The sequence below is a fragment of the Callospermophilus lateralis genome, chromosome 8 (genome assembly GCF_048772815.1).
Source record: "Callospermophilus lateralis isolate mCalLat2 chromosome 8, mCalLat2.hap1, whole genome shotgun sequence".
Lineage (NCBI taxonomy): Eukaryota > Metazoa > Chordata > Mammalia > Rodentia > Sciuridae > Callospermophilus > Callospermophilus lateralis.
Genome location: NC_135312.1, coordinates 29,892,708 through 30,030,086, shown reverse-complemented (window position 1 = coordinate 30,030,086; position 137,379 = coordinate 29,892,708). Strand labels below are relative to the sequence as shown.

The window sequence follows — 137,379 nt, the reverse complement described above, 5'->3', positions numbered from 1 at the left end:
AACATAATGTAAAATCATGAAGCATTGACATGAACTGCTAGTTCAAAGGGAAAGTAGATGGGGCAATTTAATATTGTTACAATCAAGAAGGAGATACATCACAAATTGTTTCTATCTAGGCAGGCTCCAACCACAAAGCATAGGATACATTTTTTTTTTTTTTAATCAGAGCCAACCCTATTCAATGACACACTGAAGACAAAAATTACTTCAGCAGCATTATCTTTAACCTCAAAAGATAGTGTGTGTAAACCCATAGCCCGAATTTCTGGAATTTGGTAGAACCTTTCAGCTCTTATTTGCCTTTTCAGTGTTAATATTTGTGCACATTAAAATATTTTGCACATTAAAAGCAAATGACATTCTTTTTATAGTTTTTCTTTTCTTCCTGCTCGCAGTTAGTTGTTCAGTTTTGGAATTTGAATTCAATATTTTTCTTTTGTGCTTATAATAAGAAAAGTCAGAAAAACATTGCAATCAAATCAGCTTATAATTGTAGTAAAAAATGAATCTTAAATTAAGATATAGGAATTGCCATACATCCTTTTTCTAGTCCCCCACTCTCCATGTTAAACATATTGTTTGTTCCATTCTGAATCCTATCCCATTTGATTTGTTAATCTGGATTTTCAGCTTATTTGTCCCATCACTCCAGTAAAAGCAATCAAAACATCCCTTGTGATCTGGCTTCCTGCTGCTAGCCTAGGTTCCCGCCACTTGCACTTTCTCTTGCAGCTCTGCCAAGCTGAACTACTTCCTCTTCTGTCTTTACTCCAACCGATGCCTGTGTGAAGCCTCTGCAAGTCCCTCTGTCTGGCAGACTCTCTCTTAGCTATTGGCACAACTGGCTCTCTCTTTCTTCATGCCACCTTTCCTGATTCCCTCCGGCATCTCCTCACTTCTCAGCTCCTAGCAACACCTACATATCTGTTTAATTCTCTACTCCCACTGGAATGTAAGCTCCATGACAGTGGAACTTTGTTTAGTTCACTCTTAACATCTCCAGTGTCTGTTACTGTCTCTGATGTATAGTAGATACTGAACAAATATTTTTTGAATGGATAATGATGCCACACAGGAGTCGTAGCTTATATTCATTCCTTTTTGTTATGGACAAAGGTTTTCATGTGATTTTATGAGTCATATGATTTAGACATGATGATAAAGTTAAAACATAGCCCAGTTTTACTCTTAAAATTAGAATCTGAAAACGCTGTTTTTATCGCTCATTCTGGCAATGCTGAGCAATAGCATTTGAAGAAGCAGTTACAGCTAAGAACTTATGCTGAGATCTTACAATGTGGCCCATAAATAGATTCACAGAATCAAAGTGTAATGATAGATCAATAAATGTTGTCAAGCCTTAATATTTGCCCCTGAGAGAAAGCAAGATAACAGTGAACAGAAGTGGAATAATTGAACCTTAAATTTTATTACTGATAACTTGACAGATGGTGTGTTAGTGCACAAATAATTTTAATTGACGATGGCCATGACCATGAGGTTAACAATTATTGGAACTCAGAAAGCAACACTCCAAAATGAAGACCTCAAGCAGCCCCAGAAGCAGTTTCTCTCTGCCCTTTGCCCTCCTGTCTCTCACCCTTCAGTCTTCTCCAAGGCTAGCCTTAGAAACTAGAATTTCCCTTCCCTGAGGTCATTGAAACCAGAACTCCTTTTCCCCAAAGCTAGCCATTAAAAAATCATTAATAATATACCTTTCTGTGTGAGATGAACATAAGGACATTCTCTGACCTAGCTTGTTTGATTATATGACATGAGACTCTCATTTTACAGGGGTTCTGCCCCATCTCTGGGAGGAAGAATTTACTGCAATTGAGGGCCAAGAGGAATCTAAACAGGCCTTACTGAGTTTCTCCATTTGGTCTGTTTCTGTGAGTTCAGACAATTGTTGTCCAGCCATATTTCTATGGGACTGCCCCTGCTCCATCAAACCTAACCATAAAATCAGAGTTTCCCTTATATCTTTGGGTCCTCAATCTGAAGACTCCCATGTCAAGGAAAAACCATGGTCAAATAAGTTTGTTATGCTTTTTTTTTTTTTTTTCTTGTTAACCTGTCATGGGGGTGCCAGCCATGACCCTTGGGCTAGCCAGGAAAGGGATCACCCCTTTTCTACCTTTATACAATTAATGTTTGAATCTGTGTAAAGTCCAGTACTGATCCTATTGTGTAGATGCCCTTAATAAATAAATGGTTGACTTTTCATTTTCTGTTCTGAGTGCTGAGTGTGTAGATGGAAAGGATTGAAAGATTAAACTGCAATTATATACTGTATATATGTTCAAAATCTGGATGCCAGGAAGACATCTCTTTTAGAAGATTAGAATTTATTCTAGCAGTATTTCTACTGTTTATGTTTCTTTTAAAATTTTTTTTTGTTATAGATGGATACAATACCTTTATTTATTTTTTTATGTGGTGCTGAGGATCAAACCCAATACCTCACACATGCTAGGTAAGCGCTCTACCACTGAGCCACAACCCCAGCCCCAATCTACTGTTCATGTTTTGATGAGAACAGCCTCATGTTAAAATGGTCACATTAAGACACAGAACTAGGGCTGGGGATGCAGTTCATTGATGGAGCACTTCCCTACCACTCTGTTTGATTAACGCACCTCAGGGGGGATTAAAAAAAATGTTTAGTTATGTGAGGTATGACCAGAGCATACCCCAGGAAGGAGAATCTCTAGGTCAAGAGACACTGTGGCCAAGTAAACCCAACCAAAATAAAAAAAGTCCTTGGCTCTTTACCATGTCCAACCAACCTAGAATTTTCAGAATGATCTTTACCAGAATCTAAGGGAGAATAAAAAAGAAATAATCAAGGAAATATAAACAACAATAATTTCATTATTTTGTTTAGCTACTCTTTCAGTTTCTATTCTCCTAAGAAGAAATTTTCATCTCCAAAGAGCAGTTATAAATTTGTAGGCAATCTGCCTGGTTCCCTTCCTTCCAAGCTCTCTTTCTTTCTGCACATGATAAAGTCATTTTTCTGCCTTTCATGTGAGAGCCATCTAGCTTGTTCCCCCCCACAGGTGAAGCTAGAAGTCCCACTTTTTCTTGCCTTTCATTCTGACTTCTTGTCAGAGGGCTCTGGCACTCAAAATGCAGGACTGAGGTGACTGGCACAGCATATAAGCTCCTGCTTCTGGTGAGACTCACTCTTTACACAAGAGGGAAGATCATTGCAAGCCCACTGTCAGGCCACTTCTTGGAGTCCCCAGAGCATTTACACAAGAACAGCCCCTTACAGTGCTGGGGACATGGGAAGAAATATGCATTCTCTTACACATATATTTCCATTCAGCTATCCACAAGTAGATATCCTATAATCAGACCACACTTTCTAATTGAAAATAAAAATATGAAATACAAGTTTAATTCTGTTCATCCCCAGATTCTTCTTAACGTGCTATGGCCTTCAAGGCAAACTAAGCATGATTTAAGTCTCTCATAATTTACCCCCTGACTATCTCTCCAGCTCTGTGCTCTTTCTGAATTGTTTGTAGAGTCTGGAACATAATGTTTCTCCCGCAATTATGCCTTTAATTCTGTTTCTTCCATCTGGAATACCTTCCATTCCAATATCTGCTGGTCCTCAAGACTCAATTCCAAAGTCACCTCCTGTAGAATTATCTAGGCCGTGTGCATTCTTCCTCTGTGCTCCTAGTCTCCTGGGTGCCTGACTATTGTAGCAACTACTCCTTAGGCTGTAGATGTTGGCTTATTTATCTATCTGAATAGCTGAGAGTGCCTGCTATGGACACTCATAAATACCTTCTGAATGAATGCATGCATGAATGAAAACACCTCCTACACACAATGCTTTGAGAAATAGCAACTTATTAGAGTATGACCATCTTTTTCCCCCGGGCTATAACACATACAGACAGAAACAGTCCTCTCATTTATAGTGTTACACTACTAGTTTCATGAAACTTTAGAAGGTTTTAAATTTAGAATTCCATAAACTTACAAGGGCAAGCAAATGAACACAAAGTACTTGTTTTATTCCTATGCATTAAAAAAATTATCCCAACATCTCAATACCCTTGTTACATTTTTAAAGAATAACAGTTGCAAGACAGTTGTATGTTGACTTCCCATGAGTTAAAAAATGTTCCAGGATATATTTTAGTATTTGATAAATTACTTCCTGATCACTAAGACAGGAACCACTCACTCTGGTTTCTATTTTCATTTTCTCAGAGATCAAGTTCAAAGCCACTATACAAGTTTAAGCATTTGGGTTTGTTGCTGTGCTTACAGAATACTCATCTGGCAACATTTATCAAATAATATGAAGAGGCCTTCAGCATAGAAGACACTGTGCTACTTGCTATGGGTGGAGAACGAACAGTGATAAATCAGACAGATATATAAACGGAAAAGTTCTTATCAATTTTTAGGCTTCCTCTTTTGCCTCCATGTTCTTCATCTTTTAAAAACACACATCCTCTGAGTTCACACTTGCCTTCTATATTCAGTGACTATACTTAGCACAGAATTCTTGGGGAGAGATGCTGGCTGTGTAACAAGCAGCTGACCTGAGAAAAACAGCAGGTGATTAGAAGGTGACACGCACTGTACACATCTGAATTCATTCGGAGTCAATAGTCCAAGTGATACAAAGAAGGAAGAAAACAAACATTTTGTTCTCCTCAGCCCCATCCCCAAGAAAATCAAGAAATGGAATTATTTAGATTCAGAAGGTTCTCTTATTGCAGTTTTTTTTTTAATCTGAGACTGCATCTACTAGACCTGATAATTTCAGACTTTGAGCAATTGATTTTTCTTCATTGAAGAGTCAAAGATTGTTATATTATTCTAACAGCATAAAGAATGCTTTGATTATTCCATTCTCTTTATATATATGATTTTAAAATAGTGTATTTTATCTGGGTGAGGTGGCACATGCCTATAATCCCAGGGACTTGGAAGGTTGAGACAGGAGGATAGTAAGTTTGAGGCCAGCCTCAGCAACTTAGTAAGATCCCATCTCAAAATAAAAAAATAAAAAAGGGGGACAGGGGACTGGAGATGTGGCTCAGTGGTTAAGTGCTCTTGAATTCAATCCCCAGTATCCCCCCCTCCTAAAAAAAAAAGTGCGAGTGGTATTTTAATGTCAAGTTGGTTGCCAGAAGCTTTATTGACAAAGGTTGAAGTATGATAGTGGTTCTAGAAATCCATTCCAGGGCCCATTTCCCTTCCTGTCTCCCTTGGAGTCTTCCAACATAGACATGTCTGGCTCAAGTCCTTTAAGGAGAGTGGCTCCAACAGGTTCTTTCCTGCAAGGGCTGCTATCTCAGTGCAGCCAGGTGTGAGAGTGGAAAAGGCTGCCTTCCAGCCACAGGTGATCAGGGTAGCGACAGTGTTGGCAAAGCAGCCAGAAGCCGGCTGTGTGGGGGGAGGGGGCCACCTCTGAGGAGGCCTGTGTGTGAAGGCCTGGCGTGAGGGGGACTCTACGGGTTCTGAACATTCTCGTCACAGAGATGGCAGATCAGATCAAACTAGACTTTCCCCTCTGGAGAAGAAATACGCCAAGTGAACCACAGCCCATGGTCTGCACAAGGCCAAGCACCTTGCCTGGTTTTCTGAGAGGCCTGGTTGCTGCAGGGTGCCCTCCTGGGTGCCTCATGCCCTGGGCTTCTTTGCAACAACCTCTTTGGGGAACTAGGTATCTCAGTTGTCTCCTACTGGTCTGCTCTGATTTCTCTCCTATGAAGTTTAAGTTTCTGTGAAGTTTAAGCCTGGGGAGAGGGACAGACTCAGAAATATCACTATAATTCCTTTCTCAATTATCTCTGTTCCTAAAACATCAAACAGGATATGTTGGGAGGGAGGGAAGGGTGGGGGGGAGGGAGAGGGGAGGATGAATTAGGTTTACTGAGTTATAATTTACATATAGTAAAATTCACCCCTTCTTGAGCACGGTTCTAGAATTTTGACTAACATTGTTAGTCAAATAATCACCAGCAAAAAAAAAAAAAAAAAAAAAAAAAAGGAGATACAGAACAATTCCACAATCTTAAAAATTCCCTTGTGCCCTTGTCAGCCCCTCCCTCCACCTCCATCCTCTGGCAACCACTGATCTATTTTCTGTCCCTGTGTTTCCGCCTTCTCCTCAGTGTCGTAAATGGGATCATACAGGATCTGCATCAACATCCTTTTTAAACAAACAGGTGCCCTGCCCCACTCTCTGTTAGCACATCTCACCCACATACTTTGCCTGATCCCCCCCCCCCCAGAATACTTAATATTACCTGGAAACAAATTATTTCCATTATTTATTTGATTATGGTTTCTCATTCAAATGTTCATTTCTACTTAAATGTGAGGGGAGGATTTTGCCTGTTTGCCACCAGATTTCCAGGGATCAGGAAGCTGCCAGACATTTTATGTGTTTGGTAAGTATTTGTTGAATGAACCACAAAATGAATGAGGAGATCAGAATTTCCCAGGACCCTCTCCATGCTTAGGCAGATCTCATTAAAAAGAGATTATTTTCCCTACAAAATGTTTTAATCTAAGTATTGCTGTGTAGCCAAAGTAGATGGTTATCTGCAAGTAATACAATTAGAAGTAATTAGGCTGATCCAGATTATGAATTGTCTTTTGAATTCACTTTCTGGATGATTAGATTACTTAAAATAGAACTAACCTGAAGTGAGTAAAATGGAAATAATGATGGTAACTGTTTGATAGGGTTGTGGTGGAGACTTAATGACTTCATATAAGTGAATTGATTTCTGTGGTAGTTTTCAGTTGGGAGCAATATTGTCCCCCCAGGGACTTCTGGTAATGTCTGGAGATGATTTTTTTTGTTGTCAAAACTGGGATCAGGAGGACTACAACTGGTATCTACTGCGGAACGTCCTAGAGTGTACAGGACAGTTCTCCATGACAGAGAAATACCTGGTCTAAAATGTCAGCAGTGCACCATTGAGAACCCTTGGGTTAGTATGGAGTGGGCACATAGTAGGGGATACATTTGTGTTTTCTATTGTTATTTAGTAATGACCTTTCCTACAAAAATTCTCACATACCTCCAGAGGGAAGGATGACACAGAATGGAGTTGAGATAATTAAGTCTGGTCAGACCCTCAGGGTTTGAAATCTAGCTTTACTCTTCATTAACTGTGTGATTTGAGCATGTTATTTGACTTCTCTATACCTTCTGTTCTTTGTCTTTAAAATTGGTTTAGTGATAGTAACTCCCTTAGAGAGTTGCTAGGGGCTTGAATAAAAATAATCCATTCAAAACATTTGATTCTGTACAGTAGCACACAGTAAATGTTCAATAAATGTCATGATTATTGCTGTTATTTTTTTTTTTAAATATTTTATTTATTTATTTATTTTAGTTTTCGGCAGACACAACATCTTTGTTTGTATGTGGTGCTGAGGATCGAACCCGGGCCGCACGCATGACAGGCGAGCGCGCTACCACTTGAGCCACATCTCCAGCCCTGCTGTTATTTTTGATCCCCCAAAAATCTTTCCACAGAATATGATGAAGGAATTGAGGGTAGTTTCATCTAGGAAAAAGAAATAGAAAATTCCTCATATAAAATATATATGAGTGTATTTCTATAACAATAGGTAACTATATAAAAGTTACATTTAAACCAACTGTTTTAAGGCTGTTATTTTTTATCTTTTAAAAGTATTTTGTTATTACTTTCCCTGGTAGAATAACTCCCTGATTTCTCTCATTTTAAAAATTTGTATCTAGTACACAAAGTAAAATTATTTAAGACTTCTGGTACAGACAAATTAAAGGATTTTGAGAAACTAGGTCTCAGACATGAAATACAAGAAAGGAAAGTTAAACACTAATGCAATAACAACCACCTCTTGGGTTTTAAGATTATTAATCTCTTATTCCTTTATTGAAATAAGATGCAGAAACCCACAGTGGATGAGTAATTGCAATTTGTGGCCACTGACTAATTCTAGAGTCTCATTTTATAATCTAATATTTGTGAAGGTTCTTTGGAAATTGTTAAGCATAGTTATGAAAATGTGGATATTATTATCAACTCTAACAAGTTATTACAGGGTTAGATGTTTCCCTTGTTAGGGAGATGGTCATGCCCCAACAGTTCTTCTTGGTATGTAGTCAGGCAGCCAAAATTAGGCTACAGGTAAAGTCTGTATTTAAGAAGAAACAACTATCTGATAAACTATAAATTATTTTTCATATTATAAATACAATGAGGGAGAACTGTGTTTCTCAGAAAAAAAACTTTTAAGTACAGAATGCAAGATATTTTACAATCTGTCACAGGGGATAAAAAGAATTCCACATACAAAACGAAAAGGCAAATGACAACCTGTGAAAATGTTTGCAACGTATATGACAAAGGGCACATGTTCCAATAGAGAAATGGGCCTGTAAGTCAATAAGAAAGACACAAATGCTCCAATAAAAGACATGAATAGGCAATTAACAAAGAGAAGAAATTAAAATTGCTAGCCAATATGAGAAATCTTTAAAGAAAGGCAAATCAAAGCAACACTTTAGTCTTTTCAAATTATCAGAGGCTCGAAGAATAAGATGGCTAATGAAGTTTGGTGATCCATAGGCACTCTCATGTGTGGTTGGTAGAGTGGATGTGGGCACAACTTTGCTTGAGACTATTGGTTCGATGAATTAAAAACTTCAGATATCTTCATACTCTTCATCTCAGTAATTCTACTCTATAATCAGACTCGTAAAGTTTTATAGATGTGAATCTTCCCACCATGGTGTTGCACATAAAATTTCTAAAATGACATAGAGTATGGTTAAGTGAATTATGATCCATCCATGGGCCATTAAAAAATTGCATGTAGACCTTACTAATAACTACTGCAGCATTTTCAAGTCTGGGTGACCGAGAGGTGATGGCACAGGTAACAGAAAGCTATAATAATGTGGAGCACAGATGCAAGGGAGACATCCCAAGAGAACGGCCAGGCGGCTAGGACACCCTTCCCTGCTCTCACCTTCCCAGAGTCCCCTTGGCTTCCCACAGTTCCCAAGGTCAATATGCAGATTAAATTCTAATGATGACCCAGACTCATAAACTTAGAGGTTTAGCATTTGCTAAACTCTGACCTTCATAGTGTAGAAGTTAAAGCCACAAATAACATCATTTTTTTTTTTTTTTAAAATTGTTTGCCAGGCATGGTGGCACAGTTTTGTAATCCAGTGCCTTGGGAGTCTGAGAGGATTGGATTGAAAGTTCAAAGCCAGCCTCAGAAACTTAGCTAGAGGCTGTAAACAACTTAGCAAGACCCTGCTTCAAAAATAAAAAAAATTAAAAACAATTTTTAAAAGGCCGAGGATGTGGCTTGGTGGTTAAGCACTCTTGGGTTCAATACTCAGTACCAAAAAAAAAAAAAGTTGCTATGCATCACTCAATACCGTATATTCTGGGTTTGTTGCCAACTTTTCTGTTACTTCTGTTCTCTTAAAAATGACTTTTTAAAAGTTAAATAGAATCAAAGGTCAGCACACCTATGTTTGTTTATTTCTGAGGCATTTTCATTTTAAGATGAATTGCCTACAGAAAAACCTTAGCTTGATTCTTTAGTTTTAGAGATTGCTGGTGTTTCAGAAGGAAATATTTAATTACCTATTTTGTGATCCAGTAATTTCAGTTATAAAACATTTCAGTGGATGAATTATCCACAGGAAAAAAAATATGTTTTGACCCTTTGTTTTTTAAAAAATATTTTTTAGTTATAGATGGACCCAATACCTTTATTTTATTTATTTATTTATTTTTATGAGTTGATGAGGATTGAACCCAGTGCCTCACATGTGCAAGGCAAGCACTCTACCACTGAGCTACAACCCCAGCCCTGATCCTTTGTTTTTAACCCTTGCTGTTGGATCTTGAAAAACACAAACTGCATAGTGAATATTTGGAACTTGTAATTGACCATCATTCAGCTAATAATTTAATAACTATAGACAGAATGATTAAAAGTATTAATAAAATTGGATTAGCAATATAAGAAAATAATTAAAGATTCCTGAAATACTTGAGGGCATACTTAATTTTCTCAAGATTTGCTAATTCAGAGATAAAACACCAAGGCCAGCAAGTGGATTATAGTGTGTCTATGGGATCTGAATCCACCATATTCTCAGAGCAGTCAGGCTGTGGCCTGGGACTTAGGGCCCCTAGACTGCTCTCCTGTTATCCAAGCATCTAGACATCACCAGAGATACCAGGTACAGAACACATAAGCCCAGACAAGACAAAGGCCCCATGGAGATGCTAAGAGAAAAATATTTTTCAGGTGCCCAAGAATAACAACCGGCCTGAGGTCAGATTAGTAGGGAGCAGGGTCGTGTATGCGAATGAGTGTGTCTGTGTGTGTGTGTGGTGGGGCGCACATGTGCATGCATGCCTACAGATCTGGAAAAACTACTATCACAAAGAAAGCTCACCAACCAACAAAGTTTGATATGGACACGAGAATTAATAAATGAACCAAAGCACTGTTCTAAAATTAACACGGAAAAAGAATAGGCATTAACATAACACAATTATTGCAATCAAATAAAATTAAAGTGGAAAAAATTAGAAGTGGTTTAGTTGCTTTGAAAAGAAACTGTTCAAGAAATTACTTACTTAATGGTGTTATATCAAGTGCTTGCTTGATATATTTCATAAATTCAGTAAAATTATGATTAGAATGTTTGTATTCATAAATAAGAGTCAGAATGTTTGGGGGAATCTAAACAGGAACCAAATGAGGAGTAGATTGTTCATGGATCACTTAGTGAAACCTGGGAGATGGGAACAATGAAGGATCCCTCTGAGGACTGTTGCCTGACCTGTATCTTTATGCTTCATTTCTATTCTAAGATGAAGGATTTTATTTCACTGGTATTACTATGATGAAAGTTCTTATTTTTTAAATGGGCAGAAAATATGGAATCTGTAACAATAATCATGGTGTTATAAGGCCTAATATTAATGAGTTCCATTCTACTGCACATATATAAGGTAGTAAAGTAGAACCAAATATTTTCACGCATCTTTAGTTTATCACTACATTTCGCACTATCTACTGTGTTCCAGACTACTGTTTCCTGACCACCAGAATCCAGCACGTCACCTGACACTTGGGAGGGATCAATAATTGTTTCATATGTAAGTGAATGGATGATGTCCATACAGCCTGGGCACGACTGAAATTCAGTTTTATTTTTGGAAAGTATATTGTAGGTTTTGTATTTACTCTCACACATTGTTAAACATGGGAAGACAGGATCCAATTTACATGAGGACAAGATCCCTTTGCTTCTTTAGATCATTTATTTGTCTTTCCTGTTTAGAAGATTATTTAAAATTGCTTATTAGAGAACCGTTGTCTAAATGGAAAGTGACTCTAAATGAAGAAGTTTCAGATCAAGGCCTCTTTTTTCTAAAGACTCACTCAGAAGGAAGTGAGTACGAGGTGAACTGTACTAACTCAAGGGACCGCAGAGATGAAACTTGAAGGAGGAAGCAACACACCATCAATGTATCACATGGAGCACGCTGGTGTCATGTGAATAGATATGACAAAAGCAGCTCTCCTTAAATTGTTTATGGCAATAGTGATCACATTCATTTTAATTTTGCCAGAACACTTCAAGACACCAAAAGGTGAGTGTATAATTGTACTTTAGCTCTTCTTTCTTAATTTGAAAAATTGTCAGTTAATGGTCACAGAAAAGATCCTTTCGGACACATGCTGCATGGGCTGTGTCTGAAAAACTAGTAAAACAAAAGGAAATTGTAATTTTAGTTGACTGTTATATAGCACAGTGAATTCTTAGTACTTAGCTCTTGTAGCATACATAAAAATAAAAGGAAACACTTCATAAAAATGAAATGTAACATTTAAAATCTGTAGTCTAGATTTCAAACTTGGAGTTTATAACCATTTTCTCACATGATTTCACTCTTTGAAAGTTTCCTTCAAAACAGTTTTAAGCATGCTTTTACATTCTGAACCTATTTAATAGAGAGAGCAACATTTATTATGCTAATATGCTTGAATTCCCTCCATTACGACAATTTTGTGCAAATAATTTACTGCTGCTTTTGGAAAAATAAGAGTATTTAGATATAATGAGATTGGTGAAATTTAAACAGGTGTGTGTGTGTGTGTGTGTGTGTGTGTGTGTGTGTGTATTTGTGACTAGAGAAAAATGGACTAAAATTAATTCTGTAAAAACTTCAGAGAACTCTTACATGATCACTGAAACTTTAGAAAAATAGATGTAAATGTAAACTGTGTTAGTAAAAGATTTAAAGACACAGTAATGTAAATGTTTAGATGTAATTGTGCTCTCTAGCACTTAGTAGGAAAAAAGTGAAAAAAAATACTGTACTCTATCATTAAATAGAAATCATATGAATTTATTTAAATCAGTGAAAAACTTATATTTGATGATTTGCAGCACTGAATATTTATTGTTGCATATGTGTGATGCTAAGTCATCTGATAAAAATGTTTTTGCTAATTATATTTGATGCCATATTGCAATGATTATTTAATGTTGCATATTAAATGATGCTAAGTAGCTGAATAAAAATATTTTTGCTAAATAAACACTATGACTGCAATTTTGCAAGCGATTGAATTCTTAAAATTTCTTTTTGTTTGCCGCCATGATGTTGTTCAAATTAAGCAATCAGGGCATATATTTTTAATGCTTGATTTCCCTGGGTGAAAATGTGTTACACAGAGAATAGTTAGAACAAAGAAAATCTATTTTTAAGCTATTGTGGGCTGAGAGTAAACTCATTCAATGGTTATATAAGGTAGATACCTATCACCTAGCAATCAGTTGGATTTAATGAAAACCATGAAATTAGCTCAAAAAAGATATAATGCCCTATTTGCTAACTATTGGTTAGTGTTTTATGAGAACTGGTGACTCCAAGAGCTTGCTAACACTCCTCTTTTTTTGGATAGATGCACAGTTTTTTTAGTTCTTTCTGAGTGTGACACTTGGCCTTCTGGGACAGTGGCAACAGAGAGATGTCAAGTGCAGCTCAGAAATTCACAAGGAGGAGCCCCTGGAGGCCTTAGTAGTCCCTTGTTTTTGTGAGTAGAAGAAAAGAGCTTTTATAAAATTCACCTTAGCCAAACTTCCCTGGCCTAACAGTAATGTGTCAGTAGTTCATCTTGATGATAATTAGCTATCTTTGATTGGGATGTTTCTCTTAATTTCCTCAGCTCCAATGCTGCTCTCCCAAACTGATAATAATAGTTTCTTCAAGTGCTTTGGGGTGATGGAATTATTTGAGATATTTGTTTCAAAGGATCCCTATTTGGGACCAACAAACAAGAATGTTTGAACACCACTGTTTTTTTCTGATGCCCTTTGGTGGTAGAAAGAATTTTGCAGAGTCACTATAAGAAAAGGGTTGAGGCTGGGGATGTGGCTCAAGTGGTAGCGCGCTCGCCTGGCATGCGTGCGGCCCGGGTTCGATTCTCAGCACCATGTACAAAGATGTTGTGTCCGTCGATAACTAAAAAATAAATATTAAAAAATTCTCTCTCTCTCTCTCTCTCTCTCTCTCTCCTCTCTCTCTCTTTAAAAAAAAAAAAAAAGAAAAGGGTTGATTATTAGGTAATATGTTTTGCCCATGCAATAGGGTAATAATAATAATGCTTTATATTTTTTTAAGGTTATGGATCATCAGGAGCATGTTCATGTAGCCTCATTTAATGTAGTCCTATGTTGATTAAGGAGATTTAAATATAATTGTTTGCATTTTTAAATTTTTTTTTTTGTGTGTGGGGGTGTACCAGGGATTGAACTCAGAGGCACTTGACCCCTGAGACACATCCCCAGCCCTATTTTGTATTTTATTTAGAGACAGGGTCTCACTGAGTTGCTTAGCGCCTTGATTTTGCTGAGTCTGGCTTTGAACTCGTGATCCTCCTGTCTCAGCCTCCTGAGCCATTGGGATTACAGGCACATGCAACTGCCTGGCACTAAATTAATTTTAATCACAATATCAGTTGGCCTATAAAATGAATTGAATTGTCAACCAATGTCTTTCACAAATAAAGTATTTGGCAAAATTATTTCAACAATAAGCTAAGAGTATTCTAGAAGTAGGAAAATTAACTTTGACATTCTCCTGTCTAGTCCTACTTTGCCAGTTACTTGTTTCGCTTTTCCTCCTTCATATTAAAATGTTCTATTTGCTTTAATTTCTAAAATAAATATCATAAGATGATTTTTACTTATAAATTATTCACTGATACCCTGTCTTTAATATGTCAAATTAATTCAAAAGGAATCTTAATGAGGAGTAATGTATTCATGAAGTTTAATAGATTTGATTTCAAAATAATAAACCCTCTGAAGTCCTAAGTTAAAAATAGAGCACCATGTTTGATCATTTTTCATCAAGAATGTATCTGAGTCTTCGAATCATTAGTAGGAATATTCAATTATCATAATTATGCAGTGTACGCTATTTAAGAAGGGGAATTTCTTAAACATTGAGTCTTTTAATAAGCTTGCATTGGGTATGCACTGGCAAGATAAATCTCTTTTATAGCAGTATTTTTAACTTTTCCATTAATTTAAAAGGCAGCTAAGATACCACAGTTAATGTAATAGTTTAACACACTTAGATTTCATGGAGATAATGAAATACAGATGGGAATGGATATATTTTGCAATTATAGGAAACATGGAGGTCCCAAATAAAACTTCACCAATATGATTTTATTGGACTTAGTGCTTAAGAGACTTGGTTAACATCTGTGTAAACCCCAAGGCTCTTTCATGTATTTATTCTTTCACTTATCACAATACTGGCTACCTGTGTTAGGAACGTGGGGTTGCAAAAATGAAAGGTAAGTCTTCCTTCTAGAAGTTTCAGCCAGAGGGAAGACTGGTAGGCAATTAGAGACAGTCCTAAAATCAATACTGATTGGGCTGTAAAAACAGCATCATGGAAACATAAACGCAGCGTTCAGGCTTGTCTTGGGGAGGATATTCATTTCTATTTCCTTTGGCCAAGGAAAATAACAACTGGCACAATTCCAATGATCACCTAATAGCCCTCCTTACCTGCTTACAGAAGCATATAGAAGCAAAGATTATTGTTGATTTTTAAGTAAAATATTCTAGTATCAATATCTCAAAAATTCCTAAAACCAGAAATGGTTGGGAGTTATACAAATATACTCCCAGTGATTTGTGGCGATGCAGGACAAGAATAGCACAGATGTAAACACCTCGAATCTAATTTTATCTAGCTGTTTTGACTTCTTCACTTACTTTTAAGAGCCAAAACTCATAAACCGTGTTTACTAGCTTTCATATTCCCTTCCATCTCACACTTTCTGATGGAAATGATACATAATGAACAGTAAAACTGAAGAAAACCATGGATAAAGGAAGTTTACTTACAAATTATAGGATAAACCCTGAGGCATAGGGAATATATTCACATTATTTATGTGCATATTATAAAGACCAGTGTTTCAAGGGTTACTACAATTAATTTCCTTAGTGTGTTATTCTTGATCTCAAAATGGGCACTGTATTTTCATTGTATTTGGTTCATAAAAATTGTTATCCCTGCTAAGGTTTGAAATAACTACTTTGTGTGTGTGTGTGTGTATGTGTGTGAGAGAGAGAGAGAGAGAGAGAAAGAGAGAGAGAGAGAGAGAGAGAGAGAGAGAGAGAGAGAGAGAGAGAGAGAGAGAGAGAGAGAGAGAGAGAGAGAGAGAGAGAGAGAAAGAAATAAGGGGAGTCTCACTATGCAGCCTGGGCTGATGTTGAACTCTTGGACTCCAATGATCTTCACACCTCACTCAGCCTCTTGAGTGCCGGAACCATGGGTGTGTTCCCATGCCCTGCTCACAATTTTTAAAAATTTCCATGTACTATGTACCATGCCAAAGACTTGCAAATAGTAACTCACTTTAATTCTTTAAATATTTTAACTCAGGGGTACCTTAGGATGTGTGAAGCTCTGAATTCAATCCCCAGCATGCTTGTGCACGCGTGTTCTCTCTCTCTCTCTTTCTCTCTCATACACACACACACACACACACACACACACACACATTAACTTGCTCATGGCAAAGTATCCTTCTCAAGAGAATATTCTGAAAACTTTAGGAGGAAGAAATAAAACTGGACGGGTTTGTTGCAGTTTCAAAACGACTATGGATATGCTGTGATTATGTATATATCGTAGACAATATGTCCTGGCAAAAAGTGTAATGAAACATGACGGTTTTTATTGTTTCTCAAGAACTGGCCTTATTGACTAACCTATAGGTTGCAATACCAACAACCCCAGGATAACTGCTTGTCTTCCTGTTTTGGAGGGCAAAACTCTCTTAATATATCTTTTTTTTTTTTTTTTTAATGGAAAAGATGACTTTCTGTAAAACATGAATGTGGTGACATATCTTCCCCTTACACCATTCTATTTCTTTTATCATCTATATTTTATCACCTGTGTAACTTATTAGTTTATTACGTATTTTTAAACTACATTTCCACTATTAAAAATATATATATATATATATTTAAAATATTTAAATATTTTAAATATATATTTTAAAATATATATATAGGTGGACACAGTACCTTTATTTTATTTTTATGTGATGCTAAGGATCAAACCCAGTGCCTCATGAGTGCTAGGCAAGTGCTCTACCATTGAGCCACAACCTCAGCCCCTATTATGTATTTTTTAATCATCTGACTTCTCCAAAATAGAATAGAAGCTACATGAAAATGAGGCTTTTATTTATTTATTTATTTATGTTTACTGATGTATTTTAAGCAGTTAAGACAGTACCCATCATATTAGGGGACACTCAATGATTATCTGTTGTCTGATAAAATTTTCTGAGTCATATTATTAAGGAAATTTTTAAAAACCCATCATTGTTGAAGAAAACATTTCTTTTCCAATCCTCACAACATCTTGTGATTTAGGTCCACCAGATGTTATCCTCATTTTATCTTTTTGAAAGATAAAATTTCATCACAATCTTAGAATTCTCAGGTTGTGCAGTCTGTGAAATTTATTTGTGACCATTTTACTTAAAAGATGGGTGTCTCTTTGCTCAGAGTCATTTTCTTTGTTTATGGTTAATTTCATTATGTACATTTTATTTGCCTTGTTTTGACAAGTAAAATCAGCTGTCTTGTTCTTATGTCCAAAACCTTATGTCTTTCAAATACTACTACAATAAATTAAAAGTAATGCAAAGCTTTGCCCCTGTCCCCAGCAAACATTTTTAATGGTCTTCCTCAAATGTCCTGTGAATCACTCCATAGCCTCTCTAGATTCCCTGCTTCTGATCTGGTTAATATCAAGGATATATCACTCATACACAGCATGATATATATATTTATATTATATATATCATATAGAAAGCTTTCTCAGTATTACCAGAGAGGCTTCAACTGTTGGTCCCCAAATGGAAATACAATCTGAGTTTTCCCTATTGAAATTGACAGTTTTTGAGTTTATGCCAGTTGTTACAGGCAGACTTTTGAACAAAGGAAAATAGCCTGTTAACAAACGGCTGTGTAACCAAGGCAGCCAAACATAAGGTGGTTCCTATCCTCACAGCTGATATTTTAGAATTGCTGAATAATACTACAGAATATTCAATAATGATGAAAGATCTTTAGAAACAATTGACTATGTGTTTATTACACTGTAACTTTTAAACTAATACATAATATTTGAACAAATTCACAAGGAAAAAAATTATGGGGTATCATGCGATATTTTGATACATGTATAGATTATGTAATGGTTAGATCAGGGTAAATATCTATCTTCTCAAACATTGATCATTTCTTTATGATTACAACATTCAACTCCTTTCTTTTCTTTTGAAATATATAGTACATTATTGTTATTTTATAGTCACCCTTAAGTGCAATAGAACCTGACTTCTTTCTCCCAACTATAACAGTACCTGCTGATTAACTTATTTTTTTAAAGAAAGAACACAATATGGACCTTTATTTATTTATTTATATGTGATGCTCAGAATCAAACCCAGTGCCTCACACATGCTAAGCAAGTGCTCTGCCACTGAGCTACAATCCCAGCCCAGACTGTTTTTTTTTTTTTAAAAAGAAATTCTTATTTTTAAATATTTTTAGTTGTAGATGGACACAATACCTTTATTTTATTTATTTATTTTTTATTATTTTTTATTTATTTTATTTATTTTATTTATTTATTTATTTTATTTATTTACCTTTATTTTATTTATTTATTTTTTATGTGGTACAGAGGATTGAACTCAGTGCCTCATGCTTGCTAGGCAAGGGCTTTACCACTGAGCTATACCCTCTGCCTGACTATATTTTTAAAAGCATGATTTACATATAATAAAATGGAAAGGCCTTAAGTGTTCAGAGTCATGGATTTTGACTTTGTATTTATGGAACTACTACTCCATATAAGATGCAGCTTTTCATTATCTCTACAAAGATTCTACTTGCCCTTTCCTGTTAAATAGCCCCTTAGCCCCGAAGGCTACATTCTATCTTATGCCACCATAAGTTTTGTTCCATCTTAAATTTCACATAAATGAACTTGTCGGATAGTATCTATTTTTGATCTGTCTTTTTTAGTATAATGTTTCTGAGATTTTTCTTTTTACTGAGAACATCCCTAGTTTCTTTCATTTTATTGCTGAATAATTTATTATATAAATAGGCCACATTTATTAATTCATCCACTGAGTTATTTCCAGCTATTAGCTACTATAAATACATCATGATAAACGTTATTGTATATGTTATTTGTATGAACCTATGTTTTCATTTTTATTGGTTAGCCAGTGGAATAGCTAGCTGCCTTAGGTAGATTGGATTGCTACAAAACATACTGTATATTGGTTGCTTATTAGAAATAGAATTTATTTCATACAGTTCTGGAGAGTGGAAGTTCAAGATCAGGGTGCCAGCATGGTTGGGTTCTGGTGAGAACCCTGTTCTGGGTTGAAGACAGGGCAAAGAGAGAGAGAAAGACAGAGGGCGCACGTATGAGAGAGAGAGAGAGAGAGAGAGAGAGAGAGAGAGAGAGAGAGAGAGGCAGAGACATAGAGTACTAACTAGTTCTCTGGCCTCTTCTTAGAAGGGCAGTAATCCTGCTCTTTTGGGCACCAACCTCATGACCTAATTTTCTTCTACAGGCTCCACCTCCAAACATCATCATATTTGGATTAGTGTTTCAACATATAAATTGTGGGGGGATTTGAGGGGATACAAGCATTCAATCGTTCAGACACAAGCATTGGATATATTCAATTTTATAAGGTGCTGCCAAATTTTTTTGCAAAGTGATTGTTTTTAGTGGCCAAAATTTTACCTGTAAGTTTTCGTTGAATATACTGAAGCTCTCCTATACTTAGAATATTCTATGAATATACTTAGAATATGTATAGCCTGAAGTAATCTGTGTGCCTTTTAAAGTTCCCCCACAACTAGTTAACAGATGAGTAGCATAGGTGTTGAGAAAATAAGACTTGGCCTAGGGTAGTTTCTTTTCTTTTCCCAGTACTGGGGATTGAACCCAGGATTGCTTTACTATGAGCTACATTCTTAGCTCTTTTTACTTTTATTTATTTTTATTTTACTGATTTTTTTAAAAAGCCCTTTTATCTTTTATTTTGAGACAGAGTTTTTCTAAGTTACCCAGGCTGGTCTCCAACTTGGGATCTCCCTGCCTTAGCCTCCCCAATAGCTGGAACTATAGGTGTGTGTCACTGTGTCCAGTTGACCTAGGGTAGTTTCTGAAGCTCCTGCTGTCTATCAAGCAATGGAAAAAATGTCTGACTCTGAGAAAATTTGTCTCCATTTTGGCTATGGATGGAGTAAGGAGAAAGCCTGCCTTGAAATGTTTTTCATAATTTGGATATTGAAGGTCATTACCCTGTGAGCTGTTCAAAGTCTAACTAAGCATTTAATTAATTTCATCATCTATTAATTTAATTGGGATCAATGGTGCCATTAGATACCCACCAGAGGTAAACCAATTAATCCTTTCTGGAGGAGATGTCTTCAAATCAGGCCTCAAATAATTTCCCAAATAAATTCCAAGAAAATTGAGATATCGTCAAAAATCATAAAACACATAAAGACTCAACAGACAAGAGTCAACAGAAACAACAAATAGCAGAATCTGATTTTTGAAGAATTAAGTTATTGGAGTTATGAGATATGCCACATAAATATTTAGTTTATTTTGGTTAATAAAAATCGTATCAAAAAACATGAGTAAGAGCAGAAAAATGTAAACAGAGCCTATCTCTGTCCTTTAATGTTGTCAAAGGTGACAAATTTCAGTCTGGATGGATAAGTTCTGGAGCTCTCTTTTATAGCATGTTGACTACAGTTAATAATAATGTGTCATATTCTTGAAAATTGCTGAGAGTAAATGTTCTCACTACCAAAAAATGATTAGTAAGATGAATATGTTATTAGCTTGATTTAATCATTTTGCAATGTATATATGTCAAAAACCATGTTGTATACTATAAATAGATATAATTTTTACTTATCAATTAGACCTTAATAAACCTGGGGGGAAAGGGTCTCAAAATCTATAAAGTTTAAAAAGAAACTATAAATTTTAAAATAAATTGCAAGGTACTATGGGAAAATAGCAGCCATCTGTACATACAGATAACATTATGGAAAGAACAGAGCTGTTTTTTTTCCCCAGCTCTAAAATTAAAAGAAAAAAAAATTTGTGAGGAAAATCAGTACCCTGCCTAAAAAAAAAAAAATTATATGAGTAAGGAATAAGACTTAAAAGTAAACAGGAAGAGGGCTGGGGTTATGGCTCAGTGGTATCACACTTGCCTAGCATGTGTGAGGCACTGGGTTTGATTCTCAGCAACACAAACAAATAAATAAAATAAAGGTTCATCAACAACTAAAAAAAAATTTTTTAAAAAAGTAACCAGGAATATTTGAAAAAGAATCAACTAGAACTTCTAATTGTGAATACATAATAACATATTAACAATGAAAGGAAAGGAATAAACAAGTTAGACACCACTGAACAGTTAGTTAAGGAACTGAAATATAGATCTGAAGAAATTACCTAGAACCCAAAAAAAGGGTCAAAGAAATAAAAAATATGAAACAGGTTAAGAGCCATAGAGAACAAAGGAAGACATTTCTAACCAAAGCTGAAAAAACGGAGAGAAGACAAAGTATAAAGAAAAGGCAATATTTGAAGAGATAATATTAAGATTTTTATAGAATCAATGAAAGACATAAATCTTCAGATTCAGAAAACCAAACATGTTCCAAGCAGAATGAACAAAAGAAATTCTGAAAAACATGAACATAAAGAGATTTTAAAACCACCAGAGATAGAGTCAGGTTGTCTTTAAAGGAACATGATTAGAACGACAGCTCACATCTTGAAAGCAACAATAAACATCAGAAGGCAAAGGAATAATGTCTGCAAGTGTAGAGGCAAAATTGTCAATCTGGAATCGGTGAGATGCACATTTTAAAATGAACAAAAACTGAGAGGGTTTACAAGTAGCAGACCCTCAGCAAAGGAACTTTTAAAGAATTAACTCTGGGAGAAAAAAATGTAACCTCAGAAGGAAAGCCAGAGATGCAAGAAAAAATTGGTATGGGGTGGGAATCCATAAGAATTATGAGCAGACAACCACAAACTCAGTGGCTTAAAACAAAGGTTTGAAGTCCAGCAAAGGCATCACTTTTGCTACAATCAGGGTGTCAGTAGGTCTGTATTCCTTTTGGATGCTCTGGAAGAGAATCCATTTCCTGGCTGTTTTTCAGTTTCTGGAAGCTGCCTGAATCCCTCAGCTCACCCTCAGAACCAGCATGGTCTGCTGAATCTTCACACTCTGACACTGATTCTTCTGCTACCCTCTTCCTCATCTGTCATTTCACTGGGTCCATTCAGGTAATACAGGAGAATTTCTCTATTTTAGGATCAGTTGATCAGTAATCTTAATTCCATCATCTGCCTTAATTTCCCTTTTGCCATGTTATTCAACATATCCACAGGTTTCAGGAACTAGGAGATGGGCATCTTTGAGAGTCTATTATTCTCCCTGCCAAAACAGAGTAATCAAAAAATGGGAGAAGGTACAAGTAACTGATGTTAGTAATAAAAATGGGATATAGATACAGACATAGCCAAAATAAAAATGTAATAAAATGTTATTAATAATTTGTGTCAACAAATTTAAAACACAATCATATATTTCTAGAGAAATACAATTTACCAAAACGTATTTGGGGAGAAATGCAAAGCCCAAGAGTTACACAACAATTAAAGGAACTGAGTCAGTGGCTTAGTCTCTGAAAGAAATGCAAAGTTTGGAAGATTTTACTTGCAGCTCCACTGAACTTTGAAGAAACAGACCAAATATAATTTTATATAAACCTTTTCAAAACAGCGAAGAGGGGGGCTATTTTCCAATTTATTTTTTAAGGTTAGTATATCTTGGTATTTGAACTTAACAAAAATGGTATAAAAGAGAAAAATTTACCAACCCATCTCACTTATAAACATTGACACAAAACATTAAGAGTCCAGATGCAGCAATGTAGAAGAATAATCAAATTAGATTTGTTCCTGGAGTTCAATATTTAGTTAGCATTAGAAAATCTAATGATGTAATTCACTACACTTACAGATTAAAGAACAAAGACCATATAATCATTTTAGAAGTTGTTGAGATAGTATATATTTGTATGCCCTCATAATTAAAATTCTTAGCAAGCCAGGAATAGAAGAAAAACTTCTTAAACGGATAAGATGTATCTAAAAATGGCTATAGGAAATATCCTCATGGATAAAGCACTATGGGTATTTGTTTTCAAATCAGGAGCAAGAAAAGATATATACTAACATTATTTCTATTAAACATTGCATTGGAGGTCCTAGTCAGTGCAATAAAACAAGTAAAAAAAATACAACAAAAGAAATATAAGAATTGGAAAATAAGAAATACCACTTCAGGATATGTCTCCAATGACCTTCTTTCTCCCACCAGACCCCTGACCTACAGTCTCCACTACCTCCCTAGTCCACTCAGGTGTCAGTGGGTTAATCCATGATGCTATCAGAGACCTCCTGATCCAATCACTTCCCCAAAGTCCCACCTCTGAATATTGCTGCCCTGGAGGCCACGCCTTCAAAATGTGGGATTTTTGGACAAGGGTGCACATTCTAGATCCAAACCCAAACACCTACCTCACACTGTACACAATTCCCAATAGATGAAGAACTTACATGTAAAAGGCCGAACTTCACAACTTTTAGAAGAACATGTAGGTGAAGTTGTTTTAACCTTAAGGGAAAAAGACTTCTTAAATAAGACACAAAGTATAAATTATAAAGAAAATTGTTGATAAGTTTACTACATTAAAATTAAAACCTTCCTTTAACGATCATAATAAAGAAGATGAACTAGACAAGGTACAAACTGTGAGGCAATATGCTGATAAAAATTTAAGGAATCCTTCAAAATTTTAAACTTCTAAACAAACAATAATAAAATAGAATTGCATCATGATTTAGAAGTATATTTCCTGGTTCCTCTATTTTTCTGCTCGGTCGTTTTTCTTTTTATTATTAGAAGTTTGTTGCTGAGTGATATTTCTTTATATGGATATGTCAGGACTTATACAGCCACTAGTTATGGGAAATTTAGATTGTTTCTAGTTCTTGGTTATTATAAATTTAAACAGCTGTCATAAAAATTCATGTATACGTAAAATAGAAGCATTTTAATGTATGCATATATGTTTTTATTTCTCTTGTGTAAATTCCTGGGAGCGGAATTTGGGGGCTGCATGGTAAATATATGTCTAACTTATAATGGAAATAAAAACCTGTTTCATTTCCAAAGTAGTTGTGCTATTTTACATCCTCACCAGCAGTGTACAGGAGTTACAGTTCATAACAGTATTATTCATAACAGCAAAAAGTGGAAATAAACGTTCACTGTCTGAAGGATGAAGAAATAAATTGTGGTACATTCATTCATAAGAATACCACAAGTAAATAACTATAGCTGTATGCATAAACATTACTAAAATATATTAAGTGCAAAAAAAAAGAGAGAGCAAATCACAAGAGAGTATATACAGTATATTCCATATATATTTATTTCTAAATATGCGATACTATAGGGGTGAGGAGGGATAAGGTCCTGAAAATATGTTGGTAATATACTATTTTTGATCTAGGTGACAAGTACATGGCCTTTATTTATTTTCATTATTCTTTAACTAGCACAATACATTTTTCTGTGTGTGTGTGTGTGTGTGTGTGTGTGTGAAACTTTTATAATGAAAGATAGAAAAGAAAATTAAGATTGTTGGTATGTTTTTATTCTTACTATTTGCTTTACTTTAAAAAGAGAAAATAATTAACTTGGGCATTTGTCCTATGTTGTCATGTGTTTTCCTAATTCTATTTAGTATTCGGTATACCTCCTCTGAGAGATTGCTGTCTTAGCAGTGAAGTAATTCTGGAAAGCATTTCTGTCTCAGAGAGAGAATTTAGATGTCTGCCTGCCAGCAATATTAATGGCAGTAGTTAAATTCATAAATCCTTATTTATGGAGATGAGAATATAGCCCACCTGATAACAAAAATGATTGGGTAGAGTTATTTATTTCTTAAAAATATATGAGGGAAGGATGTATCCTCTGTTTATTTCTTTTCCAATTGAATTATTTAAAACTGAGATTTAAAACCATCACAAAATGACCTGCTAGCCAAATATAAAGAATATATTATCAATTCCAGAAAGCTCAGTTGGTCAATTATTGGATAAGATGACCACAATATTGACAGTAAAAATGTCTGTATCTCTCTTCTAGGTCATATCATAGCAATATAAATTCAAGAAATTGAAAATTTCATATGATGAAAGTGACAGTGAGGAAAATGGAAAAGTGGCAAGAAATAAGTTTTTTATGTATTTTAGTAATATCTAAAAAGCTGTAAATTATAGAGTTCCATCAGGTAACACATTTCCATCTTCTTCCTTTGACATTACTACCAAAGACAATATTTTTGTTGCAGTTACAATTTGATTACAAATTTGATTATAAACATATTAGACACAATAAATTTGTATATTTGAATAAAATTTCATCCCCCTTGAAAAAACCCTTATGGCACTCCAAGTATGAAAAAAAAATTTCCCTTTTTTTTTTTTTGGTACTGGAGTGCTCTACCACTAAGCTATATCCCAGTCTTTTTAATCTTTTATTTTGAGACAGAGTCTCAATAAGTTGCCCAGACTGACCTTAAACTTACATCTTCCTGTCTCAGCCTTCTGAATAGCTGGGATTACATGTGTACCGCTGCACCTAGTTTCAAGTATGAATTTTTAAAAATGTATTTATTTTTTAGTTGTAGTTGAACAAAAAGGTATTGTACCTTTTTAAAAATTTATTTTTATGTGGTGCTGAGGATCGAACCCAGGGCCTCACACATGCTAGGCTAGCGTTCTACCACTGAGCCACAACCCCAGCCCCTAAAGTATGAATTTTTTTATAGCTGGAAATTATGTGAATTATTAGAGAAACAATTTCAAATATAGAGGGCTAGGACACGAGTATTTAATTTATTAAATAATAATAAAATTACTAATAACTAAGCACTTGTGGAATTACTATTAAAGTAAATACAAACTCTACAATATTTTTCTTTTTCTTTTTGTGGTGCTGGGAATTGAAACCAGGCCCTGGAGCAAGCACTTCCCCACTGAGCTACAGCCTCATTTCTCTTTTTCCATTTTGAGACAGTCTAAATAAGTTCCCTGGGCTGGCTTCAAACTTGTGATACGCTTTCCTCAGTCTCTTGAGTAGCAAATGCCTCTGTGCTTGGCCTAAACTCCACAAATTCAAAAAAATGCCTTAATATCAATAACTAGCTTGATTTTTAAGTTTTAAGTTTGAACCAATATGTTTAATTAGAATTAGTCATTTTTAAAAATGAAGTGATTCTTTTATTGTGTTCCATGTAATTTTTAAAAATATATATTTTTTAGTTGTTGATGGACCTTTATTTTTTCTATCTATCTATCTATCTATCTATCTATCTATCTATCATGCTGAGAATTGAACCCAGTGCTTCACACCACATTGTTTAGAAATCTTAAAAATAGCTGGGTGTGGTGGTGCACACCTATAATCCCAGCAGCTCGGGAGGCTGAGGCAGGAGAATCTGGAGTTCAAATCCAGCCTCAGAAACTTAGCAAGGCCCTAAGCAATTCAGTGAGACTCTGTCTCCAATAAAATATAAAAAAAGGGGTGGGGATATTGCTCAGTGGTTAAGCGTCCCTGGGTTTAATTCCTGGTACCAAAAAAGAAATCTTAAATATATGTTTTGTTCCCTGTGGTTATATAAGAGATGGTAAAGAGTCACATAATGGTGAATTGGCCTTGTCTGTTATTTTCTCAAGCTAACAAATGACTGTCAGAGTGGGAATTTCTGAAAGATAGGCTACTTATTCCTTTGTTGATCATTACTACTAAATGGGAATTCTCAATTTTCACATAGTGAGCTTTGATTATTTGTATGAATTAAATCAGGTATCCTATCCTAAATGAAGAATGAATTTTTAACTTTTCTCTCAGATAAGTAGAATCATACATTATTTGAATGCCCAAACTTCACAATTTTTTAGGAAAGAAAGTATTTCTGTTTTCTTTTACAGGAAGAACATTGGAGCTTTCCTGTCTGGAAGAGTGTTTGCAGCCTAATTCCACCTATTTGCTGTCCTCCTTAAATTTTTCTTTTGTGACTTTTCTGCAACCAGTAAGGGAAACTCAGACTATGATGGGAATCTTTCTAAATTCCTCTACTTTCCACAACTTCACGAAGATTTGCCAAGACATCACAAGTGAATTTAAAACATGCTCCTCATGTTTGATTTGTGAATCCAAAGGAAACATGGATTCCATTTCTCTGGAACAAAGATCAAAAGGTAAACGCAGAGGGGCTGGGAATTTGCTCTGTGCTAGAACAACTGCCTCGTATGCATGAGGCTCTGAGATCAATCCCCAGTACGGGGGAGACGAGTAAATACAGAATGGCAGTGAGAATAAAATTCATCAAGTGTAAATAGACTTATCCTGCTAAGAAAAGTATTAATAATAGATCCCATTTCAAAATCCAGTGACAGGGGAACACTCGGTGGTGTGGCTCTTGATGAGTGACTTGAAGGGTTTTTTGATATTATTCACTTTTGGTTGACTTATTGAAAACAAAATGTCTATTCTTAAGATACATCAAAATGCCACTGTGGTTCACATACATTTGATGCTTAAAAACAAACATTAAGTTATTCATCTTGCTGTCTTCCAAGGCAGCACATGATTAAACAATAATTCTAGGTAAACCTGAAATTTCTCATAGTAAAAGCTAATTTTGTTCCTCGAAGGAGTCGTTGAACACTTGGTGCATTTGTCCATGCTCCTGCCTAACAGTTCCCGGTCAGTAGGAGTTGTCTCTGGAGGGCAGAGACAACTTGCCCTTGTTCACCACCAGACCTCTAGCTTTGAGCTCAATGCCTGACCTAATGTATAGTGGGCCCTCAACAAACATTTGCTAAATGAAACAATGAACAAAGTAGAGAATAACTACGCATTACCTGTAGTACCTAATTGAACCTTGCATTTATTATGAGATCAGTCTATATTATTTAGGTACAATGCATCAAACTGGGTAATTGAGAAATTAATTTATTCAAAGTCATAAAATATGCTGATGACTTCAAGCCCAAACATCAGAATTATTGCTTACAGCTTTTCAGCAAGTTTGCCTCCTGTATCACTAGATACTGACTTTTTTCTATTCTTTGAGAACAGAGACAAGATTTCTTTGCATCGACTGTAGACAAAGTTCTTGCTCAAATAATATGTAACCATTCCAAGGTTCCCTGTTGAATCTGTCTGAAAGCAAATTGAGGAAATTCCTCTATGATGATAGAAGTCCAGGAAGTGTCTTAAGGGCTGTTGGCTCACAGATGTTGCTTTTCTTCCTCCCTAACACATGAGAACAATGCCTTGGCAAGGTGTCCCAGCTGTCTTTGCTGCAAAACAAACTACTTCAAACTCAGTGGCTAAAAACAACAGCAATCATGTTATTATATCTTCTCTCTTTCTCTTCCTTCCCCTTCCTTTTTCTTACCTGCCTTCCTTCTTTCTTTCGTGGGTCAAGAATTCTGAGGGGGCCTAGCTGGTCATTTCTGGCTGTTGGAGTTAGAGTGTAGCTAAAACAGAGCCAGAACAGGTAGAGGTTGGTAGGCATCTCTCTCTTCTTGGGGTCTCAGAGTTTTTCTCTATGTGATCTTTTCTTATTATTGTTGTGGTGAGAACACATAACATTTCTAAACACACAATGTCTTTATAACCACTGAACAGGAACTCTGCGTTTCCCCTCTGCTCTTGCCCCTGATGACCACCACTCTACCCCCTGATCCTAATAGTTTGAGTATTAGATTTCTCAGATAAGGGGATTCACATGGAATTTGTGCTGTCACTGACTTATTTCATTCACTCAGCATGATGTCTTCCATCTTGTCACAAATAATAGGAATTCCTTTTATCCTAAGGCTACAAAACACTACAAAACACTTGTGTGTGCATGTCATTTTATCTATTTATCTTTCAAGGAACAAATAGGTTGCTTCTATATCTTTGGTATTGTGGACAATGCTGCCATGAATACGGAAGTGTGGGTATCTTTTTGAGATCCTGAATGGATGCTTTTGAAAATCCTAGGCACTGGGATTGCTGAGTCATATGGTAATTCTATATTTAATATTTTGAGGAACTTACATACAGTTTTTCATAGTGACAGGACCAATGTACATTCCCACCAGCATTATACAAGGGCTCCAATTTCTGTACCTTCTTGATAGTACTTGTTATCTTTTGATTTTTGATGATATTCTTATTGACAGATGTGAGGTGATATCTTGTTGTGGTATTGATTTGCATTTCTCTGATGATTAGTGATAAAAGAACACTTTCTCAAATACTCATTGGCCATCTGTGTATCTTCTTGGGAGAAATGTCCATTCAATTCTTATGTTATTTTTTAAAATCAGTTTTTTTTTTCTATTATAGCTATAAGAGTTCCCTATATATTTTTGGTATTAACCTTCTATCAGGTGTATGGTTTGCAGATGTTTTCTCTCATTCTTTGGGCTGCTTTTTCATTCTGTTCATTGATTCCTCTCTTGTCTTTCTGCTTGGGCTCTTTGGGGGCTCCTCACAGCAAGGTGGCCTTCAGTTGTTGGACTCATACATAGTGACTCAAAGCTCCAGTGTTGGTGTTCCAAAGAACAATGTGGAGATGGTTTCACTTTCTAGCTTAGTCAAACAATGATATTTCCTCTGCATTGGATAAATTGTAAACAAGTTACAAGCTCTCCCAGTTCAAATGGGGGAAGAAATGAAATTTCTACTAATTTGTGGAGGAGGGGCAAAGTTTTAGGATAACATGTGAGTTATGGATTGAATTGTCTCCCCCAAATTTTATATGTGGAGTTCTAACCCCCAATGCCTCATAATGTGAAATCACTGTAGATGTAACTTTGTTAAGATGAAGTCAACTGTATGGACCCTAATCTAATTGTGATGTCCTTCTAAAAAGGAGAAATTGGACACAGAGAAATGGCGATGTTAAGATCAAGCCAGAGGGGCTGGGGATGTAGCTCAGAGTGCTTTCCTTGCATGTATAAGGCCCTGGGTTCAATCCCCAGCACCACCACTGAAACAAAACAAAACAAAACAAAACAAAAACAAGTTCCTCCTCACAACCCCAAGAAGGAGCCCACCCTGCCCATACCTTGATCTTACACTTGTATTATCAAGAACTATGATGTTTGCAATGCTTTGTTATAGCATCATTAGAAAGCATGATGTGGGAAATACTGTGTCCATTCTGGAAAATACCATTTGTTCCACAAGTCTTCAGGGAATGCATATGTCTTCTATGAGATGCTCTAAGCCTACTTCAATCCTACCCCTGAATGGTTTTCACTATCTTAAAAAATACAATCACTTTAAATATTATTGTCAGGGGCTGGGGATGTGGTTCAAGCGGTAACGCGTTTGCCTGGCACGCGTGGGGCACTGGGTTCGATCCTCAGCACCACATAAAAATAAAATAACGATGTTGTGTCCACCGAAAACTACAAAATAAAAAAAATATATATTATTGTCAGTGTAGGTAACTTCTTTCTATTTTCTTATGTAGGAAGGAGATTTTGTTTTGCATTGTGTTTTCCTACTTTGTATGACTATTTTCAAATAATGATTTCTTAATCTCTTTCTAGTTCTTATCATGAGAGGATCAATGGAAATGAAAGAAAATGATATTTATTCACCTTGTCAACATTTTAACTTCACTGCGACTCCTATAGTTGACCACACAGGGGAATATAACACTACCTGCCATCTAAAAAACCACACTAGAAAACCAATAAGAGTGGAAGAAGATCCAATCAAGGAAAAGTCTACAAATCACACTTGTAGAATTATGGATTATCCTAACAATTGTATTCACATTTCTTTGCACCTAGAAATGGACATAAAAAGTAAAGTTTTTTTTTTTCTTTTGGAGGGGGAGTATTGCTATGTGTGTGTGTGTGTGTGTGTGTGTGTGTGTGTGTGTATGACATTAGTGATTGAACCTTGCACAGATTGGGCAAATACTCTACCACTGATCTATACCCCAGCCCTATTGTATGTTTATAGTAATTTTTTTCTCTACAGATGTTACCTGTCCCATGAAGATCACTTGGTATATTTTAATTCTATTAGTTTTTATATTTTTTATCATCCTCATTATCTTCAAAATAGTTAAAGGCCACAGAAGAATACAGATGTGGCAGAGTAAGTATTGAGAAATAACTGTATTTTTTAGAATAATATATGTAGTGTCAAAGAACTAATCTTGTCAATGGAGTTAACTTTCTTTCTGATTCAATTTACCATTTATTGTGCAGCTATTGTGTCTAAGCGGTGATTCTAGATAATCCAAGGTTTACAAGCATAAGGAAGACATAACATCAACACTCATACATCTTTCTCATACGGGGCAATGAACAGGAGGACAAGAAAGACTAGGCAAATAGGGAGGAGTTGGTGGAACTGGAGATTGAGCAAGGCTTAGGGGAAGTGAGAACAGAGACAGGCAGAGGAACAGGGAGTGGTGACAAAGAATTTCAGACTTAGAGAACTTGAACAGAGCAGCTGTAGGTGAAAAATATGGTCCGGAATCAATCTTTAACAAGCTTGGATTATCAGCAGATTTTGGGGTGGGACAGAGCTAAAATGCTATCAGGACAGTAGAGATAATGTTAAAAATATTTAACAATTAATGTGACACCCATCTATCAAAATGGGTTGTAAGCTACTTGGATGCACTACTGGTGTATATCCAGGCATATACTGGCTAAATGTCAGGCCTGATGGACAGTTTATTATATGACTGGTTGGTTTCTTAAAGATAATAAAATGTTATTACCATGAGAATAGGCTTTGGGGGGCAGAAGGACTGATATTAGAATCCTGGTTCTACTACATACTAGCTAAGTGACTTTAAGCATGTTATCATATCCAAGTGTGCCTTTCCTCTTTTGTCAAATGAGGACATTTTACCATTACTGAACAGTGCTGGGGTAAGAGCTGAAATAAATAGATTACTTAAGAAGCTGAAGTAATCTAATATGAAGTAATTATGCACAGGGTCTGGTGCATAGCTAGTTCTTAGAAAATGATGGTAACTTTGTGATGGTTGCTTATTTCTAAGACCCATATGTTCTTTACTGGGCAAAGCTGTATTAGTCATTTCCATAGGTAGCAAGTGGTTGCCTCTAGGTTTGAGGAAGGGTTCTACTAGTTCTTTTGACTACATATTTGTTACAGACATTTTTAAGATTGGTCTCATATCAAGTCTTGTCTCTGATACCTTTGTAAAAATGGCCATTAAAGCAGTAGTTAGTAATATCATCAATACTGTATATTCAATTTATTTTATATTATTATTATTATTTTGGTACTAGGGATTGAACCCAGGGGCACATTACCACTGAGTTCCATCCCCAGTCCTTTTAATTTTTGTTTTGTTATATGCAAGCATATAATGAAAAATGTCACACCAATTATGGCATTAAATATAATTAAATATTAAACATACTTTTGGAATTTTGTACATCATCCATGTACAGAGTAACAAATAATAAAATATTTTGTATGTAAGAGCTGGTGCTTTTCATTAGAGGATGTGACATAATGGTGTTCATGGTGGCAGAGAAGTCACTGGTTTGAGAAAGAACCCAGCTGTATTTGATAGTGGAACTTAGTAGGAAAAGTTCCGGTGTCTGGTTACCCCAGGCCTTGTTGGGAAAGGCCCTTTCTCCTTGAAATGGTAATCCATTAAACCAGCATAGGGAATACATCTGAAGAATGTGTTTCTCATCTAAATATTTAATTTCTTTTCCCGGAATAGGTCATAAATACAAAGGTACATCTGTTCTTCTAAGAGGAAGCGATTCTGAGAAACGGAGAGCATTGAACGTGCGGGTTATTTCAGGTGAGCTCCGTGATGTCAACACAAAAGCTCAGGAAATTCCAATACTGCACCCTCTCACCAAGCAAGTTCAAGATCTGAGCTCATTTAAATAGCCTTCGACTGGGAATAAAGGAGTGGAGCTGTGGGCAAATGAAATTCAGCTTAATATGTCTTATTATCAGGGGACAGTTAGGATCAAAACACGTCCTTAAATAATGGAAAGTTTGCTTAATTGGCAAGAAGAAACTCATGTGAGTAGGCAGAGGAGAGAACGCAGTAAGGAATAAGCCCCTGATTTATTTTTAAATGAGACAAGATACCATTATTCCTCAGAATTGCAAGAAGTAATTGCAGAGTGGGCATGGCTTTTTGCTGGAGCCTTCACTTCACAGTGGGTGTCATTGTGTAGAGAGAACTTCTAATAGCCCCAATTAAAAAGCCCCCTGTCCTCTCATGAGAAACAGAAATGGAATAAGGGGATCCTAATTAGAGCAGCTAAGGGGCTGTTAGCACAGATGCTGTGGTTCTTTCTCCTTCTAATTGTGGAAGCTCCTTTTGAATTCATGCTGTCAAACCACATTAAAAAAAGAGACAGGGAGAATGTGACATGGACAAAGTCCTCTTCACCAAAGAGAAATAATATCCTGGACTCTTTGACAGACCACAGAATTATGAGTGATCTGACTAACACCCTTTGTCCATAGCCAGTGAGCTGGCCCCTTTGACTCTGAGAAGATAGAAAAGGAAGCTTGAAGTCGGGTGTGTAAACACTTTTTAAAAATGAAAGGAGACCAGATAACTCCCTGTCTCACTCTACAGCTGCATCTGCAGCCACCTAGAGATCTGCCCAGAATTTCAGTGGGGACCACTGCCTGAGACATTTGTTTGCTATTGAAATTAACAAGAATCTCAGACTCCTCTTCTGGGGAAAGATTAGCCTGGGTGTACCCAAAGAGTTCCAAAAAATATTAAAAAACAAACAAACACAACTCAATGCTAGCAGTCAAATTATTAAGCTATAACTAATAATAAGTATTAGCAAAATTATCACTTGGCTCCAGTTACATTTGGGATAAGTTAATGGAAATTCTAGGTAGTCAATGTAAATTTGATTAATAAAAGCCATAAAACTTTTTTTTTTTTTGTACCCGGGAAAGAACTCAGGTGCACTTGACCACTAAGCCACATCCCCAGCCCTCAAAAAAGTTTTTAAATGGGAAAAAATTATTATTTTTTTTTTAAAAAGGAGAAAATAGCATTCCCTGATTCTTATCTAGTACATGGGCCTGTACACCAGGAATGGTTTAAACCAGTTTGGCTGAACTTTTTGGTTGTCTTAGGAATCCTGGTCATTTCTGTTTTCAAGTCATAATTTTGAGCACTGCAGTCTTGTCTGAGAAAAAGTCAATAGCTCCCCTGTCAACCCATATAATCGAGGGAATCACAAATTTTAAGTCCTGGCCAACCACAAGACTAACCTCACAAGTTGTATTTATGAGTCTGTGATTTTCTTTCACCCAAGAAACCTGTCTCAGCCCTACTTCCCCTTTAATAGCTCTCACTAAAAGTGTGGCTTTATTACCAGGTATATAATATTAATGTTTAGTTCAGGCCAAGGGGTGATGGCCATTTTTAAAACCAAGAATCCTTTTGAGGCTCAGCATCTTAAAAAGGGAAAGAAGCAGATTCTTTGTTATTTATATTCCTTTAACCTAAATGCATTTTTTTTCCCTCTCCCTATTCTGAGTTGCTCTTTCTGAGAGAGAAATGGAAAGGCAATAATGTCTCCCTTGAGTGCCGTTTTTAAGGCCGCTCTTTGTAATGATGGATTATAGGCAGCAGTGAGAATGTAAGGGGGAAATGTATCTGTATGGTTCTCTGAAAACGCAGTAACATGAGAAAGAAAAAAAAAAATGTAGTTCAAAGAAGCAGCGACTGTGCCACCTTCGACAGAGCTTGCTGTGGACCCCAGCACTGTGTTCCAGAATGTCTCGCCACTTGTTCACGGATTACAAAGTCACTTTTGTTACACTCAGCAGTTCAGACAAGCTCGCACCCTCCAAAAGACATTCATTCATCGACAAGAGAGCAATAAGGAGAGATTACCAGGATGCTGGCACTGCACCACGCCTGGTACATACTAGAGACACAATGATCACAGAATAAATGAATCTCACTACTGTAGAAAGAGATGTCATGTAGAATCAAATCCCAGCCTTTTGTGTGTCTGTTTTCCTCCTTGCTTGAGAGGCATGGTGACTTCCATCGCCTGTCTTGGCGTTAATCTACCTAACGTCTTATTCATCCAGTTATTATCTTCACACAAGCCCTGATGCTGCCTTATTCCTCTTCGCGTCCTCATCCCTAGCATAATATTTGGCACGTAGTTCATGCACGATAAAAGCTATGAAACCTCACAAGCCCCTAAGGGGAAATGAGTATTGAGGATAAAGAGCAGATGAGCAAGATATGAATCTCAGGCACTGAGAAAGGTAAAAACAAATGAAGCAGCAAAGAATAATTAGAGAGAACATAATTCGACTCCATTGAAGAACCTAAAGCACATTTTATAGGCTTGATAAGGATATCAAAGAATAATGGAAAACATCAATCACCTCCAAGAAGGTATTTTGAAAATCACATAACCTGAAAACGTATCTCTAAAAACAATGCTCAATGTATTGGCCATGTTGAGAACCCAAGGCCAGGGGCAGGAAGAGTAGACTAGGATCTAAATCATTGATGCAAACCCAAAAACCCCACTTGACTGACTGCAGAAAAGAAATTTATGGAAAACCAGTAGGTAAGCCATAAAAGCAAAAGGCAGGTTGGGAATCTGAGCTTTGCAGATAAACAGGAATTTGGGGGGTAGGGCAGGAAGCCAAAATACAGCCTAAGTCACACGCCAGGAATGGTCTGGTGAGAATGTCTTGCTGCTGTCACCACCATGAGTCCTCCCTCTGAGGTTTGGGGCTAAGCTGTAATCAGTGTGCAGCATGAGATCTCTCCCCAGGATGGCTTGCCCCTACAGGACCGGGTGTAGGCCACACAGTGGTTCACCAGGTGCCAGGAAGCAAGGAGAGGAACTGTCCGCCTCTCTGACTTTCTCCGTACTTGAGATGACCCTCTAGATGTCCCAGTGCTGCATAGCCACTACACGAATATCTGCAACACCAAGTTTCTAGGATTATATTTTCCACTCATGCTGACTTTTGAGTCTGTGAAGTGGTCTCCCCGCTATGTCCATGGAAAATGGTGAAAACTTTAACACTTGCTATTCTTCACCTTTAAATATTCAACTCAAGACTATGTCATGTCAAGACTATGGGCCTAAGCACATAGCATAGGCACAGTCCCTGCCTTCACAGGGCTTCCAAGGAGGCTAAAGAGATTCTATCCCTGGTTGCCTTAGGAGAAGGGAATCTAATATCTCATGGGACACTCTCCACATGCACTGTACTTCCACATATGTCATTTCATGTAGTTTCATAGGAATTTCACTTTTTTTATGATGAGAAAACTGAAACCAAGAGAGCTTATATAACTGTCTTATAGCCAGTTCCTAGCAGAGTCAGAATTTAAATTCAGTTCTGTCCAACTGATGCACTTTCTAGCATACCACTCAATGACAATGGTGTACCGAGAAGCTGCTGGTGCAACCCACAGATCAAAACTCTTCTTGCTTTTACGTTTAACAGTGAAAACAGAGATGAAGTGTTTTCTCTATATAAAGTTGTAGCAGCTTGTGTGGCAATGTGAGTCATCCACAAAGAAACATTTCAGCATTGGCTGATTTTTTTTTTTTTTTTTTGGTAGTTAATGTGGGTGGGTTCTCAGGGAACACAAAGCAAAGAAAATGGAATTTTATTGTGAAAGAGAATTAGTAAATGTCAAAATTAAGTGGATGACCCCATTTGCATTACCTCCAAATGAAACTAATGGCAATGTAAAGTTATAATTTGCAATGTTTATGCCTAGTGCATAAAGGCTAAGCAGGTTTCAATTTCCCATGGAAAAGAAGATAAATTACTGGTGCCAGATGTTTTGCAACCAAGCAAGATAACATGAAAATTTAATTTTTACTTGCTTAACTATTATATTTATGACTCTTAAAATACAGGTTTGAGTTCATAAAACAGGAAAGGTTACAGCCGTCTGCTTGGTTACAGAATAGATAAAAATGCAGAGGATATCTCTCTTTGCAAGAGGAAATTCATAAGTGTGAAAAATCTATAGGCAGCATAGGATGATGTATTCTGTTCATTCCTTGAATACCTTTATGTGACAGCTATTTATACCAGGTCTGGAAGAACTGATGACAAAACATATGCACATTAACATCTCTTCCATCTTTGCCAGACTGTCCCTGCCTGAACCATCTTGCTTCCCTTGCTGCCCATACGTACCTCCCATTTGCCCACCCTGACTTTGTCTAGTTAATTCCAACCCTTCCCTTGTGATCTGGGCTTAAACCAGCACCTTCTCAGGGAAGTATTCTGGAACTTTCTGTACTAATTTTTACTTGCTTTTATTACATACTCTTAAAACACCACCAACCTCTTTGTAGCAATTGTCACTGTTGCTGTTTTATATTTTTGTTGGTATTTGATTGATGTCTCTTCCATAAATCAGTCAACATCTTGAGGTCAGGGGCAATATCTGATGGTATTCATCAGTGCATCCCCAGCTCACAGCATAGGGCATGTGTACTGTACATAGTAGAAACCAAATAAACATGTGACAAATAAATACAACTCTTTATCCACTGTGCTGAAAAGATCATTGCTACTATTTTACAAAGAATTTTCAGAACTCCCTCACCCCACCCCCATTGTAATTTCTGACAATCCCTATGCAAATGAAAGGAACACTGTGAAACTCTTCCTCGGTTTCATTTCTTGGAGTAGGAAGGCTATCTGCAGTTTGAAGTATCCAAGAACTCCGTAAATGGCTCTGAATATTGGCAGCTGTCAGTTCAAGCAGGGTTGTTTTTCCCTCTCTAGTGTTAATTCTAGATAATTTTGCAACCGCTTATCTTCTGTTCTCATTTGATTCTCACATTGACCAGATTGGGTGCAGAGGAGTAGCTTTAGGATCACTGTTAATAATAACAGATGGAGCTTTGACCATAGTAGGAAGTTGGCGCCTTGAATAATGCAAATCTATTTTAAGCTGCTGTAATTGGTTCTGTTAGTCCTAAAAGGCTACTAGCTATCTTGGGCTTGCACAGAAGTGCCAATATTTGTATGTGATGAAAAGGTCAGAATGATGTAGAAAGATATTGAAGTTCTGCATTCCTATGGCAGTAAGAGGTCATTAAGACTGGAAGGTTTTTTTTAAAAGCTAAATTAGAGAACTGTATAACAATCACCAACTGTCTGAAATTTTCCACAGCTGTCTTGACTAAAGTAATCAATGAGGATAAACCAGCATTTCTTTATTTTTGGAGAAGCACTTTTGAGGAAAGCAAGTGCTCTGTGGATAGCAGATGAGATGTTAATTGCCACTGCCTCTTGGAAGAATCAGAATGGCTGAGTCTCCCAAACTACACAGGGAGGAGGGAAGAACTGAGAGCCTCATTTCCAGGGTCTGCTACCCAGAGCCCTCACCTACTGAGGCCCTGAGTGGATCCTAGTGGATTCTGAGCAGAACCATGGGGAGGGCTTAAACAAATGTGGGGAATAACATTGCTTGGCACTGGTAGTGCTTTGTGGTTTTCAAAGTACAATCAAATGTATCACCTCATTTTATCCTCACCTTCATTTTCTTTTAGCCTCAAAGTAGCCACGCTAGCTTTTCCAAAGTCATAGGGAAGTGATCTCCACAGGGCAGGTGTCAACACCACTGCCAAATGGAAGGTGTGGGGCAAGGCCAGGGCCACTCCAGCACTGACCTCTGCCACCTGTAAGGTCACACAGGTGCTTCGTACTTGGAGTATAGTTGGTCCAGTGCTTTTCTTCTGGGTTTAGTCTTCTGCGATAACAGTGCATTAATAAGGATCCATTGAAATAATCCAGCTCATATCAATAGGTTTACAAAATCTGAAGGCCAGTGTACTCATTCACAAAGAGTGGTACAATTGAGAGAGAGAGACAGACTCTGTGACAGCAAACTTGTGTGCTGTCTCTCTGGCAGAACCATATGGAAAATCAAAGCATAGCCAAGGGTTGTTTGCTATGTCCTATCATGCATCCCCAGGCCAGGTAGCTTTAGACTTTCTTCCCTACTTTAGGGTAGCCTGACTGCTTCATTTAACAAAGCACTTTGGATACTGAGCAGGTTTTGGCTTGGGAATAATATTTTGAAGATGACTTTGTAAGCTTGAGATCTGATCATAGGTTGATTTTATAGACAACTCTTGGAAGACAATCTTATTTTTCTTACTCCCAAATTCCTGCGTGCTAACTCAGGGTCGACTCCTTGCTCTGCTTGAACCTATGCTCTTTGATTGAGAAAAACAAGGCACAGAGAAGTTAAAGGACATTCTTTCAGTCATTTGACACGACACCTACTTATTGAGTACCTATTGTGTGTCATGATCTAAGGTAGGTTCTGAGAACTCAAATAATGAAGTACACATAATTTTTGTCCTCAGAGAGGGAGACAAATGAGCAATTACAGCAAAATCTGCTAAGTCCACTATTGGGGAAGTCCACTACTAGGGAAGTGGGCACAGGGGACTTAGCGTGTAAGGTCACCTAACACTGTTTATACTTCCTTGTTTTGTTTTGAGCTATTTGGGGCTTTCCAACTTAATAACCAAGTAAGACATAGCTGAGCAAGTAGTTTTGGAGGTAAGAATGTTAAAAAATGATGGGCAACTTTCTTCAGCAGCCAAGAGAGACTGGCTAGGCTGAGAGAGAGGTTTGGACGTGCCCCCAGGGTGAGAGATGTGCCTCATCTTTGAGAGGAAGATCATTAGGAACAAAATGACGAAAGCATGTAGTAAGTTTCCGTTAAGCAGTGGGAATCAGTGGCTTTGGAAAGTTTGAATTGAAGTTAGATGGTAGATGTCATAGGTATAAAGTACCTTTGAAAAATGACAGGAATACTGAAAAAAATAAAAAGAAGAAAAAAGAAGCCTCGCAGGGCAACCTGGACATTGCCACAGACAGTGAGAAGGTTTTATTCAATAACGTAAGACATAGAGTTTTATCTTTTATCAAAGTTTCTACTGATGGAAATCCATTTTGTTTGCTGAATTCAGCCAGGTCAAAATTCACACTGAGGTTCTTTTTAATTTCTTAGATTTTTCTGAGGTTCTTTAAAAAAACATTTAAAAAATGTTTGGTTCAGAGATTCAGAGATTTGACAAATTCATAAAAAGACATCTGTGAATTTAAAAATATTTTTGACGGCTTCTGTTGCCTTAACTAGTGTTGGTAAATTAATGATATTTGAAAGAAATTCTATTTCCCCAATGTAGTACAAGAAAAAGATCCCATCCATTTTAGCTATTCTGAAGAAAGTTTTAAAATGACATTTATCCTACCTTTTGATCAATTTTTTAGAAGTTTGCTATTAGCATGTAAGTTACATGACTTTGGATACTAGGAGAAACTGAAGACAATGCACCACTGGAGAATTACTCCAGACTAACCATCATTTTGACAGGTAATAGCTTTCTACAATAAATTATGGTTATATGGTGCTATAAAACATAGCAAACTGAATGAATAAGCAAATGATGAGCACTTTCCAACTGAAAGAGCTCTATTAATTTTACTTGATAATTATTTAGTTTTATGAGTAGACTCTTTTGCTATTATAAACTTTTAAAAGAACAATCGCCAAATCTCAAATTCTGGAAGTTATAAAATGCTTGGTTAAAGAATGTCTGAGCAATTATTTGCACAGTAAGTTCATTCTGACACTGTAACATGCATCAGAATCAACCTGGAGGTCTATAAAATTCAGGATCCCGGGCTTTTACAAAGGGAGATTCTAATTCAAAAGATCTGAGATAGAACCCAAGACCCTGTATCTTCTATTGTGTAACCAATTAACCGTAAATTTATGAGTTTAAAACAATTCTCATTTATTATCTGAATTTCTATTGGTTGGAAGTCTGGGCGTGGCTTACCTGGGCATGGCTTAGTTCAAGGTCTCTAAGTGTTGAAGTTAATATGTATCTGCAGAGCTGCGTTCTCATTTGGAGGAACTGCTTCCAAGGTCATTCAGGTGACTGGCAGCATTCATTTCCTTGCTCATGTATGCTGGGGGCCTTGGGTTTCTACTGGGCATCCTCTGGAGACTGCCCTCAGGTCATGGGGTCACCTAGAAGTTCTCCTGCCCAGGAGGCAGCTCAGAACAGGGCAGTTTGCATCCTTAAGCCAGCAAAAGAGTCTCCTTGATCTCAGGGAGAGCTAAGTCTTTCTTTTAAAGACTTTTGCTTTATTAAATCAGGCCCACCCAAAGTGGTCTCCCATTTTATTAACTCAAAATCAATTGATTTGAGATGTTAACTGTAAAAAATCCCTTCATCTTTGCCTTATAATATAACCTAATCACAGGAGCAGAAACCCCATTCTTTTTCACGGTGCTGTCCACACTCAAGGAGATGAGATTACAGGAAGCATGAAGGGCAGGTGGTAGGAATTTGGGGGCCTTTAGAATTCTGCCTACCAGGACCACTCTTTCAGAAGCTCAGGTATAGAAAGAGAAATTAGACTTGAAGGAACCTTCATGGTGAGACTGGGCTCATAGAGCTAGACTCATAGATCTGATTGGTACTTACAGTAAAATAAAAATGAAGCATGCTAAGGGACTTATGTGCGAAGGGTCTGTGAAGAAACAAGAACAGGAAGTGGGAGATCTAGGCCCATGTGAAGACTGGGCCTTAGGTCTCTTTTCCCACCTTTTTGCTAATTAGGGAACTTTTGTCATTTTTCCTTTCAATGCTCTGTAAGAAAAAATTCTAACTTTAGTTGTGATTTTATCATTTTCATGGACTATCTGCTGGAAATGGCCTCAGAAATGTTCTATTAATTCCTACCCCTTCTAAAAAGTAGTTACTATCTTGATTTTTATTCATTTTTTCATTAAAAACCATAACTTTCTAGGGAAATTTATAAAATCTGACACCAGAAGAAATAGAAAATCTGAACAAATCAATTGTCATAGAATAGAAAGAGTGAGCTGAGGGTGGTAGCCTATGCCTGTAGTCCCAGCTACTTGGAAGGCAGATGCAGGAGGATCACAAATTTGAGGCCAACCTGAGGAACTTAATGAGCCCTGTTTCCAAATAAAATCAAAAGGGCTGGGGATGTAGCCCAATGGTAGAGCACTTGCCTAGCATGTGTAATGCTCTGGGTTTAATCCCCAGTATTGAGAAAAAGAAAGAAAGGAAATAGAAAATGTATGAATTACTCCTTAAAAAGTAATAGGAAGATCATTTTGCAGGAGCATTTATCAACTCAAAGAAATAGATGTTTCCAGCAGTGTTTATATCAGCCTGTTTTCTGTTACTATAACAAATATCTGAGGCCAGGTACATTATAAAGAAAAGACATTTATCGAACTCACAGTTCTTGAAGTTCAAGTACATGGTTCCAGCTTCTGCATGGCTCTGGTGAAGACCTCATGACTGATGGTACCACAGTGGCAAGAGCACATATGAGATGGATAGATGGATAGATCACATCATCACACAGGAAGTCAAAGAGGCCAGGGAGGGGTCAAGCTCCCTCTTTCATAACAACCCTCTTGAGAGAAATAACCAGGGTCCCCTGAGAACTATTTAATCCCTTCTGAGGGTCCCAATGACCTCCCAGTTCTACCACTTCTTAACATCACCACACTGGGGACAAGCTTTTGACACATGAACTCTTGGGGACAAAGCTTATCCAAAGCACAGATCAAAGGAAAAAAGGATGCTTCCTAATATTAATAGTATTGTTCAAAGCCAAAAAAGGCTGACTCCAAAATGAAATGTTGAACAATCTAATTTATGCAAAAATCCTAAACAAAATAGAAATAAAACATCCATAGAATAGTATATATATATGCCATCCTCCTGCCTCAGCCTCCAGAGTCTCTGGGATTACAGTGTGCTCATCACATCTGGCTCTTTCAAGATATATTATTAAGTGTTTGTATGTATACCTACATATATATATATATATATATATATATATATATATATATATATACACATACATACACATACACACATACATATATATAGTAGGTATATTCTGTATACTATATATATACTACTATACAAGTGCATGCACACACATACTAGCAAACTTACTTGCCTGTGGCAGATGAAGGGAAGACAAGAAGAACTATGTGGTGGGATAGAAATGATTGTCTAGGAGACTAGGGATGAGGGAGACAGTTTACTGAATATCTCTTCATAGTTTTTAGATTTTGAATCATGGGAATGTATTCCTTATTTAGAAAATTAATGCCCCCAATAAAGTTTTTATTATTAAAAGAAATTTTCTAGTTAAAAGAAAAATTTCTGGGAGAAGATTCTGCAGTATTTCTGTTTGGGTGACCAGTGCCAGTGTTTAATCATCTCTGTGGACAAGAGGCATCATGCTCTTGAATGCTCAAAAATTCTCTTTTGATTCCTCCTCAGAAATCAAAGAAGCAACTACACTAATTTTTCTTGAACCATTGTTACCTCATTTCCACCCAAGTTCAGGGTTTTGCATCAAAAGTAGAGATGTCAGCTGGGTGTGGTGACCCTGCCTGTAATCCCAGGTAACAAGGATGCTGAAGCAGGAGGATCTCAAGTTTGAGGCCAGACTGGGCAATTTAGGGAGACCATGTATCAAAGTAAAATAAAAATTAAAGAGGGCCGGGAATGTAACTCAGTAGTGGAGCACCCCTTATTTTGATCCCCAGTCTCTCTCTCTCTCACACATAAAAGGTAGATATGTTGATCAAGCAAAACCCACATGTATTCTATAGAACTCAAGTTTGAATATAGAAACTAGAATCAGGACCCCAGATCCTAGGAAAATGAAAGAGATGCCACAATGTAGGACATGGATGTTCATTTCCTAACTTGAAGTCAACTGAAGATAATATTAGAAGAATAAAGAATTTTATAGAGTCACGTAGTCTTAAAGCATGAAGACAGATTAGAATTCATTTAATTTGTAACTGTGCTTCTTAAAATTGTCCCTAAAATTGAAGACATTATTCATATTCTCCATAGGGGCATATTTCAACAATGTGATAGGACAAACTAAGATGGTTTTTCTCGCTACTTAACATTGTGTTCCAAAAGCTTTTTCTGCACTGCTTTTCCTTAACTAGGCTTTACATCTTGTGCCAAAGAAGTGAGAAGGTGAGGGAAAGAATGAAGGACCGAAACAGAGTTGAGACAAACGGTTGAAGGTGTTAGAGTTATAGGCAGGAAATTTAGTGGGTGGTGGAAATTACCAAATCCTCTTTAGATATTGGGTAGGATTCTCTTCCTGCATTTCCTATATTAGAGTATATCTAATATAGTATCTTCTCTGCATTAGTCACATGTGTCTCTTTTTGCATTGCTGTTGACTAAATATAGACTAATAAGCTCTCCTTAAATAATAGAGTCCACACCGGGGCTGCCCTTGGCTCGGATAGAGGAAGTGCTCCCCCCAATACCAGAACTGGAAGCAACTTTTGCAGTTCATCATTGAGATCAATACACATGGTGAGTGACGATTCGGCTTCATTGACTGTTTAGCTTGTTCATTATAAACAGGAACAGATTTAAGGAGGTGCAGTTTAACCTAAAGTATGTTTCGATCTGGTTGTAGGACGGAGAAAGTGATGATCTTGCAAAGTCAGTCTGTATGAATTAGATGATATGCACTCAAATCACTGTTTTCTCCAAGATTTAGGAAGGATCAGTAAACTAATCTTGCAGTCTATTAAACTAATCTCTTAGTCTGCCCCTGAGATGTCAGCTCATCCCTTGGCACTGTTTTTCCTGGAGTTAAGCCATACTTCAGTCTCAGCATGAGAAAAAAGAAAAGGAGATTTGCAAAGCAGAATCCCCACCCTCCAATTACTGAAATAAGAAACTTCTTTAAATGTAACATTGGATAATATAGATGACTGCACATAGATTTCCATGTTTATAATCTAAAACTGTGATCAGAAGTGCCTTAGAAACTTTTTTCATTCATTCAACAAATATATATAATAGATATATATAATTCATAATATATACAATACATAATATATAATATATACATAATATATACATAATATATGTACACATTTTAGATACATATGTATTTTGGGTACTGGGGATTTAACCTAGGAGTACTTTACAACTGAGCTACATTCCCAGCCCTTTTATTTGTTTTAAATTTTGAGAAAAGGTCTCATTAAGTTGTTAGGGCCTCCCTGAGTTGCTGAAGCTGAACTTGAACTTGCAGTCCTCCTGTCTCAGCCTCAGGATCCACTAGGATTTCAGACATATGTCACCATACCTGGCCTCATTCAACAAATATTTACAAAGTAAAAATATTTATTAAGTAGTTACTATGTTAAAGGCATTCTATAACCAATGTAGTAGAAAAAAAAATAACAAGGAAGAGGGAGTGTATTAGTCAGCTTTTCATTGCTGTGATGAAATACTGGAGAAAATAACTTTAAAAAGGAAAGGTTTATTTTGGCTTATGGTTTTGGAGGTTTCGGTTGGTCATTTGGCTTCATTGCTTTGGGTCTGTGGTGAGGCAGAACATAATATCGTGGTGGGGAGCATGTGGCAGAGCAAAGCTCTTCATCTCATGGTGGCCAGAAAGCAGAGAGAGAGGGAGAAAGGGAGAGAAGGAGGGAGGGAAAGAGAGAAGGAGGGAGGGAAGGAGAGGGGGAGAGAGAGAGAGAGAGAGAAAAGAAGAAGAAGAGGAGGAGGAGGAGGAAGAGGAGGAGGAGGAGGAGGAAGAGGAGGAGGAGGAGGAGAAAGAGGAAGAGGAGGAGGAGGAAGAGGAGGAGGAGGAGGAAGAGAAGGAGGAGGAGGAACAACTGGGGTCCTAATATCTTCTTCAAGGGCACACCCCCAATGACCTAACTTCCTTCCACTAGGCCCCACCTCCTAAAGCCCCCTCCCACCCAACCCAGTAGCATCACAGGCTGGTAACCAAGCCTTCAACACACAGTCTTTGGGAGACATTTAAGATCCAAACCACAACAGGAGGGAAACTAGAATTTATGAGTTCCTTCTTACTGTGTTATATACTCTTCATAATACTTGAGTTGTTGTCAGTAAAGGTCCTAAAAGGAAACTGGTATTATATCCAAATTGAGTTTGATCCTGTTAATCAGATATGAGAAGGCCAAGTTGGGGGTCAGCACCTTGGCTCTAGTGACAGTGAGGTGCTACTACTGTCCTTAAGGCCAAAGGGGCAAGGAGCTCAGAGAGACAGAGACACACAATCACACACAGAACGTGGGGAGAGCAGTCTGAATGAGTATGATCTGGCAGAGGATGCTATAGCCTGTGGTTGCCCAGGAGAGAGAATTAAATACTCCTGCTCTGCTGGACTGGGTTCCTACTCTCCACTGGCTACACTCAACTGGGGCCATTTCTCATTGGACCTGGTTCAGACAGTTCATGGAGGCTGGCCTCAGGGGCAGCAGGCAGAGTGGATGTAAGTAGAGAGCAGATTTGTAGAGACAACCAAAGGACCCCACACAGCCAGCTCCACAGTCCAACCTGCCACCAAGTACCCAGGATGCACTCCTGTTCAGGACAATAGAGAGGCAGGGCTTAGTGCTTGGGTCTTGATGCAGTCAGGGTCTGCTGTTGGCTCAGAAATTCCCAGCTAGAATCTAGAATAGCCATATGATGTATCAAGGAAGTATTGTGGGACATGATGCTTGATGCCCCTTGCTCTGGGCTGCTCAGTCTTGCAGATGAGAGCTCCTTTTTGGCCGTTCACCAAGTGCCTCTTTATTACCTGCTGTGTCAAAAATTCTTCTACTCATTGGCAAAAGTAACAAGGCTGTGAGTGGAGAAATCAGAGTAGGGAACCTCTAATTCCAACAAACAGTGTCAAGCTATATGATAGGGCTGTTCTCAGGGGCAGAGGACAGCATAATAGCGACCCCACACTTAGGGGACACGATGCCTCACATTTATTAAACTTTCCATAAAAATCTGTTGGGTGAAAGAATTAATCTCAACTTCTGTCTCTACTAGAATCATGGAATGTTGTTATTTAAAGAAACTTGCACCAACATTTTCATTTAATAGATGGAGAGGGAAAGACCAAGGTACTATGGTAGCAGAAGCTCACGAGACCCTTAGGTTTCTTCTGTCGCAGGGGCAGAAGTTTTAGTTCTACCCACACAGTCTTCTTAGGGATATAATGGGGGCTCCATTGCATAAGGGGAGTGGAAATTGTCTTGAGGAAGTTTTTTGGTGTTCTTATAAATGATTTAAAATAGTTTCCTACCAATTCTAATTTAGGGAATACTTAAACTTTTTGTGTGAATAACATTTTTTTTTCTTTTTTCTTTTTTTTTAATCTTCAGATTATCCCTGAGCAAATTGGACTGAACCCTATTGAAGAATGCTTATAATTTTATTTTGGGAATGAGTAGGTTGGTAAATGTTTGGGTCCAGCTGAGGCTCACAATAGGAAAGCCGTGGGAATCAGACTGCTTGATGGGAAGTAGCTCAGAGCTTTCATCTGACCCAAGAGATCAAGGGAATGAGCCTGTTTTCAAGGAAGCAGCGTGAGTCATGGAAAACCCATTTCCGGTGAAACCCACGGAAAGAACAGGAGAACACTTAACTCTTATTTTCATCCATCACTACAGTGGACCCAAGGTTTTAATTTTGACCAAGAATGGTCAAGGATGAAAGTCCTTTCTCTCATTGCAGATTCTGACTGGGTGACTTTTTTCCTTTACCAAAGATTGTTTAGTATTTGGCAAATTGCTTAGGAGGGCCTGGGCTATTTGCTTATACATTTGTTTGCATTTATTAATCTTGCCTCCTTTTGGCACTAGAATGTTTTAAAAACATTTCACGGATACCAAAATAAAATGATGTAAATGAAATGCTTGGGTATTTAAGTTTAATAGCAAAGTGTTTTTCGTGTCATTCTGTGGCTTTCATATTTGTGACGGCCTTCCTGGATGTCAAGAATAATGGTAGTTATTAAAGTAAAAAGCACATATAGACAAGGGGACAGCTCTTAATGTTGAAAAACAACCAAAATATTTTCCTAGAGTTTACATGTCATCTTCCGAAATCATCATATGATTAAGATTGCTTATCTGAGTAGACGTGCAGAGTTTAATTACAGGGTCAGACTTAATATTAAGTGATGGGTAATAATAATTACCATTATGTAATTATTAATATTATGTCCTTAGTATTGATATTAAGGACATACTACCTTAAAATATGGCACTGGAATATTTTAAACAGAATGACTTTGAACAAACAGCAGAAGGTGGAAGGTCACTCTGCTCTTCCCCTACCACCTTTCTTCCCTGAAGCAGACAATAAAATCTTTTCTGACCTTCCTCTGAAACAGATCACAAGATCCCCGTGTGAGAGGCACCCTCCCTCTGTGGGAGCAAGGAGCATTCTTGTTTCCAAAGACTCGGGCCACAGAAGAGTGTGAACAGACAGGCCTGGCAGAGTTCCCCAGTGTATCATCATTGGAGCGTACGATTTCTGCTCTATCATATTTTACTCTCCATTCTTCATCAAAACTAGAAAAAAAAAACAACCCTCGGGTTTAACTTATTCTGTAGGTCCTCATTTCCTTTTGATGTCTCTCATACTAAAAACAATTAGTATAAATTGTTTTATAAATAAAACAAATTAGTATTTTTTTTCCTCTTATTAATCTTTTGTTATAGAGGCCTCATCTATGATCTTACCAGGGCAGATGAAAAGATATTTTTTCTTAGGCAAGCAGCCTCAATAGGAATGAATGTGCCAGCACAGAGGGGTTTTTCTGTTGTTTTTTTCTGTCTCTCTCCTTCCCTCCCTGCCTCTCTCTCTCTCTTTCTTTCTTTTATTTATTGCTAGGTCACAAGCTGAAATTTTAATTGTAAAATTTAGAAATTGAAAATTTGGCCAATGGAATGCTGCTAGTCTTACTTTTTCTTGTCTTCACATCCCTAATTAATAGGTGAGTCAGCTCGGGTCTGGGATTTTTTCGGCAGGAGTTAGGGGTGTCGCACTCTATGAGGTATGGATATTATACCATTTCTGAAAAGCCAAATTATTGTTTCCCGGCACTTCACCTATTATGTTCTGACAAATGACTTGGAAATCAGTGGGAACTTGGCTTACAGAAGGCATAAATTAAGTTCAAGTTCTGTTAAGTTGTGGCAGCTTTCAGGAAGCTGATTTTACTTATTTATTAAAACAGAAGACTTTAAAAGACACTGGGAACCTCACAAAGGCCTAGATGGCCAGCTCTCTGTCCACCAAGGGCTTAGGAGCTGGCAGAGGGGACCGGACAGGCGCACCACCTGCTAAGATACAAGACACATAGAGTGAGGTAAGTGTCATTTACAAGGTGTTGGCCTCCTGCTGAGGATTTCATCCCAATCGCTCTTCTCATACCTGTTTTTTCAATCACGCTGTGGTCACTAATCCATGCCCTCTCCCTCTGTGGACTTGAAGTTGCATGAGTGGTCCTCCCCCCGTGGCATCCTTGGCAGCTGGGATGCTGTTTGGCTCACAATCAGTTCTTTACCAGGTGTGCACCGCGTATACTCTTGTTTCTTCCTCACAGTGACAACTCAAGACAGATGTCACTCTCCCTGAGAAAGCTGAGGCCAAAGGAAGTTCACCAATTTGCTTACTGTCCCAAGGCTGCTGTGTGATGGCATCCCAGGTCTGTCCGGCTACCTTGCTCCCTCTTGGGGCTCTGGGCATGGGGACAGGCATTGGAATAGGAGGTGGTGAGGTGCCTGAGGAAGGGCTGAGGTCAGAGCAATGTCAAGGCTTTCTCCTGGGAGTGCAGGGAGGCTGGGCTGAAGGCACCTTGAAGACTTCTCCCTGGGATTGGTGCTTGGACACTGGTCCTGGGTGTCCTTTTGTCTGGTCGTTCTGATCCCATCTCCCCCGGAGTGGTCCCAGTTAAAAAAGAACCTGTGGTCCTTGGTGCCTGGCAAGACTCATGATTTCCTATCTACACTGCTGACCCTGACTTTTAAAATGTCTTGCTGTTCAACTGGTTCAAGTCGTACTTTACCCACCCCAGGTCCCCTCCCTATGACTTATTGACCCCTGTCAGCTATGACCTATACTTGTCTCCTTGGGCGCTGGCTCTGCTAGCAGCCAGGATCTCAGCCCTCTATTGAAAGAATTCAGGCGCAGGTTGGAGAGTGGAGAGAAGAAACAAGGCACCGTGCCAGGAAGCTGCCACAGTCGCTGAATCGTTGAGCGGTCACAGTGGAATCAGAGTAGCGGAAAAAGGGATGGATGGAGAAGAGGGCTGTGGAGGCAGGGTTGGGGGTGTGTGGCAAATGGTGCATGCAGGGGCGGCAGTCGGGTGGGCGGGGAAAGGAGGGGGAAGAGACCTACATGGCAAACTTCCAGACTTCTGCCTGCAGAAAATAACGTCATCCAAACGTAAAGCTGCAAGTTTTGGTTTCTATAAGGATTTTCACTTTTCTGAGGATTTCCTCCAACCTCTGTCCTCCTAGCTTTAAGTTCAACTTTCTCTTCTTCTATACTTAGAAACCCTTGAATGGAGCCTGCAAAACACCTTTTCTTCCCTGCCTTTCCTCTGCTTGTTACCTGTGCCCTTTCCTTCCAGCTTTCAAAATCCTCTGTACTGTTCCACCCACTGTCTTTTAAATAATGTCTCTTGTTGTGTGTGTGTTTCCCTAGAGTGTAGTCCTCCTATAGTGTTTCTTATGTCCTACTTGTACCACAGCTAATTGTCTTCATGTCTGTCTCCTCCCCACCTCAGACTGTGAGTGACAAAGGGACAGCGTCTCCAATCTGTGCATCTCCAGTGACAGGCATTCACCTCTTCCCAACCTGTTCCTCCCTTGCAATATTCTTCTTGGTTAATGACAGATGTTGCTTGTAAATTCAGCAGGTGGTTACTTATAAGGGGATGGAATTGGCAACCCACACACCAGGGCCTTCTAGCACAATGATAATTTTTTTTTTTTTTTATAAAATTGGTGGTGGGTACAGTACATGTTCATTGTATAATGATTTTGTATAGTTTGCATATATTTTAAACTATTCTTTTGTACCTACTTGTATTAGTCCATTTGTCATTATTATAACAAAATACCTGAGACTCAGGACTTATTAGAAAAGAGGTTTTATTTAGCTCACAGTTATGGAGGTTTGAGGGCATGGCACCGGCTTGGCTCAGCTCTGTGAAGTCTTTGGGTGCTGCACAGCATCATGGTGGAAACATCACAAGGAAAGACCACAAGGTGAGATGGGAAGGCAGAGCAGACAAGGGCCCAGTCTTGCTTGTTTTTTTTTTTTTTAATTTACTTTTTAGTTGTAGTTGGACACAGTACCTTTATTTTATTTATTTGTTTTTATGTGGTGCTGAGGATTAAACCCAGATAGGCGAGCACTCTACCACTGAGCCAAGACTCCAGCCCCCCAGTCTTGCTCTCTTAATAATTACTTTCTTTCAAGAACTAACTCAGGGTCCCATGAGAACTACATTATTTCCTTCTGGGGGCACTGGCTCTGTGACCTAATGATCTCCTCCTGGCCCCACCTCTTAAAGGACCTTCTACTTCTTACCCTTGCTACACTGGGGACCACGTCTTCAACATGTGAACGCTTGGGAGAAGACCACATAAAAACCACCACACTACTCAGTATTTAATAAAATTGAGATGGACTTATTTATTTTTGAGTATCAGGGATTGAACACGCTTTACAACTAAGCCACAGTCCCAGCCCTTAATTTTTTTTTTCTTTTAATTTTGAGACAGGGACATGTTAAGTTGCTTAGGGCCTCTCTAAGTTGCTGAGGCTGACTCTGAACAATGTCTTGGGGGTAATTTGCAACCTGCAAATCCAGACCCACCAGCTGAGGGATGGTATGCGACCTGAGCTAGGTCAATTTGACCCTCTATATTGGGACTGGGTGCAATGATATGAAGGTGGAATAAAGACCAGAGCTTATTCGTTCTGGCAGCAGGGTTGAGCTGTCCCTGTTCTCTAACCCACTACACCCTGCACCCTGCCACGCTGCCTGGGTTCTGAGCCTGAGTCCCTAGCCTTCGCCTTGACTCTGAGATGCCAGTCACGTCCTCACAAAAAAACATCCGTTTCCTGCTGGAGTTCCCAGAGCTGCTTTCTATTGCCTGTTGGATCCAACATCTATTTTATTTTATAAAGTCATAGGATGTCTGAGCTGTAAGAAATCTGAGAGTTCATCTAGTTCAACTCCTCACTTTATAGCTGAGGACACGGGAGCCCCAGAGGTTGAGGGTTTCACCCCAGGTCCCCTCACAGAGCTCATCCGTGAAAGAGCTTGAGATAAAGATAAGGTCTCCTTCCCTCAGGGGAGTGCAGGCTGCTTTTTCTTTTCTTTTTTCCAAATCCCTTTTTAGTGCCGAGCACCATCTCGCTGTATGACTGCAGTATTTAATAGAGGACAGTGACTTCAAAATTCTGATCCCTCTCCCCGAAACAATTTTCTTTGTGTCATTTAAAGACTAGTTTTCAGAGCTAGTCCTTCCAGGGATTTGGCCTGTGGTAAAGACAGGCACCGGTTTCTCTCCTTATATGGAGCCTTGCTTCTTCCCAGCTACCTAACTGTGCATTCTAGGGCATGAGGTCAGTATTTGGAGAGGAAGTGGTTTGCTCTAGGAAAACATATGGGCTGGGGATCCGAGAGGGATTATTTTTCATTTCTAAGTCTGCTGTGTGCACTGGGGAGCACTTTTTTTTCCTACTCACACCAAGTGGTGCCTCTCTGCTCTGTATTTTCAGTGGCTTTAGGGCAGTCATAGCTCTTGTAACCACTGCCACCATAGCCTAAGGTCAGGCTGGGGCCAGGAAAGGAATTGACAGTACTGATAATGTGCCAGGCCCTGTTGGAAGCACTTAGTATGTATCAGTTCATTCATTTTGTCCCCACAAGGCTACCATTTAAGGAGGTAAGTGTTGTTATCATTACCCGCTTTTGTAGATGTCCCGAGTGCCTTACTCGAATGACAATTTGGAGGCGGATTTTCTTTCCATGAAATGCGTATATTAAGATCACACTAACATTGCACAACAATAATTCCAATACAATCACACAGATGCTGCATATGGAGAACACTTCAACCAATAATTAGAGTCAACCCTAGGGACAACCACAAGTTCCAGAGTACCTCCGAAAGGCCCACCTCATCCAGTGGTTCCTTCCAGCTGATTGGAACGAGAGAATGATGGGTCAGCGTCCTATGGGGTGATCGATCTCCTCAGGATGTCCTGAAATGCTGCTGCAGGTGGTCTCATGCTTTCAGTTTAAACTGGAGCTGGGCTCAACTTTCCTTGGTTATACCCATAGGTGTGTTGGGTTACTCCCATGGGTGTTTCTGGTTACCCCCAGGTAGTATATTGGAATATATATATATAGCGTGCTGCCTATTGATAGCTGTGGGAACACATTGGAATACGTCATTCAGATATGTTCCTTATAGGAGGTGAAAAAATTAATGCTAAGAGAGATTAAGTAACTTGCTCAAGGTCACGTAGCTCTAAAGTGGAAGAGTTGAGCTTAGAACACAAGCCAGAGTTTCTTTTCTTTCTTTTTGCCAGTATTAGGGATCAAAACTGGGGCCTCACTAGACAAGAACTCTGAGATACACCCCAACCCTCAAAATCCATGCTCTTAACCCTCTGTTCCCTTGCATCTTAACCACAAAAATTCTGCATGTGGAGGTTAAATGAATCTGTTTTCTTAAGAACAAAAGATTGTTCAATTAGACATATGACTTTCCATAAATGCTTCCAGTAAGGAGTTCTGTATTGTGAAACTCTTATCCCAACAATGCTTGGAAGATCTACTTACCAACATTCCCACAAATCTTCTATACAGGAAAGGCTCTGGCCTCTACCCATGAAAGACAGGACCTCAAAAACTCATCTACGTGTAGTTAGGAGAATAATTAAATAGAATATAGATTTTTCTTTTCTTTTTTTGCTCTGGATGCTCATAAGATAGGATCAATAAATAATGTGTCAATTGACTTTTTTAAAAAACATTCTTTTAATCCATCTCAAGTTCCTGTATGGTGAAAATATTAATTACAATGCAAAACCACCTAAGCAATGACAAGAAAAGACAGTGTTTGGGGGTACCTGAAAAGTTCCTTTTCTCTTTAGTGATTTCAAAACACACTTTTCTACTTGAAATTTGCTACAGTACATTACAAGAGTGATAGAAAATCATCTCTATTCCACTCTTATTTTGGCAAACAGACAAATGTAGGATTGTTGCTTTCCTTTTTTTTTTTTTTTTTTTTTTGTGATGTTGGGGATTAACCCCAGGGCCTTGCACATGTTAGGCACAGGTTCCACTAAGCCATACCCCTACCTGTAGGCTTTTTGTTTTTGTTTTTAAGAAATTTTTTTGACACAAAATTCTATTATGTCAAAACAAACAACAACCAAGTGCAGTAATGCATACCTGTAATCCCAGCTACTCAGGAGGCCAAGGCAGGAGGATCACAAGTGGGAGGCCAGTCTGAGCAACTTAATAAGATCCTGTCTCAAATAAAAATTAAACAAGGACTGGAGATATAGCCCCGTGATAGAACGTTCCTGGGGTCAATCCTCAGTACTGCAACAAAACAAAACGAGTCCAAAACAACAGGGCTTTAATAATTACATCACACTGAGAGTTTTTTCTTGTATTAATCTTTTTTCCAAGTGAAAATTTGAGTAGGAATAAAAAAACCTGTGTGCTTCTTTTCAGCTATCTAAATAACAAACTAACACTGGAATAAAAATTCTCCAGGGTTCAATATATGTTGCTTTTTTACAGAATAATTAAATCAATGTGAGCAAAAGGACTTTTTTGAATTTAATATTTTAGTGCCAGAAATTTCAGCCAAGAAGGCAGCCCCACAGGCTGTGTTCTGGAGACTGTGCTGGTTGGGAGGGGATGGAGGTAGGGAGAGGAGCAGTAGAGAAGAAGAGGGGGTGCCCAGTTGCCCTTGGGAACCAGTTATATGAGCTTTGGGAACACTTTCTAGGTGGCTGTTCCCCGGGGACCAGGTTGGCCCAGCTGAGCCCCGAGCTGGCCAGTGTGAGTCTCCACCTTTCCTTCCTGTTCACCTGGTGCAACCACAGCAGGCGAGATGTACAGACCCTCCGCCCCCAGCTCAGCGTCAGGCCCAGGGTCTTCCAGTTTCTCCAGTGAAATTTAAGTGAAGCCCATGGCATAGACCCGGATGGGCTCTCTTTGGATTACCAACCCCGGGGGAGGTCTTTTATTTCTCCATCCATTTGTTAATACAAGACTTACCTATGCCAGGCACAGTCTGACCAGGCACGGTAACCCTAACTGCTACAATGTCCCCTGGAAAGGGGTAGGCTGAGTCTTAACTCCTGGAGACACTAGTCTGATCCATCTCTGAATTCCCAGTACCAAACCAGGTACCAAACATGGAAATTACCCAATCAGTATTTACTAAATGAATGGAGCACGTTGGGAGCCCAGGCAAGGTCATAAGTCAAGGGTAGAAGATAGAAGTGACAGAAGAATTCCTGAAGAAGGGACTCTCTCTGCCAAGTTAAAGGGTCCTTAAAGGATAAGGCTAGGATAAAAGGAACACACAGAAAGGCACTAGTGCAGTGGTAGGCAGGAAAGGGCCGTTCTTCAAGGTCTATGTGTCCCCAACACACGTGCATACATACACACAGACACACACAGACTCACACACACACACACACACTGTGTGCACAGGCAAATGTGGGCACCTTACATTCAGGAGACGGAAGTTGCCAATAATAATCACTATGCTATTCTCTCTTCCAAGGACATTGCAGTAATTAATGTGTGAGAAAGGTGGGCCTTGTCACGCTTGAGGATGTCAGAGTTCTGCTGGGAAATTTGACAGTATTGTGATTTATTGCAATATTTTTTATGTGGCATAATTTGGGCTTGTAACTGCTTAACCAATTAAAGATTAAGCAGGCAGGCCGTGAATGCTACTGCACAGCTGAGAGAATGATTTATTACACCAAAGGTTACTGGAATAACAGGAAGCCAGTTGCATCAAGAGGCACACCATCACTGCTAACTGTTCAGCCTGCTTCAAAACCAGGCTGTCCTGTTCAGCCCAGAGAAAAGCTGTCCCTTAAACCCCCCCTCTTAGAGAGTGCCATGCACAATAACAAATGAAAGGGCTTGGGAAGTCCCTGTAGTTAAAGCAAACTAAGTTTATGGCGAAGCAAACACATATCCCAGAAAATCCTTTTTGTTTTCTTTCCTGTATTCCCTGACTACCAGGTCTTTGCTCATCATAGTAAGAATGTCAAGATGCTGGAGGACTTATGGAATTTCATCTACTCTGCTGGGCTTATTTTATAGCCAGATTAAAAAAATAATCTCAGATAAATTCCACTTAAGCCCGATTACATTTGTGCCCATGATATTGTCCTGATTTGGGGAACGCATTGGTCTCTGGCATCGATATGACTGAATATTTCAGTTCATGATGGGTCCTCCACAGGCTCCAGTCACTGCCTGGTGGCAGCTGCGTGCGTTTAGTTGCCACACATAGAGGTGAGAGGGAACCTGGGGCAAGAGATGATCTGCAAGGATTTCTGTGGGTTTCACACTTGAGTCTTGCCTGGAAAGAAAGCCAGGGTCAGATTATAAAGGGCCTAGTGTGGACATTTTCCTGACTGCTGGGGTGAACCAGGGAAGGGTTAATTAGGGGAGTAACCAGATTGCAGACAGTTTGCACACACTACTGTTGTGGGCAGATTAGAAGAGACCTGGGGTCTGTGCTGAGACCAGGCAGGTGTCTGTCACACCAGTTCACAGGGAGGATGGGAAGAAGGAGGGAAGCAACTGAGGCAGTAATCAAACAGGTCTGGTGGGAAGGTAACTCCTAGGTGACATCCGGGCTCCAGGTGGGAATACCATCTATCAGCACATAGATGGTGTTGCAGAAGCCTTGGATAAGTCCAGTGCATTTCTTTGTTCAAAATGGTAGATAATTTTGGATGAAATAAGTGCAAAGAGAATTTCTTTTCTTTTGTGGTGCTGGGGATGGAACCCCCAGTCTTGTGCATGAGGCAAGTGCTCTGCCACCGAGCCATACCCCAAGCTGCCAATTGCAAATTGAACCCTGCTTTACTTGGGAGAGTGTACAACAGTTGCAGTAAATGTGGTGTCCTGATGAGCTGGATATGTAAATGGAGAGATGATTAAATAAATGAAAAATCTAGGTTCTTGAAAGTCAATAGATGTTCTCTTTTATTTTATCTTATAATTTGCTTCAGTTTCAGATCTGGCGTGAAAAAATTGTGACGACCTTAAATAAGCAAAAAGACAAAATTTGGATGCAATAGTGGGAGATTTTATTCCCGCTTTTAAAAATCAATGAGCCTTTCATTCTTTAAGCCCACACATTTCAGCCCATCTGATGTATATTCCCATTTGGTATTGATGCTCTAGCAGTGACTGACCCACGCCTGCAAACCCAGCTGGAGATGCCCAGCCGTAGACTGGGTACTGTTCAGCAAACAAACATGTTATGTTGTGCATGGCTTCCTTTGAGTAAATGTGAGTCTTCAGTCTATATTCTTGGCCAGAGATCAAGTGGCTTTAAAAGAAAGAGATAGTGTGGGATTCAGGCATGGATTCATAACACCAATGTCTCATCTAAATGGTCCCACTATGTTCTCAGGATATGCAGAATAGACCAAGACTCCTTGGTTATCAATCACACTACAGAGCCAGGAAACAGGGCAGGGTTGGAAGCATGTCTTCCATTGTCACAGATGCTAATCTTACCTTGAGAATGAAATGGAAAGGTAGTTCTGACCCTTTGGGAATCATCGAGAAAATACTAAGATGCACACAATGGTCAAAATATTTTAACACCTCACTACATTCACCAAGGGGTTTGGACATTGCCAAGGGAATTGCTAACCCATGTTGTGGTTTAGAAGGTCAACAGGACTCAGATTCATTATCTGCTGAGACTTTCCTCTGCTCTCCATTTATTTCTCTCCTTTGAGTGAAATGGAGCTTGGAGAGTGGAGCAGAGGCCTTGATGCACTCAACCCTGACACTGTTTGTGTGTACAATTTCACCATAAATCTGGAGAGAGAGAGGCAGAAATTGCAGATGCAGGAATTTAAATCCCCTTATGCTACATTTGTCGAGATGAGCAGATTGTAAACTGCCTTTTGCAAATATGATATGCATGTGGGCATCAGGCTAATAACTCCAAACCACAGACTCGTTCATTTGTGTGGTGTTCCCTCCAGAAGTTTCTGAGATTGCTTCTGTAGCAGTTATGGATCCCAGAGCTATTCAGGTTGAGTAGGAAGATTAGAGAGACTATTTGGCTGAGGAAGTTGAAGGCCTTTACCAATGAGATGGAAATGACAAATTTTTCTATTTACATCATCACACACGCTCTTTACAAATTATGCATTTGGAATGTTCAGTTGGCGCTTTCCTACGGAAAGCCAGGAGCAATTTGTACAGTCACCAACATTGTCTTAGAACTCAAATCATTTAGATGGTCTCACTTACACTCTGGCTTTTCTTTTGAAAAATGATCTGTGTATTTTACATTTTTCATCTCTGGCAAGGCCCTATCTTTTGACCTCCCTGATCAGAGGCAATTTATTTTGCTACTTGTTTTTTTTTTTTTTTAAATTTAGTTACATAAGTAATAGCACTGAAGCCTTTTGATTACTGTGTCAACGTATGACATTCTTCCTCACCTATCAGACTCCCTTCTATCTCTGTTAATAATTTTTGCTGTATATAGTGGTAAAATGTTTTGGTGTACATGCATATATTATCTTAGATAAATGTCACCTTTTTTCACTAAGCAATACATCTTAGATAACTGTCAGTACAGAAAGGTATTCCACTTTTTCATTCTTTTTTTTTACTGTTGCATAATATTCCATTACTTTGTTTTGGTGGTTCTGATTTTTCACTAGTATATCTTACCTTGAAGAGTTTTGACAGATCCCTCATAAAGTGAATTCTTTAAAGTAAAAATTGTCAATTCCATTCATGTAATTAATGGAAAAGAATTTATGCATTTCTAAGCCCCTAACTCATGCCCATTTGTGCCACACCAAATACCATTAAAACAATCCCAACTACTTCCAGAGTTACTTCATATTATAACTCAGCCAGATGTTTTTCCATCATTAATTACTCTATAATATGGTGGATCTTTCAATCAGCATTTACAGAGTGTGCATTTAAGGTTTGACATATTTGTTCATTTGACAAATAGTTGTGGAGAGCCTACTATGTGTCAAGCTCTTCTTTGGGTGCTGGGGAAATGGTAATAAACAAAATTGATAGGAATCCCAGTGACAGCAACTTAGTGAGACCATCTCAAAATAAAAAATAAAAAGGGCTAGAGATGTGGCTCAGTGGTAAAGCACCCCTGGGTTTAAACCCAGCACAAAACAAACAAACAAATCAATAAACAAAGTCCCAGTTCTCATGGAAATGACATCCTAGTTGTAAGACAGAAAGTAGACAAAAAAGTAAGATATAAAGGATGTCAGCCACATGAAAAAAATGAAGCAGTTCTTTGAATATAGACCTGAAAGGGCTAGGGATACAGCTCAGTTGGCAGAGTGCTTGCCTTGCATGCACAAGGCCCTGGGTTCAATCTCTAGCACCACAAAAAACAAAACAAAACAAAAACTCCCCAAACAAACAAACAAAAAACCTGAAAGATGTAAGAAGGGAGCTGTCAGCAGGGGTGGGGGCTGGGGGTGGGGGGTGGAAGGAAAGCTCCCTATCTATGATGAGCTCTAGGACAAATAACTTTTTCTGCTGGAGAAATGGGCAGTCTTTCTGCCCTGAAGTTCATCATTTGATCCTCCCTCCCTCCCTTCCTCCCTCTTTTGGTACTAGAGAATGAACCAGAGGCACTTTACAACTTTACAACTGAGATACAACCCCAACCCTTTTAAAGTTGTTTTTTTTTTTTTTTTTTTGAGACAGGGCCTCACTAAGTTGACAAGGCTAGCCTTGTTTGAACTTGTGATCCTCCTGCCTCAGCCTCCCAAGTAGCTAGGATGGATTACAGGCGTGCGCCACTGCACCTGATGGCTCGTTTGGTTTCTTGTCCTTTGCCACTTCTTGGCAGTGCCATTCTCCCTCACAGATGTTAGAGTTTGCTGTAGTAGCTACCCCGTAGAAGAAGCAAAAGGCAGAGTTTTAAGTGAGCAATGAATCACTGAACATATAAGGTTTGTAAACACGAGGAGAATAGAGCTTGTAGGCTACCAGCTATCTCCTGGGATCAAAGGCACTGTCAGGAAAAAGTGTTAGCCCTCTGACAGGGAGATTTGTGGAGCAATTTGTCTATGCTTGAGGCCACAGGGTAGAGAGTGGGAAGCCCAGGGATTAGCTGAAAGAGAAGCCTGATCAAGGGAAAATGAGCACATTTTCTCTTTTATGACCAAGCATCTGCTTGTTCATGGGCTCTGTCTAGCATTTTATATACTGCCTGAAAATAGATCCCAGCTCTTCTCTTTGTTAGTTGGATAATTTTAGGCAGATTACTTTAGCTCTCTGAGCTGCCTTTTTCATCTATAAAATGGGCATAATATGGTCAGTGCCATGGCACATGCTTGTAATCCCAGCTATTTAGGAGGCTGGATCCAGATCACAAAACCAAGGCCAGCCTCGGTAAATTTAGGAGACTCTAGCTCAAAATTAAAAATAAATATATAAAAAGGGCTTTGGATGTAGCTCATTGGTACTGGGTTCAATCCCTAGTGCCATACACACATGCACATGTATGATAATAATAGTAGATTTTGTAAGGTTGACATGGGGGATCAAAGAAGATCAGGTGTGACCAGAGGAGGTCTGAGGAGTTCCCAGAGAAGGGGACCTCAACTCAGGAAAAGTGGAGTTCTTGACAAATGTCACAGAAATGAATTTAAGGACATCAGTTTAGGATCTAGGCAGAGATTTATTTAGGAAAGTCAGAGACAGCCAAAGAAGAATGTGGGCTTTATCAAGAGTAAAATGTGCTTTGGGGATCCCTGGCTCTCCTTTTAAACAAAACTTGATAGGGGTGGGTGTGGGAAGGTATATGAGGCTGATCTCAGTCTGGTGATCACAAGAAAGTTCTCAGTGTCCTGTCAAGTCTCAGAATCCTTAGGTGGACGTTTTCTCTGTTATCTGATCGATAGACAACACTGGAAAGTAACTTAGATTATAGGCTTCTTAAATATTACATATATTTGATTAATTTGTTTTATTATGTGGCCTAGTTAACTGTGCACAAAGTAATCTTCATAAGCGAGTGAACTTATGGTAACTCTAAGATTTACAGATTTCCCAGAATTTGGGAGTGACAGACTGGAAAGAACTGTGGAACTGTAGATTAAAATTATATTTTATTATTCTTTTTTTGGTTTCCTATATTTTTATTTCTTCTACTTCCCAGAGAGGTAAAGTGCTTGTACTAGGTGTCTGAAACACAGTAAGTACTCAATTAATAAATAGGGAACAACCACCACCATCACCACCATCACCATCACCACCACCATCACCACCTCACCACCACCATCACCACCATCACCACCATCACCATCACCATCACCACCATCACCATCACCACCTCACCACCACCATCACCACCATCACCACCATCACCATCACCATCACCACCACCACCATCACCATGATAATGACATCACCATCACCATCACCACCACCATCACCATCACCATCACCACCATCACCACCATCACCATCACCATCACCACCATCACCATCACCACCATAATGACATCACCATCACCATCACCACCATCATGACATCACCACCACAATCACCATCGCCACCACAATCACTGTCACCACCATCACCACCATCATCACCATCATCACCCCTGCCACCACCACCAGGCCACTACCACCACCATCATAATTGATAGTAGATAGTTTAGTCATGAGCGTGTGAGTGGAGGAAGACAATGAAGGGCAGAAGCTTATAGGGAGGACAGAGAGAATCCATAAGTCACAAGAGAATCCATAAGTCAAAGGGTGGGAATAACAGAGAACTTTATGAAAGAAGACCGGCATCAGGAAAAGGGAACTGATTGTCAAACCTCCCACAGCCATTGTGAATTATAACCCCTTGGGGAACTATTGTTTCAGGGCCTTATCTGTCAGGCTGGGGATGTGGCTGAGTAGAGTGCTTCCCTAGAATGTGTGAGGCCCTGGGTTCCATCCTCAGTACTGCAAAAATAAAACTAAGGAAAACGTGCGTGCGCGCGTGCGCTCTCACACACACACACACACACACACACACACACCTTATCTCTTATTACCAGGTCATTATGATCCTCCCATTGTGACCAGTTCATTATTGAGACCATGTCACTCCCTCCTCTGATGAAGAAAGTTGCTGAGGGGGCTCTAGAAAGGGTAGTAATGAGCCACTTAAGGGTGTGAGAAACTGAGGCTCTAAGAACAAAGAGACCCAAATCTCAGACTCTTAGTTACACCATTCTCTCCGGAGATGGTCCCCCCAGTGCCTAGACTGTGCGTCCTTATCTCACTTTCTCTAATAAACTCCTGCCTGTTGCTCTGAGCCACCCCTGAACTGGTTGCTTTGGACCCTGTGGTTGCTTCAGTTCTGTGGGTCTCCTCTACAACCATCGTCACCATCACCATTGTCATTTCTGGGGCTCAATAGGAAGCAGCACCAAGATCAGGGATGAGAAGGCATTATTCAGTACTTCTTTAAAACATTTATCAGCATTTTGCAGAACTTGGCATTGGAGATTCAACTTAAAGGCTGTCTAGACAGATCTGTAATCTTCAAGGCAGGAAAAGCATTTAAAAAACCCCATGCTCCAGGAAGCAGGTAGAGGGGTCAGGATTTTCAGGAATGGTGTTGATTTGAAAATGGGCTTCCCTGGCACCAGAGAAAGGAAAGGGGGAGGAGGAAATGGGGTCCGTATAGTGCGATCAAAGGCACCTGCGAGACAGGATGCTGCGCTGGCCTGACCAAGAAGCTGCTTGATGTAAATGTCTGTGAAATGATCAAGAAGCCAGTGGCGAGAACCACCCAGGGGACAAATCACCTCACGTGGCTTCCTTCTGTGTCTCTTTAGTCCTAGTTGCTCTCAGTTGCATGGAAACAACCAAAGCTGACAACCAAAGCTTTCAGCTACAAATCTAACTCACAGCTTCCAGAGAGCGAAACAGATAAATCTAGTGTTCAGATGTCTCTAAAAATAACATGTAACATTTCTCTTCTGTTGAGATACTCTGTACAGCAGTTCAAAATGCTAGCTAAGTCAGGTCAAACTGAGCTGCGTTTGATGGTGGCTCTGTTGCACTAGTTATAACTCCAGACCAGTTACATAGCTTCTAAGGGTCTCAGTGTTCTCACTGGTGTGGTAGAGATTATAATCGTGTCTCAACAGGGTGACTTTGAAGATTAAATGGAATAATGCATATAAAACAGTCTTCAGTACAAAGTATAGCTTAATTATATGATATATATAACTATTTAGTATGTGAGAACACACACACACATATATATGTGCGTGTATGTACGTATATATGTGTGTGTGTGTATACACACACACACACACACACACACACACACACACACACGAGGTAGGGAGAGTATAAGTGATGTAGCCAAAGAGAAGGGGAACAAGAGATAGGAAAGAGAGGGGCAGGTTATAAAAGCTGATTCTGGAAGCCAGGTACTGATTATTAAAAAAAGAGAGAGAGAGAGAGAGAGAGAGAGAGAGAGAGAGAGAGAGAGAGAGAGAGAGAGAGAAGGATAAAAATGGCAAAGACTCAAAGCCAAAAAGCTTAGTTTTGCTTTCTGCCAAGGGTTCACCCATCTGGCCTTGGCTTCTACACTGACTTTTTCTTCCAAATAGCATCTGAGAAGGCTGGTGGTGAAACCCAGGCCAGGGAGATAGATCATTTCAATTTCCCCAAATTTCTGCCCTGAGTGAAGGCATTTAAGAAATACGCATATTTTTTCTTTTGCAGCACAGAATTCTTCTGAGGCTAATAGAGGAAGCAGGCTGTCAGGTGAGTTGCAGTGACCACAGGCAGACATAATCCTATTGCTTTTTGGCTGGCAGCTCATGCGGAGAAAAATCTTCTCTGATCCAGATGAAGGTAAATTTAGTTTAAATCCCAACCCAAAATTCTAGCCTTCCAAAATCAGCTTCTATTTCCAGTTGATGATAATCCTAGATATCAGAAATAGCAGAAATATCACTATACTGTTGGGGTTGTAATAATTCAATCATTGCTAAAGGTAGAATGCTTAAAGGGTAGACTAGTTCATTTTGTGGGTCTAAGGGAAAAAAAATGAAGAGATTGATGTCTTTCCATGGATCTGTTTAATAGCTGATATTCTAGTGAACCATTTGGTATGAGTGAGCATACCCATGGTGGCCATAACCCTGCCTAAGGGGTGAACTCTCTAGAAATATAGAACACAGGACTAACCACATCATTTGTTTTCTTTTACGTGAAGAATGGCTCGCTGGTCTGAATCCACTCCTATAGCATTATGAATTCTAATCAACTACAAAAGCAGAGCAAAATAGCAGTTCTAAGATGGATTTTCAGTATGATCTCTTCTGATGTGCCTTTACAAACATGGTAATTTAAGAAACCAAGTCCAACCCTGGATCTGAACATTAGTATGTTGAACATGCTTAAGGGGAAGATCAAAGGCCATTTTTTTTTTTTTTACATTATATAAAAAACTAGCTTGACCCTGTAGAATAATTGCTTTTATAAAATTAAATATCATTTGAAGTTATGTATTATGATCAACCCCATCTGTTCAGTGCATGCACACACACTCACCATACATTTTTTTTTTTTAAGGAAAGAAGAGATACAGTGCTTATTTCGCTTTGTAATTTGCTTCCCTGAGATGTTATAATCAGACCTCTGGGATGACTATGCCTGGTATCTGCCTGCCTTCATTTCTCTGGTAAGCGTAGCATGGCCAGCCGTGGAGAATGTGACTTTCCACATATACCAGCCCCTCGGGGTGGGTGCTGATTTCTACAAAGCACAAGGAAACACTCCCACTCCTGCATTCGGGCTTCTGCCCTGGATTCTGCATGTTTCTTCAGCCCCCTCCACCCTTTGTTGGTCCTTCTCCATTCATGTGAGCTCTGTTGCTGTGGTGTCCCCAGGTACCCTGTCCCTGGTTTCCTGGTGGGTGTCGCTGAGGCTGTGGACACAACCCCTGCTCACTCCCGCCACGGCCTGCACAGTCACACTACTCATTTAACTATGAGCTTCCTGTGCACGCAGAGGAGATCCACAGGGAACAGGGACTTCTGTTCTCAGAGATGTGAGAAACAGAAAGTCCAGCGCTCCAGTTTCAGAATACAGTATTCAGCCTTTATTGGATCCAATTGTAGCCATTATAATTATAGCCCCTCCCTTTGCCCGCCCCAATTTTAAAATTAGCCAATCACATAGATTGTAATCCCAAACTCCTTCAATCAGAGTGAAGGGCAGCGCTGGGACAGGTTAAGTATATAGGCAGGTGGGCCCCGCCTCCCACCTGTCCCCAGCCTAGGCGCCCTGGCTAGCCAGGTTTCGGACACGCTACCCTGCAGAAGTAGTTTTGCCTTGCCCACCCACATCTGAGCACCTCCATATTTGACTTTTTTTTGTGGCACCTCGGTATTTCTAACAGAGAGATAGAATATTTAAGTTTAGGCCCATGCCTTAAGATTTGGGACTCAATTTTGTCCTTTAGATCTGTACGTATCAATACCCCAGAGCAAATTTTTCTGAAATGCATTTTACTTTGAATTTGAAATATGCTTTGGATGCTTTTTTTATTTAATAAGGCACAAGCCCAGGACTACATTCATTATTTAGACCTTATTTTGCACTTGATGTAAGAGAAGAATCTGGCATGCTGTTGATAGTAATTGCATAGAGTGCAATGAACCCAATTTATGTGAAGGATTATTGAAGGAAAACTTCCAAGGTAAGCTGCTAAATCATTCATTCAGTGACTGATTGACATTTGCCCAGATCTGGATCCTGTGCTTTGGCAGCTTTTAGAGCAAAGCAAAGAAGCAATTATTTAAAAGTGATGTTGAAAACTAGCCTGAAAGAGAGAAATCCTGGAGGACAGATATATTGTAAGCGATTATTTTCTCTTAATGTAATTCATAGACCATGGATCACAGAACCCTGTCTCCACCTGGCAACCTCTGACACGATACCTTTAAAACATAAATGCAGTGTCAGTAACGCCAACCACTTCTTTTAAATAATTATCCTGCTTTTTCTTTTTAAAGTTTCTTTTCTCTATTTTTATTTATTTATTTATTTTTTTGTGCACTAAATGGTGCAATTAAGCTTGAAGTCTAAGTCTGGGAATCTAGTTCCTTTGGAAATATTTGTTTCTCTCTTATATTTCCAGTTATTGTCTAAATCCATCTGATGCTAAAAATAATCTGTTGTGAAAAATTATAAATCAAAATTATTTCCTCTGTTGTATACATGAAAATTCTGAATTTATGAAGAGGTGAATGTAACATTTTCATCCGTTAATCACCTCCAGACTTAAAAATCACAGAAACATTTCAGGCAATCAGAAAAGGACAAAAAATTTCTTTAATTGATTCCTCAGAGAATTTTATTTTTCCAGGTTGCAAATTATGTTTTCTATTTGGCTGTTTCAGGAGATACACAAACGAAATACAGGACAGAGACAAATGAAATGCTAATGAGAAGTAGGATGGCATTAAAAAATCTCTGATCTGTTGGGAACAAAGGCAGTTGACTATCTGGGGAATAAAAATAAACGTGAATAAGGAATTTTTAACCCTTGCAAAGCCACAAGCTTCATTTGCCTTGGAGAGAGCCACTGGGCAGGACCTTCTTTTGCCACTGCTGGTGGGAGTGTCACACAGAATCCCCACCTGCAACGTGTGCGAGGTGCTCAGGAGAAGTGCCCATTGTTGATGCTTCTCCTAGTTGCAAGGTCTTCAGTGAAGTCCCCCAGGGATCAATAGAGCAATCAACCCACATATGGGCTTTCTCTGTCCTTTGCCACTGGTGAGTGTGATCAGTATGGTAGATTTTTAAAACGCAGTGATGGGACTCTACTGTGTTAAAACCCCTTTCATTTTTCTATTTGAACACTTGTAAGCTTTGCAATTATGCCACCAGGGGCTTATGATTATATGAAGTCAATTTTGAAGCACTCTTGTCAGGTGTGGTAGTGCTCACCTGTAATCGCCGCTACTTGGGAAGCTGAGACAGGAGGATCACAAGTTTGAGGCTAGCCTAGGCAACTTTAACTTGGTCTCAAATTAAAAATAAAAAGGGCTGGGCAGTAGCTCAGTGATAGAGTACTCCTGGGTTCAATCCCTAGGGTCTCCCTTCTCTCTCTCTCTCTCTCACACACACACACACACACACAGTTAAACTATTCTTTAATACTCCTTTTCATACATATTTTCACCCCATATATAAAGTTGGGATAAAAATAAGTTTAAGGAAGGTAGGAAGATAAACTGACAGACTATTGAAAACACTATAAATTTACCTTGTTCTTCAAATGTTTTGAGGATTAGAAAAAGTTTTAGTGTTTTCAAATATTTTAAGAATTATTGTAAACTCTCTATCTGAATATTTGTCTCTATGGGGGTGAGTTCATGTTCTTTTATTCTGAACACAGTATGTGCTCAATAAATGATTGTTGCAAGAATGAATGGTGATAAAGAGATATTTAGGTTTCTTTTTTGTCATACTGGGTAAAATCTGTAAGTAGTGTTATTTTTGCCCATGACATTTATGGAATAAGACAAAGTTCAGTACAAGAATTGATTTAAAGTAATTCTTATAAGAATGTGACATTTAAAGGTAGAAATTTGAACGATTAAAAGAAAGCCAGGGTCTGCTTCTGAATTTCTAACTAAATATACATGCTTGACTAGGAGGATGGACATGAATGAATACTTGTGAATGAATTTCTTAAGGGAAAACTTCATTATGAGCTGTGAAACTTTAAATTAACATAAAGAAAACACAATTATTTGTAAAAACGACCCTCTACATTAAGAGAAATGACAACTCTCTTTAACTTGCATTCTCAATACTGTCTGTGCAAAATTGCTTTGTAGTGTCCTCAAAAATGGATGTGTGTGGCCGGTTGTGTTGAAAACATCCCCTTGCATGGTACTCAATGAAGCCGTGGGACTTGCCCTTTCCTTTAACTGGCTGGAGTCTGGCAATTGGTCTGGATATGTGACACCTGCAGGACAGGCAGCAGCAGCTGGAAGGCGTCCTGAATGTAGGTTGTGCTGTTGCAGCCCTGAGAGGGAAAGAACGCAGCCCAAGGTTACTCTTGCTGTCAGCCTTGACCTCGACAATCCTCCCAATTGGATGATGTTCCTTTCCGTTTGAGGAGAACATTATGAAATGTTTATAATGTTGGTGCTTACAGCAAATGTAAACACATTCTTCTAGACGGAGTATTTTTGCTCTTGTTTATACTTACAGAGAAAAATTCACTCAAAATGAGGTGAATTGCTTAAAAGCCACGGGGGCTTTTAAAGCACATCGGTGTACATATATCAGTGAAATCCACTGCTTTCCCAGGTCAGCTTACTGCTCTGAAATCTCATGAAGGCACAGTATGAAGGAAGTCCTGTGTTAACCCATAGCTGGATAAACCGAATGATCTGCATTAGGCTAACTGGAAAATATGATGTAGAATTATTCATGGCAAATCCTTGAACAGTGTCATCCACCCATGAGCGTTGGTGTTTTCTGCTTGGTTTGGATATCTGATATGGCCTTTAAACTTTATGGTATAAACTTTAAATGGCTTCTCTGTTTAATACTCTAGTAGCATGCCGTTTATGCACTGTGGTAGGCTACCAAACAGTATTAAACAGAGAGGCCATTTAAAGTTTAGGGTGGGGCTGGAGTATATAGACCAGTGCTAGTGTTTGTCTAGTATGTGTGAGGCCCTGGGTTTGATCCCAGCCCAAATAAAATAAAATAAAATAAATAGATAAATTTAGTGTAACTAATGTATATGAAGACTTCTATACGGGGGGATGAGTAAACAAGGGACCTCAATCTTGTGAACAATTAATCTAATGCTCTCTGGCAACCAGGGAGAGATTTTCCTGTCCCATATTCTGCTTCTCGCTGCCAATGCTTACTCTTAGCTGCATCTGCCTGATGGATGTCCCTACAGCCCCTGTCCCTTCCAGTTGACTTTATTCCACTGTGTGGCTGTGTCCTAAACACTAGCACTCAGCGCCTCTACTTGTTATTTTTGTGCCTGGGCTGTTTTTGAGGACACAAGTCCTCACAATGCTACTATAAATATTTAGGTAGTCCCTTCCCAAGTTTTGTAATTTCCAAAGTCTGCCATTGATGTCAACTTCAGAAAGGAAAACACCACTGTATATGCCTGGCTGGTGTTCAGCCTCCGGCTGCGAACATCTTGTGGCTTCAGGTGGGTGCCCTGTGGCCAGAGATGGGCCCGTTTCTTACAGTCTGGCCCCTAATGGAAGATTTCCTCCACCCTCCACAGGTAGAGCACAGAGCCCGTACTCCACCACCAAGGTGGCTTCCTGAGCCTTTTTCCTTCTCCACACATCACTGTTTTTGGCAAAGCCAGAGCAGTGTTGGGACAGCTCTGTGTCAGTACAACCCCTGGTGAGCAGGCAGATAGGGGATGGTGGCCTGGTCACTGCACAGAGGGGAAATAGCCTGCTTGTCATTTTTTTGCCAGCCTGGAGCTTAGGCCCAGTTAAGCCAAAGGTTACTGTGAATGGAGGGAAGTGCTCATTTTAACAAAAATCACCACTGGGCAAGGAGCCCTCATCGTAGCCAATAATCATATTGTTGAATCTAGTGTCAACTTGACAGCAGAAATCCGCCTCTGCCAGAGGAAACAGTGGTGGAAATAACACGCAAGCTTAGCATTTCTTTTTATAATCAGGGATTCTTGAAAATTGGGTATTGTTGCTTCACCAGAGGATTTACAGCTGGTTGAGCTACACAAACGTACTCAAAAGAGACTGTTGGTGATAAGATTTTGAATTGCAATGCAATGTGGTGCCTGGGAGAAAGACAAAGAAGGAGAAAACTGTAGCTTCCACCTTGGCTTTGATCAGACACCCCCTCTCTCCTGTGGCTACTTACCTCTAACAACACGCTATTGATCATGGGGTTAAGAACCTCAGCCTTCTTCTTGCTCTGTGGGATCAAAAGTATGAAATTGACAGATTAGGGGCTTGGGCTGCAAGGCTTGCCATATAAAATAAAATGTAAGACACTGGCTCTGTTGAAGGAGATCTCTTAGAAGGGGAGGCGTGGAATGCTGGCTGTGTAGGCCAGGCTTTGTATTTGGTGCTTCCCCTACACCATCTCATTTAATTCTGACATTTAATTTCTCACTTAAACTCCTAGGAGGTAGGTAGGTACTGTAATAATCCCAATTTCAACATGAGAAATAGGAATCAGGAAGGTTGAGTAATTAGTGTAAGGCCACATAGCTAGAAATGTAAACTCAGGCCTTTTTAACTATTGAAACTATTTATAGCAGGTCTGGGAGTTCGGTGAGGTGAACTGAACAAGGACATAGTTGGATACTATATTTAAATTTTGATAATTTGTTCCATCATTTTTTTGTACTTTTTATTGTAAAAATATTGCATTAAGATATCCATATAGCTTACTTTTTTCCCCCTAATTTTTCCCCTGGGCACTCTCAAATTTTGCAGGAGGGTTAAGTCCTTCATTTACCTCTCCTGTTCTCAGCCCTATTCTAGTCTCTCCCCCCGACCCTTTTCTTCTTTTAGATGCAAACATGAGTACTTGGCTATAGTGCATCTTCCAGAAGAGCAGCAAAATTATAGCATCCTTAAATATATTTTGCAAACAGGTCTGCAGATCTGAGTTTGAAAAACATGAATATATGTAAAGTATGGGCTGCAAAGCCTAGTTAAAAGCAAGTGTTCAAAAAGTGAGAGTGAGTATTAAGTAGCCTTACCCTTAGTTATGTGATTGTTCTATCAAACAAGTCTCCACTATCTAAAATGCTGGGGCTGGGGCTGTAGCTCAGTGGCAGAGCGCTTATCTAGCATGCGTGAGGCACTGGGTTCGAGCCTCAGCACCACATAAATAAATTTAAAAAAAGGAATTCTGTCCATCTACAACCACAAAAAGAATTTTAAAAAATAAAATGTTCAACCTACTTTTAGATGATAAATTATTAAAGGAACTGGAGAGAGAGAGAGAGAATACACTTAATATGTCGGTTTCCCTTACTGTAATGCAAGAGTTTATGGCAAACAAAAGCATATAAATTAAATCTCTTCCCAGAGCAGACCACTTTCATTGATGTTATTGAAGGTAAAGTAATGCCCTACAGAGGAAACCGTAATGGAGTCTTGGGAAAAAAACTCTTTAAAAACCCAGTCATTTTAGTAAGTAACCAGAGAATCTATTATGGTATTTGCTTTCATGTTTATTTGATTATCAATAAACCTCTAAAATATAATCAAAATGAGGGCAATAAAATGACATTGGTTTTCAGAATCAATGAGATGTGCAGGCAATTTAAATAGAGTCTGGAGAGCAATATATACTCATTATCTTCAAGTTATGAATAATGGCTGTTTTAGAGAACAGAAACAATGACTTGATGCAAATGATTCATCATAGCACAAGATTAGGGGCATTATTGTGGTGAGATGGCATTTCAGGAAATTCTATTTAGATTCAGGTTTTTCTTTCTCCAAAATGATACTGTGTGTGGTCCTGGTTTTGTGCATGCAAACGTTTGTACACATCCATACATATGCACACCTATACAAGCTCAAGTACACACCATCTGCTAGAGCCTTGCTACATAAAATGTGGACTGGGGGTCAGGAACATTCTAATCATCTGAGAGCTTATTAGCAATGAAGCCACTCAGTGTTCATCCCAGGTGTATTGAATCAGAATGTGCATTTTAACAAGGTCTCCAGGTGATTTGTGTGCCCATTAAGGTTTGAGAAACAGTGCTGGAATATAATATGTGAAAAGGAAGGGAAAACAATACTATGAAAAATTTTCACTAATGTAGATAAATTAACATAAAGCATATAAAAATATTTAAAAAATACACTCATACTCCCCTAGATGATCATAGAACACCAAACAATTGGCTCTCTGTCTGGTGCATCTGATGGGCAGCTGATTGAGAAATCAACTGAGAGGCCTGGGTGACCTGTGGATCACCCCTCTGGGCCTTGGTTTCCTTATCTAGTGAACTGTGTGAAGGAGCAAGGGTAGAGAACGGGAGAGCCCTGGGAACCTGAATTGCCAAGTCTATCCCGTTCCTGATTAAGCCCTCACACCTCTTTGTAAACCTAGCATTTCCACTGAAGTCTGTGGGCACTGGGTAACTTGGACGACACTGAGCACACTAATGCATCCTCTCCATGAACTTCCATCTCTCCCCGCTCACTGCTTGCATACAGTGAAGGTCTATGGCTGAAGGTCTAAAATTAGACAAATGTAAAAGCTGCTGTTTTGCAAAAGAGGAGGTTCAACCAGGTTCCTTGAAAGCAGAATGAATAGGCAGTGTGTAGCTCACCCCTTTGTTAACCGAGTCATCTATAGAAGCATGGGGTACACAGTTATTTTTGGCTTCTTCAAAGAACTGTTCTTGAGTACTTCCCATAAGGGGAAAGGGGTGCACTCCATAGCCAGGTGGGTCTTCATGATATGACCCTGTCCCTAGTCACTGCTGAGTGATATCAAAGTGGACCTCTGACCCATGCTGATCAGCCTCAGAAACCTTCTCACCCAGGAAATAGGAATCTGAATGGAGAGACACAGGGACTGGGAATTGCTGTTGTTGAGTCACATTAATAGCAACACTTTTAGAGCATGTGTATGAGTTCTGGAGGTTTTCCACTACCTTTCATTTTAATCTAAAACATTTAGAATTTGCTTCTGTTGCTTCTTGTTTTGGGTTGAAATGTTCCCTCCTGAAAAGGAAATACACATTGAAGTTCTAAGCCCAAGGACCTCAGACTATGATCTTACTTGGAGAAAGAGTTGTTGCAGCCATATTGATCACACTCTAATCCAACATGAATGGTGTCCTTATAAGAAGAGGAAAATCTGGACACAGACATGCATGGAGCAAAACAATGCGAAGACCCACAAGGAGAAGATGATCATAGGAAGACAGAGATACTGGAGGTTTTTAGTCACAAACCAAAGAAAGCTTTGGGCTCCCAGAAGCTGGAAGAAGCTGAGAAGGATCCTCCCCTAGAGTCTTCAGAGGGAGCATGGCCCTGCTGACACCCAGGTTTCTGACTTCTAGTCTCCAGTTCTGTGAGAGTAAATTTCAGTTTTTATGCTACCCAGTTTGTGGCACGTTGTTACAGGAGTCCTGGAAAACTAACATACTTGGAACCAAAAAACACCATTACTAAAACAGGATTTAAACCCTGTTGTTAATGTTTTTTTTGGTTAAAGCTGAAGTGTGGTAATCCTTCCAAAATAAACTGTGTGTAGCTTAGTCTTGAGGGTACAGTGAATAAGAAAACCCAAGATTAATTATTTTAATAGAGATTCCTGAATTACATATATATCACAGATATTAAGTAATGAAAGGGATTTTCATTTGACACTTTATTTATTTCACAGTGCTGGGGACTGAACCCAGGGAAAATGCTCTAACACTGAGCTATACCTCTTGCCCCTGATACTATTTACTTATTAACAAACTATGGAAACCAGGCCCACAGAGGTCTGAAAACTCACTCAACATCTCAGATATCTGAGACAAGGGACTAGAACCTAGTGGGAGGAGAGCGCTGGGCTGCCTAATGTTAGACAAGGTGCTCTTGGCCTAATTTTACCAAACATCCTGGCATGGCTTCTGTTTGTGGAGATCCCCAAAAAGGTAGTGCACACAATGGAATATTACTCAACCTTAAAGAAGAATGAAATTATGGCATTTTCCGGTAAATGGATGGAACTGGAGACTATCATGCTAAGTGAAATAAGCCAGTCCCCAAAAAACAAAGGCCAAATGTTCTTTCTGATATGTGGATGCTAACCCACAATAAGGGAGGGGAAGAATAGAAGTTCATTGGAACAGGCAAAGGGGAATGAAGGGAAGGAAGAGGGATGGGAAGGGGAATGACAGTAGAATGAATTAGACATAACTTTCCTATGTTCATATATGAATACACAACCAAGTGTAACTCTACATCATGGACAACCACAAGAGTGGGATCCTAGCTGAAACAAGTTATACTTATTTTATATATATATATACATATATATATATATTTATAAAATATGTCAAAATATGCTCTACTGTCATGTATATCTAGGAAGAACAACAACAATAATGAAAAGGTGCTGTATATCCCACTCTTTCTTTCAGACCTACTTCCCTTAAAAAGGTAAATTTTTTGAAAAAAAATGATAAATATTATAATCTCACCCCAACAGTTGTTAAAAACTTCGTAAACTTCTTGGATAAGGAAGCTACTTCATTGCACATTGCTGTAGTTAACCTGAAATTAAAAAAAAGAGGTTTGAGGATTTTTAATAAAGGAAAAAAATTTAATTGTCATGACAATTACTGATATGAATACATGTTACGTCTAAAAGGATGGAACTCAAGTTTGAAGTTGATCAACAGAAATGGCAGCTGAGTTTTCCTCAACAATCTTCCATGATTTATAATCACAGTTTAATCAAATTCTGGTTTTTCTCTCCATGCTTAATTAAAGAATAATCATCTAGTTCCTTTGACCTCTTTTTAGAATCAAAACTGTGTGCAGGAAAATACCAAGCGTGAGCTCCACATCTATAGGGGCATAAACTCTGCCACCTGGCTTTTCTCCAGCTTTTTGGTCATTTAAAAAAAAAAATGAATATTCACTGAGGCACTCTGTTAAGTTCTTATATTCCTAATCATATTTAACCCTCATAGTGCCCTCATAGATTACAGCATTATTCCCATTTTATATAGATGAAGAAACTGACTGTTAGGAAGAGTGAATGACCTATCTAGGGCATATGGTAGTATGTAGTAGAGGGGGGAGATTCAAAGTCAGGTGTCTCTATGTTTTGTACCAGATGCCTCAAAATAAAGATCCTATAGAATGTTTTAAAGACTTATATCCAAATTCCTTTGGCCATTCTACTTCTACCCTAAGAAAATGAAGTAAGGTAGAAATATTTAATGAAAACCACATTTATCCTGACATTATAGATAATAACAAAACTGGAAACAATCTAATTGTCTAATCATATGAGTTCTGTCTAATTTTCTCCTAACAATTAGTGTATGACTTTTGTGAATAGTGATTAAAGTGCTATTGGGAAAAACAACCCCAAGTTAAGAATCTTATATGTTACAAGATCTAGTGAAGTAATTAGGTGTTTCTGACAAACAGAAGTCCCATCTAACCTACGCATTCAGGTTTGATGAGTTATATATCCCTCCATCCATCCATCCGCTCAAAACTTATCTGCAAAATATATCAAGAATAAGGCCAGCAGGCAGCCCCAATTCTATGTTCCTGGGCAGGGGGGTGTAGAAACAGTCATATGGAAAAGTCAGAGGCTTAGAAGGGTTGGGACAATCAGGGATGGGAATCAGAAAGTAGCTAAGAGCAAGGTCCCGCTATCCACATGTGAACTGCAGCTCTCCTCTTTCAAATCAGTACTACAAAAATAAAATAGTACCTAGATATTGTCCTTGATAGTTGAAGCTTTTCCTGTTTTGTCCTTTCCTCTTTCCTCTATATTACTGAAGTAAGTACATAATCTTTCTAGGGATATTACAGGGGTGGATTATGTGGTTCTTCTAACATCCTTGATTTCTATATGCTTACGTATGAAAGTCTAGATGACAAATCTTAAAGTGAGAAAAAATGGCATCAGGACAAAGACACTAATAGTGACTTTTTGGAAAGTCCTTCAATTAAAACTGACTCCCTGACTTACTCTGTCAAATGCAGTAAGCCGTAAACAAAGATCAGTTAGCTGGCAAAGGGAATGAGAGTACTGGGACATGTATGTATGTGTGTGTGTCCCCATATATTTTCAGAAGGCTCCTATTCTGTTCCTGTTCTTAATAATAATGAGAAAATATTTGGATAGGTGCTAATTTTCTGTATCATAATAGTCAAGTGCATAACACTTAATGATTTATTTTTCATCTCCATACCAACTATTTTCATGAATACTCCGTACCCAAGTATTTTCATGTGTATGTGTATATACATATCTATCTCTCTTTCTCTCTCTATATGTATATGTACCTATATTTATATATATATTTTTAATTTTACCAAATAAACTATCAATAGTTACTATTTATTGAAGAAAAAAAAACTAGGAACACACACACACACACACACACACACACACGAGTGCACAATCCACAGTGAACTGGCTTGTTACATCAGTGTCCATCATCACCAGAGCTCAGGACATGCGGAGCTGGTCTGAGTCTCTGAGAAAGGTGAAGTGTGTCTCTTTATTTTTGTGAAACTAGCTGAGAAGTCACATTAGAGTGTCCTTCCTCTTTTTGTATGGTATGTTGAAAATACAATTTTCCCAAAGGTCTGTACTTCTAAGACTTTAATCTATCAAAATAAACACTTTCATGGCTCTGAATGATTTAGTGTGTCTTTCCTTAAAACCCTTCATCAAAATTCCTAGAGTGTTCATTATCTTCTTGCTAACACAATGCATTTCTTAAGGGCATCCTCATTTCTTAGATGACCATAGAACAAGGGAGTTAGTTGGGTTGAAACCCAAACCTTTAGTTGTTCAGGGTGTGTGTATACGAGTGGCACAGCTATGTATGTACACTTGAAAAAATAAGAATTCAAAGTTGCACTTACTTTATCAGCACTTTTGCTTGGTCCTGAGCTGGTTTCTCCTCTTCTTGTCCATGAAGAATTAATTCTGCCACTTTGTGAAGCTGCTCAATACAGCGCGCAGTGACTTCTGCCAGACTTTCAATAGACAACATGTACACTTCCTGGTATGGAAAAAGGCAAGAAAATTATCTGCTGAGCAGATGCTTTTAAATAAAGGCCTGTGACATTAAAACTTAATGGTTATTTGCTTTTGGTCCTGGGGATTGAACCCAGGGCCTTGTACATGCTGAGCACATGTTCTGCCACTGAGCTACACTTCTAGTCCCTAAACAGAATTCTTCATTAGCAAAACACCAAATAAAACATGAAAAAGTTGTACATCTAAAACTTTTCTAAGTGAAATGCTACCATAAAATGGAAATGCTCCCAGGTCCTCAGGGAATGTGGCAAGCCTATTCACAATTGTGTCCCCAGCAGTATGAGCAATATTGGGACACAGCAGACAGGTGCTAAAAAAGTGTATGGAAGGGAGGCTAGATGGACAGACATTGGCTGCCATTTTTCCTTAGAGAGATCTGGTTGAAAAGTTACTTTCTTTCAAATTAAAATTCAGCATAAGGTGCAGTTATTGCAAACTCCTTTTCAAACATGAGCAGGACAAGTATGCACACATAAATTTATTAAACGATGGAACAAAGGCTACGGCAATGAAAGTTTCTGAAAAACAGCTTCAGTTACCTCATTAGTTATGGAGCATAAAGACGTTTTATAGTAACAAATTTGCATAAGATGGAAATTTACTCTAAAGATAAATCAATTATGTTCTTAAAGGTCTTTTCCCCTTTAAATTATAATTGCAAAGCAATGGAGAAAAGCTACAAGTTCCACGCTAAGCTACAAACTGTCTTGGCAGAGAGGAATTTTTGTGTTTATTACATTCCTACTCATATTTCTATAATGTCAGACAAGGTACAAATCATAAGGCAACGGCCCCTCCTCACTTAAAATTAGGCTGCTAAACCAGGCACAGTGGCAAACGCCTGTAATCCCAGCTGGGTGGGAGGCGGAGAGAGAGAATCTCACAAGTTTGAGGCCAGCCTCAGCCACTTAGTGAGACCTTCTCTCAAAATAAAAAAATAAATAAATAAAAAAGGCTGGGGGGGGTGCAGCTTAGTGGCAGAGAGTCCCTGGTTCAATCCCCAGGAACCCCCTCCCCCCAAAAAAAACCACCCCAAAACATAGAAAACAAAAAGGTTGCTAATAAAAGTAACACATTACGGTAGCCCAGTGGGTGAACAATGGAGAATAAATTCACCTCTACAGTCTTAGTTCCTTTTTCTTCCTTTTTGTTTTCTTGAGGGTCTTCAGCTTTCTCCTCTTTTTCTTCCTTTTTAGTTTCTTCCTCTGACTCTTTGGCTACATCCACAGACACCATGGTTTGGTCCTCTTCCACCCAGTCGTGAGCTTTCTTCATGGCCTGCAATGCGCCCAACCAAAGAATATGTGTAGTGTGCCACAGTGAAAACTGAGCCATCCCAACCCCAATTTGCTCTGAACCTCAAGGGGGGAATCTTTGGATGTTTTAAAAGTGGTGGGTCCATTCCTTAGTCTCTTTTAGACACTAGTGATATTGGTAAAAATATCAATTTTTTGGGAAAGGGAAACAGAATAGAAAATATGGAGAGAATATTGAAAGACCTGAGAATGCTTTAGATATTGTAATTATTAGCAATTTTTTGGGAGGGAGCTGAATCCAGGGGCACTTAACTACTGAGCCATATTCCCAGCCATTTATTTATTTATTTATTTAGAGACAAGTTCCCCCCAAGTTGCTTAGGGCCTTGCTAAGTTGCTGATGCTAGCCTCGAACTTGCCATCCTCTTGTGTCAGCCTCCTGAGCTGTGATTAAAGGCATGTGCCACTGAGCCTGGCTATTAGCACATATTAATAGTACAAAATAACAGGTTTCCTGGTGACATTTTCATACAAGCATCTAATGCACTTTGGTTGTATCTATCCAGCGTTTTAAAAGGAAGTTCAGATTAAGAATAAAAATGACAGTTACACTGACAAATCTATAGACTTTTTTCACTTTTCATGATCAACTATAAAAGATTATCAGTACTTTTTCATCTATAGGTTAGAAATTTAGCCAGAGTCAGGGCTAAAGTAAATGTCCTGATCTGATATGTTTCATGAAATTCTTAATGTTTCATGAACCTAATAATGTGTCACGCAGGGCAGATGAAAGATGGCTCTGCTCCTCCTGATTCATAGCAGGTCTTCCCACCTCCAAGGGGAGAAGCCGAGCTGCTGGAAAGACCTGGTGCTTGTCTGTGACCAGCTTAATTTCCGTCACTATCTGTGGCTGTAAAAATCATGGCTAAATTGAAGGTGCAGACATCATCTCCCCCGTTATTCCTGAACTTAGGGCAGACTTGCCCAGATTTTATCATTGTGGAAGCTGTTTGCTTAAGCGAAGGTTGTTTCTCAGCTTATGCTAAAATGACTGATTTTCAAGCTTGTATGTCAACATTGAATGAAGTATCGAATGGCAAGTTAGCCATAACTGTCCTTGCTATGTCCTCTTAGGGATCAACGCTGACTCTGTTTTGTAAATAAACCAGAGCAACCTTGCAGCCACCACTGGTTCCCTCCAAGCAGCAGCAGGTGCTGTAGGGAGATGGATGAGGCAATTTCCCACTGTGTTCAAGTCGCTGACCTGCCAGAAGCAGTGACCCCCATCGGAGATAAAGAAATAACTCATCTCACCACCACCTCACTACCTCATTCTGCCCTTTCCTCGCCTACCTTGATAAATGAGTGCCAATGCAAAGCAGTGCTCGCTAAGGAAAAAGAAAGAAGGAGAGGGAGAATATCACAGAGCTTTTAGTAATTAATGATTGGTGTCCTCTTAAGAAATTCTACAGCAAAACCTTGTACTAACCTGCAAAGTAGTATTAGAGGCACCCAGACTGTTCGAGCTGGACTATTCTTAGATGTGAGGTTGCAGTGTAAGAGGCCCCTTTAAAATTAGGAACTGTCCAGCCTCAAATTGTTTTTTTCTAGTCGCAGCCATTGTCCTGCTCACCTGTTCTTTAAGATACTTTCTCCATCCCAGCTACCTACAGGTAATCATCTCAGGCTGAGAGTGGAAGCTGAGTTGCCTCCCCGCAGCATCAGGAGAACCAGATTGCAACTGATTCCTCTGCTGCGTCTAGTAGGCACGTTTCTTGGAATTTGCTCCCCATTTAGGAGGATCCTGCCCATGAACTATACATTTGTGTAAGATGGGGGAAGCATTCTTCCCAGTTCTGGCCAAAATGCAACTAAATTCATTTTCCCTTTGTATATCATTTTTCTCTTATTCCGGATGCAGGCAGGAGGGTGGGTGTGACCTTAGATTCAAGCTGGCCTGGGTCCCAGTACCAGTAGCAACATCCCAACAGGAGGAGACCTATGGTCTACCTAGCTGAGGGCATCTCTCTGCCTAATTCTAGAAAGTTTCTTTAAGAGGCTGGGTGTGGGGCGAGTGGAATTTGAAAAAGTCTTCTCTGGGTGATTCTGTTTCCCTCTTCCTTTCTACATCCTAAAGATAAACACCGCTCTGACAGAACATTCTATTTCACCAGGAGAGGGTCAATGACTTGTTCAAGGTTGCAAGGTGATTACTAACAAAGCTGCAACTACAACACTGTCTCCTGATAGTCTGGAATGTTCTCTATCATTTCACTTCATTACGTTGCCTCCCCAGTTCTTAATTTCAGACCTCAAACTCCCTTCCCCACACTGTGCCTTGTGGAATTTTAAAATTGTAAAATTCTCCGGAATTTTACAACTGAGACCCACCCCCACACCCCTTTAGAAACCCCCAAAACTCAGAATCAGAAGGTTCTGACCTTATTGAGTTTGTCAGGAGTGGCAGCGACATGTAATTCAAAGAGAAGCTCTGTAAGCATGCTAGCAAATTCTTCTCCCTTTTCTTCTAAGCCTAGAAATAGAACGTGACAGAAGTTAAGAAGCATGATTTATTTTTCTTCCTTCAGAATGTGGCAGCTCCCTCGACTTTCTGGGCTGCAGTCAGGGGTAGGCCAAGCGGGGGCCGTGGCAGTGTGCCTTCCGGCTGCTGCAGACGCGGACGGGGTCCCTTGGCAGCAGCAACGAGTCAGCTGCAGAGGCCTTGCTGCTGGCGGTGCACTGGGACACCCCCGGGCTGGCCTGAAGACAAGAGGGCAGGGAGGGGCCGTGTCTGTCTGGTTCACAGCTGTAAGTGATCAATAGCTATTTGTTGAAAGAAAGACTGAATGAACAAATGACTGACCTCAGCCAGGCCTGGCAGACCTGGGACAGCACTGTTGACCTGCAGACTGGTTATGCTTCGCATTGCTACCCTAGCGATCCCCAGAGTGCCCTTCCACGTCCACAGAGTCACCATGCTAGGAAGCTGAATTGAGTCTCCATGGGGCGTGCACTACCTGATGTAGCAACACCATCTCTCTGGAGAAAAATTCCCCAGGTTTCCTAGGACACCTGCCGGTCTTCTAATACTTCTTGAAGATCTGTTTTTTCTCTTCAGACTGGAAACTCTCACAGAACAGAGCCAGGATTTATTTGGCTCACTCCTAAACCCACAGCATCTAACATTGTGTCTGGAACACAGTAGGTGCTAATATGAATATTTATTGACTCAATGATTTATTAATGAATTACATAATAGACAATATATTATAATATATCATGAAATAAAAAATAAATGAGTGGGAAATAAAAAGCTTTAAAAGCTACAATCTCTTTTCTCTCATTTGTATGTATAAGGCAATGCCATTTTTAACGTTTCTGGTAGGTGTGAATGAATTGATTACATAATGGATTTATTCCCTATTTGGGGGAATAAAATAGCCTCATGAATGTGGTCTGACTACACAATCTGAAAACCCACTGAGAAGCCTCTCCACTATTGCCAGTGGGTGAAGGCACTACCTTCAGGGAGAACTCAGCCGTGTGACAGATACTGTACCCAGCACCTGTCTGGATGTGCTATTTTTAGTTTTATAGACAAATGGTTAGTCTGCAGCTCATGAAGATAGCCAGGATAGCTCGTGGGTCTTTGTTCAAAACATTTGGCTTAACTCAGTTTTTATTACTTATAATTCATAGAGTCTCATGAGGGAGACAGGTTAATAAACAAAACATAAGTGAAACATATATATGTCAAGTGATAAGTTTTATGGAGAAGTATAAACCAAAGGCAAGGAATGGGGGTAGCTGGGGCTTGGAATTTTAAATAGGAGATGCTGTGGTCTGAATGTTTGTGTCCCTACAAATCCCTATGTTGATACCAAAGTGATGGTACAAGGTGGGGCTTTGGGAAGGTAATCAGATCATCAGCATGAAACACATGAATGAGATTAGTGCCCTTGTGAAAGAACCCCCAGGGTCAGGCCGGCCTCTTCCACCATGTGAAAATGCCACTAGAGGGCGCTGTCTATGGCCCAGAGACTGGGTCCTCACAGACCTCCCCATTCTATTTTGGACTTTCTAGTCTCCCAAACTATGAGAAATGATTCCATGAGATTTGATTCCATCAAAAGCTGAGATTCTCTCTGCCAGACAGAGGTCTTGGACTCATCCTCTGCAGGTAGACAAATAAGAGGGTGGGTGGGGCAGGCACACCTGGGCAGCAAGGACATGGTGCCATCTCCAAGCTGCCTGGTCCTTCTGGTTCTGTGTAAGGCCGTGCTGCAGTGCAGAAAGAGCCCTGGATGGGGACTCACCAAGTGTGGGTTCCACCCAGCTCCTATACTTAGTGGCTATGTGGCTTGGGACTACACAACACTTCTCTCCTTCCATTTCCCTCTGTGTAACCCAAAGATAGTAAAAACCACCTGTCTCCTTTTCAGACCCAATAGTACAATGACTGGAAGTGATTTGTAGACATGGAAACTCTATGTAAATAAACCGTTAGGTGATACCTAGATATACACATGGGGAGATTGAGCATATTTGGGAAGAATTGGCACTAAATTAGAACACACGTACTTTGGGTAGTTCCAGCTTTTGAAAGTGCATTAATTTTATAAAATGCACACCAATATCTTAGCAAGCATTTTAGGGAAAAAAAAATCACAGAGAAAACTGGAAGTAGATAAAAAGATATGATAATATATATTGCAAGAAAGACTATTATTGCAAACTCTTGGTCCCTACAAATGGCTGAGAAGATCTTCCTTAACGCAATAAACATAGAAAACCGTCGTTTAAAATCTCCTCACAGCCAGGGTAAACTAAATTAGAGACCCATGGCAGTGTGATAAAATTACATCTGCTGGAAAGACAAACACGCAAATCATTAGTTAACATTATTAAATGTGCAGGAGCCTGATATTAATCTAAAAACAATACTTTATTACACTTTCTGAGACTCCCAAATAAATGATTTAGTTGTTAAGAGGCTTTTAGGAATATGTATGTTTACAAGAAAAAACATGAGGAAAATGTTTTGGTTGCTTCCAGAATTTTGCTCCCTGATTTTCTGCTCATCCCCACTGATAAAATTCCTCTCTGAGGCTTTTGGGGAACCCCACAGTCTTTCTTGGAGTTGTGACACTGTCATAATGGGGCTGATTTAATGACAAGCCTTCTGTTCTTTTCTCCCAGTGCTTCATTAAGTGTTTGAATGGCGTTTATTTATTAAATTAAGTTAATTAAAATTAATAGTGTTTTGATAATCTGGAGATGCCCTTTGGGAAAAATGGATATATTACTGGAGATAATAGGGTTTTATCCCTTTAGGAGAGACAAATCTACCATGTTTGAAAGCATGCTGTCTAGCACTTCCGTGTGTGTGTGTGACTAAAAAATATCTCAATTTACTGAAAACTATACACTAAAAAGGGAGCACATCACCCATAGTAACATCTTCTTTTTCTTTGGTACCAGGGATTAAGCCCAGAGGCACTTAACCACTGAGCCACATCCACATCCCTTTTTTTTTCTTTTTTAAATTTTATTTTCTTTAGAGACAGGGTCTTACTGAGTTGCTTAGAGCCTTGCTAAGTTTCTGAGGCTGACTTTGAACTTGGGATCCTCCTGCCTCAGCCTCCGAAGCCACTGGGATTTATAGGTATGTGCCACCATACCCAGCAACATTTTCTATTAAACACTATGCAATCAAGTGTCCTCTCCAAGGAGTGGCACCAGTAGGGAGGCAATACTGCCTTCATTTGTGTTGGCAACAATATCTCTTTGGTGATGGGGGAACTTGGGTCCTTTTGGATCCTTTCTGAATGATACCTGCAGTAGGACCAAGGTTGTGGAACTTGAAGAGAAACAGACTGATGGTTGTGGTGACTGATAATCTGGGAAGGAGAATCTATTAGCTTATTTAGGGTCCACAGTTAGAGCTAGCGTTTTGGTTTCTTCATCAGAAGAACAAAGACAAGTCTGCCATATTTGAAGACTGTTTTTTTTTTTTTTTTGTACTGGGGATTGAAACTAGGGGCACTTTACAACTGAGCCACATCCCTTTTTATTTTTCATTTTTGAGACAGGGCCTCACTAAGTTGCTCAGGGCCTCACTAAGTTGCTGAGGCTGGCCTTAACTGGTGATCCTCCTACCTTAGCCTCTTGAGTTGCTGGGATTACAGGTGTACACCACTGTGAATAGCTTATTTGATGACTTTGGTAGAAATATACAGATGCTGAAAAACATTATTCCCAAACCATCTCATTTGAATATACAGTATCTAATTTGATCCTTATGTTCTGGGAAAAGACTGAGCTTCAGAAAGGTTATATCTCTTGTCTAAGGCCACATGGCAAGAAAATTTTAGAGATGTTTCCAGTTGGGCCCTTCAGATATGTGGGGAGCCACTCAGTTCAGGAAGTTGAGGGTGTGTCTTCAGATGTAGGCGTGTCATCCATGGGGTTGAGCTACACTCACCTGTTCCTTTGTAATCCTACCCCTTTGCCCTGTTTGGGATAGAATATTCCATAGAAGCTCCCTTTGTGTGTCCCCTTCTCTTGCTCTGCCTTTGGGCGTGGCCTTCCTAGATGTCAGTCAAACTGCGGACAGCAGACATCAGGAGGCTAGATTGGACCCCCTGAAACTTGACCCCTTGCCTCATTTGAATGGCTTCTCTTCAATAAAAGGGGTCAGCACTTGCTCTCTCTTTCTTTCTGTGGACCCTTAAGGTCAGAGGAGCCGTCACAGGACCCAAAGAAAAAGATATCTCTGTCAGTTGTGTGATTATTTCGTGCAGCCCAGTTCACCTGAAGTGACCCCGAGTGTTTTAGTTGGGAGGAACACGACACAGAGAGTCCCAGGAGAAGCCACCTGTCTGTGGCTGCTCTGCTTTCCAGCACAGGTGATGACATGGAAAGATACAAAGCAAATGTTTTACTCTATTTTCCTTCCAAATGGACAATCCAAAGCATTCATTAGGCATGTCTGACTTTTTTTAAAAAATTTTTTTTAAGCTACTGAGGATTGAACCCATTCTAGGCAAGCACTCAACCACTTAGCTACATCCCCAGCCCAAGCATGTCCAATGCAGAGAATATCTTTTCTCCTCTTGAGTAAGCCTTGCTTCTCATAATATAGGTTCTGGTCTCCTTGTGGGTGAAGTTACGACTTGGGTGGAAGATGATCAGGAAGTGCACACCTGGGTCACTCTAGTGATTGTCCACCTGACACGTCATGCCCTAGCACACTGTGGGGAAATGGTACAGCCTTGGTCGGAAATGCTTTTTACCCCCAGTGCTGGGATTGAACCCAGGGCCTCACACACACTAGGCAAGTGCTCTACCACTGAGCCACAACCCCAATCCAGAACTATACTTTTTAGGTGGAGTGTAGAAACTAAATATACGCCCTAACTCCTAAACATAGAAATTAAAAGGAATAAGAAAAATATGCAAAGAAATCCACAGCAAGACTTCCCGCCACCAGCATTAATTAAGTTTGACAACTTCCATGTGCAGGTGGAATTAGAAGGTGGTACATTAGAAAATGGTACAAGAAGTCACGGGGGCCCAGCACATTGCACTCTGGTTCATTCAACCACATGCACTCACTGTGTGCCTGTGATGTGCCAGGATTGTGCAGGACACCTGAGAAAGAATAGGAGCTCTATTACAAATCAGTGTGACCAGCTCCCATAGCCAGAGCAGATGCACAGTGAATTCCATAAGCAGAGGAGGAGCACTTGGATGAAATCATTCACCCTGTTCAAAGGGCTGTGTGTATAAAGAGCAGTCTCCTAAGGATTATACCGTTAGTTTGTTTTGCTATTTAACTTGTTTCCCTTTACCTTGTTCTTCTTGATTCTCTTCACTCTCTAATTCTTTGGCTGCAAAGATGTCTTTAATAGAAATTAGGTCATTTTTTAAGAGTTCCAGCTTCTCTCCATCTAGTGATACTAAAAATGACTGAACCTGAAAAAAAAAAAAAGAAATAGGTCAATATAACTGTCATCTTTCCTTCTCATTAATAACATTTCCATATAGCTGTTCCCAGTTTTCCCAAGGTGATCTGTGGTATGGGCGGTAACCCTGGGTAGAATGTTGGCCTTACTGCCCATTACCTGCAGCTTTGGGCATGTTACAAAAGCTTCCTGGATCTCATATTCCATAAAACAAGATCTACGTCTCATTGTGATCCTTTTTTTTTTTTTTAAAAAAAATATTTTTAGTTGTAGATGGACACAATTATCTTAATTTTTTTATGTACTGTTGAGAATCAAACCCAGTGCCTCATATATGCTAGGCAAGCGCTCTACCACTGAGCCACAACCCCAGCCCTCATTGTGATCCTTTGTGTGGTAAATAAGATAATGAATATAAAGCACTTTGCACAAGTGCACATAGTAGGTGCTAAATAAACAGTGGCGCCAGCTCTTCTCTCATATGGTTAAAAACACACTTTGGCCTCAAGACTGAGTTCAGATATCAGCTGCTTACTTCTAAATTATGTGACCTTGGGTCATTTATTTAGCCTTTCTAGGCTTCAGCTTTCTTATCTGTGAAATAAGGGCTAATTCTATCTACTTGAAGAGGTTGTTTGGAGGTTAAATGAAGTAATGTACTTAAAATACTTACAGAGGTGCTCAATAAATTATGTATACCTGCATATATGTACACATATGTAGACAAATAAGTGCCATATCCACATGTACACCTCTAGACAGGAGCTATTATACTGAGTTTACAAAAATGCACCAGTCCCAGTTTTCTCCCCTGGCAGTCTAGAGGACGGAGGCCCAGGTCCACCAGCAGTGGCCACGGCAGATGTGAGTGAAGGGCACAGTGAGGGCCAAGGAGACAGCAGTCGCTCCGCCTTTAGGAGGGAAGAGGTGGCACGGGGAGGACTGCACAGCCCACGAGATGCTGGAACTGCGGCCGTCCCTGCTCGCTGTCTTCAGAACCCCCTTCTGAAGTCATCCTCTGTATGTGCTTAAAATTCTATGTGCAGAGAGTCAGCAGTCCTCCAGTTGATTTCAATTTCCCAAAGGGTCAAAGGGCACAGACACTATATTAAAATTGAAGCCCGACTGTAAAGTAGTGAGGTTTTAATTTTTTCATTCTGCAGGTCAAATTCTTGTTCTGGAGGAAGTGCAGGCAGAGGAGCCATGGCCCTCTTTGGAAATGTTTTAATATTCATCCCGGAATTAGGTTAGCACATCAGGATAAGACAGAGAATTAGGGCATCCAGGATGCCAGGACTCCATTTTCCTAAAAGGCAATGTACATCATTTGTTTTTTGTTTGTTTGTTTTTGTTTTGGTATTGGGGAATGAATACAAAGGCACTTAACCACTGAGCCACACCCCCAGGCCTTTTTATGTTTTATTTTGAAACAGGGTCTCACTAAGTTGCTTAGGGCTTTGCTAAGTTGCTGAGGCTGGCTTTGAACTGCTGGGATTTCAGGCCTGCACCACTGAACCTGGCTTTTGCATATCTTTATGAGCAATGCAACCTGCCTGAGGCTCTCACAGGAAGTGCCCACGACAGTTCATCAGGGAGAAGCAAATGCATCTTGCTTGACAATGCCTGGCCACTCTTTCTTGTCCTGACCTCCTCAGAGCCTTCATTTCTGCTCCCATATTCCTGCTTTTCCCTCCTGGGGCATTCCATCACGCCATGGTGATATGCATTGAATCTCTGTGTCAGACCAACAATAAATAATAAAAAACCCCTGTGCTCCTTAATAGATACCTGTGGACTGCTGACTGTGTGCTTGGCCCTGTGTTAAGTTCTGTCTGGGACCTGAGAGTAGAATGTGTGTCTCAGCTTTTCCTTGAGAACAAATGTGTAGTGCTATTTTGAAGATATATTTTTTACTATTTTTACAGTGAGCATAAAGGCACCAAAAATTATTCATTTTTAACATTTATCACACATCACATTGTCATGCCTGTGGCTGTCCTAGAGTAAGTCTAATGAAATATTAATGACAATAATTCCTTCTATTTCTATACCAGGGGCAGGCTGGAGGGTGGTGTGGAAATTCAAGGAGTCTGAGAATTCTGTGTGAGAACCCAGCCTTTCAGGTCATGGTGTCGAGGGAGGAGGACAGAATTTATTTTCTTTAACAGTTTGTTTCAAAAGTTCCTTAACTTTTAAATCTTTGGCATATGTAAGGTTGCCAGATTAAAAACATAGGATGCTTAGTCAAATTCAAACTTCATATAAATAATAAATATTTTCTTAAGTATAAGTGTGTCCCAAATAGTTCACATGACATATTTATACTAAAAAAAAATCATTGTTTATCAAAAGCAAAAAATTTAACTAGTCACTCTGTGTTGTTTTTTTTCCTCTATTTATTATTTTTTTCTTTTGAAGTGCTAGGGAATCCAACCCAGGGCCTGGCGCATGCTGGAGAAGCACTCTACCACTGATCTATGCCCCTACTTGCTTTATTATTTATTTTAAAAATTTAATTTAATTTAGTTTTAAATAACAAACAATTGTATGTTTATGGGCACAATGTTTTGATGTTTTGATATATGCAGGATGATTCTATGAGGTTAATGACTATATCCACATATCCATCACCTTAGATAGTTACCTTTTTTTTTTGTAAGGTGGGTACTGGGGATTGAACTCAGGGATATTCAACCATTGAGCCACATCCACAGCCCTATTTTGTATCTTATTTAGAGACAGGGTCTCAAGTGAATTGCTTAGCAACTTGCTGTTGCTGAGGCTGGCTTTGAACCCAGGATCCTCCTGTCTCAGCCTCCCGAACTGCTGGGATCACAGATATGCGCCACTGCATCCGGCCTTACCATTTTTGTGCTGACAATATTCAAAGTCTATTATCTTAGCAATCTTGAAACACACACACATCATTATTCACCAGTATCACCATGCTATGAACATCTCTGAAAAACAGTCATCATGTATTTTCATTTGCTGTATTTGTGTTCTTGCTGGAGGCCTGTGGACTTTAGGCTGGGTCTAGCCAAGCCACAAGATGAACTGAGCCTGAGTTCTGAATCCCCAAGTGCAGGAAAGCTGCTTGCTGTCCAGGTATCCCTATCCTGACTGACACTGGAGTGAAAAGTAACTTCTGCTTTTCACTCATATATTTTTCGGACCATTTACTATAGCATCCAATAACTATTATTATTAAGCAAGAGAATTAATAAGTAAAACCTAAAACTTCTGTATTCCTTACTATTAATACCCAAAAACCCCCCTCAAAAAAACCCAAAAAAACTCCAAGCTGGGGAAAGAGAGCAGAGCTTGTGTAAGAAGTGTGCAAACAGAAGACGTGTATACCTTTGCTACAGTTTGGATCTGAAATGCCCCCCAAAGCTCATGTGTTAAAGGACTGGTCCCCATCTTGGGCTGTTGGGAGGTGGTGAACCTTTAAGAGGAGGGGCCTTGTGGGAGCTCTTTAGGTCATTAGAAACTGCCCTTGAAGGGGACTGGGATTCTGGCTTCTTCCTCTTTGTGTCTTTTGCCTTGACGTGCTGCCTTACCACAGGTCTAAAAGCAACACGGCCAACCTCCAATTGTGAGCTGGAGCTTCTGAAACAATGAGCCAAAATAAGCTTTTCCCTGTAAGTTGGTTATCTCAGGAATTTGTTCTAGCGATGGAAGCTGGCTCATGCCCTACATAGCCTGAACCTCCTTTCCAGCAATGTATGTCCTTTAGAGCTCTTTTTCCAGGGGACAGGGCTGTTCACAGCTGAGACCTGTGATGGAAGCAGCCAGAATGCAATCTATCAGTACAATAGTTTGTTTTAAAGTAGGGCTGTGCTCCCCCTGTAATATTTATTAATAATAATAACAATTATGCACAACATAAGAATGCGTATAAAATAACATGTCATTAACATTATAAACATATACATATACAGCTAGCATTTTTTCAAGTGTTTATTATGTACTAAGTGTGCTGCTACTAGCTTCATAGGATCATCTCATTAAATTCTTTTAATAATCCCATGAGGTAGGTTTTATTATTATTCCTATTTCATGGATAAGGAGATTGAGGCAAAAGGGATTCAAAATCATTCAGCTACAGAGTGATTTATGATAATATAAAGTCTGACTCTAGACATTGCATTTTCAGGGAAAATTTTTGTGCTTCCATGAGAAACTGCATTTTTTAGATCACACTTTACTAGATTATGAGATTCTGAATCTACAGGAGCAATTTTACAACTGTGTAAATCGTGGATAGCTGATGGCAATGCAAATCAACTCTTCTCTACAAACTCGTTAATGAATTCTGTCAGTGGAGAGACAATGTCCCCTGCTGTGGAGAAACCAGGTTTGTGTCTATCTGCACATTCATTTCAACATTCCTTTACTCCATGTAAATTTGGGCTTCTCTGGCTTTCCCTTGAAGGGGTGATAACACCTGCCCCGTTTCCTCATTCAATTAATGAACTAAAAAATTTTTAATGTGTGTTTATTTTGTGTCTCGTGAGAGTCATGATTTTGCCTTTTTTTGGGAAAATTATCCTTGGATATATTTATCCTTGAACTTTCACTGAAGCTCATGGATAACAAAAAAAAGGAAAAAACCACAGATAGTAACATGCAGCCCAATAATCTAGGGCAGGAGGGTGTCCCCATCCTGTTTGGTTCTTGGTTGTTCATCGTGTGGCAGAAGTGGTCTTTCCCGGATGAGCCAGGCATCCAGAATGGCTCAAGGGCTGGGGATATAACTCAGTGGCAGAGTGCTTGCCCCGCATGCATGAGGCCCTGGGTTCCACCCCCAGCACAGGGGTGGGTGGGGTGGGGGAACGGGCAAGAAAGTTCATTAAAAAATGTTTCAGACTTGTAAAATCTAAAGACAAGAGGACAAGGCTAGAGAGTCAAAATTATTTTCCATTCTGAACCTCACTTCCAAGTTCAGCTTCTTGTCCAGGCACCTGCTTCTCCCTGGTGCATGTCAGGTGGCCCACAGCCCCTCCCTCACAGGAGGGCCAGAGGGTACTGCCTTGTGGCCTCCCCTGTTTCTATAGTAGGGCTGCAGACAGGCTGATGTCTCCACAAAAGAGTCACATGGACAAGTAAATGAACGGCTTTCTAGTACTTAGAATGGTGACTTTGTAAGTGCTATGTAAAAGCTTACTAAACACACACACACACACACACACACACACACACACACACACACGCACACTACTTTAAGAAGAGATACAAACCCCATCGATCGTCTGCTATTTGTGTTTTGTTTTCCTGGGCCATAATGGGGGCGTGAACATGTGCAGGACGCTCAGGGAGGCTGTGTTTCCCAGGGTTTTTTTGCATGTTTCCCCAATAGACCTTTAATTCTTGGTAGGATAACTCTGTCCTTTATGACCCAGATAGTCTAACAAAGTGGCTGAATCAATAAAAGGTAATGCATAAAACAAAATATGCTAAAACTCTGAAATCTACAACAAACCTCAGCTGCTTTGTTGACACTGGGGAGGAATGGAAGTTGCAGGCTAAAGGGATCGTGGATCCGGGTATGGCATCACCAAAGGGAGGCACAGGCCAGGAGGCTGACAGCCAAGTTCTAGGACAGCCCTTCACACCACAAGGAGGCGTAGTGCTGACTTATTGTGTTCTGGCTCTCTTGGGGCTGGTGTGGGGCAATAGCTTGGCACAGGACAGAGAGGAAATTATATGGCGTCTGTGGGGCTCATCAGGCTGTATGGCATTTGTAACCTTAGTACTGCGATACTGAGGCTCTGATGAGATACTGGCATTTCCCAGTTTCTTCATGTTTAAGAAACACACTACAAAACATGTTATTTCAAATGACCAGTAGGGATGTACCTTGCTTTCACTTTCATTGGACAGAATTTCCAGGGCTTCCAGGTGTGACAGACCTTGATACTCGTCAAAGAGCATCCCATAGTGTGCGGTTCTCTCCACCGTGAGCTGCTGTGCCAGTCTCTGCTTCTCCTTCTCCTTGGCTTCCCTTAACATCTGCAGAAACACACAACGCTTATACCCAGATGTATGCTTAAAAGCCCCACTTCCTGTAACAGACATGTCTGGCGTGGGGTGGGGAAGGGCTGAATTTTGGTTCTGGGAAGGGTTGATTTTAATCACTTTGGAATTTTTAAAAATTATTTTTGATAATTTTTACATAATATTCTATTTTGGACTTTATATGTTCATTATGTGCAAAACAAAGCAAAAATTCTATGCCTGGGAATGAGATGGGAAAGAAGCTCACCAAAGACTTCACAATGGTGTCCAGAGGTGTTTCCCACATGTGTGGTTAACTTTTCTATTTTTTAAAATGCCCAAATTGTCTATATTGAGCAAGTTTTAAGCACACTGGGAAAGTCTAATCTCTTGTGACAAGATTAACTGTGAATTCCGCACCTAGGCAGACTTCAAAGCAGAAATAAGCTGATCTGATTTTCTCGCTTACATTACTTTGAATCTTTTGTGTATGAAGTTATTTGACATCTTCAGTAAAAAGAATTGATAACTATAAACTCGTAATGTGTTCATCACCAGATACTAAATAAAAATAGGCTTATAGATGCTTTGGCTAGTCTTTAGAAATAAGACTGTGAACTTGCATTTCTGTGCACGTCAATAACTTTTCTCCAGTAATTTTATTTTTTTTTAAATAAAAAGACAGCAAAATGAACACAAGTCTATCAGTCACTTCCAATTTTCTGCACTTGCCTTCTTTGATTTTAAGCATCTTTGATTTCTCATTAAGTTTACGGGGGCATTAAGTTTATGGGGCCCTTTAATATCTGTGGAGAGCACCATCAATATACTGGTCAACACCAGAAGGGCACAGGGGGCAGATCATCTAAGAACAGAGCCTGGTGTTTACTGTGTGCCAATAAAACAGTCGGCCTCATTCTCCTTTGGGGTTCCCGAGGCTGTTAGTCATGAAAGAATTCTGCAGAAAGAATTCTCTCTCCTGTCTATCTTTAAGACTAAATTAGTACAGGTTCTGAATTTTAAAGTTTTAAAAACAACCCAATGAAACCATCACTGGAAAGTTTTAATATCTGCAATGAAACTCAACGACCCCCACTGATCTCAGGGCCTGATGGTGGTACCATAAAATAGCAGAGTGAGTCTGAGATTGCTTCCTTTCTCTACCAACTACCATCTCTAAATGGGTGCTTTGGGATAGAGGGAGGAAGAGACGAAATGGAAGGTAAAGGGAAAACATCACTGCGGAGTGGATCAGAATTCACTCACAAGTGAGGACTGTAATTAAAGCTACCTAAAGGATAATTCCCTTGATGAGGGATGCTGGTTCTGCTTTTCCCTCTGGGGAAAAAAAATGGAGATGGGTCTAAATAGCAGAGGGTAAAAGTGTTACAGTGACCCAACTGAAGCAGTCATACAAATTGCAGGTGCAATGCTCAGGTGCGCTCCAGAATGTTCTGAACCAAACCTGCCACAATGGTGCAGCCGTGTGTAATTACAACAAGCCCTGCAGATGGCTAATGTGGTTCTTGGGTGACACAGTTCTATGAGCAGTGCTACTTTGTAATGGTAGATTGCACGCAGATATGATCAGAATTGTGACAATGGTATGGAAATTAGGGTGATCTGGGAACTGACCTCGTCCAGTTTCTCATTTCACAACCAAAGAAGTCAGAGTTAGCCAGTTTCTGGACTCAGTCTCATTTCATCCTACATCATCATTATCTTAAGGAGAAAAAAATTTATACATGTAGCTGTATATACACACATATATGTACACGTAGGTTGGAATCGGTTCTACTGTAACTCATTCAACCCTCACAAAAATGTCATCAGTAAGTATGATGTTAACCCCAGAGTACAAATGAGTAAAATGAGCCACAGAGAGACTAAGGAATCCATTCAAGGTCATGCAACCAAGTGTATGTAGATCTGGGATGCATACAGTGGCATAAATGGGATAGGCTTCAAGAAATCATTGAGTGAATAAAATACAAAAGAGTGTGATTAATATCTACTATTTGGTTGAGAAAGTATGTGTGTATGTATGTGCCCATATCTATCTGTCCACATATGTATTTATATATCTATATAATTATGCACAGCCTCATCTATATGTATCTGTACCTGTATAATTGGCAGCATGCCTAAAAACTGTCAACAGTGGTTGCCCCCTGGAGAAATTTAGCAACAGGGAAATGGATGTATCAGAAACTCAATTTTCGTTCAACTCTTTTTGTGCCATTTGAATTTGAACATGTGCTTTCCATGATCTATTTAAAAAAATTTAAAAAGTGTATTTACTCTATTGACTGGAAGAAAAAAATGGCCAAAGTATATAGTCCAACCTGAGACAAGGAAACAGTTCTCTCCATGAGTGTCTTGGTCCGCTTGAATCCTGGGTCACTCTCTGCAAGGACATTCATGGTTTTCTTGCCAATGAATTCCAAAGCATCGAGACCTCCAGTTAAGACACTTTTGCCCTGCAGATGAGATAATTGCATGAGATTAGATTTTTTTTACATTTTGCTGTTCTGCAGCAGTCAGCAGCTCCTAGGTAACTGACACTATCTTCAAATATTAAAATCAATATAAAGCCACATTTTTTTCTCACCAGGAGATTTATCATCCATTTAATCCGATTTTCTTTTCCTCGAAAAACTATATGTTATATAATTCATAGGGCATGCAGTGTTATTAAAAAATGATGCTTAGAAAAAAACCAAAGCACAATGGGGATTAATTATATTTGCTCTGTGTATATGAATAGATATATATCTAAGATCTAAAATTAACAGGTGACCTAATTGCTGTTTTTGTTTGAAAAAGAAATTAACCCAAGTAATAGAGGTTTTTTTTTTGAGCAGTTTATTAAAATGTCAAATACTCCTGACTTTTTAGGGAATTCTTTAATTTAGGGCCCTGGAGTATAGGACCCTCGGGCTGTGTCAGATGGCTCTTGCATACTTTCAGGAACTAGCATGACCCACCTATAATTAATAGATTCATGAAATAAGACAGGTTGATTTGCGTGTGCTTCTGGCTTTAGAAACTGTTCTATTATACAGTTATCGCCCTGAAAATCCTTTTGTCAGCTATTGTTTTCCATTAAAACCATTAAAACAATCAAGACTTACACAAACTGTTTAAGCGCACAGAACTGTATACATTTTTGACACATCTTCTGTATGTACGCTCCCACTGCATAACTGTAATTATAATGTGCATATCTGTATTTTTCCCAATTTACATGAAAATGATCTATTGTATTATTATTATCAATGTACATTTTCCAACCTTCATAATTATTTAAATAGCATTGTTCAACTTCACTGAATTAATATACCTTATTAATCATTTCCATCTTGGATTGTCAGACTTTGTTTTCAGATGTGGGGGCTAATCAGTAACCATGCTGGAAAAGAGATTTAAAAATGTACACACTTTGGAGGATGGTAGGATGTTGGCAATTCATAGGGACATTGAGTAAGTGTAAGCTGCGGGTGTCTGAGGTTGGGGAAAGGGGGTCAAGAAAGTTAGAGAATGGGAGCTGGGGATGCTGGAGGCACACTCAGAGCACCCTGTAGGGTGGCTCAGAGAGGCCATGAATTCCTTTCTGATACCAGATGCTGAAAGAGCTCCACCATCCCCAGTCCCATAACATTTCCCATGACTACTTGACTTGCATTGCTAAGTGACTCCCAAAACATACTTGCTGTTCCTCTCTCACCATGCCCAGTGTAGAGGTCAAGGAGGAAGGAGAGGAGGAGTGATTTTCTGTATTTCTGGGGTGCCCTGACCCCAAAGTCTGGGTAAGGTACCCTCCTATGTTTGTCTCTAGCCTCCTCTTCTTCCCACAGTACACTGAATTTGTCTGTTGAGCTGCACTCTGAAAGAGATGGCACCTTCTTGTTTGTCAGCTTATGCCCAGTGTCCAGTGGAGGGGGCTCTAGGTGCACAGTGAAGGGCATACATTCCTTTTTCAAAATGAATGAGCAAATGAATGAACGAATGGGACACGATCCATATTTCTAGAAAAACTAGCTAGTTGGTTCTAGATTGTTGAAAATATCTTTCTCCCTGACCCTCAGGACAGCTAGCGGCCTCTAGTCAGGTGGGGTCCCCCCTTTTCACCATGCATCAGTGTTTAGGTGACAATGATAAGCTTCCTTTAGTAGGAGGGACACAGATTTGTCTGGAAACATTCAGAAATATATCTGGGCTATTACTGTTAAAACATAAGACAGTGCAATGTTAATAAGTGGTTCTTTTTTAAAAAAAATTTGAATGGTTTTATGATTTTTTAAAATTGAGGATCAAGAGCAAGAGACCACCCAGGAAAAACATCTGTCCCAGCTCTCAAAGCATCTTTCTCCTCCAACCAGAGGCTGTCCTTGCAGCAGTAGGAAAGGACACTATTCATTCAGATTGAAAAAGGGACCTTCTAAACAGCTCCTTTCTTTCAAACATAAAACTGTATTTCATTTTGCCCTTATTATTGGGATCCAAGGTTACACCTACTCTGCAGCAGGAAGCATAACAAAATCATAATCCAAAGTCACGAGCGCGGCCATCTTTCCTCTGATGTATCTAGGTCACTGGTGAATGGAAATATCAAAAGAAGGGAGACACGGGGAGAAGAGCAAACTGCTGAGGACTCACAGTGCTTTGAACCGCGTTGGTGAGGGCTGACAGCATGCCCCGGGAACCTGACGCCGGGGACGCTGGGGGGTTACCTGCAGGGTCCTGATCTGCGGCCACGTCTGCAACTAAAGAGAAAAAATAAAATCCTGCTAGAGTTCATCTTGCTGATCTGAATTTAGGGAGCTTCTAGTCATGCACATGATATGACAAAGTCCAAAGCCCTCCACCCCATGCCCAGAGTCACACGTCACGCACCTGCAGGGACTCCATTTTCCGTCTCAGGTTGGGCCCCTTCAGAAGATCCAGAATTGACACTGTGAATCCGAAGGGTGGCCCCTGCTTTTTCTTTGACTGCGGTCAAGCCGTGCCCTGTCAGGAAATATAAATATGGTTTGTGCACACATTAGATGCCTGTGGTCTGAAAACCCTTTGGCTGATCTTACAGAGCTGTTTGAAGTTTCCTAGGTATCCATCATGATTGCAACAAAGTGGCCCACAGCAGAGGCTTTGGAATCCCTCCAAAGTAGGTTCCAAAAGGAGCTCAGCCTCCCCACTGCCTGCGTGAGTGACCTCGGAGAAGCTGTCTGTGACTCAGGTTTACTCAGTGGATTGTTGGGAGAAGCAAATGAGATAGTGTATGTGAAGCGCTCTCAGATGCCACATTACTGACTTTGCTTCTCACTCTGGGATTCCAAACTCAAGACCATGCCAATGAATAGTGCGCTACTCTTATCCTTACGGGAGACAAATGTCATTCATTTTTTGATTCCTTGTAGACCCCAACACATTGAGGGTGTTAAATATTGGTTGAACTGAAATCAGCTGAGCCTGAATATGCTCCTTCCAAGTGTCACTGCAAAGGGTCTTGAGCTGACATCCCCAAAAAAGAAAAGCCACATAGGCCACCAAGTGGCTCTGAGAATTTGTCTTAGGTAGCAATGGTCCGAACCAGGCTGAAAGGATGGGTTTTACTCTCCTGGGCAGGGACAATACCTATATTTCTGAAATCCCAGCGCAGCAAGGATTCAATCACTCACTCGTGAATACAGAGATACAGGATGGTTGTCCCATCCACACTGAACAAATTCCAACCCTTGACTTGATAGACGGTCTCATCCCCACTTGCTCTGGAGTGATTTCCCCCCTTGAGGCCCCATCATGAGCTGTGGTGAGCTCCCAAGCCTGGGGAATGAAGAGCCCACTGATGGTCCTACTGGTTGCTTAAGTCCTTAAAGGACAAACAGCACGGCTGTCCCCATCCAGGGCTCACCATCCCCCTTGGCACGCAGGGAGAAAATAAAAGATTTCTCCAGAGACCTCAGCTTGTTGAAACACAAGGCAGCAGCAATGTTCATAAGTGGGAAAGGAGTCCCGAGTGACAGCAGGAGTCGAGAGCAAAACAGAATGACTCAGAACTAGAAAGCACTTAAAATGACGATCTGTCCATTTCCTGGGTAAGAGGATGACATGTATGAGTCCCAAACCCAACGAGTGGTTTTCATCAACTGTAATCTTAACACAAAGAAGGCACTGATATTTACCAAGCATATCCAGTGGAAATCACCTGTCATTATATATTATATAGAACCCTCCCCCCAAATTAAAGAAACTTTGTAACTTTAATTACAAAGAGAAAAAAAAATGTGTCGATATTCACAGGCAGATCATTAGACAGAGTTCCAACTCATTATTGAGTTACTTGAAAAAATAAGCTGCTAAACCTGACTTGGGTTAATTCTAAGCTTCCTATCTATGAATTCCAAGCATTTCAATGGAAACTTTTTGAAGTTTCGGTAACACTCAAGTTGTAGGATATTACTTAATCTAATTCATTTACATACCAGGTCCACGTTCCTTAACATTTAAAAAAAAAAAAACACATATATTTTCCAAAAGGAGAATGTACATCCAAATCTCAACCCACGATTCTCATCTAGATTTCTGAGAATCACAATCAAGGAATAATCGAGTTGGAGGAGGTTGGCCATCTGCTCCCATCTTCTCTGCTTAAGTCAAGCAAGAAAGGTAATGGCACATCCATCCCTGAGACCATTTCAGGTTTAATTAACCTCATATCCCTCATCTTCTCTTTGACCTTCTCCTCTTCTTGCAAGTTAGGGTCATATCTGGTTCTTTCTCCAGGGAAGGGTACCTTCTTCATCTCTGGACACACATGATCACAGATACGTGTGCATAGCTGCCTCTTGAAACAATCACTTTGTCTCTGGAAGGAAATACCGTTTACATGTACATATAAGTGGAATGTGCCTAAAAACAGACATGGAAATGGGCTGCTACTCTATTTTCTGATTCGCCGCTATTTTTAAAAATTTTGTTAGTACAAGTACATCTTTACCGCATTCTACTAGAAATACAAAGTTGAGCTTTATTTTTATTGTAAAAGCTGTAATTTTTTCATAGCTAGGTTTAGACATTTTGCCACACCCTACTTTGAAGAGTGACTTCTAAAACTTTACTTAGTGTGACATCTAGTGCCCAGAGCAAGGAAATAATAATATGGAGTTACTGTCACCTTTCAATTAGGAGTAATTAATTTCCAGAGATGTTCACTGGGTTCTACCAGTAAAAACAATAACAACAGATCTCTGTGTTAATTTCTTCATGTCATCATGAACCCTAAATATTCTAAAAGAAAAAGAAGTCCCTCTAAATTCCATGGCCTAAAGGGGGAATATCCTGAACCCCTTTTCTTATTGCAGTAAAAGGTGAGTACTGCAAAGAATGTGGTAGAAATCATTTTAAAATAAATGTTGCATGATTGGCTGATGTTTAGTTCACCACCTCTGACATGGTGGAAAATAACCCAAGCTTAGGAGTCAGAAGTCTGGTGGAGGAATTCCAGTTCTGAGGTTCACTAGCTAGTTGATGTGGGTGAGCCAGTTAACCAGCGTGTTCTGCATCTTCTCTGATAGGAGACTTGTCACACCTACTTCCCAGGGGTCCAGATCATAGGGGACGAGGCGGGTGAAACCTCTGCAATGGACGTTTATTAAGCGCGTACTATGTTACAGGCACTGGGCTCAATATTTTCAGTACACTAATTATCTCATTTAATCCTCTCAACAACTTTATGAGGAGAGGGATATTATGAAACCCATTCTACACCCAAGAAAACCGAGACCTGGTCAAGGGGAAATCATGTACAAAAGGTCCCAGAGCCAGTCAGTGAGTGACAGGTGCAGGATTCCAACTTGGTCCTTCAGAGTCTAGACCCACATATGTACCCATTATGTCACACTGAGAAGGTTTTAGATGTCATTTATGTTGACCAAATGTCATTTTAGTCTCATTTCCGTACCTCCTTGGAAATCAGATCCTTGGTCAGGAGCTTTTTTCTTTTAAAAAGGGTGTTTTAGGCTAAAACAAACTAGACTTACCGTAGCTTGACCACAGAGCAAGGTGAAGGTCACCTCCATGGGTGTTAACCTGACTCTAACCCATCCCAACCACGCGGTGGGGTGCACAGCTGGATGCTTGAGGATCATTCCTGTGCTGTGCAGACTGGTTCTCAGACACTGCAGTGCAATCTTACAGGTCAGTACAGAAATTTTCTTCTCCAAAAGCATTGTGATCTCAGGAGCCTTCTTCTTGTAAGTTCTACCAAGAACAAACCCCCTTGAAGGGAAAGATGAAAAGCTGACGTAATTGGCTCGTGTGGGAGGTCCTCTCTGGCCACGTGGGTAATGTGGGGGAGCAAGAGCAGTTCTTCCCAGAGGCCAGTGGGTACTTTCCATCGTCTCATCCGCTAAAGGACCCCAAGAAGCAACAGCTAACTCATTAGGAGGATTCTTCTCTTTTAGATGTTTTTTAATACAAATTCTTTTTCTTTCCTTTTTTTTTTATTTTAAAAATGGACATTTTAAAAAGAAACAAACAAAAAAATCCCATGTAATTTCCTTGATATAACTGGTTGAATTTTTGTCCCTAAATATTTTTTGTGGTAAAGTGTACATAACATAAAATGTACCTCTATAACTGCTTCTAAGTGTATAGTTCGATGGTAACAGATATATTGGCAAGGTTAGACAACTCTCACTACCGTCCATCTCCAGAACTCGCCTTATCTTGTGAAACTGAAACTCTATACCTATCAGTGATGCCCATTTCTTCTCTACCATCCCTGGAAACCACCATTCTATTTTGCGTTTCTGATTTTGACTCCTCTAAGTACCTCACATAAGTGGAATCACACAGGATTTGTCTTTTTGTGGCTAGCTTATTTTACCTAGCATACTCTCTGCAAGGTTTATCCATGTTGTAGCATTTGCCAGAATTTTCTTACTTTTTGAGGCTAAATAATATTCCAATTGTATGGATAGACCACACTTTGCTTATATATTCATCTGTCAATGGACACTCGGGTTGCTTCCATGTTTTACCTACTGTGAATAATGTTGCTATGAACACAAGTGTACAAATGTCTCTTTGAGATACTGCTTTTGATTTTCTTGAGTATATAATTGGAAGTGGAATTGCTAGACTATATAGTAATTCTGCTTTTAATTTGTTGAGGAATATACTGTTTCCCACAGCAGCTATGCCATTTTACATTTTTACTAACAGAACACATGGGTTCCGATTATTCCACGTTCTCACCAATACTTATTTCCTATTTTTTTTTTCTTTTTGGTATGGAAACTCATAGCTGTTTTATCTGTTTTTTTTTTTTTTTATAGTAGTCACTGTAACAGGTGTGAGGAGGTATTTCATGGTGTTTTTGATTTCCATTTCCCTGATAATTAGTGATAATGAGTATCTTTTCATGTGCTTATTTTTAAAATAAAAATTCATAAATTTGCAAATGTAAAAATTATAGATACATGGACACGGGGGGCGGACCCAGTCTCTTTCTGTATAGACAGCTTCCAGTGGCATAAGAGGCGACAGGGTCTATGAGTTTATAGGAGACTATGGAAATAATTAAGACCTGAAAAAAATTGTTACTTTAAAACAATGAAAGAAGGTTGCAAGTTAGAAATGGATCAATATTTACTTAATGTCTTCAAAACACAACATTAGGTCAACTGATCAACTACTATTTAAATACATTTGACTCACAAAGTTATGTGCAGGTATATTGATGAGGGGTGTGGGTGCACACTATTGTATTTGCTATGATATAGAGGGACTTCCAAAATGAGGAGTGACTGAAGCTTCTAAAAGACTTGAAGTCAAACTCTTCCTTCTAAAGATAACAACTCTCACTTATTTCTTGTGGCCTCTTTCAAGGAAAAAAAGGCTCTACCGCCACAGGGGTTGGGACCTGCAATAAGTGTGGGAGTCAGCCTGTGCACAGAGCCCTGGCGCTGTGTGCTGCCTGGGACCCTGCTCCTCCTCCCCATGCGGGAGCTTCTCTACTGACAGTCGCCCTCAATGGAACGCCTCCCCGGGGAGTTGCCCTGGCCAGGGAGTTGGTTCTCCTAAAACTGTACTACAATGACCGGTCAGTGGGGCAGTTGGTGATACAAAGACCCGGTCCTGTGCTTCATCGGGGGATGTCTCTGAAGAGTCCTCCCAAACCCAAAGCTCCCCAGGTTGCGGCTTCTGCTTCAAACTGTGCTGCACTTCTGCTTCTCTCTCCATCCAGTTCTGCTTCCTAATCCTTTGCTTCTGGAGCCTTGGCACTGTCACAGTGAGTGGAGTGCATGAAATCTCTGCCTCAGTCCCTCTCTTGGGCATCCAAATTAGAATTATGATCTACCCTATTCTTTTTAATGACTGCATAGTATTCCAACGAATGACTATATCACTTTTTAACTATTCTTTATGGATGAACAAAGAAACAAAAAAAAATCCCATAGTTCTTTCAAGTTTTTCATGGATGGTGAACTCCCTTACCCCTTACAAGTCTTTGTTGAAATACCACCAAACCAACATCTATCCTCACCATCTGCACTCCTAACCTCTCTGATCCGCTTTACTTGTTATATATTTCTATAGACTTACCACCTTCTGGCATTCTATGTAAACTTCCTATTCATTATGTGCACTGTTTATTGTTTATCTCCTTCCACTATCATGGAAGCCCTACTAGGGGAGGGGGCCTTTGTCTCATTCGCTCACTACTTTATCTCAAGTGTCTCTGACAGTGTCTGGCACAGTTAATATTCACTGAGTAGATTCCATTTTGAACACCTTTGTATGTATATGTTAATGAACTTTGCAAAGGATCAACCGTGGGAACGGCTGAGCATTCAAAACTTTATAGGTAATGCTAAGAGGCCCTCTGAAAGTTGCACCCACTTATACTCCCTTTGGGTGAATTGTACAAATCAAGCAATTTAAAAACACTGACTGCATTTCAAACTCCTTTGGCAATGAATTCAAAGTATTTCAAAAAGCTGCAAAGAACAGTTGTTTAGGAAAACAGAGTCAATGCTGCCGTGCTCAATTAAAGCTGTCAAAAGTGCAGCAAGAAGCCAATCAACCTTCTTTTGGAAAAGTCTTCGCTCTCTATTATGATGGTGGGGGTTCAGTCTGTAATCAGATGCTCACATTTCTTTAGGTTCAAGGTTGACAAGAAGTGTAACTGGACTGATAATGGTTGCCTAGCACCCAACAGAAACTCATCCACCCTTGCGCTTTATTTATAGATTGCAAACTCCAAGCATCAATCTGATTACCTTTTCTAGCAACGATCCTTGAGAATTTCCACATCCTCAGCAATGTCACCTTCAAAAATGAATCCATGTGCTATTGATAGTGATTTACACAGGGAAGTGTTCTCACTGTGGTACCATTCTGACAAGTTTGCCATTCTCTGTAATAAACACTGTCATTATTTTTGACAGGGCTGGTAGAAGGGTTTCATTAAAATGTGCAGCAGGAAAAAATTGTGCATCTTGGGAGAGGATGGGAAAAGGGAATCATGGTAATTTTGAGAAAAGTAAATATACAGATCAGATATATTCCATATATACCATCCTGCCAACCCCAGGTACTCTTGCATAAGGTGTTTAGACTCATAAAACCGTCAAAACTAGAATTTCAAATAAACATTTAGGTCTTTGGTTGCATCTGGATCTAAACCGCTCTGCTGTGCGCGGAGGCTTTGCCTTCGCATGCCTGTCGACTTTCATTTTCATTATGGGTCTATTACTCTTAGCTTAGTGATAAATCTTAAGAATGAGTTGAGTCTCTAAGGTGCTTATGGGAAATCATAGTTAGTGGTTGTCACAACATCATTTTGGAATCATCATCAAAATATATTCTTTTTACATTTTTCTATACTTTTGACCTTTCCTATTCTGGTTTCTGACTGGAAAAATAAATATTTTTGTTGCATTTTACAAACTTGTCCAAAGGCACAGGAGACACATGATCAAGCCTTCTTAGAATGGGATGATAGCGTGGCTGCAGAGAAACCATATGCAAGAGTTAAGGCCTCTCTGAAAAGATCTGTTGACTGAGAAATGTTTGATTTCATATACACATCGGGAAGGCCACTTTTTATCATTTCCCCTTAATCTAGGGTCAAAGGGTGAAGTAAAAGATAAGATAAACAAATATAGAGTAGAAAGCTGGATGCTGTGGTATACGCCTGGGACCCCAATGACCAGAGAGGCTGAGGCTGGAGGATAAAAGTTTGAGGCCAGCCTCAGCAACTTAGCAAGACCCTATCTCACAAATAAAACAAAAAAAAGAGCTGGGGACATGGCTTAGTGGAGAGTGCTTGCCTAGAATGTGAGAGGCTCTGGGTTCAATCCCCAGTTCCACAAAAAAAATAAAAATAAAAAATTAAAAAAAAAATTAGAGAAGCAGGTGGCCAATTTTCTGTATTTTTCCACTTGATGAAGTAGTTACAGATGTCAGCTTCTTTCTACACACAGCTGCAGAATATGGAATCAGAATCACTTTCTACAAGTTGGAAAGGGCCTTAGAATTTCTTAAGTTCTCAGACCCACACTTTTCCAAATAAAGAACTTGAGTCTCACGGAGGGTAAGTGCATGGTGTAGCTAAGCAGTGGCAATGTCTTGTGATGACAGGTTAGTGACACTCAGGACCAGGTCTTTGGTACCAGGCTCGTTGCAAGAAAGTGCCACCTTCCAAATCACTCTCCTGCCAACTCTAAACAGTTCCAACTACTGTGACCCCAGTTTTTCAACAATTGTAAGAAGTTTTGTCTTCTGTTTCTAGTGTTCAATGGACAGCTCTGTGTTTTGTTAAGGACTATGTGTTTTGCACTCCTGTCTGCAACTGGAGTACCCTGGGGGTAACATGAGGTTTCTGAGTGGAAATCAATTGCAATTGAACATGTGGTTATTTTCTTTCTTTGCTTTCCACAGGCAATTTACAAACCTTCAAGAGCTTGTCTACTGCTGTGAGTGCTCTGTTTTCCAATAAGTTTCTTTGCCTTATGATAATAAACTGTTAATGCTGCAAAGCCCTGGGATTGATATGATGTCTGTATGTAATGGAAGCTGTTTCTTTCTCAGTCCCAAGGTAGGAGCTCAGTACAGGCCATATAGTCCAGGAAGGCACACAGATCTTTTTTTTTTTTTTTTTTTTTTAGTGGTACTGGGGATTGAACCCAGAGCCTCGTGCATGATAGGCAAGTGCTCTGCCATTGAGCTACATTCCCGGTCCTTTTAAAATGTTACTTTGAGATAGGATCTGTCTAAATTGGTGGCCTTGAATGGTGATCCTCCTGCCTCAGCCCTTCTGAGTACCTGGGATTACAGGCATGCACCACTGTGCCCAGCTCACCATAATTTTTGCTTGTTTGTTTTGGGGCACTAGGGATTGAACCCAGAGGTGCTCTCTACCCCTGAGCTACATGCTCAGCCTCCTTTTTTAAGCAGTAGAGTCAGCATCATCTACTGGTTGCATTTGGAACCAGGTAAAAAATACCCAGAGGCCTTGGAGCACAGTCTACTAAAACCCAGGTTGATGTGCCAAAGTCAGTTTACAATAACACACCTAAGAAGATGCTGGATAATAAATCCAATCAGAAAGTTATCTATTGGCAGGTGAAAAACCTCTTTTATTTATTTTTTCAGTGCCGGGGACTGAATCCAGAGCCTGTGCACACTGGCAAGTACTCTACCGCTCAGCTACATCCCCAGCCTCGATGGAAAGCCTTATAAAGTCCAGAAAAGCCCATTGTCAAATGGTTGGATAGACCCACTGGCTAATGAGAAGCAATGGCAGGCAGCTGGCCAGGCCAGCCATTGGTGGAGCAGTTATAGGCAGGTGCACTTTTTTGGGGGGCTCAGTGTAGGGCGGGTACCAGGGATTGAGCTCAGGGGCACTTGACCACTGAGCCACATCCCCAGCCCTATTTTGTATTTTTTTAAGAGACAGGATCTCACTGAGTTGCTTAGCACCCTGATTTTGCTGAGGCTGGCTTTGAACTCATGATCCTCCTGCCTCAGCCTCCTGAGATGGGATGGACTCACACTTTTCCAAATAAAGAACTTGAGGTTAAGTGCATGGGGTAGCTAGGCAGTGGCAATCTGCTGTAATGACAAGTGAGTAGCACTCAGGACCAGGTCTTTGGTACTGTGCTCATTGCAAGAAAGTGCCACTTTCCAAATCACTCTCCTGCCAACTCTAAACAGTTCCAACTACTGTGACCCCAAGATTATAGGTGTGCACCACCATGCCCAGGTAGGTGCACCTTTAACGATGCACAAAAAGCACTTGCAACTGTGACCCACAGGACAGATGATTACTTGGTGTGGAATAAACTTGTACTTAAATTAAAAAAATGTTTTTTTAGTTGTAGACAGACACAATACCTTTTATTTTATTTATTTCTGTGTGGTGCTGAGGATCAAATCCAGGGCCTCCACACATGCTAGGGAAGTGCTCTACCGCTGGGCCACCACCCCAGCCCTGGATTTAAAATTTTAATGAGAAAGTAAATCCTTCACCTCTAACAGAACCTTGTGAAGCACCAAATTCACTGTCAGTGGTTTGGAACTTTAATATAATTGGGAACAGCCAGGACATTTTATTTTATGATATAAACCATGAAGACAGCTCTATTATGTTGGAGACCACATTATTTTTTTCCCATGACTTATTCCAATTTTAAAGAAACTTTCAGATTCTCCATTTTTACTTCTTGGCTCAGACAGCAAGCCACTCACGAGACCATCGGAAGGCCACGAGAAGCTCACACATTTTTCCAAGAAAGAAAGATGCCTGCAGGTGCTCACCTCACCCTGTGAGTACCCAGAAAGCCAAACAGGCTCCTTCACTTCAGTTTGGTTCACTCTGTCATCAGCCTAGGTGGCTTCCAGGCCATCCCTGACCCCTTCTTCCATTAGCAATAGGGAAAATCTGCTCCCCAGGATCTCACCAGAGACTGACAGTATTTGGCCTCTAGCTATTTCTTGCTGGATCCCTTCTGAGAAAACCAACACTCGATGGAGATGGAATTAGGGGAAAGCAATCTCTCTGGCCCTCCAGGCAGTCTAAGGTCCATGAAGTTAGAGATCAGGCCCCTAAGCTCTTTGTGGCCATGGTCCACTGAGGTGAGGACCATGAAGTCCTTGAGGGACACCTCAAGGTCTTCCCACCCCTTCTGGATTTAGAAGCAACAATGACTGATCCAATCCCTGGTGCACAAGCTCCTCATGGCCCTGAGCTGAAGCCACGTGAGCCATGGCTTCCCCGCCCTTCTCCTTATCCTCCACCTTCAAAAATGGCTGCCTTTGCTGAGGATCTCTTAACCAACCTGCTCTGGTAAAGACACTTTCTTTTGTATAAGAACAAACATGGGAAGTATCTTTAAAAACTTAAAACCAATAAAATAGATTTATTTAGATAAACTAAATTTTATCATTCAATGAGAAATAAATAAATAATACACACACACACACACACACACACACACACACACACACACCAGGAAGCCAGAGTTAATAGCAGTGCTCTATTATAGTAACTCTAGTCTTTATCACATATATTCTTCCTATCTTCATATTTTGTTCTATTTATATTTTAATGTGCAGATGATTAAATGCTTTCTATCAAGATACCTCAAATTTGTTGAAGGAGTAGGTGAAGTTGTACACTTAAAAAAAGTCAAGGGATGAAAAAAAAAGATTGAAGAATGTATTATAAAAATTCAAATCTTAACATTTTTAGAGACATTTAAGAGTGGTTAAAAGCCATACTACATGGTTTTCAAATCCCAACCCACACATTCTTGTCTTTGGTGTTAATTTGCTTGGTGACTCAGTTTCTTATTTGTAAAATGGAGAAAATAAGGGCATCTCATGGGTTAATATTAAACTCCATCAATATACGTTACAATCAAAATATCACACCCTATTAGGCTTCTGAACTTTATTCCAAAGCAACATGACTGCTCACCTACTGTGGCAGACGCGGATGAGAGCAGAGACTTGCCCCAGGAGCCCCAGCCTGCCCATCCTCTTCCCTGAGGAGCGGAATCCACAGCCTGCAGAGAAACAGATCAGCAGCAGGTCAGCAATTCAGCTTATCCCTAAATGGAAAAAATGCCCATTGGTATAAAACAAAGGGAAGGTTTAAGAAAAACCACCACCTGTCGTATCGCACTAGCTTATGGTTCATATGGGTCATAAAAAAATATCTCGACCCACACTGCAGTGTGTACTTTGAAACCAAATTGGTTAGTGAAGGTGTGGGTTTCTGAAGCCTTGGTCTGAAGTGAAGTAAGCCTCAGTTCTCCCATTATTGGGAAGTCAGGGACAAGAGCTGGGTCCAAAAAAAAAAGATACAACACATTAGAGCCCCAGAGTGATTTGAAAACATTCAAAAGAAACTTGACCCAGGCAGATAAACAAATGTGGTCTTCAAGGTAAGGTGAACCTTCAAACCTCTGGGATGGCAGATGGGATTCTTGGCATGGACCATGGACAAAGTGTCTAAAAGGTACCAATAAGCCTGGAGGTGGGTGGCAGCAACAGCAAGCTTTGTGAGGGAGACACCTTTCTATCTGACCCCTGTAAGTGCATCTCTCACGCACAGGGGAAGACGATCTCTGGCCTCAGTGGATTCAAATTCTTTTGCCTCAGTTTTTAGAGTTGGGACTGGAGATTATGGTTCAGCATGAGCTGTTTGCATGAATAGATAATGAAAACTCAGGCTATGCAGGTTGACCCTCTTCTACTCTCTGTGCTTACTAAGAACTAAGCGAAAACAGAGTGAGCAGAATGATGGAGATATGCTCAGAGATCTGCTTGGAATTCTAGTAGCTTCTCAGCTCCTGGTTTCCAACCCTCTTGAGACCTGCTCCATTTCTGTCTTTGGGTTCTACGAGATGCCCTTTTTAAAATTTTTTGCTTTTTTTAAAAAAAAATATTTTGTTCACTGATATCCCCAGGGCCTAGGAGAGTCCCTAGAATATAATACGTGCTTAATTAATAAATATTGGATAAGTAACTGAGGTTTCTGCTACTTGCAACCAATGAGTCCTGACTCAGTAGAGCTACAGCTTTCTCTTACCTGCTGGGAACATACTCTAAGAAACAAGGCAGGAATAAATACATTAGGAGTTAGCCAGATGAGAATCACAGCCTTTTCACTTGGAAAAAAAAAAAAAATGAAGCTGCACATTTGAAAAATACCTGCACAGCTTGTGGATTCTGCAGCTCTGACCCAAGGCTGGTTATCAGTCATCCCAACGCCCTTTCCCCGGGCTGTCTCCACCCTGGCAGTTAGGGGTGGTCCCAGGAAACAGTTTTCAAGCAATGAAACGTATACATGAGAATGTTTCTGCTTTCACGATGACTCATACAGCTATGGCTAGCGCCAACTCTTCCCCCCTCCCTCCTTCTTGCCCTAGATGGGGATACGATGATTGAAACTGAGCGGTCATTAGGGAAAGGCCAAGGAACCACAGAGTCACTGGTCCTGGCCCTGCTAAAGCACTTAGCCGACATGAGCAGCTAGCTACCTAGCTCCATTCTTCCTATTAAATGAGAAAAAATAAATTGCTATTTAGTACACCAATATATTTTGGGTTTTAGTTACTTGCACCCAAAGGTGTTAGAAAATATCAAACACCATCCATCATCATTTTCTCTTGACCAGAGCACTGGTCAAGAGAAAAGGTCATGAAATTAAATTGCCTGGGTTTGGGTCCAAACACTGCCATTTGGGGCAACAAGTTACTCAAGTTCCTGTTAGACCTTCTTTCTTCCTTATTACAAAATGAGAGATATGGCAGTATTAGAACTATAAGAACCAATAACCTCATAAGCCTTGTGACGATTAAAAGAAATAATTCAGGGGCTGGGATTGTGGCTCAGAGGGAGAGCGCTTGCCTTGCACGTGTGAGGCAGTAGGTTCGATCCTCACCACCACATAAAAATAAAACAAAGATATTATATCCACCTATAAATAAAAAATAAATATTTTTAAAAACAAGAAATAATTCATATGAAGTTGTGGGCACAGCGTCTGGCATATAATAAATATTCCATAAATTGTTAGCCGGTAATAATAATAAGAAACTGCATTTTTAAAACTGTGAAGCAAAAAGCTTTAAAAGTTGGCTTTTATTTTTTGTTCAGTCTACAAAGAGCAGCCTGTTAACATGAATGGAAATACTCCTGATTATCTGCTTTCATTTTTGGTGTCTACATTGATTTACTTCACTTTGGCAATGGAACCCAGTGACAATTTTATACCATCATGAAGACAGATGTAAGTTGATGATTAATATCACTCTTTCATAGGACAAATCACTACCGAGGAGCAGGAAGAGTTAATACACTTAGGGGTGACAGCTTCTGACTCAAATTTACAATATTTAATAAGTTCTGACAGCTGGTAATTGACTAGCAAATGGAAATAAATGTTAAATGAGTCTAGAAATTTTTTGCTATATAATAAGTGACTACTTCAATTGCCTTATTAATAAAGTCCTCTGACATTGAGTTGGGACTTTTTTTTTTTAAGACAGGATTTTGCCAAGTTACCCAGGCTGGCCTGAAACTCATGATCTTCCTGCCTCAGCCACCCAAATAGCTGGGATTAGAGACATGTGCCACTGCACTGGCTTGAGTTGGGACTTCTTATCAGCTACAAAGAATATTTGTTCTCAACGGCAAATGCTCACATGACTAAATGTGCACATTTAATGTAAAATATATATATACCAAATGTTAAACATTCATTATAAATTATCTCATCGTGAATATTGACTCCACTTCAAATGGCCTTGATGTCACATACAGGAAACTACGAAATATGCAGCACAGATTAACTCAGATCTTCATTATCAAATCTAGTTATTTTAAAGCTTTTTTTCTCACCCTTCTCCCCCCTGCCCCGTGCAATTTTCACCTCCTTTAACAGACAACTTCATGTCTTAAGTCACAGGGAAAATAAACGAGAAGTCTCTGCCCCCTCCCCATGAACTTTCAGAATGTCCTCATACTGTAACAGCAAATTGACATGGATTGATGAAGGATGTCCAATACTCAACTAAAGATCATTTAAACGTCTATAACCACTGTGTGCCCTAAAAATATAAAAAAGTGCAGAATTTCATCAAGTTCAAAGTGCTTTAAATAGAAAAAAAAATACTTACCTATCTAGTATCCCATTTAAAGGTCTATCATACATTCATTGGGGCTAGGGGTCTAGCTCAGTGGTAGAATGCTTAGTTAGCATGCATGAGGTTTGATGCCCAACAAAAATAATAAAATTTATTTTAGGCCATTAAGTTCAAAGGTATCATTAGAAAAATTTATAAACCTCCAGATTCTATCCAATACAAAGGTCTTTAACCTTTATATGGCAAGTATATGTGTTAAAGATCAAAGATCAATATAATTATCCTATTTCCTTGAGAAGATGAGAAATTAGATCCTGAGGCTATCTTATGTCCAATGATGTGGGCCATAGGATCTATGCAACCAAATCCTTTTTAAGTTTTGTAATTCATGACATAGCCACTCTAAAGGGGGACTCAGTAGGTCAGTAGAAGGGTGTCAATTGCTCAGGACATCTGCAGCTTTGTCAAAATATCTGCTGACAATGAACTCAGTTATTTCCAAGTCATTTTCTTCCGTGGTGAGTGCACCTCATTCAACTCTGGGAAGATTTAAAAATTATATGTAGAAAGGTTTAAAGCATCAAAGACAGGCTATTAATATTTGTGTGTACGCTTGGTCTTTTCTGTCCTACTAAAATTTATGAAATTTGACCCATTTGCCACTTTTTGAAATCCAATTTAAAAGGAACAAATTATTAGACTTCTGATGTTCAGCTGAAATCTTCCTCAGTGTATGCACACCATTATAACATTTGAGAGGTCTTTAAAATCCACTCTATAAATTGAATAGCTTTATAACAATTATTAAGTACTCAGTAAGGCTTTGTATCAGTAGATAAATGAGGTACTTAAAGAGGAAATAAAATACATCCATCACACTTTTAAATGCTGTTTAAAATACTGAAACTTGTTTAAGATGGTAGAAAGGACCAAACATTTCAGAAACCCCTTGAAAGTGACTGTTCAATTTTGATAGACTTCTAAACAGAAAAGGATCTATGAGACAAACATGGAGCCTAAGGAAGAATAAGGCTTAATGGATTTGCAATCTTAATAATCAAACACTAATTGTTTAAACCAAATTAAACAGCTAATTAGTTCCTTTTATGCACAAAACATACACACTGGCCTATAACCCTCAAACCCTGTCTAAATATACCCTTCTGTTAATTGGGGACGATGCTTTCCTCTTAGGTACCACTCGCACCCCTCAACTCCCCTGGGTGTGTGCAGATTGGTTATCCCTTCTTCTGGCTTCTCAACCTTTCCTTCTACTGGATACTTCCAACATTTAATCATGCACATGATTTATCTGTCTCCACACCAACAAATGAAAATCACAACAAGGAGAAAGTGATTCTTTCAAACTTATCTGGTTTCTGTTCTATAGATTTCTTCTTCACCTCTTAAAAAAAAAAAGTGTCTGCTTTCTGTATCCACTCCCCTCTTCACTCTTCATCTTACCCAGCATGACTCTCACTGCCACTATTTTATGAGGCCATTCTCATCAAGCTCACAGTGACTTCCTTGTTGTCAAAACCATGGACTCATTTTAGTCTTTTTATTACTTGATCTCTCAATAGCATTTGAAGTTTAACCACTTTTATACCTTTACAGTATTCTATTATCATGGCATCTTTATTAGTTCATTTTCCATTACTAAAACAAAATACAAGAGGCAAGCTGTTTTATCAGGAAAACATGTTCATTTAGCTCACAGTCCTAGAGGTTCAAGGCCAAGGTGAGGCGCTGGCATGGCTTGGGTGTGGACTTCGTGGCAAATGGTGTCCCAGTGGTGGGAGTGCATGTGGAAGAGAGCAAATCTCAAAACAGGAATCAGAGAGCAATTCAGGGATCAGCATTGGGCTTAACAGCTCACTCTCATGAGAGCTTCTAGGCAGCTCTCCCAATGACCTAAGGACTTCTCACTAGGCCCCACCTCCCAAACAGCCTACCCCTAAACAGTCTCCATCCTGAGAACCAATGGATTCTCAGTTGTTTATTTTAAAATTTTTCTACATGCATCCTGTGATATTATGGGTGCTTCTTAGATTACACTACAGTCCACGGGCTGACAACTCTCCAATAAAGCACGCACAGTCCAGGAAGGTCAGCGGCATTCTAATCAGGAATGCCACACTCCAGAGGCAGCTATAATGAGCAATTCTATTATCTGTCCCTCTGTGAACACCTGATGCTATGCTAATTAGCATACTGATTTGCAGAAATGGATTTTAATTGGTAAACATGTGAATATTTTAACTAACCATCTGAACACCTGAATGGCGATCTGGATGGCGAAAATCAAAGGTAGTCAAGATTTGTAGATGGGCATATATATTTAAGGGGTTCTTCCTCTCTTTACATGAATAAGGTATAAGAAGGGATTGTGCCCTGTATAAATGGTCCTCCACCTAATTTTGAACTTCAGGGAATTTTCTTCGCTTAATGCCAAGTTTCTTCCCAGGGCAGAAGCCCCACCTCTGAAATCCAGATGGGGCCTTTCCCTCAAGGTAAGAGCATCAAAAGAGGCAGCACAATAGGGTGTTCAAACCTATACAAAAAACAGGGCTCATGAACTATTTTTAACCCTCTTGTTAATGTTTTATTTAAAAACAACAGAGTGGTATAATATGATTTGAGACTTGATTTCACTTACAGAGTATGGTGGTGAGATTGTAGAGGGAACAGGTAACTCTCACCATATCAACTTCTTCTCTGGCTACCTCAAAATCATCATTGCCACCATCACTACCTCTATCCCCGTATTCCATCTATAAGCTGTGCATGACCAAATCAGCTTAGAGACAGGAGCTTTCCAGCGTTGAGTCCTTGACCTTTGTTCTTCACACACACACACACACACACACACACACACACACACACAAAACACATGGGCAATCTCACCCATTTTCATTACTTAAATAACCATTCAGGTGCTGAGAGCCTACAAGGCACCTGTTTCTCCACAGACCATTATAATCAACTGCCTACAAAGAGCTTCCCTGGTGTGTTCAATACGGAACTCAACATCTTCTCAATTCCTCCACATCCCCCAGTGAGTTCTTCTGTGTCCTAGAATTAGTGATTCCCAAACACTGGTCCACAGACTGACTGCAAGAGTATCATCTGGGACAACTCATTAAAAATAGACCCTTACCTTCCACTGGACCTTTTGAATACGATGTCTTAGGCTAAAGCCCAGGAATCTGAATTTTTGACAAGCATCTCAGGTGATTCTAATAGGCTCCCAGATTTGGGAAGCACTGCTCTTTATGGCCAAATGGCACCACCAGGTTGAAGCCCCAAACTGGGTGTCATCATATACAGCAGGTCTAAAAGGGGAAATACTCAAAGAGAAGTGGAGCATCCAGTTTAGAATGCAAAAATCTGCCACCAGCATGTCTAGGCCATGTTCCCTCCCCTTTGTCTCCTTTGATAGCAATTTTATGGCTCTTCAATGTTTGGCTTTTCCTTTGCTAGGAAGAGAACCATCTATGGGGTACTCCACAGTCTCAAATTTTCCTTTGAGTGGACTTGTAGTGGTAACACTGGGATTTTTTTAATCTTCTCCATAACTGGTCTTTTGCATTGGTGTGAGACTTCTAAAGGTTCATAATAAAGCCCCACAAGACCCCTGGGAACAAATATTACTACCAATCAGTCTCCAGAACAAACCTCTCTGTTGAGGTTGAAGACCTGCCTGACCTCTGGAGACTAATTTATGTGCTCCATCAAGGGTGCCCCTCATGCCATAGGACAGGATATAATTGCTTTTGTATGATGTTTCTCTCCAGCTAGATTTTAGGCCTCCTGAACTTGGCTGTACCACCCAGATTCCTGGATGGAAAGCATGGTGTCACGGATCTGGTAGATCATAGAGAATCTGCTTCGACCTCTGATGTTCAAGCCAGGATGGGGATTCTTTCTCATGAATGTTTTCAAGTGGATTCCTGCAGAAAGGCTCAATTCCATCAGAAAGGAGTAGGAAGAAACGGCGTCCCAAAGGATGGTTTAATTGCCTCGTGTGATCCTTCAGAGCAGGATTCCAGCCTCGCTGGTAGGCTCCTGGCCTTCCCTCTTCTTTGGCCTCACCCTGATGGCATTACCATGTGGGCCAAGAGATAGCCTCCACCCTGGGCCAGTTAAAGGTAAGCCTGATGGCTTGGATATTAAGGGTACCCAGAGCCAAAGTCTATGCAGACACAAATCAGTTATAGAAATACACACATTTATGCAAACTATCACAAAATCTAATGTATTCTAGAAGATACTGGTGCATACTACCTCAAAGGCTATTTTTTTTTTTTAAACAAAAACCTCCCTGATAGCATTTCAAGGACTTTGGACAGATTTTTTTCCCCCTGGAACTGGGGATTGAACACAGGACCTCATGCGCGCTAGGCAAGTGCTCTACCACTGAGCTTCACCCCAGCCCTTCAAGGACTTTGAGAAGATGAGCATTTCTCATTATGAAGCATCACAAAGCATCTGGATGGAAGTACAAACACTGGCCACAGAGTTTCACTAAGGTTTTTTAAACCCAAAGTAGGCATTTCCCTATTGAAACCTTTAGAAAGGGGTAATGAGATTTTTATCAGGTTGAGTTATACCTGGGATCAAATAAGCTTTTGAGCTTGACTCTTTTCCTATAGAGTCTGCCATTTCTTGGTAACCCATGTTCAAGATCCAAGTAACCAACTCATAAGCAAACTTCTGAGTCAAGGACTTTCTTTTTTTAAGTTGTAAAATGCTTTCTCCTCTGGATATTTTCACCTTTGCAATAAGATTTCTTATAAGTTTCCAACAAAGAGCAAACAGAATAAATGAACAATATTTGAAGACTGTGCACAAAATTGACTTCTAATAATTTCAGATGAGTAACTCAGGATAAGAATATACTTTTCTGGTAATTCTTTAAAAGAGACTAAATTTGCATCTACATAGAAGGATTTAAGTAGGACCTGGTAAAAAGGATACCCTCTACCCTCAAGGTTCTCAAGTTCAGCCAGATCAGCTTTCTGCCCTTCTTAGAAGGGACAAGCTCCTGGGCATTTATTTCCCCAGGTGTCTCTCCCAGGCCTTCAGGCTGTCTGAGCTCCTGATGTAATATCCCACACACACATGCAGACCCCCAGCAACTTAGTGAAACCTCTGTGGCCAGTGTTTGTACTTCCATCCAGGTACTTTGTGATGCTTCAAATGAGGAAATGCTCGTCTTCCCAAAGTCCTTGAAGGGCTGGGGTGAAGCTCAGTAATGGAGCACTTGCCTAGCATGCATGAGAGCCTGTGTTCAATCTCCAGTCCCCGGGTGTGTGTGTGTGTGTGGGTGTGTGTGTGTGTGGGTGTGTGTGTGTGGGTGTGTGTGAAATAACCTGTCCAAAGTCCTTGAAATGCTATCAGGGTGGTGCAGGGGCGGGGGAGCTATCTGTTGCCAAGAGGCTGTACTTCTGTAGCATCAAGGAGGTTTATAAGGTATTTTCAAAGTAGCATTCATTTGTGCAAACAATTTAAGAAGGCAGATGTGGCAGGAGTATATTGAATTTTCATTGTGCTCTCTTAATTTACAATCCTATTATAATTATTAGAAATGTGAAATTGGAATGTATGATTTATCCATCAGCAGCATATGGGTTTTGAATTAGCAGAGAGCTTACGTGGTTCCTTTAAGTCATCTCAGATCAGAATAGTGCGGCTCAGTTATATTTTATTACTGAAGCAATATATTTATTAGCAATAATACTTACAATAAAAATCAGGAACTATAGTTCCCTGTAATAGAAAGACAGCTCAGAGACAAAACAGTTCCTAGAACTGAGAAGACCCAACTCAAATCCCCACTCTTCCTACCTCTCCTCTATTCTGGGCAGATGGGCATAATCCCCTGGTCTAACTCTCAAAATTACTAAGCCTGAAGCTTAGGAATGTCCCACTCTGATTTCCCTTAGGTTTTGTGGCTGCTGTTCCTGTTTTTTTTTTTTCGATATTAATATATGAAAGTTGGGCATGGTGGTACATGGTTGTAATCCTAGTGAACTAAGAGGCTGAGACAGGAGGATTGCAAGTTTGAGGTCAGCCTCAGCAGCTTAGTGAGACCTCCAGCAATTTAGTGTCTCAAAAATTAAAAAGGGTTGGCGATAGAGCTCACTGGGAGAGTATCCCTGGGTTCAATCCCCAGGATTGCAAAAAAAAAAAAAAAAAAAAAGAAAGAGAAAAAAAAAATAACCTAGTAGCCAAAAGAATAAATGCAGTGCTGGGGCTTGAACTAAAGTCTTGTCTAAATAAGACAAACATTGATCTTACACACCCAGCCCTCTCCAAATGTTTTTCTGGAGGGGAGGGAAGGCGGTACCAGGATCCCTATAACATGTCCCCTATGACATACCATGTAGTTACTTTGGGGTGACCTAAGGTGCACACTTCAGGGTGAGCAGGGCTAGTGGAGAACAGATCCTGATCCTCTTCTGCACCATCATGTAGAAGGCCATCTATCCTGCACAGGATAGAAGACACTGGCCACAGAGGTTTCACTAAATTTTTTTAAACCCAAAGTAGGCATTTCCCTACTGAAATGTTTAAAAAGGGGTAATGAGATTTTTATCAGATTGAGTTACACCTAGAATCACATAAGCTCATCTCCTCCTGGCTGAGCACCTGCTGCCCCATCCCTCCCTTTGTTCCTAGAGGGGAGGAACCAGGAAAACCCAGCTTGTGTGGTCCTGTGGTTTGGCACAGAGTGCCAACAAGGAAATGCTGGCCGATCTTATCCTCCAGAGGGACAGATGCAGGCACTGAAGGGAATGGGTGAGAGGTGGCTCTACGGCTGGTCCCCCGGAGGTGGTATGTGATGACAGTGATCTGAATGTGACAATTTCCGTGGTGGATGTATAACTATGCAGAATGTAAGTGGCCTTATGGAAACACTGACTTGTTTAGGGTAGAATCTGGCTCCTTAGTCACCTGGAGTCATTAAGTCTGATATTATGATATTCTCTGTTTACTCCAGAGTGGCCCAGGACAAGCTGCTTAATGTCTCTGAGCCTGGGTACCTCATCTGCAAATTGGAGTTCATAAGCTCTGAATTATTGTATGGAGTGAATTACATGACACATAGGTGGCCGGTGGAGTGCCTGGCACAGGCTCTCTCCAACAATTGGTGGCTACTATTTACAACAGAATTGGCAAAATGTAGATATGAGGGCAACAAATTTTTCTTACATGTCTTATCTTGCTACACAACACATTTTTGATGATAGAGGTGATGTCAAACCATATTCTGAGTCATCAATTCCCACCTGCAGAGCTTGACCCAAAGTTCTGCACATGGTATGTGCCATGAATTGAATATGGCTTGTTCCCTCTGAAACTCTTATTGAAATTGAATCTTCATTAAGACATATTAAGAGTTGGGACCAGAAGGGACCTTTAAGAGGTGATTGGGTCTTTGCCTTCGTGAAAGGATTAACTCATTCCTGTGATTAATGGATTCACGGGTTAATGGGTCATCTTGAGAGTAGATCTGCTATCACAGTCAGTTTGGCTAGGTCTCCTGTGCACTCTCTTTCTCTGGCCATCTGATCCCTTAGCTACCTTGGAACCCTGCCAGCAAGAAGACCATCAGCAGATGCAGCCCCTTGACCTTGGACCAGAACTCTGAGTCAAAATAAACCTTCTTTCTATATAACCTCCCAAGTCTGTGGGATGGTTTTGGTAGCAACAGGAAATGGACTAAGATAATAGGTGTCGGGAAGAACTTAAGTTGAAATGGCCTGAATGAGCACTCTTACCGGATCATTCGGTTCTTTCAGGGGTATTTCAGACCCAGGTTCTCCCTCAAGGCTGACAGAATCGACGCACTCTGCTAGTGTGTCCTCGGTCACTTCTCCATTGAGGGGGGTCTCCGTGGTACCTGCATCTTTGGGCTGTTGTGGGTGCCCAGCAGCAGCAGTCTCTGTGCCCTGATGAGCTGCATCCTCACACACGTCTCCTCTGGGCTCCCCTGGTGCCAGCTTGTTTGAGACTGTAGCTGAGTCACTGTGCACTTCCGCATCCTCAGGTAAAGAATCACTACTGGAAACCTTCGTAATGTCTTCTCTGTCTGAAGTGGCTACGGTGTCACTGGCATCATCAGACATTTTAATATCTGTCGACACAAATACCAACAAACATTTTATGCTTTGATCTGAATTGTTCAGCTTTCCTCCAAAGCCCTGAATAACCCAATTAAATCTGGGGTAAAGTTTTTTCTACTGATAAATGGCTTTATGTAATCTTGTAGCAAGCTGACGACACCCAGCTCCTAATCCCTGAACCTGTGCATGTTGCCTTACATGGTAAAAGGAATCTGCAGATGTAATTAGTTAAGGATCATGAGATGGGGAGATCATCTTGGTTTACCAGAATGGGCCCTAAGTGTTGCCACAAATGTCCTCATCATAGGGAGGCTGGACTACAAAGAGAAGGGGCAATGACAGGAGCAGAGATTCAAGTGATGCATTTTGAAAATGAAGGAAGGAGCCACACACCAAGCAACAAGGGAAGCCACTAGAAGCTGAAGAAGACAAGGAAGCCATTCTTCCCTCCATGACTCCATGGGACCAGCCCTGCAGGCACCATGACTTGAGCCAGAAGAAACTAATTTCAGACTTCTGACCTCTAGAACAGCAAGAGAACAAACCTGTGTTGGTATAAGCCACTAAATTTGTTGCAATTTGATACAGCAGCAATAGAAAACTAATATATAGCCTTATCTTTAAACCTTTAAGGATTTCTTACTTGGCATGAAGAGATAAGCACATGGAAACTAAGCATATTATGCATAAAATTATTTGTTTAATCTGATTTGGTAGAGAACAATGAGAGCAGCATAGAAAATATTTGGGAACTTATAAAAATATATTTGTCATATAGCTTTGCAATGTCATCAGAGATTAACAAGAAAGAGACATACATACACATAAATGTACACTGTTGGGGCCATTGTTGGGGAAGGTTTGGACTCTCATTGGACAGTAGTTCAGTCAGGGAAACACAAGGATGAAGGGGAAAGGGATTTGAGATATGAAGTCAAATAAGGAAAGCAGGCTATCTGTGGAGAGCTCTTTTGGAAAGTTTTGAATTCGTGTAGGATGGTAGGACTCTCCTCTTATCCCTACTAAGAAAGTTCATGTAGAACTTTCCATGACAACATGATTACTTTGTGCATGCACTGTCCAATGTGGCAATTAACAAGAGGCTACTGAGCACTTGAAATGTGGCTAGTGCAGTGGAGGAGCTAGAATTTTAATTTCATTTAATTTTTCAATCATTGAACTTTAAATTTACATAGGCACACGCAGCTACTTTCTAGGGTAGCGTAGCTTGAGAAGGTTGGTGCAGGACCATCATTTGCTTAGGCAAGAATAAAGACATGGTGTTTTTATTGCATTAGAAGCCAATCTCAGGCAAATCATTGGGTGTTTTTGTTGACTTCAGTGTTTACCAACTGGTCAGATCTCAAGTGGCTACTAAACTAACACATGTGAGACGCCATATAACTAACTGACCACATCGTGTACAGGTTTACTCACAGGGCTCTGCTTCCCTCCTGTTCCTCAAATAGTCACCCCACGAGTCTGTCTCATCCTTTCTATTGCGCCTTCTTCCTGGGTGGGTCACATCTCTGACAGTTTTCATGCACCATTTCTCTGTGGTGGCTCTCAATTATATCTTCTTCCTCCATTCCATAGAGATGGAAAGATTTGTGTAGGGGATGAATGGAGGAGGATGAGGCGTGACCGCCAACAGGTATGAAGTCTCTCTTGGGGTTGATGAAATGTTCTAAAATTAGATGGTGGTAATGGCTGTACAATTATGTACATATAATAAAAACCACTGAGCTGAATACTTTTATATGGGTGAACTTTGGAGTATATAAATTATATTTCAACAATGCTTCTATTTAAATAAAAACTCTACCTCCAGACAAGTATTTCTAATGGCTGGCTGGACATCTCTTTCTGTGCTCAGGGAAACCTACTGTCTTACTCTTAATTCTAGATCTTCTTGTCTTTTGTATTTCCCTTAACAACACCTAGATTTCCCCAACAATCCGGACTTAAAATCTCAACACTGTCACTGATTAAACCTTCACCTTCTCAAGAATATATAATATCAATAACTATCATTTACCAAGTACCGACTACTTGGTAAATTGGACATTTAAATGTATTTTCTCCTGCAAGTAAGATATGATGAGCTCCATTTTACAGATGAAGAAAATGAGGCTAGATGCCATACTTGTACAAGATGAATTTCAAGTTTGAACCCACATCTGATTTTAAGATTGAATCCATCAGAGTCCTATCCTCAATACTGCCTGATCCTTCCCTGACTTTCAACCAATGGCATACACATACAAACACACACACACACACTCATGTACATATGTCTGTAGGTATAGTGTGTGTGTGTATATGTTACCCAGTTAAGTCCCAGATAAAACAACTGCCTCCTCCATTCTTTGGTCCTCCCAGTTGGATTGAATTTTTCTTTTTTTGGAACCCCCAGCATGCTTTGGGTCTACCCCACCTTTAATCAAGTCCTCTCTGATTAAAAGTTGCTTGTGGTGTTCTTTTTTCCTATTATATTGTAACTTCTATGAAGTCAGGGACTTCCTCGTTTTGTTTTCATATTTTACATAGTACTTAAACACTTTTTTTCATATAGTGGGAATCTCAACAAATACGACTGTTGAGTTATATTAATATTCGTGTAGAGATACTCGGAGGCTCTCTTACATCTGGTGGGTTCCAAATGATTCTACAATTCCACACTGTCCGACTTTTTTGTTCCTTTACCTCATGGTTAACTGAGAGTGTTCTCAGCTTGCTGTCATTTTAACAAATTCCTGAGATAATAGACTTATACAGAGGAAAGGTTGATTCTGGTTCATAGTTTTAGAGTTTTCAGTCCATGATTTGTTGGCCCTGTTGCTCTTGGGCTCATGGTGAGGTCCTGCGTGATGACAGGAGCACATGGTAGAGCAAAACCAGAAATACCTGCCAGATCCTGAGTTAAGAGACAAGACTCCTGCATACAAACCTCCAGGTATGAAAGGCAAAGGGTGCTTACTCCCTCCAGCTGAAATAACAAGTCTAAAGTATGCAAGGATGGCCAAGGGCTGTCAAGGAATCTGCTCAAAGTCTAGTTGAAACAGTGGAGTGATACACACCCACTGTGCAGATAAGGGATGCAACTGAGGTTTCTGGAGCAAATGGAACCAAATGGAGGCTGGCAGTGGGGTGGGGATTTGAAAAGTTGTCATTTGGAAGCTGAAGCATCTTTGTGAAAACCTCTTTCTGAGTGAGGAATGGCCTAGGACAGGGGATCGGAAATCCAGAACCTAACTGCCAAATCTTGCCTTCTGCCTGCTTTAGAAATGAAATTTTATTGAACAGAGATGTGCCCTTTTGTTCAATAGTTAAGGCTTCTCCAGCACTACAGTAGCAGAGGCGGGGGGGGGGGGGTTTCCATCATAGACCCTAAGGCCTGCGAAGCCACAAAGCCTAAATATTTTCTCTGGCCTGTTATAGAATATGTTCGCTGGCCCCTGGCCCAGGGGATTACCTGCCTGACACAGAGTACAGATTTCTCTGTCTTAATCTGTCCTATCCTCACCTAGGTTCTAGGGCCATGACCTCAAGAACCCCATGAATAAATGGCACTTTGACATCCATCACTTTTATTTCCTTTTTCTTCTGTAGTTGGCCATAGACATTATCTGACATTGTTTTCTTTGTAAAGTGATTTTTTTTTTTAATTTATTCACTTATCCTATTGGGGATTGAACCCAGAACCATTCTACCACTTTGAGACAGGGACTTGTTAAATTGCCCAGGCTGGCCTTTAACTTGTAATCCTCCTGCCTCAGCCTCCTGAGCTGCTGGGATTACAGGAGTGGGCCATCATGCATACCGTAACAATATGAACTATTAAGAAACTCCAATCTATTTCACTTTTCTAAGAGAATAAACCTGGCTGATAAACATTCATGGGCAAATAAACAGCATAATGACACTTTGATGTACATGTTTTGTCCTAATGCATTGTCATACTGTTCCTAATGTATTCTAAAATACTTTAGCTATACCATGTGACATAGTGCAAGTTAATTAGTTCTAATTTACACCCTAAGGGTGTCTGGTTAACATGGAAAGTGCTCTATTCAGGAATATACTCTCGAGGGGCCTTTAGTGAGCATTTCAAAATCTATAATTGGGTGTCCACCTCTGGAGAGGGTTCAATACTGTCCTTTCTGATTGGTGCTCCAGGGTATGCTAATTAGCACAACAGTCTTAGAAATCTCTCTCTCTCTCTCTCTTTTTTTTTTTTTTTTCCACTTACGAAATGGAAAGTGCTTAAGATATGTGGATCAGTGAGAAAAAACGTACTGGTCCCTCTGCCTTTCTGTGACCAGAGCATACAATTATACTAAGTCTAGTAGCCTGTGGCCCTTTGGAATAGGGTTTTTTGGGTGCTTCTAGCTGACCACAGAACTCAAGAGCCTGAAACTGAGTAAAATGTTGTCTAAGTCCGTCCTCTAGACAGAGGCCTAAAGGACACTGAGCTATGACTTCAAGCCAACAAGAACAGGCTGTATAACTAAGTCTGGTTGCTAATATACACATGAATACAGAGCCTCCTGGTTAGGGAGATGGAAGCCATGTTCCTGGTCTTGATGCTAAGAGGACTCAACCCACGGAACTAATAGCCCTCGCCTACCCCTGATGGCCAATGTGTACATCTCAGAAAGACCAGATTTTTACACGTGTTTAATAGGGATAGTCACCGTGAGATCATCCCTATTTGGACTTCTAACTGCGTGTATTTCTAATTTGTATTTGCTTCTACCTGTATGGTTGTAATTTTCCCTAAACCAAAACCAGAAAAAAAAAAAAAAAAGTGAGAAAGAAGCAAATGCTCTTTTAAAATGTATTTGTTCTGAGAGAACTTTATTGACTCTAGATGCTATTGTGATGGGGAAAATGTAATCATTTTTAAGACTGTGCCCTTCTAAGACACCACTAGAAATTGTGTGCTGTAAATGCACAGCTGTATTCTGAGCATGGACTGGGAGAGTCCACCAGGACTTCAGTGGTGACACTGGACATTTTCGGGGATGACCCTCATCTCTGTCTCGATGCCCTATAAGTACAGTCAGAAATCTTTCCTGATTTCTGGTTTGGAACACTCGCACTGCAGCCGTGTCCGTAGCTTTGATGCTAGGGAGACTCAACCCACAGGAACAAGGAGGCTGCTTCAGGAAACTCCAAGGAGATGAAGCGTGGGGTATAAAGAAGCCTTTGTGTGCTGGGAATAAGTTAGTTTTTCATGAGCAAATTCATTCATCACCTAAAATGCTCCTAGAACTATCCAAGGTATTGGAGCTGCAACCACGGCTCCCCCCAAGTAAATGTAAAACAAGCGACATGGTCACTGTCTTTCAGAAATGAATAATCTGTTTGAGGAGCTAAAACAAAACAGCTAAAAAGTGATGCAAAACAGCATATCAAAGGAAGGAAAAAAGATACCTGAACTAGACTGACCTCATGCAAAGGAGAATCTTGAAAGTGGTTTTGATAAGGTATTTGAGAGTGGGAGGGTAAGAGCATGTGCAAATGTCCAGCATTCAGGAATGAGCTCTGGACATTCAGGAGAGATATCTGTGGAGTCGGGACAAGAGGCTGCACAGAGGAATAGTGAGGGGTGGGAGGGATGGGATTCAGACGTGGAAAGAGCAGGGCCCTGTCAGAGTCACAAGTTGTGGCCTCTGGTTGCAAAGTTCCTTTGTAGGCAAACAACTCACTCATCCTTACTGGGCTTCCTCCCTTCCTCCTCTGCAGAGTAAGTTGGACAAGATGATATGAATATTTTGTTCCCAACCCTGACTGCAGAACTGGCCCCTGATGACAGAGAGAAATGAGGACAAGATTTTGAGTTTTTAATAAATCTAAATTTATTAAACATAAAGCTCTGGCTTCGTCCTGCAAGTTTAGCTTTTGTGCTTTTATCGGTACTACGATGTCTCTCCTTTTATGAAAAAGTGGTGACAGTGGATAGATTTTTTTTTAAAGTCCTTGCTTGGCAAAATAAAAATGTGGTAACATGATATTCTGTATGAGGTCATCTCTCCCAGTTTAAAAAAAAAAGTACTAGTTAGTGAAGGACCAGGAATAAACTTCTGGATGAGAGTATTTGAGTCCCTGTGCAGCTTGACAAGTACATTATCATGTGCCCAGACCCCAGACCAGTCTCCATGTGTCTGCCAGTCATTTTTTTTGGAACATAGGCAAGACCTACTTGCCCCTTTGTTTAAAAACTATTAGGTGTGAACACCTTGGGACAGCACCAGTGGCCTTTGTAACCAAGCTCTGTTCACTCAATCTCCTGCATTTCTCAACACAACCTCCATCCCTGCTGTACCTGACCTCTTTGCCCATCATTGGTCATGAACCCTGCCTTTGCTCATGCCATTCCTCTGCCTGGGCTGCCCTGCCTCCACCTGCCTTGGCAAACTCCTGTGCCCATAGATACCCAACGTCCCACATCACATTTTACTTTGAAATTTTCCTTAATCTGTTCCCACTCTTTCCAGAAAGTTAATTTCTTCTATTTCTATGTTTTCATGATACTTTGCACAGACTTCTACTCCTAAAGTATTTGTTTCTACATCATTCTCACCTCTAGGACTGGCACCAATAGCAATTCATTGTTTCTTACCCACAAATATTTACCAAACTGAAATATACTGTGCTTGATACCATTTTAAAAGAAGTAATGTTCCATATAAACCTGGCATTATAAAATGACTACGCATCTGGCCTGAATCCTGAATATTCAGGAAATCCTCCTCCCACCTACAAATTCCTTCTTCACTGGTTCACTTGTGCCTCAAATTCTCTAAAGTTTAATTCCTTTGCTTAAGGCTTACAACGTAAGAAGTTAATAAAAAGGAGAAAGGAGCCTTTAGGTGTATGGGTGGGGTTCTGAGAGGGCCACTGGGAGGAAGCAAGAGCAGTCAGAGCCTCTGGAGATAAAAAGCCTGGTTCACTCTCAGTTACCACAGGTTGGCTGAGGTCTTATGGAGTTCAAGACACTGATTTAAAAAGCCACTTGCTGGTACCTTTCAAGATGTTCAGAATGGGAACTGATGGGGTCAACAGGGCATAGATACCGTTCTCACCGCCCACAGAGAGAGAGAGATGTCTTCCTATTCCAGGAAAAGGCAGTGAAATTCAGGAGCCTGATGGGACGCGCTGGAAATACTCACCGGATTCCAGGGAGAAGGTGAGACGAACGGGTGGAGGGAGTTGGATTGAGGGGTAGGACCCAAGCCTGGGGCTGTGATGCTCAGAGGTTTGACAGGGCGACAGAGCTAGCAGGGCGCGGGTCTGCAGGGGAGGGGGGACGGGCTTGGGTGGGAGGTCAAGGCCTGGGCTTGGCTTTCACAGGCCAAGGGTACGCGCACCCCAGGGAGGCCCTTGCCTTACAGGGACCTGCTCCTTCTGTCCCTGGGCTGCGAGGACCCTGCACCCTGCCTCTGACTTGGACCGGGGACACGGGGGAAACTTTTCAGACTTGCCTGGTGCCAAGTGGATACTTTGGGAGGACTAGGCAGGCTCCACGGGTGTTCACGCTGGCCGAGGGGGCAGACCCGGCGTGCGGGCGTGTGGGTGTGTGCATGAGCGTGGACCCGGAGCGACACACACACTCACACACACACACTCACACGCCCGCACCCACGCAGGGCCCTCGGCCGCGCAGTCCCAGACTCCCTGGACCTTCACCCCCAAGCCGGCTCCTCCCCGGCCGCGCGCGCTGGGTGCCAAGTCCCCGCCGAAGGCTTCTCACTAACGCAGAGGGCAGGATTCTGGGGGCTTGGGACCAGGAGCCACGGCAGGGGCTTCCCACCACCCCGCTGCAGCTGCCGGCGATCCCCCGCCCGCCGGGGGAAGGGGATGGGAAGAGAGTGCCCGGGGTTCTTACCGCTCAGGCGGCCGGGTGCGCGCGGGAGCGCCCGGCGGTCCCGCCCCGCCACGTCGGCAGGGCCAGCGGGGACGCGGCCGGAGGGCGGGCGGGGCGGGGCGCGGGGTGGGGCGGGCGAGCTGCCCCGCCCGCGGCCGGGGGAGAGGGACCCGCCCTCTGCGCCCCCGGCCCCGCCCCTCCGGACCCCCGGCACCCGGGTCCCCTGGCCCCCGAGGAGCCGCGCGTGGCCATCCTCCGGGGCAACTTTTCTAGTCTGTGCGCTCCGGTCCGCGACGGGCTTCGGGTTCGCGGGATCCCCCGCTGTCCCTTTAACACACACCCGGAAAGCCTCGCAGTTCACCCGTAAGGAGTCAGCCTGGTTGTGATTTTCTGGTTCTGCGCTGAACTGATTTCCCTGACCTTGTTGGTGGGGGTGTGCTGTGATTTGAAAAAAGCAAACAATAACAACCAAAAAAATCCCCTCCTAATAGCAGGCCAGTTTGGAAATGTGAGTCAAAACCCAAATGCCTTCACTTTGGCCTAGAAAGTTCACATTTGTCCTAAGTAAACAAAGGGGGAAACGTGGGTGTGCGAGGGTCTTTATTGTGGCTACTTAGGCCAGAGAAATCAGGAAGCCCTTGGTTGCCCCACTGTGAGGGATTGGTGAAATACACGACAGTAACTTCCAACAGTCAGATATGTTGCAGCAGTTAAAACTTATAACAGCATCAAGGAAGTAAGGCCATGCAGCAAGGCCTTCTTCAATGTGTGGCTAAATATTAAGTTGAGGGGCAGGGGCAGCAAACAAAGTGTATGTCCCATATGAACTGTTTGTAAATATACATGTAGATATAAAATGTGCGTGTATACATGCTGTGTGTGAAAGCCAGGGAAAACAATTTAGAAACAGTGGCTTTCTGAGAGGTTTATTTCAAGCCAGTTTTCTCCTCTTCAACCCTAAACTTTTTTCTTGTAAAAATTGTAAATTCAGAATTAAAGAAAAATGCTAAGAGCCTTTCTCTCACCCCTTCAATATCACAACCATTTTCAATAGTGCATAGATCCTACTGTAGTTTTTGTAAGCTTGTATACACACATATATACAAAGATAGTTTTAAAATGGCAAGATATTGACATATTTTGTAACTTTTTCCTGCTTATTTATTATTGTCCTCTTCATATGTATCCTAAGATGCCTGTTATATTTTGTAATATGTTTGTATCACAGTTTATTTAGTTATTTCCCTACTGATGAGCAAAGCAGGTCATTTCTAGCTCCTTTCTTATATTTTCCATATAAAATTTTTAAAAAATTAGCCTAATTAATATTTATTCTCTTTATATTCATAGAAAAATTAAAAAATTACCTTAATGTGATGATGGGTTTGTGGAAACTGCTTCCAATTACTGGCAACCTTTTTGAATTAAGCCACTACTTAGAATCCTAATTGTTAACTGACTCCTGTTCTTTGGTTTTTCTGCCTCTAAATAGAATAGAGAACATGCTCTGAACCTCCCTTTTCAGTTCTGAACCTGGAATAATATGGAACTGGGTTGCAAGTGTGACAGGGCATGTTTCTGTTCACCTAGACTGACACATCCATGTCATGATTTCTGCACCTGCCTAGAGATAGCAGACACCTCTGTTACAGCCTAGCCATCTGCCTTACAGCCTAGCCACTGACCAGAGCCCAATCACGTGTTCCATTTAAAAAAAATTTAGTTATAGATGAACATACAGTGTCTTTATTTATTTTTATGTGGTGCTGAGGATCGAACCCAGTGCCTCACACATTTGAGGTAAGCACTTTACCACTGAGCTATAGCCCCAGCCCCACATGTTCCATTTTTAAAGGGCTGGTTTCCTTTTTCTCCTTGACTCAAACCACACCTGTTCAGTAAAGAATATCAGCCAAACAACCCTAGCAACAAGGACTTTTGTTTGTTTGTTTTCTGGTTATTTTGCCAACTGCAAATTATGACTTTTCACTCAAATTTAGCTGCTTCCAGGCCTACCAGGTTTTATTTCAGATATTTTAATTTTTGCAATTTAAATTTTTGGCTGGGTTATGGCTCAGTGGTAGAGTGCTTGCCTAGCACATGTGAGGTGCTGGGTTCAATCCTCAGCATCACATAAAAAAATAAATAAAATAAAGTTATTGTGTTCAACTACAACTAAATATATATATATATATATTATATATATATATATAATATATAATATAATATATATATATATATATGTGTGTGTGTGTGTGTGTGTGTATGTGTGTAAAATTAAATACTTTGGAGTGTTTCAAACAATTGGAAAAGTGAAGGATTATATGACAAATACTTATTTGTGTAAAAAAAAAGTAGAGAATACTGTGATGATGCTTGAATTTAACAAATTTTTACCTCTTTGATTTAGAACCTTCTTTTAAAAGAAAAACAGGTTGCAGGTATACTCGAAAGCCTGCCCCTTCCATTGTCCACTGTCCTTGAAGGTAAACACTGCCCTTGAAGGTAACCACTGTCCTGAAGTGGTTGTCTATCCCTTCCCCCCATATTTATATGCATTTACTGCATAAATCCTTACCCATAATTGTATGTAGAATTGTTTTTCAATGATTTTAAATTTTACAAATAACATTCTATACATTATGTCTTTAGACTTAACATTATGTTTTAAGAATCACTCATGTTCATACATGTAGCTAGCTCTAGTACATTCATTTCAACATCTTTGTAGGATTCCATTCCATGCCCCAATATATCCATTTCCAAACCGATGGACATTTAGTGTGTTTCATATTTCACTCAATTACAGATAATGCTGCAGGTACATCCTTGTACATATTTTCTTATATCCCAAGCTAACAATGCAATGGCTGGATCCCTTTACTAGACATTGCCCAGTTGCCCTTCAGTGTGGTTCAATCATTTATTCAATACAGAAACATGTTGATATTACCCAGCCATAAAGAAAAATGAAATTATGGCATTTGCCGGTACATGAATGGAACTGGATACTATCATGCTAAGAGAAATAAGCCAATCCCCCCAAAACAAAGGCTGAATAAGTGTTCTCCCTGATATGTGGATGCTAACACAACAAGGTACTTCAGTAGGGAATTGGATTTATACTTTGAGAAGGGTCTCCTTACAGCTTTTGAGTAGGAACATGCTGTGATTCTTTGGTCTGAGTCTGGTTGGGTTAGGATGAAATGGAGTTGAATGGGTAGAGGTAAGTGTAGAGACAGGGAGGTCAGTTGGGAGGCCAATGCAGTTGTTCATGTGGGAGATAGATGGCTTTAACTACCATAGAAGTAGCATGAGAGGTGTTTCCCTTATGTATATATTTCAAAGAATCTCCAACACAATTTGATCGTAGGTTAGATGTAGACTTTGAGCAAAAGAGATAGGCGCTACTACACCAAGGATTTTGGCCTAAGCTACTGGGATAATAGAAATATCATTTGTGAGATGAAGAAGGAGTTTGAAGTTGTGAGAATTCAATATTCAGGTTAGTGAGAGTTTAGGAAGCTGTTGGATGTAAGAGGAGTTTAGGGAAGAAGTCTGGGCTGGAGACATAATCAGGGAAACATCAACAAATAGATGTTTCGATGCTATGGACCAGGATGAGAGTGCACGGAGTTAGAGAAAAGATGTCCACAACTGAGCTTTCGATGTTTCGTGTCAGTGAAATAAGGAAGACTCAGAAGGAGACTGGGGAGGAATGCCAGTGAATGTGTAGAGAAATCAGGGATGGGGGATAGTGGGAAGGGAGAAGATGGGGTCCAAGAAGCGGAGAAAGAAAACTTTTCAAGACCTTTTCAATGATGTATAAATGCCTCTGCAGGCTCAAATGCGATGAAAATTGAGAATTGAGCATTGAATTTGGCAATGTGGCAGTCATTGGTGACATTGAAAAGAGCTATTTCTCTTGGGTGGCAGGGAAGGAACCCTGATTGGAGTAGATTTGGAGTAGATTTAAAAGAATGGGGTGGGGCGGATAATTAGAGATGGGGTTAAACAATTCTTTCAAGGAGTTCTGGTGTAAAGAGGAGCAAGGAAGAGGAGGTTGTGGGTTAAAAGGAAGATTTTTTTTTTAATGAGAGAAATTGTAGCATTACATGCTGATTGGAAATACTACATTAGAGACAAAAAAAAAAAAAAAAAGGTGTTGAAGAAGAGAGAGGACAGTTACCAGAGTGAGTGCCTTGAATAGATAAGCTAGAGAGCAATCCAGGGCTCTGGGGAAGGATGGGCTCTTGACATAGAGAGTTCATTCAGAAGGACAGATGAAAGTGCAGTTAGAACAAGTGCAGGTGGAGAACAGAGTTTGGGGGAGGGATGTGGACATGTCTTCTGGTGACATTGGTTTTCTTGAGAAAAAAAGAAGCATCATGATCTGAGAATGAGCAAGAGAAGGAGCTATGGGGGGTTGAGGAGAGAGGAGGAGGTGTGAGTGGGAGAGGAGGAAAGAGAGGAGATTTGGGGGTGGCAGGAAGGCTGGAAGGTTGCGATTCCCTCTTGAGGTTGGCACCCAGTCATGCATTGCAGGTGAGACAAGCAGCGTGGGTGAGTGTATGTTTCCTCCAACTCTGTTCAGCCACTGGAGCTCAGTGTAGTCCAGAGGAGTATTGGACTTAACCTGGGTTGAGAAGAGAGAAAGAAGGTAGCTGAGATCAAATGCAGAGAAATGACTAAAGGGATCGATCGAGCATGATGTTTCAGACCAGTGCAGTGAGTTTGGGGAGCTGCTGGCAAGAGAGAGAAAAACTCGGAGTGGGACAGTGGCAACTGATTATGGACTGGGTGTAGTCATTGGTCATAACAGTAGCTAGGGTATAACCAGGGAAAGCCTGGCTGGGCAAGGTCAGGACAAGATAATTGGAAGTGAGATTATCTAAGAACTGAGGGGGGAGGCGGGAGGAAATCATGACATAGCTACCAAAATACATAGAATTATGAAAGGGGTGATATTGGACTTAGACAGCAAGTGTTGCTAAAGTACTCGAGAAGCAATGGGGCTCAATAATGATTGCAACTAGAAGGGGTGTGGTTTGAAGGGCTGTAGAGAGAAATAGTGATTTGGAATTAAGGACACCGTCTTCTGGCCCTGAGCTATGAAGTGTGCATTTGAGAAAACAGGAACCACTAGAGGGCGCTGTGCTCAGGATAGAGTGCTGGTCTAGGTGCTGGATGGTCTGGGGGTTGGAATGGAATCCCCAGAAGAGCTTTAAAAATAATCCTGTATCCACTGAGACCATTTAAATCAGCATCTCTGGACACATATGAGAGCATGAGAACTCCTCTTTTCTCATATTCCGACCAACATTTGGCCTACGCATGTTTTAATTTTTGTCTATCTCAGGGGTAGGTGTATAACTGAGTCTCCTGGTTGTCTTCGTTTGCAGTTTCCCACGTTGTAGAGAAGATGCACACCTCTTCACGTGTTTGAGCTGTATAAACTTCCTTCCCTGTTATACATCTGTTTATATCATTGGCTCGTTCCCCACCCTCTTGAGTTTAGTCACTTTCATATTGTTGGAAAACTTTATATATTTGGTATTACTCCTTTATGTTGATACGTATGTTGCAAATACATTCTTCCAGTCTGTGGCTTCCCCCCCTCAACCCAGCAGTAAATTTTAATTTTAATAACAATATTTACAATATGTTATCAATTATATTTCTTATGGTTTGTGTTTTTTTGTATGAATAATTGACACATGACTCATTTCAAAACTGTGAGTAGACAAATATTTACTATTAATTTTTTGGGGAAAGATAAAGGTTTTTTGGGATTGGCTTGCTTCACTTAGCATTATATTCTCCAATTCCATCCACTTTCCTGCAAATGCCATGATTTTATTCTCTTTTAATGCTGAGCAATATTTCATTGTATATATAGACCAAAGTTTTCCTATACATTCATCTACTGAAGGGCATCTAGGTTGGTTCCACAGTTTAGCTATTGTGAATTGTGCTGCTATAAACATTGATGTGGCTGTGTCCCCATAGTTTGCTGTTTTTTTAAAATCTGAATTAATTTTTTTATTTATATATGACAGCAGAAGGCATTACAATTCTTATTATACATTACACATCACAATTTTTCATATCTCTGTATATAAAGTATGTTCACACCAATTCATGCCTTCATATATGTACTTTGGATAATAGTACATACATTCCACCATCATTTCTAAACCCAGGCCCCCCCCTTCCCTTCCCATCCCTTTGCCCTATCTAGAGTTCCTCTATTCCTCCCATGCTCCCTCTCCCTACCCCACTATGAATCAGCCTCCTTATTTCAGAGAAAACATTTGGTTTTGGGGGATTGGTTTACTTCACTTAGCATTATCTTCTCTAGCTCCATCCATTTACCTGCAAATGCCATGATTTTATTCTCTTTTATTGCTAAGCAATATTCCAGTGTGTATATATGTCACATTTTTTTTTAATCCATTCGTTGAAGGGCATCTAGGTTGGTTCCACAGTTTAGCTATGGTGAATTGTGCTGCAATAAACATTGATGTGGTTGTGTCCTTGTTGTATGTTGTTTAAGTCCTTTGTGTGTAGACCGAGGAGAGTGATAGCTGCGTCAAATGGTGGTTCCATTCCAAGCGTTCCAAGGAATCTCCATACTGCTTTCCAGAGTGGTTGTACCAATTTGCAGTTCCACCAGCCCTTTCCCTCACATCCTTGCCAACACTTATTGTTGTTTGTATTCTTGATAGCTGCCATTCTGACTGGATTGAGATGAAATCTTAGAGTAGTTTTGATTTGCATTTCTCTAATTGCTAGAAATGTTGAACATTTTTTCATGTTTGTTAATTGATTGTATATAACCTTCGGAGAAGTGTCTGTTCAGTTCCTTGGCCCATTTATTGATTGGGTTATTTATTTATTTATTTTTTGGTGTTAAGATTTTTGAGATCTTTATGTATTCTTTTTTTTAAATTTATTTTTGCATTACAATTCTTAATACACCATTATACCATAATTTATCATATCTCTGATTATATATAAGGTATATCTTTATATATTCTAGAGATTAGTGCTCTATCTGATGTGCTTGTGGTAAAGATTTGCTCTAAATTTTTAGGCTCTCTATTCACCTCACTTATTGTTTCTTTTACTGAAAAGAAACTTTTTAGTTTGAATCTATCCCATTTATTGATTCTTGCACCATAGGAATCTTATTAAGAAAGTTGGGGCCTAAATCTACATGATGGATATTAGGGCCTACTTTTTTCCTATTAGGTGTAAGGTCTCTGGCTTAATTCCTAGGTCCTTGATCCACTTTGAGTTGAGTTTTGGGACATGGTGAGAGATAGAGGTTTAATTTCATTTTATTGCATATGGATTTCCAGTTTTCTCAGCACCATTTGTTGAAGAGGCTATCTTTTCTCCAGTGTATATTTTTGGCACCTTTGTATAATATAAGATAACTGTAGTTATGTGGGTTAGTCTCTGTGTCCTCTGTTCTGTACCATTGGTCTTCAGGTCTATTTGGGTTCCAACACCATGCTCTGTTGGTCTGGAATAGTAATGCCACCAGCCTCACTCTCCTTGCTAAGGATTGCTTTAGCTATTCTGGGTCTCTTATTTTTCCAGATGAATTTCATGACTGCTTTTTCTATTTCTATGAGGAATGTCATTGGGATTTTGATTGGGATTGCATTGAATCTGTTATAGTGCTTTTGGTAGTATGGTCATTTTGACAATATTAATTCTGCCTATCCAAGAACAAGGTAGATTTTTCCATCTTCTAAAGACTTCTTTAATTTCTTTCTTTAGCATATTATAGTTTCCATTGTGAGGTCTTTTACTTCTTTCATTAAGTTTATTTCCAAGTATTTTTTTTTTTTTAGGCTATTATAAATAGAGTGGTTTTCCTAGTTTCTCTTTCAGAGGATTTGCCACTAATGTACAGAAATGCCTTTGATTTATGGGTGTTGATTTTATATGGAGCTACTTTGCTGATTTTCTTTATTAGTTCTAGGAGATTTCTGGTGGAATGTTTTGGGTCTTCTAGGTATAGAATCATATCATCTGCAAAAAGTGATAATTTGAGTTCTGATCCTATTCATATCCCTTTAATTTCTTTTGGTTGCTTGTATTTTTGATAATTGCTCATGGCACTTTTTATGAGGATTACATGAGTTAATCCTTGTAAAGTACTCAGAACAATGCCTGGCAAGAAGATAACTGTTATATTTGTGCAAATGATGTTATATTCCCCACACGGTTCCATTCTTGCTTGTTTGTTTGTTTGTTTTGGTGGTGCTGGGGTTTGAACCCAGCATGCTAGGCAAGCACTCTACCAACTGAGCTCCCAGCCCCTCCACCCTGTTCTGCACCTTGCTTTTCTTCCCTTTATAGTCAATCCTGCCATTTCCACTTCAGTGTTTAAAAACACATGACTTGTATAGAATTAAACTCCTTTCTGTTACAAGTTCTCTTCTGTGTCAGTCACTGTTCCAGACACTTTATATTCATTATCTTCCCTAAAAATTACAACAACTATTCCCATTTTGTGGATGAATAAATGGAGTCTCAGTGAGTCTAAACAACTTGCCTAGTTAGTGGACCAAGTAAGGAATACGCCCAGTTCTGGCTGTTTCTTTCTTAGTTCCACTGCCCTGATTGCTTCCTGGTTTGTGCCCTCCCCTTAAAGACAATTCTCAGGGTTACGATAGCCACAATAAGAATGTCAGCATTTACTTCTCTTCCAGTAGGTGGAGCTGTGCCCACTGGGTCAGACTTATACAATGAAAACTATAGAACCCTAAAGAGAGAAATAGAAGAAGATCTTAGAAGATGGAAAAATATACCCTGTTCATGGATAGGCAGAACTAACATCATCAAAATGGCGATATTACCAAAAGTTCTCTATAGGTTTAATGCAATGCCAGTCAAAATCCCAACGGCATTTCTTGTAGAAATAGAGAAAGCAGTCAGGAAATTCATATGGAAAAATAAAAGACCCAGAATAGCAAAAGCAATTCTAAGCAGGAAGTGCGAATCAGGCGGTATAGCTATACCAGACTTCAAACTATACTACAGAGCAATAGTAACAAAAACAGCATGGTACTGGTACCAAAACAGGCGGGTGGACCAATGGTACAGAATAGAGGACACAGAGACTAATCCACAAAGCTACAACTATCTTATATTTGATAAAGGAGCTAAAAGCATGCAATGGAGGAAGGATAGCATCTTCAACAAATGGTGTTGGGAAAACTGGAAATCCATATGCAACAAAATGAAACTGAATCCCCTCCTCTTGCCATGCACAAAAGTTAACTCAAAGTGGATCAAGGAATTAGATATCAAATCAGAGACTCTGCGTCTGATAGAAGAAAAAGTTGGCTCCGATCTACATATTGTGGGGTCGGGCTCCAAATTCCTTAATAGGGCACCCATAGCACAAGAGTTAATAACAAGAATCAACAAATGGGACTTACTTAAACTGAAAAGTTTTTTCTCAGCAAGAGAAACAATAAGAGAGGTAAATAGGGAGCCTACATCATGGGAACAAATTTTTACTCCTCACACTTCAGATAGAGCTCTAATATCCAGAGTATACAAAGAACTCAAAAAAATTAACAAATAACAAATATAACAAATAACCCAAATAATATAACAAATAACCCAATCAATAAATGGGCCAAGGACCTGAACAGACACTTCTCAGAGGAGGACATACAATCAATCAACAAGTACATGAAGAAATGCTCACCTTCTTTAGCAGTCAGAGAAATGCAAATCAAAACCACCCTAAGATACCATCTCACTCCAGTAAGATTGGCAGCCATTATGAAGTCAAACAACAACAAGTGCTGGCGAGGATGTGGGGAAAAGGGTACTCTGGTACATTGCTGGTGGGACTGCAAACTGGTGCTGCCAATTTGGAAAGCAGTATGGAGATTCCTGGGAAAGCTGGGAATGGAACCACCATTTGACCCAGCCATTGCCCTTCTCGGTCTATTCCCTGAAGACCTTAAAAGAGCATACTACAGAGATACTGCCACATCGATGTTCATAGCAGCACAATTCACAATTGCTAGA

General features: G+C 39.9%; 2 protein-coding genes across 6 annotated transcripts; one reads left to right on the top strand and one right to left on the bottom strand.

The window, feature by feature from the left end:
- Window positions 1-21,952: 21,952 nt before the first annotated feature.
- Tmem156 (transmembrane protein 156) lies at window positions 21,953-47,612 on the top strand (the record flags this gene model as incomplete). Its single annotated transcript, XM_076864013.1, has 7 exons — window positions 21,953-22,001; window positions 26,784-27,053; window positions 30,414-30,674; window positions 30,853-30,972; window positions 32,591-32,674; window positions 44,207-44,309; window positions 47,144-47,612. Coding segments are annotated over 6 exons (873 nt in total), but the record flags the coding sequence as incomplete, so codon positions are not given.
- An 18,822-nt stretch (window positions 47,613-66,434) lies between these two features.
- Fam114a1 (family with sequence similarity 114 member A1) lies at window positions 66,435-127,404 on the bottom strand. 5 transcript variants are annotated; one of them, XM_076864229.2, is made up of 15 exons: window positions 127,336-127,376; window positions 120,879-121,128; window positions 119,097-119,452; window positions 108,135-108,222; window positions 97,043-97,156; window positions 96,806-96,912; window positions 94,492-94,626; window positions 92,009-92,161; window positions 86,033-86,156; window positions 80,621-80,712; window positions 78,037-78,198; window positions 76,743-76,882; window positions 74,324-74,396; window positions 70,009-70,062; window positions 66,435-68,158 (listed from the first exon to the last, which is right to left on the bottom strand). In XM_076864229.2, the coding sequence occupies exons 2-15, from the start codon at window positions 120,982-120,984 to the stop codon at window positions 68,057-68,059; spliced, it is 1,806 nt and encodes a 601-aa protein (XP_076720344.1). In that variant the 5' UTR covers window positions 120,985-121,128; window positions 127,336-127,376; the 3' UTR covers window positions 66,435-68,056. The 5 variants fall into 5 exon arrangements, with proteins under 5 accessions (XP_076720344.1, XP_076720345.1, XP_076720346.1 ...); XM_076864230.2 differs by having other exon boundaries at window positions 120,879-121,108; window positions 127,336-127,351; XM_076864231.2 differs by lacking the exon at window positions 120,879-121,128 and having other exon boundaries at window positions 127,336-127,404.
- Window positions 127,405-137,379: the final 9,975 nt, after the last annotated feature.

What these genes read in the sequence shown, in the direction of transcription:
- Fam114a1 (XM_076864229.2), bottom strand. Translation starts at nt 120,984, where the DNA reads ATGAAAACTGTCAGAGATGTGACCCACCCAGGAAGAAGGCGCAATAGA. An exon ending in TGAAAGAACCGAATGATCCG is followed by an intron (nt 108,223 to 119,096) that starts GTAAGAGTGCTC and finishes GTTTCTCTGCAG; the next exon opens with GCTGTGGATTCCGCTCCTCA. An exon ending in CTCCTGACAAACTCAATAAG is followed by an intron (nt 78,199 to 80,620) that starts GTCAGAACCTTC and finishes GGCGCATTGCAG; the next exon opens with GCCATGAAGAAAGCTCACGA.